The 105,624-nt window shown below is 40.7% G+C and overlaps 3 protein-coding genes and 1 pseudogene across 3 annotated transcripts; 3 read left to right on the plus strand and 1 right to left on the minus strand.

Moving 5' to 3' along the window:
* Positions 1 to 18,041: 18,041 nt before the first annotated feature.
* Positions 18,042 to 20,836, minus strand: LOC141541278 (leukocyte immunoglobulin-like receptor subfamily A member 1). Its single transcript, XM_074265466.1, has 4 exons — positions 20,803 to 20,836; positions 20,076 to 20,354; positions 18,792 to 18,886; positions 18,042 to 18,260 (listed from the first exon to the last, which is right to left on the minus strand). The coding sequence occupies exons 1-4, from the start codon at positions 20,834 to 20,836 to the stop codon at positions 18,042 to 18,044; spliced, it is 627 nt and encodes a 208-aa protein (XP_074121567.1).
* An 8,738-nt stretch (positions 20,837 to 29,574) lies between these two features.
* Positions 29,575 to 30,334, plus strand: LOC141551647 (transcription elongation factor A protein 1-like). The gene is made up of 2 exons (XM_074283522.1): positions 29,575 to 29,819; positions 29,854 to 30,334. Exons 1-2 carry the CDS (start codon positions 29,575 to 29,577, stop codon positions 30,332 to 30,334), a joined length of 726 nt encoding a protein of 241 aa, XP_074139623.1.
* A 2,776-nt stretch (positions 30,335 to 33,110) lies between these two features.
* Positions 33,111 to 100,980, plus strand: LOC141551652 (uncharacterized). The gene is made up of 2 exons (XM_074283533.1): positions 33,111 to 34,642; positions 99,654 to 100,980. The coding sequence occupies exons 1-2, from the start codon at positions 33,157 to 33,159 to the stop codon at positions 99,662 to 99,664; spliced, it is 1,497 nt and encodes a 498-aa protein (XP_074139634.1). The 5' UTR covers positions 33,111 to 33,156; the 3' UTR covers positions 99,665 to 100,980.
* Positions 50,951 to 53,020, plus strand: LOC141552176 (transcription elongation factor A protein 1 pseudogene; annotated as a pseudogene).
* Positions 100,981 to 105,624: the final 4,644 nt, after the last annotated feature.

Genomic DNA, 105,624 nt, shown 5'->3' on the forward strand with positions numbered 1-105,624 from the left:
CAGAAAACAGAACCAGGGAGTTGTGGGTAGTGACTATAAAGAGGAGGGCATGGGCTTCATGTCAGAAAAACAGACAAACAAATCAGTTTTGAGTTGATCAAAACAACAGTTTTGAGCTGAATCAAAATAACAAAATCAATTTCTCAGAAGGGGTTGGACTGCCTTGGGAGAAAGGTTCTCCCTCCTTGGGAGAATTTTAACCAAGGTTGCACAGCCATTTTCTGGGGATATTATCTGGTTATGGGTTAGATCCACGGGTGGTCCAGGAAATGTTTTGCAATTGAGTCTTTGGAAAAGATTCAAAACAAAGCTTTTGCAAGTCAAGCTCTGCTTTGTAGCATCAACTTATCTTGAAAATTTGACAGCTGGCTCTCCCAAACTGGTTCCTCCCTCTTTCCCTTCCTTCTTTCCTTCCTCTTTTCCTCCTTCCTTCCTTCCTTTTTTCTTCATTCCTTTTCTCCTTCCTTTCTTCCTCCCTTTCCTTCCTCCTCCCTTCCTTTCCTTCCTGCTCCCTCTGTTCCCTATCTCCCTTTCTCTCTCCTTCTTTCTCCTTCCTTCCTTTCTTCCTCACTTGCTTGCTTCCTCCTTCATAATATTGGTACTTGGGATGGCAAAACTACAGATGATCTAGCTCCCAACTGATCAGGATTGGGAGAAGAGAGCTTGGGATGCTTGTCAACAGGACTCGCGACACTGCGGTTGCCCTACAGATCTGCCCCCCATACTTATGAAAATGTCAGAGGATTTGCCATCTTGCAGCACTGCCAGTGTGCCGGCTAGGACTCAGAGCTCTGTGTCTCCCCATTTGGAGTCTGGGGCAGTCTCCTTTTCTCCCTTTTTTCTTTGATTTGCTCCATTGTGTTTGCTATATTTTGGGAAGAAGGAACATTTAGGAGCATAATAATGGTGACGTAGCCCCATCTTGGTAAAGGGCCATTTTTCTAGGAAGCTCAGCCCACTCTCTGGACAATATCTCATTAATCTCACAAAAGATGATGCTCGCAGTTAATCTTCTCTTTCCTAATTGTTTCTTGGAAGAAATGAAGTTGGACTCGCTTAGCAAATTTAAAGCACAGCGTCCATTGTGCTTTTTGTGGTGGGTTAGAGAATCCACTGGTGGGGGGCATTGGTGGGCATCTCTGGGCAGCAAACTTGAGACAAAGAAGCAGAGGAGACAGTCTTCCAGAGCTGGCTCAAACCTGGGCCTCCACTGGTCGTCAGGGGGACCCGGATGAGTTGCTTAGAGCCACTGGGCACTTAGAATATAGCACAAAGAAGGCCAGACCTGGGAGTGGGGGCTCGTAGAGCACAAAAACGGAGACTCTCAGAGCTGGAAAGGGATTTGGAATATCAGTCAGAGAAGTTCAGAACTGGGAGAAATCTCAGCACACAGAACATGGAGCAGCCATACTGGGGGGATCTGAACAACTTGAAACATCAGTGAGGAACCCCAGCAAAGGGAACCCAGATGGTGGAGCTGCCGGGCCCCAGAGACCTTTTAGCCCACTGGCCTCACTATGGAACGGAGGTTCCTGGGTTCCAGGGTGAAGAAATGATTTGGCCAAAGCCACAGCCAAGCCTCGGGATCTGAGGAGGAGGGAGGAACAGGGATCTGGCTCCTTAAATGAAAAGCTCATCAGCTCTTGCTCACAGCAACAATGAACCCAGCTGCAAATGCTGGGCTGCTTAAATAGGCAAAAATGGAAATTGCCATCCCAGAGACCACAGCCCGAATTTCTGCCCCTTGTCCATTTTTAGCCGCTTACAGCTCCGGCTGCTCTCGGGAAGCCCTCGAGGCCTTTCCTCCAGAGGTCACAGGTTCCCACCTGCCCTGAGCTGAGAGACCCTCCTGTCTGCTGCAGAGCTTCTGAGGGCCAGGAGCAGGACAGGAGTCGGGCCAGCTGGGGGGCAGTTTCTTTGGCTGGCATTTCTCTGAATCTCCCTTTGGTATTATCTTGCCTCCTTTCTGGAGATTTGGGGCCCTGACCTTCAGCCCCCCGTCCACGTATCCCACTCTCCAAGTTCACCAAGCCCTCCTGCCTTTGTTCACTTTAGCCTGGAATGCCCTCCTCTTGGTGAATCCCAGCTCCACTCATCCCTGGCGGGGGGAGGGGGGGTGTCTCTCCCTCAGGCTCCATCTTCTCCTGCTGGGCACTCAGAGCCCCTTGTAAAGCACATTGGATTTGGGGCCCTGGGGGGAACTGAGTTCGAGTCCAGCCTTAGATACCTATTAGCTGTGTGAGCCTGTCTGGACAAATGACTGACTTGTTTCAATTTCTGCAAAATGGGAGCAAAAGCCACATCTCCCCCTGAGTTGGGAAGATCAAACTAGACCTCACATGTATGCAAAGGGCAAAATATTACTTGTTATGACACAGTCTTCATGGGCACAAATAGTCAAAAATATTTATTAAACACTTACTGTATGTCAGGCTGTTGTTCTTTGTCCTTTGTTCTTGAAGGGCATTGCGAGGGCCGGAGGTGCTGCCATAATGTGCAAGTGAATTGGATTCAAGCGAGGGTGGGCTGCCTCAGTTTCCCCTCCAGAACTCTCTGGGAACAGTAGCCAGAGAGGGACCAAATATTTTTAGCTTTCCAATACAATTCTTCCTTTGCAACAACAACAACAACAACAACAACAACAAAATTCGGTTCTGCACATATATAGGATATACTATAAAATATTTAATATGTATGGGAATGCCTGCCATCTAGGGGAGAGGGTGGAGGGAAAGAGGGGAAAAATTTGGAACAGAAGGGAGTACAAGGGATAATGTAAAAAAAAAAAATTACCTATGAATGTGTACTGTCAAAGAAAATGTTATAATTATAAAAATTAAAAAAAAAAGAAAGAAAGAAAGAAAGAGAAGGACTCGCCCTCCCTGGCTGCAGATGGTCCAGCCCGCCCCTCCAGCCCCAGCTCAGCCACAGGTGCCGCCACCAGGTCCGAGTCAAGGCGTGAAGAAAAGAGAGCCAGGGGACAGAATGCGGAGGAAGAATTCCGTTCACTTCCTTCGGCTCCCGGTTTGTGGGGGGACATTTGGAAGACGTGGGAGATGCCCCGTTGTGCCCGGAACCCCTACCCGCCCCCCAAACCCAGGAGAGGAAAGGCAACGGCAGTGACTACGAGGATGCGGCCAGTTCTGAGGACAGCGACGGCCGGCACCCCAGCAGCGGGGATCCCAGGGCCGATCGCAGCCACGGGGATCGCAGCGAGGCTGTCTCCAGTGTCGGCCATGGTGAGGATCGGGCGGGAGCGGCGGGAGAACTGGAGGAGGCCTCCAAAGCTGGGGAAGTTTCGGGAGGGGGAGAGGGAAGGGTTCAATGGGTGGGCTCTTTTTCAACTTTGGGGAAGTCATTGCCAAGGATCCCCAGGGACGTGGCCTTCATTTGCTTTGAAAAGACGATGGTCGCCCCGGGGGTTTATTCCCCTCTTGAGATCCGCAGCCTGTAAGTCTGCTCACCTGCTTAATCCCCCTCTTTGTCTCTTTCATAGACCAATCGCAAAAACAGAGAATGCCCCCTGGTGGCTGCCACCCTCACATTTCGGGGGAACACAGCGGCCAACTAGGTGCGGACCAGAGGGTGCTGGGAGGAGAGCGGAAGAGGGAAGTGAGACCCGAAGGCCGAGATCCGCGAGCATTCTTTCCCGGCTCCGAATTGGCAGACGGGGTGGCCGCGGCAGGATCCGGTCCGGCACGAAGCAGGGGCGCTGAAGGGCTTTCCGAGGGAGCGGTCCTTGCGCCTCCTTCCTCTCGGCGCTCTGTCCCAGCACGATCGCAAGATGGGGAAGCTGCCCTTCGACGTCCCGAGCTCGCAGCCGAGCGCCAGAGGTGCCACGGGAGCTGTTGCCGCAGGGCTGCATGGGAGGAGCGAGAGCGGGGTCCCAGCTGCTCTTCCTATCCGGACCTTGGCCCGTGTGAGTGGAGCTGGGGAAGGCCCGGGGCCACTTCCCGATGCCGGGAGCATTGCCCAAGGTACCGTGCTGGGCAGAGATTCTAGAGCCTGCCAGACATCCAAGAACATGGGGCAAAATGCTGCACAAAACCGTCGTGCCCATCCAAGGCAGAAGGGAAGACGGGCCAACCGCGGAACTTGGCAGAAGTGCAGAGTCCTTGTGAATGGGATTTTGCCAGTTGCCTTGAGAGCTGGACCATATTTTCAGGCTTTTCCCTTCCCCTTTCATGCTTTGCTTTGCTTGCCACAAGAAGCCATTGCTCATCTGAGATGCCTCTGGGAGGGGAGGGGAGGAGAAAGAAAGGGAGTAAAAGGCAGAATGCTAGGGGAAATTATGCTCATGGAAAAAAGCTAAACTTCAATAAAATTTCCTTGCAAAAACCCTCCTCCCTTTGTTCCTTGTACTCTTTTGCGAATTCTTGGTTTTATTCTGGTTAGGGATGGCCTTTGCCATCTGTGTCACTTCCACATACTAGAATGGGAGGGCAGGTGGCGTGGGCAACCAAGGGATGACTATCCTGAAAGGTTGGGGGAAGATAGGATTTTTGAGTAACTCCTTTCCCACGTGCCTGGCACAGGGAGTTCAGAGCTTCCCCAAAAGGACAATGCATTCAGTGAGGATCCAGCATTGACTGACCTCTTAACTACAGTCCACCTACTTTCCTCATCTAGCCAGTGCTGAGAAAGTTGCCCCTACCTCAGAAGGTTGCTTTGAAAAGCAACTAAAGCAGGTCTGAACCTTCTCTACAACATCGACGTTTATAATTCCCTAGAGTCCTGTGAGTGAAGTGATTTACCTAAAGGAATGTTACCAGTCCAGTGAGCAGGCCCTGGACTCACTCCCTGATCCCTTCTCGCTGGCTGGCCATATTCCCTGAAGACAACTGGATACTTCTCCATTGAGGGGTAATCATGGGAGATTGCACATGTCTTTAAATGGGATTGCTCATTAGTCCCCACCAGGAGTCTCACAACTCTGAATTATTACTTGATAGCAATTAGCCCCTTAAAGTTCATTGATATTTAAAATAGTTATTTAATGAGATTTCTTAATAAGAATAGTTGGTACCCACATTCCTCCTGTGAGCTAATAACAACAAGCTCTAACATTAAAAGAGTTCATGTTTCAATTCTCTTAACATCAGTTTTTTTCTTTCAATTTAGACACTCCAGTTTACATTATTTGAGAGAATTCTACCATGTATAATAAGTAAATGACTAAATCTGTTTCATAAGTACAGTCTTTTTGCCAATCTCTTGGTGTTATGATGCATAAAAAGACTTTAATTTTTGCAAGGACATCCCAGCAGAGATCAAGTTAAAAGACATGACCTAGGAAGAAGAGAACAAAGTGGACCAAAATGTTGGCCACCTAATGAGGTATTTTCTTGACCATAATAACTCCTAAGCACCAGTGTCAGTGGAAACTTACACTGCCAGCCATTGGAGGATGGATTTCATTATTTTCTTGTCTCAGAATTTTGGCCTCAAATAAGAAAGTTCTCAATTCAAATCCTCTTGGATTATGTAATAGCTAGGTGCATGTAGTTGCACAATGGATAGACTTTTGGGCCTAGAGACCTTAAAAAAACAAAGAATAAAAATCTCTAAATCTTATTTTCTGTGTGATCTTGGGCAAGTCAATTAATTTCTCTCAGCTACAATTTCTTAAATAGTAAAAGGAAGATTAATAACAACACTAAATCTCTGAACATAGTTCTAAAGGTCAAATGGTGTATTTTAGAGCTCTTAGAACATGTGTGGCACATAGTAAGCACAAAATAAAAGTAGCCTTTCTTCCCTTTATCTTGTTTGATTTTGGACATCAGTTTACTTTAAAAAAGGGGTACGAGATGTCCAAGACTCCCTACCTGTGGGAATCTGAAGAGCTCTAGTAGTGTTCTTATCTGGACAGAAAGAGCAGACATGGCTCCGCCAATAACAGTTATTGCCTTGTCCTGCCTCTTACAGCTAAAAATTGGAGAGGAGGTCAGGCCCTGACTTGACAGCTACTGCAGGGAGCTCTCCAATGTCCTGGAAGCCTTACAGTAGGTGTTGTAGATGTGAAATAAGAGGGTAGTGTTAGGGAACAGTTGAAGGTCTCTATTGATTTCCTCCACGGCAAACATCAAGGCAGGAACCTGCTGGTAATTTCTGGGCAGCCACCTGCAGGAGTGGGAAGCAGATCAGAAGCTAGCAACAAATTCCATAGAACTCATGAACTTTAAAGAGACTCATTCTAAGATTAGATTATAGGGTCCAGAGCTCAGGCAGCCTGATATGAATCACATTGCCCCCCCTTCATTATTAACCCTACTGAAAGTTTGAGTGTAGATAATTAGTGGGAGAATACTTGGCAATGTCCCTGGCATGTAGTGAGCACATAACAAATGCTTATTGACTGACTCATCTCCTGTGAGATCGGAGGAACTGACCCAGAAATCAGCATGAGTAACAAGGAAACTTTCTTAAAGAGCTCAATTAGAATTTCAGCACAATGGGGCAAATTTTTAGAAAACAGCCTTCTGTTTCTGTTCAAGGAAACTGTTTAGAGAGCATTGACAAGGTTATGAAAAGCTTGTGATTTTAGGAGATCACTGAACTTTTAAAAACTGTGCAGGTCATATGTCCTTGTTTTTCTCTGGAAAAAGAATTGGATCTAGAGGAATGGGAATTAGTAGGGAGAGGAATTAAGTGAACACTACAATTCCAAACCAAACTTAATTTCCAAAGATACACTTCATACCTACAATTTCATCCAAGTGGCTTTAGTAATGTTAGATGAAATAAAAAGAAGATGAGACTATTGTAGGATTTTAAAACTTGCAGGAATTTATTGGATTTCTGGCACATGAACTAATGGACAATGGGCTTATGGACATGTATAAATTCTCAATTTATGATTATTTCATCATGTTATTTGTTACATCACGTCTAGCATGTGTCATAATACTATGCCTTCATGTAATTTCTGTAATTATAGGTAATACCTCCCATATTGATGGATTTAGGTTTCAAAGTCATGACCATCCTATGCTCTAAATCAAAAGAAAAGGGGAGATGTTAGGTCCTTAGTAGGAGCTAAGTCGGTCCTTAACAATTCTCTAGCTCAGGGTTCACATCTTTAGTTCACACCTTGAAAAGGAGTTTACACCTTTAGACTTCTGAAAAGGAGTTTAGCCCTTTAAAAGGAGCAAGCTCATTGGTTGTAGGAGTTCCCACAGGCCCCTGGGAGTACCCACAATCCCATTCTCTGGGAGGATAAAAGGAGAAGGCAGTTGGTAAGGAAGCAGTCTGGAGTGGGTTAAGGACAAGACTCCCCAGGAGAACTTCAGGGATGCTCGAGGAGATTCAGAGCCAGGATTGAGGAAGAAGAGGATTCCAGATTCAAGCTCTGCTCTGGCTGGAGGCTCCAGAAGAAGCCTGCTCGGGGAGAAAAGGATTTCAAGAAAAGAAACCTCCTCCCAGAGAAGGATTTTAATTGACAGACAAGAGAACACTACAGACCGGCCCTAAGGAGGACGTGGCCAGTCCAGCAGCGATGCTCACTCCCGCAGCCCCTCTAGGCCCTCAGGCGGCCATGCCCTTGGCCGAGAAGGCCCCAGGCCCCAGTGCCGCCGGGCAGGACCGCCCCTCCCGGGGGCCCCACAGGGAAGGCGTCGGAGCTGAGAACCAGCCCCCGATGGGCTGTGCTCCTGACGCCCCGCAGGGCGCGGATCCCGGCCCTTCTCCTGTCTGGGCCCATCCCTCCTCGCCGAAGCAGCCCTCGGCGGCGGGGCACCAGCAGCCTCCCCTGGAGAACTGCGGCGCCGCTTGCTCCGGAACGCTCCAGGTCGTCCTCTGCAACCATTCCCTGTGGCTCACGTTCCATCGGCAGCAGAACGAAATGCGCCTCAGCAGGCCGGGCCGGGCCATGTTCCCCTTCCTGGCTTACCGCATCCGGGGCATGGACCCCCGGGCCCGCTACCGCGTCTTTGTGGACATGGTGCGCGTCGCCCAGCATCACTGGCGCTATGAGGAGGCCGGGTGGGCTCCGGGTGGAGTCGAAGAGAGCCACGTTCCCGGGAACCAGGTGTATGCGCACCCAGACTCCCCCAACACGGGCGCGCACTGGATGGGGCGCGAGATCGCCTTTAAAATGCTCAAGCTCAGCAACGAGGAGCCCGCTGGCCGGAGCGCGCCGCGCGCCCTCCGGCTCCGGTCTTAGCACCGGTACCGGCCCCGGCTCCACGTGGAAGAAGTCGCCTGTGGAGACCAGGAAGCGCCGGGCGCCCCCTCCCGGAGCCACGTCTTCAGCTTCCCCGAGACCGAGTTCATTGCCGTGACTGCTTATCGCAACCGGGAGCTCATCCGCCTCAAAATCGAGCACAATCCCTATGCCAGGGCCTTCCGCACAGACGCGCCCTCGGCAGGAGCCTTGAGCGCCGGGCAGCCGCCGGGACCAGCCGCCGCCGCCCCCTCCTCAGAGGCGGCTCCGGACCCCGCCGGCCAACGGCCAGTGCCCCAAGAGCGCCAGGCCCGGGCCCGGGAAATCTGGCCTGGCGGCTCCCTGACGGACTCGGAAGCTGCAGCCCCGGGGGAAAGGGCCCCCAAGAAGAGGCGTCTGTCTCCTGGGCCTTCAGGCAGCCCCGCCATGTCCTCAGCGAGGCCCCAGCGAGCAGCCCAGGCCCAGCGGCTGCCGGCTCCAGAAGCCAGCGCCAAAGCCTCCCCAGCAGCAGCTTCTGAGCGCCCTGGAGGCCTGCTGGGAACAGAAGAGGCCGCTGTGCAGGGGGGGAACAGCGCGATCCCCGCGGCCTGCTGGGCCATGCAGCAGCCCCAGCAGCCCCTGCACTGGGGCTTGGACTGCACTCCCAGCAGCCTTCAGACCTCCACTGCTCCACTCCCCGGGTCTTATGGCTTCGGTCTAGAGGGTCTGCTCGACCTCCTGCAGGAGCCCACATTGCCGGGAGAACCCTCCCAGGACAGCGGTGGGGACAGCCGCCCATCTCTACCTCTGCCCCCTGTCCCTGGAGCCCACGGAGAGCCAAGTGTTGAAGAGCAAATCTGGCTCCTTCTGAGCCAAACAGAGCTGGAAGAGGCAGCCCTGGCTGAGGGAGCTCCCAAGAGGAGACGTTCATCTCCTGCTCCTTCAGGCAGCCAGGCAACGGGTTCAGGGAGGTCCGATGGAGAAGCCCAGGACCCGCTTGTTACAGCTGCAGCGTGCAGCTCCTCCACCTTCTCAGAAGCAGCTTCTGAGGGCCCTGGCCACCTGCTGGGTGTGCAAGAGGCTCCTATCCTGGAAAACAGGAGCGGGTTCCCTGTCCTCTGGAGTGCCCCCCAGCAGCCCCAGCCATCCTTGCACTCTTTCTTTTACTCCCCTCCCAGCAGCAGCCACAGCAGGAGTCTGCCAAGCTTGGAAGATGTGGCCATGGGGCCCCCCACTTCTCCACTTGCCATGCCTCATGAGCCCAGTCCCGAGGAGGCTCTCTTCTCCCTACTGGAGGCATCCGGCTGCCTCTCAGAAAACTCCCAGGGGACCAGGAGAGACTGTCTCCCCTCTGGTCCCTCCCAGCCAATGCAGCCTGCCCCTGGAGCCCAAGAAGCCCAAAGTCTGCAACAGGAAATCTGGACGTCTCTCACAGAGACAGTCTCGGAAGATTCGCCCCAGGATCCAAGAATTTTGGAGAAGACACCTTTGTCTCCCAAGAATGACAGTGGCCAGGACCCCTCTTTCCTCATCCCAGACTTTTCCTGGGATTCCCTCTTCTTGGAATGAGCAGCCCCTTGGAGACCTAGAACATTGAGAAGCTCACAGAAGCACACACAGACACATGCTGCCATGCAGCCATGCTCAGATGCACACCCACTCACAGACACAAGGAGACACTCACACATGTCAAGGGCAGCCAGCAAAGAATCATTCCTTTGGACTCCAACTGCAGGGGATGAGGGAGAGTGAGGAGGGCTTACCCAGTGTAATGGACAGTAGAGCAGATGGGCAAGTTCAGACTCAATCCGCCTTGGCTAATGATGTTCTGCCCAGAGGAGAGGACCATCTAGGGGAAAAAGAATCTCTTTTCTCTTATTGGTCCTGCCTGTCAGTGTTAGGCTTTGGTCTTGTGGATAGGAGGCCCACAATGCCTCTATGCACAGACAATTTTGCCACACGAACCCTTGCAAAACCTTGTGTTTCAATTTCTTCCCTTTCCCCTCACTCCCTCCACATATGACCAGTTAGGCAATATATATGAAACATATTGTGAAATGGATGTTAAATCCAAGATATGCACACATATGCATTAAATCATCTCACTGCCCAAAAGAAATCAAATCAAAACCAACCAAACTGAGAAAGAAAATAAAATGCCACCATGCAACCACAAAAAGAATGAAAATGCTATGCTGTGATCCACGATCATTTCTTACAGAATGGCAATATCATATAATAATAGGATATAACAAATATTATATGATATTATACAATAATTTTATATAACATAATATATCATCTAGCATAGAATTTCTTATACAATGATGATATTACGTATAATAAAATAGAATAATAGAATACAAAATAAAACAAAATAATGTCATGTCATGTCATGTAACATAATATGGCATAACTTATAACATAACAGTATAACATAATATAATGCAATATAGTATAACATGTCAGAGGATGATAATATATCACATTCATATTTCCTACCTCAGATACCTCAAAATATATTAAACAAAAATAACTGAAGAAACATATACTACCTTTACATACGGAAAGAAAAAAAATTCTAATTCAGGAAAAAATATTACAGGCAAATAAAGAAATGTATAAATTAAACTTGCACAGATGTCTATGCAAATCAGTGAAACAATCCAACAACAATAAAGTGTGGATAAGAGGGGGGAAAAACCTCATTTTTTGTCTACAAGAAACATACTGAAATAGCAAAGACATGAACAAAATAGAATTGAGAGACGAGAAGAAAACTTGATCACAGATCAGATGATTTTCCCAATGTTGGAATTGAAAGTTAGCTATCAGACCGATTAAAAAAATAAATATGCACAACATAAGGAGAAATAAATAACTGCACTGTGCATAAAGGGAATAATATACAACAAATAGATATCAATACAAAACATATACACTCAATTTAAAAAGAAAAATAGCTAAATTGAAACATGTAGATAGTAAGACAACAATATTGTTCCCTCACTAAGTTCCAGATAAAATCAATACAAAATCAAGCAAAAGCAAAAAAGATCATTGAAAACATTGCTGGAGAAAGTGGAACTAAAAGACTTTTTGACATCCTAACAACCTAGACTGCCACAAAATATCCCAATTCCTCACTACCACGGGCAACTTTTATAAAAATTGGCAATGCATAAGAGCCTAAGGTATGTTGCAAATAAAGGAAATAAATGCAAATGAGTGTGGAACACAACATAGCATTTTGAATCTGTTATTGTTTGCTTGCAATTTTGTTTTCTTGATCAGGTTTTTTTTCTTTCTTTCTTGATCTGATTTTTCTTGTGCAGCAAAATAACTGTATAAATATATACACATACATATGTCGTATTTCATATATGAATTAACATATTTAACATATATTGGACCACCTACCATCTAGGGGAGGGAAATGTTGGAACACAAGGTTTTGCAAGGGTCAATGTTGAAAAATTACCCACGCATATATTTTGTAAATAAAAAGCTATAATGAAAAAAAAAACATTGTAGAAATCAGTGAACCCTAGGTTGAATCAATTTGATTCCTCTTAACACTTTGGACTCTCCATATTGGGTCATTTAACAAAAGCCCCTCTCATTTGCAAGTCTCAGGACCCTCACATTTCCTATATTCTGATGTTCTCAGGGAGAAACTGGTCAAGGAGAGCCCCCAAACACCATCTCTGCCCTTTATTCCATCCCCTAGAGGTGAGAACTCCTTTCTTTGGAGAAGGCTTCTAGCTTCAGCAGTAGGGCTGAGTTCTCACCTTTCTTCTAATTGTAAAAAACATTATTTCCTCTTAACACTTTGGACTCTCCATATTGGGTCATTTAACAAAAGCCCCTCTCATTTGTACGTCTCAGGACCCTCACATTTTCTATATTCTGATGTTCTCAGGGAGAAACTGGTCAATCAGAACCCCCAAACACCATCGTTGCCCTTTATTCCATCCCCTAGAGGTGAGAACTCCTTTCTTTGGAGAAGGCTTCTAGCTTCAGCACTAAAGCTGAGTTCTCACCTTTCTTCTAATTGTAAAAATCATTATTTCCTCTTAACACTTTGGACTCTCCATATTGGGTCATTTAACAAAAGCCCCTCTCATTTGCAAGTCTCAGGACTCTCACATTTCCTATATTCTGATGTTCTCACGATGAAACTGGTCAAGGAAAGCCCCAAAGCACAATCACTGTCATAAAACTGCCTCTTTCCATAGCCAACACATATATTGAATTTTTTCACTTTCTCTTTAGGCCACTGATAGAGATATCTTTTTCTTAATATGAATACTTTTAAAAAAGAGAAACTTATTACACTTCTATTAATCAAATATCAATATATCTGCAGCAAGTTTATGTAAAAGTCAAAGGTGATTTGAATTGTGAAAAGTGTGGAAATTTTAGCAAGGAACGAATATTCCAAAGTCAAGCAATAAGTTCAATAGGCTTGGTAGTCCTGTGCACAAAGGTCACGTGATGTTCTTATATACTTTTTTGTTAACGTGAAGACATATACTTTTTTAGAAGTCAAAAAAGGGAGACATTATTCTGAAAAGAGAAATGTAATTGTTTAAGCAATCTGTGGCTGAGTTTGGAGTCTTTGGAATCTTAAAAAGTATCTTGGACATCTAGGAAACAGCATTAAAGAGATGATTTGTGAACATCTGGTAACATAAGCTATAAACAAAGAGTTGAAAGAGCTTTATTAAAATCAGGTATTGCCATAGTCATTTCATTGGCATTTCTAAAAGAATTAGTACAGGGGGGAGGGGGATTTCAATCATAAGGAGGTCATAGAAACTATTTACCTAGTTTACTATTTTGAACATATTCTCCTATTTTTCTTGAGGATAATTTTCAGAGATGGTGGCTACAGAATATCACTCCTTATTTATTAACTCCTCTGTGATGTAAGAAGAAATCTATGTCTGTTCCACATAGTAATAATAAATGCATCTTTCAGATCTTTTATGTCCTAGAACTGCATTTCTTTAATTAACAGTCACTTAAAGTAACTTTTCATATGATTAAAGATAGCTTAGACTATGTCATCTGAAACCTGTTCATATTTTCCAATCATTTGTCAATTGAGGAATGGCTCTGAAGTTTATAAATTTGACTCAGTTCTTTATATATTAGACACATGAGGACTTTATCAGGGAAAGTTGCTTCAAATTTTTTTTCTCACAATTACTTTTTCCCAGTCTGCCTTTCTGTCTATTACTCCTTTTTCTTCTCTTATCCCCTTCTCCAATTTCCTGTAGGACAAGATAGAATTTTATAACCCAATTGTATGTCTATGTTATTCCCTTTATGAGCCAGTACTAATGATAGTAAGGTCATTCCCGTGTAACCACCACTTTCCCTACCATTATAAAAGCTTTTTATTCCCTCTTTTATCTAACATTGACCACAAAGCAAGGTGTTCACAATTGTTGCAGGAAGAGAAAATAGTAATAACGATATTACTTATTATTATTATTACCATCAACAATGAACAAAAATAAAATTCACTGTCTTTATTGCTGTTTCAAATTTTCAATAAGGTGTTTCTTAAAACTTTAAGTTACAGATTCTCTTCCCCTCCCTCTTCTCAGCCACCTTTAGACTGATGCACTGGCTTTGCCCAAGTCTATGCCCCAGTGGACATTGTTAATAGTTATCATGGTTCCTCCATAATGGGAATCTGGGAAAGGTACATTAGGGAATAGATGAAATAAGGATGAGGGAGAGGAGAAGAGATGGAAGAAGAGCAGAAGTGGAGAATTCCTTTGTAGAAAAGTGCCCAGACCCACAGTTCAAATATAAACTGGCATAGAGTGTGGCTTCTGTGGGAGTCTTTTTAGGATCAGTTTTCTTCTTATTCAAGGTTCTTATGTTCAACTGAGTGTGTGTCACTACTTGAGATTCTTCAGCCTTGGGGACCAGAAGGAGAAATTATAAGAGAAAGTGAAGAGTGATGACTTTGCAGTTCTTAATTTATTCATGTCATGAAAGTTTTGATGGCTTGTCTGGTGATAGCTATAGATGCTTTCTGAAGCTCATACCTTTAGATACATGAAATGTACTGCAAAAAATTACAAAGGAAACAAATGATATGGAAGTACAGCTATGAAATTGTTATATAAATATTGCTAATAATTTAAGACATTCTCATTTTGGAGGCATTGTACGGGAGAAGGAGAAGAACTAAGGAAGATGGAATGAACTCACCAGTAGTGCCCTTGGTCATTCCTCGGCCACTTCTGTATCTGAGATAGAGGGAAGATTCCATCATTCTTAATCTCCCAGGACCAATATTCCCTTCTACCATTTCTATTCCCCTCTCATGCTAGGCCTGTGTCTTCTTCCTGACCAGATAACTTACATGGGCTTTCCTCTCTGGTTGCCTCAGGCTGATGAGTCAGGCAGGTACTCCAAGGAAGGCAAGAGCAACAAAAACAGCTACAGTAGGGAGAAAGGGAAGAAATAGCATAAGGAGAGGGAGTTCACTCTGGGAGGTTCTGTCAGCTTCCTCTCCTCACCAGAATCTCTTTCCAGTTCAGAGATTTCATGTTACATGGAAAAGAAGGAACAGATGGCAATGGGAAGAGGACCTGGATCTCCTTACCTCTGAGGGCTGCATCCTTGCAAAGGCCCTGGTGAGAGAGACATGGGAAAAATACAGTCAGGGAAGACCTCAAAGGAAGAAAAAGAGATCTGGTCCTTATCCATTTATGTTTTTTATTGTCTTCCCCAAACTCACCCATAGGGATGGATGCATGGCAGAGGAATGCAAGCCATAGAAGGCACAGGATGAGGAGATAGGAAACATATCTGAGGATGATGGTGAGGAGGTTAGTACTTGACTCTGAACATAAATTTGGGTGGAGAGAAGAATCATCATAAATATTTTTGCTAAGGATGTTCACCCTTCCCACATCATTATCACTGACTTTTTTCTCTTATCCCCTCTACAGCCTCCCATCACCACCATCATTAAAGAGTTTGGGACAAATCCTGTTCAGAGAGAGTTTATCTCTTGGAATCAGAGTGAGATAAACAGAAGCCAGAATAAAGATGCCTGTGTGTGTGTGTGTGTGTGTGTGTGTGTGTGTGTGTGTGTGTGTGAAAAGGAATAAGGAAGAAATCCTTATATCTCAGATCACACACTGGTTCTCTATTGGCTTGGAAATGAGGACAATGTCAAAGTCTCTGCAGACCTTACTCTGCATCTCTTGGCCAGAACCTAGGCCATGCTTTCCTTTCTTTGTAAGGGCTGAGCAATGGAGTAATTATTGTCATCTTCCCATCATCCTGTTCTCACCTCTCACCAGAAGCTCCAGGGCATCACTAGGCTGCTTCCAGAGACTTTCTTTGGTGCCCAGCTGATAGCTGCAGCTGTAATTGCCAGAGTGCTCAGGGGTCACATGAGTCAAGAGGAACTGGCCCCGGTCTTCATGGGCTTCCATGCTGTGTGGGATTCCCTCAACTCCCTCCTTGTACAGAACAAACCTAGTAGCCCATGAGGGTCCCCAGCAAAGGAGGGTCACATTGGTTCCTGAGAGCACCCCTTGTCCAGGTGAGGCTGAGAGGGAAGGCTTGGGGAGATCATCTGGAAACACACAGAGAGAGGAGAGATGCTCACCCCCACCCCCGCCCATAGTTTTGATGAAGGAGTATGAAGGGGAACAAGAGTGTAGACGTTTCTGAAGAATTCTCTGACCATCAGCTCTTGCTTCTCTTGACTTTTCCTTGCGCTAAGTCTGTTTCCCTGAACAGGCAGAGATGTTAAACCTTAGGTGTTCTTTGGGGCTATCCAGGAATAAAAAGGTAATTTCTCCTTCTATTCTTGTCCTCTGATTTTGTTGTAGTGTCTGAGAAAGTCCATTTTTATACCTTTTCTCTCCGCTTTCTAAGGCACACCTTTTTTTTTTGTCCCAACCTATACTTTATGATTATAAAATGATCCCCAAACATGTTCTTCCCAGATTTTCTTGGCTTTCTCTCAATCCTACCTCCCACACCTCTATTTTATGCCTTGGGAACATGAACAACCTTTACCTGTCACCCAGATCTCTAGGGCATCACTGGGCTCAGACAATTGGTATGGAGCCATCCTCCTATAGTAGACACAGGTGTAGTTGCCAGCATCCTGGGATCTCACAGAGAGGAGGGGGAAGTCAGCTGAGGTCCCAGCTGGGCTCTGGCTCTGCAGGGGCTGAGGGCTGCCCACCTTCAGCAGAGTGAATGTCGCTCTCCAGAGTGCTGACTGAGGGGGCTGCCTGCACTGGAGACTCACGTGCTTCCCAGCCTCCACCACCTGGCCTGGGAGGGCTGAGAGGGAAGGCTTGGGCAGAGATCCTGTGAGGGGAACAAGGTGGGGTGGGGGACAAGGCTGGAGATAAGGACACCAAAGCAAGTCCCTGCCCTGCCTCCCAGTCCCCATGTGGCCATGATTCATTCACTGTGCCTGTCCGCGTCTCAGTCTGGTTATTCAGTTGTTTTCAGTCATGTCCAATTGTTAGGATCCCATTTAAAGTTTTCTTGGCAAAGATATTGGAGTGCTTTCCCATTTCCCTAACTCATGTTACAGACGAGGAAACTGAGACCAACAGAGTGAAATGATGTGTTCTAGATCACAATGGCCTGGAGGTCAGATTCCAAAATAGGAAGATGAGTCTTCCAAACTCCCGGCCCACCTTCTGTCCCTGAGCCATCTTTTGTACATGAGATGTTTGAGGAGATATCTAGCTGGAGCTAGCCAGGGTTCTGAGGAGACTGTCAACCTGGAGGGAACTCACCCGGCCTGTGATCTCATGCCTCTGATGACTCCTGGGAGGGAAGATCATGGCCCTGCCCTCCTTCTCTGGGCTATCACAGACAGCCCCAGAGCTCAGCTGAAATTCAGACCCCAGATCAGGGGCCAACTGTGAGAAAGCTAAGACCCGTCTACAGTCTCTGTCCCTCACTACTTTTATGATCTTGGACAGATCCTTTTCTCCCTCAGGATTTCATTTGCTCATTTGTCATGGGAGGATTTTTTCCTTAAGAGCCTCCAAGACCCTTTAAGCTCTGGATTTTGTGACTGTTCCCCTAAACCCCAGCTCAAGTCCCATTTTTAGCTTTTCCTGAATACTTTCGTTCACAAGAGGAATATCTCATGTGTTGCAAGAGCCCTGAGTCAGCTTGCCCCAGGGCAGAGCTAGCTCTGTAGGGACCGTGGCTTTGTCCCTATGTCACCCCTGTTTGGGCAGAGAGCAGGAGCATCCTAGTCAGAATCATTCTGGGGCCCCCACAAGCCTCACCTGGCACCGCCAGCTCCAGGGCATCACTGGGCTCTGATTCTCTCCCAGAGTCTGTCCTGTAAGCACAGCTATAACTCCCAGTGTCCTCAGGGCTCACAGAGGAGAGGGAGAAGTCAGTCCAGAGATCTGCTCTGGGCTGCTGTTGTAAGGGTTCCTGGGTCCCAGACTCCCACAGAGTGAAAGTCACCTCTTTAAGGGAAGATAGTCTGGGCCTTGAGCACCACAGAGTGATGTTGGTCCCTGGGGTCACCACAAGGTCAGCTTGGGTCCACAGAGTGGGCTTGGGGAGTGGTCCTGAGGAGAAGAGGATGCCAAAGGTCAAGGTCAGATGTCATTTCTAGGCCTCCTCCCTGCACACCCCCCCCCATTGAAGGTGTGGCAGAAATTTTGCCTTGCTTTTCACTTTCTGGTCTGCAGCCTGCTTGAGCTGGGAACACCTCTATTGTCTTGAGGCCCCAAGATGAGTCCATATAGAACCAGAGAAGGTTCTAGGGTCTCCCCTCCCCCAAACCATCCCTTCAATTATCCCTGGATTTTATGCTGTCTCCATAGCTCTGTGGGCCATCCTTTTATTGGATGGAATTGGAGAATTAGAGGGTTTTCATGTAGTCACCCAACACAGTCAGCTCCAGGGCATGGCTGGGATATGAGCCAGTATAGGGGGGTATCTTCTTGTAGTAAATACAGCTGTAGCTCCCACTGTCCTTGGTCCTCGCAGATGGAAGTGAGAAGCCAGCCTGTCTCCCTTCAGGCTTCTGTAGCTGTAAGGGCTCCAGGCTCTTTGCCTCCAGGAGGGCAACACTGTAGCTCTGAGAGGATGACAGTGATGGCAAGTGGCACCAGATGGTCACTCTTGTCTTTGCAGATATTGTTAAGCCAGATGTGGGTGAAATTTTGGGTCTGGGAAGGAGTTCTGTGAAAGGAGGAAGGAAGTTAGAGACCTGAGCTCTCACTGTCAGCCCTTCTCATCATTGTCTGAAACAGAGCTGAGTACGGGGACGTTGGGCTGAGGGTTCCTGGCCATGCCTCTGTGTCCAGTCCTGTTAATTGCTCAGTAACTCGTCTCCCAAGTCATCAGAAAGACTTTCTGGACCCAGGAAGGCTGTGAATGTACAGAGCCATGGGAGGAGCAGGGCATGGAAGAGGAGATCCCCCTTCTCTCCCTGAAGGTATCAAGCTCTGCTCCTCCAGCTGGGTCTGTATGCAGCATCCCTGGCAAATTCAGATCTTTTTCTCTTCTGTGTGATTTGGAAAGCTCTTTGTTCCTATTAGTTCCATGGTGGTGTGGGCTTGGGCCTGGGTAGGAAGGACCCCAGCTTCTCAGGAAGGACCATACCCACTTGCCCATCCTGCAGCATGTGACTGGTCCTTGCCCTGCTACCCCCTTGCCCAATCCTCAGTGAAGCCAGGACAGAGCTGGCAGAGCTGGGTGTGGCTGGGGGGGGGGGTGAAAAACTCATACAGGAGGCCAGGGGCTGCCTCTGGTCTCCTCTGAGTAGTTACATTTTTCTCTGATTCTCCTGCCATCACACTTCATCTATCAGCCAGCTCCTGCTCAGGGATGGAGGATCCCAAAGGATTCAGGAAGGCACAATCCTGCTAGCCTCAGGGGGCTCACAGTCTCAGGGATCACAGGGTTTGAGCTCAAATGACCCCATTGGAGAATCCTGCCCATGAGCTTCACACCATGGAAGTGGTAGCTCAACATGAGCAAAGTCAGGAATTGGGCTAGAGTCACCCAGCCAGAAATTGGGGAGGCAGGTGGTGAGCCCACTCTATCAGACTCCCAATATTAGGCACTTTCCTCCTTCAAGAGGCTGCCTTCTAACACAAGAGATGCGCGGCAGCCTGGAGTGCTGGGAATGGCCCCAGTGCTGGAGTGGGCACGAGAGAGAACTGAAGGCAGCATGCTGGGCCAGGACGTTGCCACGTGATGGCATCTGGACCGCATCCTGGGGCATCCAGAATCTGATCTGAGCTTTAAGCATGTAGGAAAGTGAAGGTGAAGTAGAAAGTATTTTATGTAAAGGCGTCACAGGCAGAGGCAACTGTGTTTGCAAAGGCAGAGTGATGGGACATGATGGGATATGGGTGAGCGTTCTGTCCAGGCCGATGGGAATGCAGGGAGGACAGAGAGGAACAATGAGAGACAAAACTGAACAGGAAGGCTGTTGGCAGGTTGGGCCATAGAAAAGCTGTGCACCTTCTCTAAAAGGCTGTTGTGTGTCCTCTGAGGGGGGAGCAATACAGCTCTCAGGGCTGCATCGCTAGGGGACAGTGAGTGAGTAGGGGAAGATCCCTGGTTTTGGAGCTGGGAGACATGGATTTGAATCCCGAATTTGCCTCCAAAGAACATTCTGACTTCTTCAAGTCATATTACCTCCTCTTCAGGCATTAGTTTCTCTATTTCTAAAAGAGAAATCATGGTCCAGGTGCTCTCCTGCCCACAGAGTTACTGAGGAGAAACATTTCAAAACCCAAAATGCAAGTTGTGGCTGGTAAAAGGAGGAAGATAGGAAAAACTGAGAGTTTGCCCCATTTATAATTTGACTCTTTAGAAAGGGAACTGTGTCTCCTCTTTCAGGTCTTACTCTAGAGAATGGTTTTATACCAGCCCCCCTCACCTGTCATCACCACCAGGGCCAGGGGGTCACTGAGCTCTGACCAGAAGGGCCCCTGCCCTGAGCGGCACCTGTAGCTTCTGGCATCATTGAAGTCATCCACACTCCTGAGCACAAAGTCTGCCTGTGACCACGAGTCATTTCTCTCCTCTCTGAGCTCTCCATCCATCCAGAGCTGGAATCTGTCACTTCCCAATAGGCCCTGGCACCTGAGGGTCACATTTACTCCTTGGTTGACCACAGGACTTGGGTCAGCCCAAAGGAAGGGCCTGGGAAGAGTGCCTGTGAAGGAAAAAAGGTTCTAGACTTTTTGGGATTTCTCTCATCCCATAAATCTTTCACTTCTGGACTCTGAAGCTTCTATCCTGGGAGTAGCTTTCTGAGTTCTTTTGGGACAAGACGTAAAAAAAGAACAGTGAGATATTGGGGGCAGGACTCACCCATTTGTGTCCTGGCTTCCCAGTATAGGCACAGTCCTGTAAGAGAAAGTCTGGTCACCGATGGTTCCCTCCATCTCACTCTGACTTCATCCCTGGCTCCTGTAAAGCCCCTGAAGTTCTAATTTACTTTGGTCAGAATATGAATGAGGAGCCATTTGAACAGAAACTGGGTCCTTCTTTACCCCTGGTGCTTCTGGGTTCTCCTTAGGTTATCTCCCTGTCTGTCAGGTCAACCGCCCGGGGTCTTGTCACAATATCCCTCCCTGCCCAGGTCTGATCCTGAGACTCACCAATGGAGATCAGGAATATCACTGTGGAGTCCATGGTGGGTCTTGGGTTCTGTCCAGGGCTGTGTAGCCTAAACTGTGCAGAGAGGAAAAGGCAGGCCAAATGGAGGCTGGCCCAGGATGTGGTGGCCAGCCCTGCTTCCTCACGCCCCCTTACCCCCGGCCACACAGTTTCCGCTCTTACACTCATGAAAGGGGCCATGGTCCTCCAAGTCGGAGTTCTGAGGGCATCAGGGTGGCTTATGGTAAATGGAGCCTGGCAAGGACTGGGGAAACTGATGGATATTTAGTATGAAAGACAACTGAAGGGGGTCTGGAGCCTCCACAAATGCCTCGCTGTTCCATGAAAGGGCCAGCATCCGCCTTACATAGCCTCTCCCTGAAATCCCCAAGACTGGACACAAAGGTTTAACACCACAGCTCCAGAACCTGACCTCAGACCCTTGGCTCAGAGGGAGGGTGAGTTCCGTGCATGGTATGATTTCTGTCTCAGTGTCATTTCCTGCTGTCTTGGTGTAAACATCATTATCCACATCACAAGCACAAGAACAAAGCAATAAGGATGGATGTCATTTCTCTAGCACTTTCATCTTGGCAGATATTTTACAACTATGTTCTCATTTGATCTTCACAACATCTTGGAAAGTAGAGTCTATATTTTCCCCATTTTACAGATGATAAAACTGAGGCAGAGTGAAGATTTTGGCCTCAATTTACACAGCTTGTAATGATCTATATTAAATTTTGAACTCAGTATTTCCTGATTTCCAGGAAGTTAAAATCATGAATCAGGCAAATAAGGTAGGAACCTGTTGCCCTTTATATCCAGGGAAATAAATGGCTCAGTAACAACATCTCCTGTAGGATGCCACAGCATGAAGGATATAAATTTTATTTTTAATTATAGCTTTTTATTTACAAGATATATGCAGGGGTAATTTTTCAGCACTTATCCTTGCAAAACCTTCTGTTCCAACTTTTCCCCTCCTTCCCCAAACCCCTTGCCCTAGATAAGAGGTAGACCAATACATGTTAAATATATTAAAGTATATGTTAAATACAATATATGTATACATATCTATACAGTTGTTTTGCTGCATAAGAAAAATGAGACTTAGAAATAAAGTAAAAATCACATCCCCTCCAACATTCAACATTATCTTTTCCTGACATCCTAGCCAATATGAGAAGTGTGTACTGGTATCCCAGAGTTGTCTTAATTTGCATTTCTTTGATTATTAATGATTTAGAGCATCTTTTCATATGGCTAGAAATAGTTTCTATTTTTTTCATCTAAAATGTATCTGTTCATATCCTTTGACCATTTATCAGTTGGAGAATGACTTGATTTCTTGTAAATTAGAGTTAATTCTCTATATATTTTAGAAATGAGGCCTTTTTCAGAACCTTGACTATAAAAAATGTTTTTCCAGTACATTGCTTCCCTTCTAATCTTGTCTCATTTAGTTTTGTTTGTACAAAAGAATTTTAATTTGATATAATCAAAATTTTCCATTTTGTGATCAATAATGATCTCTTTTGTCACAAATTCTTTCCTTTTCCACAGGTCTGAGAGTTAAACTATCCTAGGTTCTTCTAATTTATTTATAATCTCATTCTTTATGATTAGATCATGAATCCAGTTTGATCTTATCTTGATGTATGATGTTAAGTGTGGATCAATGCCCAGTTTCTGCCATACTAATTTCCAATTTTCCCAGCAGTTTTTGTCAAACAATGAATTCTTATCCCCAAAGCTGGGGCCTTTGGGTTTGTCAAACACTAGATTACTATAGTTATTCACTATTTTGTCCATAAACCTAACCTATTCCATCGATCAATGAATCTATATCTTAGGCAATACCAAATGGTTTTGGTGACCGCTGCTTTATAATGTAGTTTTATATCTGGTACAGCTAGGCCGCCTTTATTTGATTTTTTTTCATTAGTTCCCCTTGAAAGTGTTGATTTCTTGTTCCTTTGGATGATTTTTGTTGTTCTTTTTTCTAGGTCATCAAAATAGTTTTTTGGGAGTCTGATTTGTATAATCCTAAATAACTAGATTATTTTAGGTAGTATTGTCATCTTTATTATCTTCCCTTGACTTCTGCAAGAAGGTCTTTTTTTCCTAATAATTCCATGGGTTGGGTGTGGTTAGAGAGAAACACAGTTTCTGAGGAAGGGTCCTACCCATTTCTCTTACTGTTGCATGGCGATTGATCCTTGTTGTGCTACTCCTTGTCCATCCCTTTTTGTAACCAGAGCAGAGGTGGCAGAGCTGTGTGGCTCAGGATGGTGAGGGCAGACACCAGTAAGGAGTATGGAACCAGTATCCCTCTGGTTTGATTTATGAAGAATTACATATTCTCTGATTCTCCTGTCCCCACTCATCATCTATGAGCCATCTTTGGCTCCATGATGGAAAAGCCCCAATATTTAGGGAATGCACTATTCCTGCTACCATCAGGGATTCACAGTCCCAGTGATCACAGGGGCTGAACTCAAACAGCCCCATTGGAGAATTCTGCCCATGAGCTTCATGCCACACACAATGGAGAACTGATGACTTTGGAGGATAAGGCATCACTCTCTCTTAGTAAAAGTCTGTTAATGCCAGAATAGGACTTCCAGAGGGCACAAAGAAAAAATCAAGGATAGAAGGCTATGACTTAAGGGCTCTGAAGTTAAAACAGTTAAGCAGGATAGAAGAAAGTCCAGAGAGTAGAGAGCTTTGACCTGGGCAGTGCATGGTTCAGAATCCTGAGTAAAAGCCCTGTGCAGTGCATAATTAGCTCTTTAGCTCAGTAAAAGTAATATTGCAAATTTTCATTCTATGTAGATGGAAAAAAGATGAATACACATTTGCAGTATGGATGAGAGGGTCACTGGTCATGTCCGATGCACAGTCAATCTTAAACATTGACAAGACTTTGAGTTCCTTACTAGGAATTCAAAGAAATAACAATTTGAATTTGAAAATTGAAAGAATTTGGGACGGATAACAAAGAGCTTCCATTCCCTCATGTTAGACAACAGATAATTGGGAAGTGTTTATGCAGAATAAATATATTCAGGCTCAGTAGAAAATAAATATACATGTGTGGGTAGAGATTTCATCTTCACAATGATATGTGAACAGAGTCTTCAATGAATGCGAGGTCTCTGTGAGGCAAAGGTCAATGGGGAAGAACATTATAAATATGGGAAATGGCCCAAACAAAGTATATCTCAATGTAGATCCAGGTCTATGTGTATACATGCACACATGTCACAGAACAGTGAATAGATCAAAGTCCATTTTTCATCTAACCATTTTGTGATTTTAGTGCATGAATAGTGAAGTGTGAACAATGTGGTGACACAAATTTCCAAACATTGCTGAGATCAGTCACGTGGATTTTAAGAAGAGGTATTCCAAACTTAGGCTGAAATGTGCTACTGTGCCATACTTGTTTCATGCCATTGTGCCACCAAGCTGCCCCTTATTTCATGCCAGAATCAAAGTATCTTGCTGAGTGGGGAGTGTGATCCTATCAGAAGAACATGAAGAAATGAGGGAAAATTCTGTGTGTGGTGATGTGAATGATTATTGATCATAGATCTCCTGATGGAAGCAAGGTCACTGCTGATCTTATTCCAATACCTTCATGTTATCAATGAGGAAACTGGTGTTGAGGATATATCAGTACTATATTCAGTGTTAGAAAATGGAATATCATTTCCTCTGAGGACAGATTAAAAGAAGTGAGATACATTTAGCTTGCTATCTTTATCTTTAACATAGATTTTAAAAATCTTTTTGAGTTTTTGCATCTTTAGAATTTCTTTCAGAAATTCTTAAGCGCCTTTGATATTTCTTAAGCATTTTTCATAAAATCACTGATATTTTAATGGAAAAAGAGAAAAAAGAAGTAATGTATTAAACCCAGTCAATACTATGTAGATACATGAAAATATGTGCAATGTATCAAATTTATGGAGTTCATCTTTGCAGGGAAATGGGCTAGGAATATCTGCTCGACCTTTACCTGAGTATTTTTGAACTAGAATAATAATTGGGAAAAGGAAAAAGATGGTAAAAATGAAATTAATTGAGGAAGGTTAATGCTTTGGTGAGTAGTAAAGAAGGACAATTAATTTTGGTTGAGAAAATTATTTGGTTATTGTGAATCTCAAAGGAGTAGAAGGTGATTCTAAAATTGAAAGAAGAGAGAAAGGAATATTCCAAGTCTGTAAGTATAACCAGAGCATTTGAGAGATATAACAGAGATATAATTTAGAGTTCTATTGTTCATGATTCCCCATGAGTGTGTCTCCATATTATCATGGATATCAAATAGCCAGGGAAATTAACTTTATGGAAAATGTTTTTGTTCAAGTGAAAGAATATTAATATTTGGCACATATATCACTGCCTCAAATGTCTTTGGCATAGACTCTTATCTGTATAAATAGAGTCTAATGTAAAGTTTAGAGAACCCATATCCCAAAAGGTGTAACAGTGTTTCCAATTACTAGAAATATGTAAATTTTTCCATTTGAAAAATTTTCTTTAGTTATTCTGTAACTTTTCTTCCTGGGCATTGAAGAGTCTTGATGCTCTCCTTCCTCAGTGCTCCTTGGTGAGTAGTGAGTTCCAATAATCACTGTCACTTTTCATCCTGGTCACTACTATTCCCAGGATACTTGTAGAATGTGAAAAAGTCCAAATTTGGTATTATGGCATCTTGTGGCCAAGAGCAATGCATTTAGATTTTTTTTTTATTTCAACTGCTCTTTGGTTTACGAGATACCTATATATCTGGGGCAAATGATTTATTCTCTCTAAACCTTGATTGCCTGTTCTTTAAAATAAAGCAATTAAAGTATATGGACTAAATTAATCTATGAATCATTGAAACATACTGGAGTATTTCTTAATTTTAAAAGTAAAATTATACAATAATCAGTTAAAATTCCTAAGAAGAAGATTAAAAAAATTTAACAATGTCTAAAGTAGGGCAAGCAGGATGATGAAAGGTCCTGAGACCATAAAAGAAGAAGGTTGAAGGAGATAGAGATATTTAGTCTGGAGAAGAAAATAAACAGGACAGATATGAAAGCTATCAGGTAATAGAAGAGGATGGATTGGAATCATTCTGTTTGATCTCAGGGGACTGAATTAGAAACAATAAAAATCCTAAAAAAGATTTTAGCCTAAGAGAAGGGAAAAACTTCCTACCTGTCGGGGGCCAGAACTCTGAAGAAGTATACTTGAAACAAGGTATTAACTCAGTGGAATGGACAAAATGATTGTTCTCTAGTTCACACATATATTTACTACTTAATATGGGAAATGGAGATGCCTCTCATCTCTCTTTCTGTCTCTAAGATGCCATTTTCTGTCTACCTCTCTGCATCTGTGTCTTTGACTCTCTTGTTCAAGCATTCAGTGGCACACGACCTGAAGGTCATTCACAATGATAAAAATGATATCTCCTTGAAAGTAAAAGGCACATCCCAGTGTTGTGTCTTTTTTTCTCCGCCTTTCTTTCCCCTTTAAGCTCCTCTTTTTACTCCATTCTGAAAAGGGGAGAACTCCTTCAAACCAGGCATCTTCAAGGCAACAGAAATTTTAGCATTTTCCTTTTTAAGAATTACTGACTTTAAATGTCTTCTTGGTATGGTAGCTGTGAGACGAACTAGAGCAAGGTCTCTAGGGGATAAAACATATACATATATGTATACATTTGTAATGCATAAAAATGCTGAAGATTTTTGTGGATTTATTTTGTATCCTGCCACTTTGCTAAAGTTATGAATTATTTCTAATAGCTTTTTAGCCAAATCTTTGGGGTTCTCTAAGGATACCATCATATCATTTGCAAAGAGTGATAGTTTGCTTTCTTCATTACTTACTCTAATTCCTTTAATCTCTTTCTCAACTCTTATTGCCGAGGCTAGAGTTTCTAATACAATATTGAATAGCAATGGTGATAGTGGGCAACCTTGTTTCACTCCTGATCTTACTGGGAAAGGTTCCAGTTTATCACAATTACTTATGCTGTTTACTGCTGGTTTTAAATATATGCTCCTGATTATTTTGAGGAACAGTCCATTTATTCCTATACTCTCAAGTGTTTTTAGTAGGAATGGATGTTGGATTTTATCAAATGTTTTTTCTGCATCTATTAAGATGACCATATGGTTTTTGTTAATTTGATTATTGATATAGTCAATTATGCTAATATTTTTTTTAATATTGAACCAGCCCTGCATTCCCGGTATAAATCCCACTTGGTCATCGTGTATTATCCTAGGGATGATTTTCTGTAGTCTTTTTGCTCATATTTTATTTAACATTTTAGCTACAATATTCATTAGGGAGATTGGTCTCTAATTTTCTTTCTCTGTTTTCAACCTCCCTGGTTTAGGGATCACTATCCTGGGGATTTTTTCTGAGAGCTGTTAATAGCTTGTCCTATGTCTTTTTCTGAAATGGGACTATTAAGATTATTTACTTCTTCCTCTATTAATTTGGGCAAGTTGTATTTTTGAAGGTATTCTGCCATTTCATTTAAGTTATCGAATTTATTGGCACAAAATTGGGCAAAGTAACTCCTAATTATTATTATAATTTCCTCTTCTTTAGTGGCAAATTCTCCCTTTTCATTTTTAAGACTAACAATTTGTTTTTCCTCTTTCCTTTTTTCATCAGATTTCCTAAGGCTTTGTCTATTTTGTTGGTTTTCTCATAGAACCAACTCAGGTTTATTAATTAATTCAATAATTTTTTTTTAACTTTCCATTTTATTAATCTCTCCTTTTATTTTTACAATTTGAAATTTTGTGTTTGTCTGGGAGTTTTAAATTTGTTCCTTTTCTAGCATTTTTAGTTGTAAGCCCAATTCATTTACCTTCTCTTTCTCTGTTTGATGCAGGTAGGCCTGTAGAGATATAAAATTTCCCCTTATTACTGCTTTGGCTGTACCCCACAGCTTGCCACAAAAAGCCATTGTTTATCTGAGATGCCTCTGGGAGGGGAGGGGAGGGGGCACGGGTGGGGGAATGCTGGCAGAAATTGTGCTACACTTCAATAAAATGTCCTTGCAAAAACTCTCCTGGCTTTGTTCGTGTTTCTCTTTCGCGTATTCTTGGTTTCATTATGGCTAGGGATGAGCTTTGCCATCTGTGTCACTTCCACATACTACAATGGGACAGCAGGTGGCACTGGCAACCAAGGGGAGACTATCCTGAGGGGGGGGAAGGTAGGATTTTTGAGTAACTCCTGTCCCACGTGCCAGGCCCCAACTCCACCGAGATTTCAGAGCTTCGCAAAAAAGACAATGCATTCAGGGAGGACCCAGCCTTGACTGACCTCTTAACTGCCGTGCACCTCACTTTCCTCATCTGGCCAGTGCCGGGAAAGTAGCCCCTGCCTCAGAAGCTTGCTTTGAAGAGCAAATGAAACAATGGCAATCAGTAAGCCTCAGACTCTGGCAGCTGAGAAGGTGGTGCTTAGTGTTCCCAGATTTCCACTCTTCTTTCCTCCCTCCCTCTCAGGGTCTCTCTCTGCCTCTCTTGGTGGCCCTCTTTGTCTCTCTTTCTGTCTCTGTTTAAGCGGAGGACTGTGTGTCTAGTTTCCCAAAACAGGAGCCTACTCTAGGCCACAGGAAAAGTGGCTGGGAAGGATATAGAACACAAGATGATTGGAATGGGCCAGAACTCTGGAGAAGTGTACTTGAAACAAAGATTCTTACAAAAGGAGTTAACATTCAGAAGAAGATGGGTATCTAGTTTAGCATGGTGATAAACAGTTCTCTAGTTCAGTATGATTGAATGAATCTTATGACATATAATGGTTTCCTGGTGATATAATGATAGGCTTATACTCAGTATGATGAATGGATTAAATTGTAATAGAGTATTTAAGAGGTCAGACAATGCAGTGGCCTCTCAGTCAGAGAGGTCACAGAACAATTGCCTCTCAGTCTCCTTGTATCATCCTGTCACAAGAGATGTATTCCAGCAGCCACTGTCAGGTGACTCCAGTGTATTCCAACAAATGATGAATTGTGATTTATTTATTTTCCATGATTAGCAAGGTATGCATAAATGACTGACAGATTCACGAGCAACTATCCTTTCTTGATACCATGTTAGCCCATAAATTCAAAAGAATAATAAAATGAAAGAAATGTTTTGGGGCTACTTCCAAATCAGGATTCATCTATGTTGACTTTCCTTTTGCCCTTTAACTGATCCCAATCAAATCCCATAATACCCACAAAACCCTTCCATTGTTTATCAAAATTGAGAGAAACTCCTGATGCCCTCTACCCTTTACCTCACAGTCTAGTGGGCCTTTCCAGAGAGAAGACATCACCAGTATGGTTGATTCTAGAGAAAGACATGCAGGCTGGGGGCAGCAACCTCAGTCCCTTTCCAGGAAGGGAAGCAAGAAGATAGTACCTTCAAGTATACTTCTCCAAAGTCCAGCCCGCTCCATCCGCTGTCTTTGCCTGGGAGGAGCAGTCCCCCGCGCCTGAGAGGAGCAGTCCCCAAGCCCGGTCTTTATTTGTGGCTGAGAGGGCCCTGGGCCTTGGTTCTCGGTGGGTGTCTCTTCTTGACATCCTGGGACTGCTGCACCTCTCCCACGCTTTCTCTTTTGACATCACCCTCTTGCTCCCGCTTGTCCCGTGTCCCATCCCCTCGGGGTGTGGGCGAGAGTGGGGTTGGAAAAGCACCCGAGCCATGGAGGTGGAGATCCTTCCCACATCCAAGAAGATAGATAAGATGGTGCAGAACAAGAACGCGGCCGGGGCCCTGGATTTACTAAAGGAACTTCAAGACGTTCCCATGACTCTGGAATTATTGAGGTCCACAAAAATTGGAATATCGGTAAATACTGTGCGCAAGCAGAGCACAGATGAAGAAGTCACATCATTAGCCAAGTCTCTCGTCACACGCTGGAAGAAGTCGGTCTCTGGGCCCTCCAAGACTGAAGAAACCAAAAAAGGGACCTGCTCACTCTTCCCAATGCAGGCCTGAGGCAAAACCAGAAAGGAGCTGCAGGAGCAAAGCAAAGGAAGAGACAAAGGCTTCTGATTCCTTCATTAAAGCTTTCCCCCGGGCACCAAGCACTTCAGGTTCGGTTCCAATCAAGTGCCGAGAGTTGCTTGCTGCAGCCCTCAGAACTGGAGGTGACTACTTCGCTATTGGCGCCGATGTAGAAGAACTGGGCGCTCAGATTGAGGAAGCTGCATATCAGGAGTTACGGAACAGGGACATGAAGTATCAAAACAGGCTACGAAGGAGAACAGCAAATCTCAAGGATGCAAAGAAGCCAAACTTAAGGAAAAACGTACTGTGTGGGAACATACCTCCAGATTCCTTTGCTAGAATGACTGCAGTCGAAATGGCTAGTGAGGAACTTAAAGAGATGCGCAGAAACCTGACCAAAGAAGCTATTAGAATACATCAAATGGCCCGGACGGGTGGGACCCAAACGGACCTATTTCGATGTGGCAAATGTAACAAGAAGAACGGTACCTAGACCCAGTTTCACACCCTAAGTCCTTATGAACCTATGACAACATATGTTTTCTGTAACGAATGTGGAAATAGATGGAAGTTGGTTTAGAAGAAGAAATTCGCCAGATACCTGGACACTTACAAAGGAAGATTTTGAATTAGCTTTAAAAACTAAGTCAAGAATCTAGTTTCCCTGCAACTGAGATTTTGTAAAGCAGAAAAAATCCTCCGGGTTAGTTTTTGTTTTTGTTTTTGTATTCTCTTGAAAACATTCTTAGAGAGTTAGTGTTAGGTGAGATAGTGTGTGGTGTATGGTGTATGTTTAATCCTTTTTTTTCCCATTTTGATAACGAAGTCAACATTAAAGTTTTATCAATTTCAACTGTTGGTAACATTTCTTTTTCTTCCAAATGGGAAATGAACTTTAACTTTTTTTTTTTTTTAATCTGAAACATACACAAAAACTCTGTTCATGTGAAAGTGGAATTTGCATTTGTTTCTATACTGCCATGTTCCTACTTTGTTAAAGGAGAAGAAAGATTAGTGTAATTTTGGGATTGCCAAATGTAGTGTGGTAAAGAAATCCTATTTGGACAGCTGATCTAGTTTGTAGATACCATTTTCAATGAGTCTCTCCCATTGATCATTAGGACTGTTAATAAGCCTTAGTGATTAGATATCCTTTTGCATCTGTGACTAACTGTGACCAATTGCAATTCTTGTACTTCTTAACTCTAAATTGGTGCTCTTAATAGATCTTCCATGGGGGAAATTGATTTTAAATAAATTGTTGTTAAAAGTGATCAATTGTTCTTTTTTCTTTGTTTGGTAGCAGATTTTAAATTCAAATTTTAAATTTAAATTTAAAAAATTTAAATTTAAACTTCAAAAATCCTTAATCTTGTTTTCTGTGTGATTTTGGGCAAGTCAATGAATTTCTCTTAGCTACAATTTTTTGAACAGTGAAAGGAAGAATAATAACGGCACTTACCTCCCAACATACTTCTAAAGGTCAAATGCTGTATTTTAAAGCTCTTAGAACACGTATAGCACATAGTCAGCACAAAATAAAAGTATGGTTTCTTCCCTTTATCTTGTTTGATTTTGGACATGTTTCCTTTAAAAAAAAGGGGTACAAGTTGTCACAGACTCTTATCTGTGGGAATCTGTAGAGCTCCAGTAGTGTCCCTATCTGGACAGAAAGAGCAGACATGGCTCCTCCAATAATAGCTATTACCTTGTCCTGCCTCTCACAGCTAAAATTTGGAGTGGAGGTCAGGCCCTGACCTGACAGCCACTGCAGGGAGCTCTCCAATGTCCTGGAATGCTTATAGTAGGTGTTGTAGATGTGAAACAACTGGGTAATGTTAGGGAACAGCCGAGGGTCTCTGTAGATCTACTCCACACCAAACAACAGGGCCAGAACCTGCAGGTAATTTTTGTACAGCCACCTGCAGGAGTGGGGAGCAGATCAGAAGCTAGCAACAAGTTCCATAGAACTCATGAACTTCAAAGAGACTCATTCTAAGATTAGATTATAGGGTCCAGAGCTCAGGCAGCCTGATATGTATCACAAACACCTCCTTTTTACATCAATTACCCCCTTCATTATTAACACTCTTGAATGTTTGAGTGTAGATAAGTGGTGGGGTAATTCTTGGCAATGTCTCTGGCAGGTACTAAGTACATAACAAATGCTTATTGACTGACTGATCACCTGGGAGATCTGAGGAACTGACCCAGAAATCAGCATGAGTAACAAGGAAACTTTCTTAAAGAGCTCAATTAGAATTTCATCACAATGGGGCCCATTTTTAGAAAACAGTCTTCTGTTTCTGTTCAAGGAAACTGTTTAGAGAGCATTGACAAGGTTATGAAAAGCTTGTGATTTTAGGAGATCACTGAACTTTTAAAAACTGTTCAGGTCATATGTCCTTGTTTTTCTCTGGAAAAAGAATTGGATCTAGAGGAATGGGAATTAGTAGGGAGAGGAATTAAGTGAACACTACAATTCCAAACCAAACTTAATTTCCAAAGATACACTTCATACCTACAATTTCATCCAAGTGCTTTAGTAATGTTAGATGAAAGAAAAAGAAGATGAGACTATTGTAGGATTTTAAAACTTGCAGGAATTTATTGGATTTCTGGCACATGAACTAATGGACAATGGGCTTATGGACATGTATAAATTCTCAATTGATGATTATTTCATCATGTTATTTGTTACATCACTTCTAGCATGTGTTATAATACAATGCCTTCATGTAATTTCTGAAATTATAGGTAATACCTCCCATATTGATGGATTTAGGTTTCAAAGTCATGACCACCCTATGCTCTAAATCAAAAGAAAAGGGGAGATGTTAGGTCCTTAGTAGGAGCTAAGTCGGTCCTTAACAATTCTCTAGCTCAGGGTTCACATCTTTACTTCACACCTTGAAAAGGAGTTTACACCTTTAGACTTGTGAAAAGGAGTTTAGCCCTTTAAAAGGAGCAAGCTCATTGGTTGTAGGAGTTCCCACAGGCCCCTGGGAGTACCCACAATGCCATTCTCTGGGAGGATAAAAGGAGAAGGCAGTTGGTAAGGAAGCAGTCTGGAGTGGGTTAAGGACAAGACTTCCCAGGAAAACTTCAGGGAAGCTCGAGGAGATTCAGAGCCAGGATTGAGGAAGAAGAGGATTCCAGATTCAACCTCTGCTCTGGCTGGAGGCTCCAGAAGAAGCCTGCTCGGGGAGAAAAGTATTTCAAGAAAAGAAACCTCCTCCCAGAGAAGGATTTTAATTGACGGACAAGAGAACACTACAGACCGGCCCTAAGGAGGACGGGGCCAGTCCAGCAGCGATGCTCACTCCCGCAGCCCCTCTAGGCCCTCAGGCGGCCATGCCCTTGGCCGAGAAGGCCCCAGGCCCCAGTGCCGCGGGGCAGGACCGCCCCTCCCGGGGGCCCCACAGGGAAGGCGTCGGAGCTGAGAACCAGCCCCCGATGGGCTGTGCTCCTGACGCCCCGCAGGGCGCGGATCCCGGCCCTTCTCCTGTCTGGGCCCATCCCTCCTCGCCGAAGCAGCCCTCGGCGGCGGGGCCCCAGCAGCCTCCCCTGGAGAACTGCGGCGCCGCTTGCTCCGGAACGCTCCAGGTCGTCCTCTGCAACCATTCCCTGTGGCTCACGTTCCATCGGCAGCAGAACGAAATGCGCCTCAGCAGGCCGGGCCGGGCCATGTTCCCCTTCCTGGCTTACCACATCCGGGGCATGGACCCCCGGGCCCGCTACCGCGTCTTTGTGGACATGGTGCGCGTCGACCAGCATCACTGGCGCTATGAGGAGGCCGGGTGGGCTCCGGGTGGAGTCGAAGAGAGCCACGTTCCCGGGAACCAGGTGTATGCGCACCCAGACTCCCCCAACACGGGCGCGCACTGGATGGGGCGCGAGATCGCCTTTAAAATGCTCAAGCTCAGCAACGAGGAGCCCGCTGGCCGGAGCGCGCCGCGCGCCCTCCGGCTCCGGTCTCAGCACCGGTACCGGCCCCGGCTCCACGTGGAAGAAGTCGCCTGTGGAGACCAGGAAGCGCCGGGCGCCCCCTCCCGGAGCCACGTCTTCAGCTTCCCCGAGACCGAGTTCATTGCCGTGACTGCTTATCGCAACCGGGAGCTCATCCGCCTCAAAATCGAGCACAATCCCTATGCCAGGGCCTTCCGCACAGACGCGCCCTCGGCAGGAGCCTTGAGCGCCGGGCAGCCGCCGGGACCAGCCGCCGCCGCCCCCTCCTCAGAGGCGGCTCCGGACCCCGCCGGCCAACGGCCAGTGCCCCGAGAGCGCCAGGCCCGGGACCGGGAAATCTGGCCTGGCGGCACCCTGACGGACTCGGAAGCTGCAGCCCCGGGGGAAAGGGCCCCCAAGAAGAGGCGTCTGTCTCCTGGGCCTTCAGGCAGCCCCGCCATGTCCTCAGCGAGGCCCCAGCGAGCAGCCCAGGCCCAGCGGCTGCCGGCTCCAGAAGCCAGCGCCAAAGCCTCCCCAGCAGCAGCTGCTGAGCGCCCTGGCGGCCTGCTGGGGACAGAAGAGGCCGCTGTGCAGGGGGGGAACAGCGCGATCCCCGCGGCCTGCTGGGCCATGCAGCAGCCCCAGCAGCCCCTGCACTGGGGCTTGGACTGCACTCCCAGCAGCCTGCAGACCTCCACTGCTCCACTTGCCGCGTCTTATGGCTTCGGTCTAGAGGGTCTGCTCGACCTCCTGCAGGAGCCCACATTGCCGGCAGAACCCTCCCAGGACAGCGGTGGGGACAGCCGCCCATCTCTACCTCTGCACCCTGTCCCTGGAGCCCACGGAGAGCCAAGTGTTGAAGAGCAAATCTGGCTCCTTCTGAGCCAAATAGAGCTGGAAGAGGCAGCCCTGGCTGAGGGAGCTCCCAAGAGGAGACGTTTATCTCCTGCTCCTTCAGGCAGCCAGGCAACGGGTTCAGGGAGGTCCGATGGAGAAGCCCAGGACCCGCTTCTGACAGCTGCAGCGGGCAGCCCCTCCACCTTCTCAGAAGCAGCTTCTGAGGGCCCTGGCCACCTGCTGGGTGTGCAAGAGGCTCCTATCCTGGAAAACAGCAGCGGGATCCCTGTCCTCTGGAGTGCCCCCCAGCAGCCCCAGCCATCCTTGCATTCTTTCTTTTACTCCCCTCCCAGCAGCAGCCACAGCAGGAGTCTGCCAAGCTTGGAAGATGTGGCCATGGGGCCCCCCACTTCTCCACTTGCCATGCCTCATGAGCCCAGTCCCGAGGAGGCTCTCTTCTCCCTACTGGAGGCATCCGGCTTCCTTTCAGAAAACCCCCAGGGGACCAGGAGCGACTGTCTCCCCTCTGGTCCTTCCCAGCCAATGCATCCTGCCCCTGGAGCCCAAGAGGCCCAAAGTCTGCAACAGGAAATCTGGACGTCTCTCACAGAGACAGTCTCGGAAGATTCGCCCCAGGATCCAAGAATTTTGGAGAAGACACCTTTGTCTCCCAAGAATGACAGTGGCCAGGACCCCTCTTTCCTCATCCCAGACTTTTCCTGGGATTCCCTCTTCTTGGAATGAGCAGCCCCTTGGAGACCTAGAACATTGAGAAGCTCACAGAAGCACACACAGACACATGCTGCCATGCATCCATGCTCAGATGCACACCCACTCACACTAACCCACTCACAGACACAAGGAGACACTCACACATGTTAAGGGCAGCCAGCAAAGAAGCATTCCTTTGGACTCCAACTGCAGGGGATGGGGGAGAGTGAGGAGGGCTTACCCAGTGCAATGGACAGTAGAGCAGATGGGCAAGGTCGGACTCAATCCGCCTTGTCTAATGATGTTCTGCCCAGAGGAGAGGACCATCTAGGAGAAAAAGAATCCCTTTTCTCTTATTGGTCCTGCCTGTAAGTGTTATGCTTTGGTCTGGTAGATAGGAGGCCCACAATGCCTCTATGCACAGACAATTTTGCCACATGAACCCTTGAAAAACCTTGTGTTTCAATTTCTTCCCTTTCCCCTCACTCCCTCCACATATGACCAGTTAAGCAATATATATGAAACATATTGTGAAATGGATGTTAAATCCAAGATATGCACACATATGCATTAAATCATCTCACTGCCCAAAAGAAATCAAATCAAAACCAACCAAACTGAGAAAGAAAATAAAATGCCACCATGCAACCACAAAAAGAAAGAAAATGCTATGCTGTGATCCACGATCATTTCTTACAGAATGACAATATCATATAATAATAGGATATAACATATATTATATGATATTTAACAATAATTTTATATAACATAATATATAATCTATCATAGAATTTCTTATACAATGATGATATTACATTTAATAAAATAGAATAATAGAATACAAAATAAAACAAAATAATGTCATGTAATATAATGTAACATAATATAACATAACTTATAACTTAACAGTATAATACAATATATTGCAATATAATATAACATGTCATAGGATGATAGGAAAATAAAATGCTAGCATGCAACCACAAAAAGAATGAAAATGCTATGCTGTGATCCACGATCATTTCTTACAGAATGGCAATATATCATATAATAATATAATATAACATATAATATTATATAACAATATAATTTTATATAACATAATATATCATATATCATATGATTTCTTATACAATGATGAAATAACATATAATAAAATAGAATAATAGAATATAAAATGACACAAAATAATGTAATGTAATGTTACCTAATATAAGATAACATATAACATCGCAATATAATATAATATAATATGTCATAGGATGATAATATATCACATTCCTTTTTCCTACCTCAGATACCTCAATATATATTAAACAAAATTAACTGAAGAGATATATACTATCTTTACATAGGGAGATTTTTCAAAATCCTAATTCAGGAAAAAATATTACACGCAAATAAATAAAAGTATAAATTTAACTTGCCCAGATGTCAATGCAAATCATTGAAACAATCCAACAACAATAAAGTGTGGATAAGACATGAAAAAAACCTAATGTTTTGTCTATATGAAACATACTTAAATAGCAAAGACATGAACAAAATAGAAATACGAGACGAGAAGAAAAATTGACCACAGATCAGTTGATTTTCCCAAAGTTGGAATTGAAAGTTAGCTATCAGACCGATCAAAAAATAATTATTCACACCATAAGAAGAAGGAAACAATTGCACTGTGCATAAAGGGAATAATAAACGACAAATAGATATCTATATAAAACATATACACTCAATTTAAAAAGAAAAATAGCTAAATTAAAACATGTAGATAGTAACTCAACAATAAGAAGGAACCTTAAGGTCCCTCTCTAAGTTCCAGATAAAATCAATACAAAATCAAGCAAAAGCAAAAAAGATTATTGAAAACATTGCTGGAGCAAGTGGAACCAAAAGACTTTTTGAAATCCTAACAACTTATACTGCCACAAAATATACCAACTTCTCACAACCACGTACAACTTTTATAAAAATTGGCAATGCATAAGAGCCTAAGATATGTTGCAAATAAAGGAAATAAATGCAAGAGTAGTAAACATTTCTTTTACTGCCCATAATTCAATAAAAATGGGAATCATTGTACAGAGCATAAATAAAAGCTTCAGATTGAAATAATGATTTACAATAAAATCCAAAATAAAGACTGTCTCAAAGAAATAAAGACATAAAAGAATAGCATTTTATAATAATATGAAATTTATGGAATGCACCTAAAGCAATCTTCAGGAAGCAAAAAAAAAAAAGCACAAATTATAACACACAAACACACAATAACAAAATAGAAAAAGGAAAGAGTGATAAAGCAGATATGAATTTCCTAAAAATTAAAAAAATACAAACCAACTTATAATAAGAATAATATGTGAGATGTTTTAAAATAGAGGAGAAATAGATAAACTAAAAAACAAAAAATTCTGGAAAAGATACAAATCTAAGATGTTTCAAAAGATTAACAAAATAAATAAACATTTAGCCAAACTGGTAAAAGAGGACAGGAGAGGATTCAGGGAAGATTACAGATTATGTCAGAAAAATTTAACCTCTCCACACTTGCTCCTTAAGCAAGACATAATTGCATCTCAGGGAAAACATGGACCCATTAAAAAATAAATATGAGTTGGAATACAACAGTAGTCTTCCAGAGACTAAGAGGGACTTCTGGCTCTTGAAAAGTATAAACTTCTCCAAGCTAACACCACTGAAAGAGCAAGTAGTGAGCCTTAGGGCTAGCTGGGTTAGAAGATAACATCAACCCAAGTACAGAAACTTTCACCTAGACAGTATGCAGAGTTGGACTTCTGAGTTGGGGAACATTAAGGAAATCTCAGCTGATAAGGGACACCAGGCCCAGCTCTGCTTCCTCCTTGCAGCCCTGCATGAGAAGGAGCTAGCACATTCCTGATCAATACAGAAGCAGTGGGGAGGGATTCTAGCTACACTCATTCACAGAAGAGTGAAGTTCTTGTTTTCAGGTTCCAGGTCAGAGGGGAGAACTGAGGGAGCACCTGAGGCCAGACACCCCATGTCCCATACCTCAGGATTAGGGGGGATTCCAGTACTACAAGCATCTCACACCATGTGCCAAAAGAAGGTCAAAATGGGTAAATAATTTAGACAAAGGATAACACCATGAACAAATTAGAAAAGCATGGAAAAAGGAAGAATTTATTACCAAACAAAGGATAGAGAAAATTATGAATGGTAAAAGAGATAATATTGATTTCATGGAATTAATTTTTTTTCCCCAAACAACATCAATGTATCCAAAATTAAAAGGGAAATAAGAAACTGGAGAAAACATTTTAGGGTAAATTTCTCTAATAAAGCCCTTATGTTTCCCAATTATTTAGGGAATTTAACTAAATTTATTAAGATAAGGGTCATTCCCTAATTGGGAAGTGCTTGAAGTTTATGAACAGGCAGTTTTTAGAATGAAAAATCAAAACTCTTCATGATCATATAAAAATGCTCTAAATTGCATATTTAGAGAAATGTAAATTAAAACAACTCTGAGGCATCACCTCCAAGGGGCATATGTGTAAATGGATGTATTTAAGCCCAACTCTGCCAAAAATAATCATTATATATAATAATAAACACAAGAGTAAAGAAAGGTACTTGTTCTCCCAAGTGAGGGAATTAGGACCTTGAATTGTTAACTGTAGAATTTGACACCTACTCACACTGACTCCATCTTATCACTCAATTGTGTAGCTAGCTTGGTTTCTATTCGATTATGAATCCAATTTCTATCAAAACAAAAAAAAAATTTTTCATTGGTTGAATTCAGCCCTTCATGGCTAAGGAACTAGACCATCTATTCATTCTACTTAGAGGTTCTTACCCAATAACCTTGGTTACATTGACCTGAAATTGAGTCAGATTCAAAGACTGATACAAGAAATTTTCTCACAGTGGTGCACCTCAAGTAATCTGTTTTATGTGAAAACTGGCCCTGGACTAATCAATCAGTTTTCACATTTCATTTCCATGTTCCATTGATTCTTTTCAGACATTTTGGGCAAGGGAGCATCTCATTTTCTGAATTCAAGGAACTATTCCTGTTCACTCTACCTTTCTCAACTTGGAAAATGCCTAGCCTTTAATACTACTGGAATTCAGATTACCTGATGTTTTATTCTTTCTTTTTAATTAACATTTTAAATATTTAAAAACTTCTATCTCCCCTTGTATTCATGGTGAAGGCCTAAGCTAAGCAGATCTGATTTCAGTTTGTTAGACAATTGGAATACATTGGTTAATGAATCTCCGAAGATCAAATCAATGTTTTCTCAATCATCTATATTATGCTTTTGTAATTTCATGAAATCAAAATTATCACATAAATTTTTAAATAATTTACTAGAGCAGAGCTATTATTTAGTTAAAGTCAAAAGTGTAAAGATAGATTTAATGCATTTACATAATGCTATCGTAAAAGTAGTCATGATAAAGACATAAACAGAGGAAGTATATTATTCTTAAAATCATCATAAATACTTATAATCCTGAAAATTGTTTTCAGAGCCTCATCTAAGTGCTAATATTTTGCCTCATAATCATTTTCCTTAATGAAATTTTCTGCCACTCTTCTATGCTCCAGTCTTTTCAAATTGTGTTAGTCTTCAAGTGCTTTTTTATTGTCTTCAAGAATCTTTGTTCAATGTTCTTTTGATTACACTGTGAGAAATTTTATGTTTGATATTTCTGTTTTCCAGTCCTTTGTGTGTAGAGGGGATTGTTTGTTATAAATCTGCCATATACAGTTAAAGGTGTAGATATCTTTATATTGCCATTCATTTATTTCCAAAGAGCTAGTATCTCTAATTTTCCTAAAGTTTTATTCAAATCATTATTTATAATTTTGTTAGACTTGTCTGGGTCTAAAAGTTGAGACTGAAGTCCCTAACTCTTACAATTCTCCATATATTTCTCCTTCCAATCTGATTATTTTCTCCTTTCCTCCAGTACTGGGGTAAGAATGGAAAATTGATATAGTGAATAAGATTATTTCAATCAAAGATTTTGAATTAAATAAGTAAACCTCTTTTAAGTGTCATTGACAATTACCATTTCAGTTGAACTTGGAGCAAGAGAGACCTGGAGAAGTGACTGGGACTGATTGGTGGGATGAAGAATTGCAGTACTCAAAACAACTCACAACTTGTGCTTAGGGTGAGGATATAATTTCTCCTGATTCTCTTCTCTTGGAATGAATGAGGAAAAGACTATATGGCATCATTTGTTCCAGTGACTTTTGAGTGTCCGTAAGGATGCAGCAGTTTTTAGAAAGCAATGTTAGGGGTTTCTAGGAACAGAAACTCAAATCCTGACCAAGTCAAAGCAAGTTGAGGGTCCTCTGGTCTCAAGGATTTTCCATACCAGGCTCCTTTCAAGCTCAGTCAAATGTGAGTAGCTCTGAAGCCCTCTGCTGGGTACTGGGAGCTTCTTTTACATTCTGACAAGAGGTTTCTGAATTTCATCTGACCCAGTATCAAATGGAGTTGCCAGTGTGGTTGTATGTCACCGATACTGGAGTAGTGAGCTTCACATCCACCTGGTCCTGTGGTCAGCCAGGGTAGGTCATAAACTTGTTTTGCCACAACACTGTGGTATGCTTGAGAGCCATGACCCTCCCAATAGGTAATCATCTGCCCAGGCTCCCACATCTGTGCTTTTGTGATTACACCTATCCTTCCTCCCAAGCCTTTCCTTTGCATAAAATAAAACAACTTGCTTAAAGCCTCAATTGCATAATGAGAAAAAGATATAAAAAAGTGAGTATAGAAAATAATTCCTTAAACATCAGAATTGAACAAATGGAATTGAATGACTCGAGGAAACACCAAGAATCAGTAAAGCAAAACTAAAAAATTGAAACAATGGAAAAAATATAAAATATCATCTTGGGAAAACAACGGACATAGAAAATAGATCTAGGAGAGAAAATCTGAGAATTATTGGACTTCATGAAAAATATGATGAAAAAAAGAGCCTGGACAGCAGGTTTTATCAAAGAGAATTGCCCAGATGTTATAGAAACAGAGGCTAAAAATATAAATTCAAAGAGTTCATCAATCACCTACTGAAAGGGACCCTAAAATCAAAACACCAAAAAATAATCGTGGCCAAATTCCAGAACCATCAGATGAAGGAAAAATTCTGCAAATTGCTAGGAAAAAAATCAATTACTGGGTCACCCAGGAGCTAGCAATGTCCATAGTAAAGGATCAAAGGTCCTGGAATATGATATTCTGAAAGGTAAGGAATTGGGTATACAGCCAAAAATAACTTAAACTGCCAAAATGAGCATTTGTTTTTTCCAGGGAATAAGATGGACATTCAATGAAATAAGTGAATTTCATCTATTTCTGATGAAAAAATTGGAACTAAACAAAACAATTGATCTACAAATATAGAACTCAAGAGAAACCTAAAAAGGTAAAAAAAAATATTGGGAACTATACTTCTGCTAAAAAAATATATAAAGAACACATGTGTACTTTGTTCTAGAAACCAGAGGTGGAAAGGCAATTTGACCAGAAAAACGGTAATGGGGGGTTTCTACATCTCACGAAGAGGAACAGGAAACCTATTCTATCTGAAAGAAAGAAAGGAGGAGGATGAACATGGAGTGAACCCAGAATCCTACAATATGTTGTTCACAGGAAACACACTTGAAGCAGGGCGATACATAAAAAGTAAAGTAAAAGGTTGGAACAGAATCTACTATGCTTCAGGTGAAGTCAGAAAAGCAGTGGTAGCCATTCTGATCTCAGATCAAGCAAAAGCAAAAATTGATCTAATTAAAAGAGATAAGGAAGGGCACTATATCTTGCTAAAGAGTAGCATAGATAATGAACCAATATCAATATTAAACGTATGTGTAACAAGTGGTATAGCATCTAAATTCTTAAAAAAAGGAATTAAGAGAGCTACAAGAAGGAATAGACAGCAATACTATAATAGTAGGAGATCTCAACCTTGCACTCTCAGAATTAGATCAATCAAACCACAAAATAAATAAGAAAGAAATTAAAGAAGTAAACAGAATACTAGAAAAGTTAGATATGATAGATCTTGGGGAAAAACGAAGTGGAGAGAGAAAGGAGTACATTTTCTTCTCAGCCATTTCTATTTTGTTCATGTTGATTGGTTTAGCATCGAATAAGTAGATCAATTTAGGCAGCAAATTTTTATTATATTAACTTGGCCTAACCATGATCACTTGCTATTTTCCCCAGAGATTAGATATGACTTTATTTATGGGGAAAGTCTTTTGTAATTGTATTCATATAGTTCATCACTTTTCCTTGGTAGATGTAATACCCGGGCTAACTTTCTGGAGGTCCTCCAGAAGGCCTTCATCTCAGCAGGATAATCACCATGAGGATGGACAGAAATAGACTCTAAAGTCTTTATTGAGTCCTTTACACTCTGTGTCTGTCACAGTCTGACCCAGTTTCAGTTTGAGCCCGTCTCCTTGAGCAGTCTGCCAGTCTGCCAGTCTACACCAGTCTCAGTCTGAGTCTGACTTTGTCCCCAGGTCTCTGAGCCCTTAAATTCCCTATTCCAATTATAGCAACATCACCATGCTAAGTAATGAGGATATGTAAAGTAGAGAACTAATATCTCATCAATTCCACTAAATAAACATCTTGTTGTAAGTATCCTTATTTCAAGCCTCCTTCTCTAGAGTTGTGGCTCTACAGGTAGACTCCCAAATATTTTATATTTTCTACAATTATTTCAAATGAAATTTCTCTTTATATTTCTTGCTGCTGGATTTTGTTTGTTGGTAATATATTAAAATGCTGATGTCGGGTCATGCAATTTTGTTAAAATTGTGAATTATTCCTAGTAGTTTTTAGTTGATTTTCTAAGTATATCTTCATATCATCTGCAAAGAGTGATAATTTGGTTTCCTCCTCACCTATTCTAATTCCTTTAATCTCTTTTTTTTCTCTTATTGCAAAAACTAACATTTCTAATACAGTACTGAATAACTTTATTGCCAGTACAAATCTCACCTCTGTGTCTTTTTATTTCAAGTGAATCTTAAGAAAAAAACTTGTTGTCAGAATTTCTGTGGCAATTCAATCTGCTATACCCATTTTATAGGTGACTTCATTCAATTCACATCTACACTTATGATTATAAATGGTGTATTCCATTCCATCCCATTCTCTTCTATTATCTTTTTCCATTTTTTAATCTTACTCCTTACCTCAAAATCTGTTCCCTTTCTGATCACTGCCTCCCTTAATTTACCTTCTTTCTCAGTATTTCCCCCTTTCTCTTCTACTCTTCTTTTATGTTTCTGTTAGGCAGTATAATGCTTGTTATTGGCTTCAGATAGATACTACTTATTAGTTTAAGAAAAGGTTCATTTTTCTTGTGCTTCCTAATAGTTTTAATAGAAATTGGTGTTGTATCTTGCAAGGACTTTTTTTTTTTGTCTATTTAGATAAATTACAATTTGTGTTGATTTGTATATTGATGGGCTCAATTATTTTTGTACGATTTTTAAAATATTGAAATAGCCTTGAATTTTTGTATAAAATACACTTTGTCATGATGTACGATCTTTGTGATATGTTGTAGTGACTTCCTTGCTAATATTTTCCTTTAAAATTTTGCATTAATATTGGTTGTGTCCAGACTAAAGGACCTTGGTACCAGTCTGAGGCTTTTTCATAAAAAAGAAGTAATGAGGCGAGACTCACGTGGATAGTCAAACATGAAGTCCGTTTATTCCAAATTCTTTCAGCCTTGTATACCCTAATACCCTTATATAAGCAAAGCAACACTGCATGTGCTAAGTATATACTGCTCAAAATGGAACCATATAAACAATATTATATAGATGACTCTTCACCTCCTGGTATCATTCTGCTTCAATCACAACACAGGTTGTCATTGCCCCCTGACTTCCCAGGCAGGCCAAGATCCCTTAGGGGAGATAGGGAGCCAAACCAGTTGTTGTCAGCAGGAGCCCTCTGGGCTTATACCTCCCTCAGAGTTCTGAGTTTCCCCTCAGGAAAAAAAGATACATAAAACCTTAACAATCACAAGCAGCAGAATTTAATTTTTTTTAAGAAAAGAAAGTAATCATTGATTTCAAATAAAGTCAAAGCTAAAATAGTCTTAATTAAAAGAGAATAATAGGGAAAACACATTATAGGTCTGCTTTATTAATCAATATTGTTATAGACTATTTAAAAAACTAGAAAGATAAGGTTGGGATATTATTGTGGTAGAGGCGATGATGAATTGGTAGATTTAGAATGACATGGAAAGACTTGGTCTTATGAAAGATGATGTTATCCACCTTCAGAAAAAAGGAGGACAAACAAACATAGTATAATCTTACAGAGATGCATATGATTCTATGATTCTAGATATCTATATGTATGTGTATACAGACATCGATATCTGTGCTTAATTGTAGTTTTCTTGAGGTTGTGGGAGGCTGAAGGAAATTGTACAAAGTAAAAAGTACACAGCAGCAAATAAAAGGAAAGCTACAAAGAAGCAAAGATGGACAAGTCTGAACCCAGTGTGTAGAATTTATTATTTAGACTCTCTTGAAATGGAAATCGATGTCTCACATTTTGAATCCTCTTATGTTCCACTATGTACATAGCAACTTTTTCTTCATCTTCTTAATTTTTTTTTTAGAAAATTCAAATGATTGTAAGCTCCTTGAGAGCACGGCTATCTTTATTTTTCACATTTGTATCTCTAATACTTAGAACAGTACCTGGTATATTGTAGGGGTTTAATAAATGATTATTGACTGACTGACCCTCACCATTTATACTTTTTTATATGACCCTTAACGACATCAGATTTCTGAGATCTTATTTGTTTTATCTCATCCTATTAACATATAAATCATGATTCTCCAAATATGTCCTTCCTATTAAATAAATGTGTCTTTGCATCTTTCTTTTGATGTCTGTTTCTTATCCAGAAATTTTTCTGATCATAAAACTCACATAGTCTGAAAAATCTTAAATTGACTTTTGTATATCCATATCAGTTGTTTTTTATATTTCTTAAATTTTATTTTTTTTCTTTTTTGATTTTGTTGGATATTTCTTGTTATCTTATCAAATTGCTATTCTTGGACCCATTCTAGCTATCAGGACATTGAGTGAGGTTTTCCACTGTCAGTTATAAGTTATCTGTTTTCCTTGCCACTTTTACCTCTCTAGTCTTTTCATCCTGTATCTTATTTCATTTCCTTTATTTCATTTTACTAAAGTTCCTGCAATAGTTTTTTTTTCTCCAAAGCTTGGAGAAAAGGCTTTACTTCTCTTGGACTTACTGTGATGTCACTATCCTCTTAAAGATTTTGGCTCCTGAACTTCTCCCAAAACAAAATATTTCCATTCTGGCATTAAGAGATTTCTTTGGTTTGCCCAGTAGAAACTTTCTACGTTACATTGAGCTCTTCAGATCAATAGTGTGGGCAAGATTTTTTTGGATCTCAGTAGAATGGTCCAGATGTGATTCTTCTTTCAAGGGCTTATGGAACTGCTTTGATGTCAGTGCTTAGACCACCTTCTTGTCACAGGGCTCTAGGAACTCTCCATTCCGTAGATTCTGCTCGGGTTCCCCTCACCTTGTTGCTGAGCTCATGGAATACTTCCAAACTAACCCGGACAAAACTCGTTCTTGCTTTTTGGGTAGTGAACTCTGTAGGATACAGAGTGTACATGGGGCACACTCAAAGTAGTTCTCAGGAGAAGTTTTATATCTCTAAATAGCTATATGAATAAAATACAAGAAGAGTGCATAGATGAACAATGCATGCAATTAAAAAGCTCGAAAAAGAACAAATTAAAAACCACGAGTTAAATACCAAGTTAGAAATTCTGAAACGCAAGGAGTCTGATGAAATTGAAACTAAGTAAACTATTGAACTAATAACCAAAGCTGAGAGTTTTATGAAAAAAAAATACTAACAAAATATAAAAAAAACCTTTTATTTTTAATTTCATGAGATAAAGGAAATAAGAAAACAAAACCACTAGCATTAAACATGTAAAGGGTGAATTTACCACCAATGAAAAAGAAACTAAAGCACTAATGAGGAGCTCTTTTGCCCACCAGTATGGCAGAAAGTCTTACAATCGAGACTAAATGGATGAATATTTGCAAAAACATAAATTCCCCAGGTTAGCAGAAAGGAAATAAAGCATTTAAATAGCCTCGTTTTAGAATAAGAAAGTGAACAAGTCATTAATGAAAATGTCTCCAGAGCCAGATGAATTTACAAGTTAATTCTGCCAAACATTTAAAGCACAATTAATTCCAATACTATGTTAATTGGAAAAATAGGTAAAGAAAAAGGACTTCCAAATTACTTCTGTGATGCAAATATGGCTCTGATACACAAATCAGGAAGGGCCAAAAGAGAGAAAGAAAATTACAGACCACTCTCCCTAATGAATAAGGATGCAAAAAATTTAAAGGCAACATTAGCAAAGTGATTACAGCAACTTATCACCAGAAGAATACACTATGACCAACTGGGGCTTTTACCAGGAATGTAGGGATGGTTCAATATCAGGAATATTAATACCGTAATTGACCATAATCCATAACAAGATCAACAGAAATTATAGTATAATCTCAATAGACAGAAAGTAAGCTTTTGACAAAATACAGCATCATTCCTATTAAAGCACTACAGAATATAGGGATAAAGGAAGATTTCCTTAAAATAATAAGCAGTATCCTTCTAAAATCTACAGCAACAAATATTTGAAATGGAGAGAAGTGTGGCTATTTCCCAATAAGATCACAAGTGAAACAAAGATGCCTATTAGCATTACTACTATTCAGCATTGTACTGCAAATTGCAGTTTTAGCAATAAGGAAAGAAAAAGAAATGCAAAAATTAAAATGGGCAATGAGGAAATAAAATTAGCACTGTGCAAATGATTATGATATTCTTAAAGAATCTTGTAAAACAATCCAGCAATCTACTTGGAACGTTTAACAGCTTTAGCAAAGTTGCAGGATATAAAAGAAACCTACCCAAATTATCAGCATTTCTATATATTACTGACAAAGCCCATCAGCAAGAGATAAAAGGAGACATTGCATTTAAAATCACTACAGACAAAATAAAATACTTGGGCTTCTACCTTCCAATATAAATCCAAGAACTTGATGAACACAACTACAAAACAATTCTCACACTAATAATTGGAAAATATTAATTGTTCATAGCTAGGCCAAGCTAATATAATAAAATTGACAATTCTACCTAAATTTGTCTACTTGTTCAGGGCCACACCAATCAAAAAGTCAAAACACTGATTTATGGAACTTGAAAAAGATGACAAAATTCATCTGAAGAACAAAAGGTCAAGAACATTTGAAAAATGAATGGGAAAACAAAAACAGAAGATGGTGGCTTATCAGTACCATACCTAAATTTATATTATAAAGCACTAGTCATCAAAACCATTTGGTACTAGCTAAGAACTAGAGTGGAAGTTCAGTGGAGTAGATTAGATGCACATGACAGAAAAATCAAGGCCTATGACAATATAATATTTGATAAATCCCTACAGTCTAGCTTCTGTAATAAGAATTCAGTATTTGCCAAGGCTAGCATTTCTAATACAATAGGAGCATTGGGAATTGAATGTAAACTGTTGACAATACTATCTAGCTAAACAGGTTGCTTATACCTTCGGAATCCAATGCTTAACGTGCAACAAGAAAATTGGATTTGCACACATATATTGTATCCAGGTTATACTGTAACACGTGTAAAATGTATGGGATTGCCTGTCATCTAGGAGACGGAATGGAGGGAGGGAGGGGAAAATTTGGAAAAATGAATACAAGGGATAATATTGTAAAAAATTACTCATGCATACATACTGTCAAAAAAGTTATAAATATAAAAGTAATAAAAAGTAGGAGAGAAAAAAAGAATTCAGTATTTGACCAAAAATGCTGGAAAGCAATATGTTAGAACATTAACATAGATCCGCATCTTATACTCCATGCAGAAAAAGTCAAAATGGATACATGATTTGGTCATAAAGGAGGATACCATAAACTAATAGAATAACAAGGTATTGTTTACCTATTAAATCTTTGGAGAAGGGAGTAATTTATGACAGAAGAAGGACTGGAGAATATGATGAAAGGCAAAACTGGACAACTTTGATTACATTAAATTAAAAAGGTTGTGCATACACAAAAGCAATGGAAACAAAATTAAAAGGAAAATACAAAACTGGAGATAATCTTTATAGGCAATATTTCTGATAAATGTCTCATTTCTAAAATATATGAAGAACTGTGCCAAGTTTATAAGAATACAAATCATCCCCCAGTTGATAAATGGTCAAAGAATATCAATAGACACTTTTCAGATGACAAAATTGAACCCATTTATCATATAAAAATGCTCAAAATCATTATTGATCAGAAAAATGTAAATTAAAACAATTCTGGGTGCCACCTCGCACCTGTCAGATTGGCTAAAATGACATGAAAAGACTGTAATAATCCTAATATTTTATAGTATATCCTCAATATTGTACCTCTCATGTACCCATTTTATTCTAATTTTGGTATGAGGTGTGAAATATGTCTATGCTGAGTTTCTGGCATATTATTTTCCAGTTTTCCCAGCAATTTTTTAAAATAGTAAGTTCTTCCAGAAGCTGGAGTGTGGTGGTTTATGAAATACCAGATTACTGTAGGCCTTGATGATTATGTTGGATGTTTCTAATTTATTCCACTGATCCACCACTCTATTTCTTAGCCAGTATTAAATGGCTTTGAGGATGGCTGCTTTTTAATATAGTTTTGGTTTTGGTACTGCTAAGTAACATTCCCTTTATGTTTTTGGCATTTTGTCTTTCAGATTAATTTTGTTATTTTTTCCAGTTTTATAAAATATTTTTGGCAACTTGATTGGTATGGCACTGTATAAGTAGATCAATTTAGACAGAATATTGTCATTTTTATTGAATTAGCTTGGCCAAACCATGAACAATTGATATTTTTTTTCTTTTTTTTCCCTGCCTAGCCTTCTTTTAGTATGAATTTTATAAATGTAACATTTTTTGAAAGTACATATGCATAGGTAATTCTTTTTACAACATTGTCCCTTGCACTCCCTTCTGTTCCCAATTTTCCCCGCCTTCCCTCCACCCCCTCAACTAGATGGCAGGCATTCCCATACATATTAAATATGTTATAGCATATCCTAGATACAATATATGGATGCGGAACTGAATTTTTTGTTGTTCTTACAAAGGAAGAATTGGATTCAGAAGGTAAAAATACCCTGGGGAGAAAAACAAAAATTGTTAACAGTTTACACTCATTTCCCAGTGTTCCTTCTCTGGGTGTAGCTGATTCTGTCCATCATTGATCAGTTGGAATTGGATTAGCTCTTGTCTCTGTTGAAGATATCCACTTCCATAAGAATACATCCTCATCCAGTATCATTGTGGAAGTGTATAATGATATCCTGGTTCTGCTCATTTCACTCAGCATCGGTTGATGTAAGTAAGTCTCTCCAAGCCTCTGTGTATTCATCATGCTGGTCATTTCTTACAGGTTTGGCAATTTTCAATGCTGTAAAATACCCATGCATCTATCTGGGAAATAAAAACTATTAAAAAAAAGAATAAAATACTTGGTGATTTGAACTGCATCCCAACGTAGAAGAATTTAAGTTTGAGTAGCCTGACTTGGGACTGGATAGAGAGATTAGAATCAGGTTGATAAGGACCTTAAATGTTTTATCAACAGCAGAGAATCACAGGGGTGGAATTTGCTGAAACTCTAGAAACAAGTTATTGCTTATTTCAGTCCATGAATCAAAGCCACTGCTTATTTTAGAATTGTCAGTATCTAGACCAAGTTTATGGTCACTTCAAGAAAAGGACTGGAAAGGCTGAATAAGCACAAGATATGACTAATGTTAGTCACCCAAGTACATGGAGCAAATAGATATTCGTAATGGGCAGAACTCTGTGTGATTGATTCAGTCCTACAAGATGTCATCTCAGTGGAATTGGGATAATTATTCCCTACTTTCCAGGTACTTAGTGTAGTTCTGAGGGTTAGCACCTATCCTACAAGATCCACACCTCTGATGGTGTACTTAGAAGAGAGTATATAAGAGCTAAGAGATCTGGGAGGGAGACAGACTCAGAGAGAGACTGAGGACTGGAGGCTGGAGTTCAAGCTCTCCAACTCAGACTCGATGACAAAGACCCTGGTGGTGGCTGTCCCGTCTCCTATCGCTCTGAGTTAAATCCTCGTTTCAAGTATACTACCTTCAAGTATACTTCTCCAAAGTCCAGCCCGCTCCATCCGCTGTCTTTGCCTGGGAGGAGCAGTCCCCCCGCCTGAGAGGAGCAGTCCCCAAGCCCGGTCTTTATTTGTGGCTGAGAGGGCCCTGGGCCTTGGTTCTCGGTGGGTGTCTCTTCTTGACATCCTGGGACTGCTGCACCTCTCCCACGCTTTCTCTTCTGACATCACCCTCTTGCTCCCGCTTGTCCCGTGTCCCATCCCCTCAGGGTGTGGGCGAGAGTGGGGTTGGAAAAGCACCTGAGCCATGGAGGTGGAGATCCTTCCCATAGCCAAGAAGATAGATAAGATGGTGCAGAACAAGAACGCGGCCGGGGCACTGGATTTACTAAAGGAACTTCAAGACGTTCCCATGACTCTGGAATTATTGAGGTCCACAAAAATTGGAATATCGGTAAATACTGTAGGAAGCAGAGCACAGATGAAGAAGTCACATCATTAGCCAAGTCTCTCGTCACACGCTGGAAGAAGTCGGTCTCTGGGCCCTCCAAGACTGAAGAAACCAAAAAAGGGACCTGCTCACTCTTCTCAGTGCAGGCCTGAGGCAAAACGAGAAAGGAGCTGCAGGAGCAAAGCAAAGGAAGAGACAAAGGCTTCTGATTCCTTCATTAAAGCTTTCCCCCGGGCACCAAGCACTTCAGGTTCGGTTCCAATCAAGTGCCGAGAGTTGCTTGCTGCAGCCCTCAGAACTGGAGGTGACTACTTCGCTATTGGCGCCGATGTAGAAGAACTGGGCGCTCAGATTGAGGAAGCTGTATATCAGGAGTTACGGAACAGGGACATGAAGTATCAAAACAGGATACGGAGGAGAACAGCAAATCTCCAGGATGCAAAGAATCCAAACTTAAGGAAAAATGTACTGTGTGGGAACATATCTCCAGATTCCTTTGCTAGAATGACTGCAGTAGAAATGGCTAGTGAGGAACTTAAAGAGATGCGCAGAAACCTGACCAAAGAAGCTATTAGAATACATCAAATGGCCCGGACGGGTGGGACCCAAACGGACCTATTTCGATGTGGCAAATGTAACAAGAAGAAGGGTACCTAGACCCAGTTTCACACCCTAAGTCCTTATGAACCTATGACAACATATGTGGAAATAGATGGAAGTTGGTTTAGAAGAAGAAATTCGCCAGATACCTGGACACTTACAAAGGAAGATTTTGAATTAGCTTTAAAAACTAAGTCAAGAATCTAGTTTCCCTGCAAATGAGATTTTGTAAAGCAGAAAAAATCCTCGGGGTTAGTTTTAGTTTTAGTTTTTGTATTCTCTTGAAAACATTCTTAGAGAGTCAGTGTTAGGTCAGATAGTGTATGGTGTATGGTGTATGTTTAAAACTTTTTTTTTTTTCCCATTTTGATAATGAAGTCAACATTAAAGTTTTATCAATTTCAACTGTTGGTAACTTGTTTCTTTTTCTTCCAAATGGGAAATGAACTTTAACTTTTTTTTTTTTAATCTGAAACATTCACAAAAACGAGTTTGCTTCTCTGTTCATGTGAAAGTGGAATTTGCATTTATTTCTGTACTGACACGTTCCTACTTTGTTAAAGGAGAAGAAAGATTAGTGTAATTTTGGGATTGCCAAATGTAGTGTGGTAAAGAAATCATATTTGGACAGCTGATCTAGTTTGTAGATACCATTTTCAATGAGTCTCTCCCTTTGATCATAAGGACTGTTAATAAGCCTTAGTGATTAGATATCCTTTTGCATCTGTGACTAGCTGTGACCAATTGCAATTCTTATACTTCTTAACTCTAAATTACTGCTCTTAATAGATCTTCCATGGGGGAAATTGATTTTAAATAAATTGTTTGTTAAAAGTGATCAATTGTCCTTTTTTCTTTGTTTGGTAGCAGATTTTAAATTCAAATTTTAAATTTAAATTAAAAAAATTTAAATTTAAACTTCAAAAAAATCCTTAATCTTGTTTTCTGTGTGATTTTGGGCAAGTCAATTAATTTCTCTCAGCTACAATTTCTTGAACAGTGAAAGGAAGAATAATAACGGCACTTACCTCCCAACAGACTTCTGAAGGTCAAATGCTGTATTTAAAGCTCTTAGAACAGGTATAGCACATAGTCAGCACAAAATAAAAGTATGGTTTCTTCCCTTTATCTTGTTTGATTTTGGACATGTTTCCTTTAAAAAAGGGGGTACAAGTTGTCACAGACTCTTATCTGTGGGAATCTGTAGAGCTTCAGTAGTGTCCCTATCTGGACAGAAAGAGCAGACATGGCTCCTCCAATAATAGCTATTACCTTGTCCTGCCTCTCACAGCTAATATTTGGAGTGGAGGTCAGGCCCTGACCTGACAGCCACTGCAGGGAGCTCTCCAATGTCCTGCAATCCTTATAGTAGGTGTTGTAGATGTGAAACAACTGGGTAATGTTAGGGAAAACTACATCCGAGGAAGAGGCATAGAAAATACACCATAACTGAGGGAATTTAGTGAGGGGGAGAATCATTGTGTGAATCTTACTCTCATCAGGAGAGGCTCAAAGAATAAATAATTAACATATTTGTTTTTCAGAGAATTTTCTCTCACCTCATTAAAAGGGGGGAGAGGAAAAGGGAAAAGGAAAAGGAGAATAAGTGAAGGGACTTGGAGGGAGGGGGGAGGGATACTAAAAAAAAGGGAGGGTTGTGCGTCACAAGGGGGGGTCTATAAATTAAATATCGGGGAGGGGGATCAGGGGGGTCAAGGGAAAAAGCATAATCTGAGGATAATATGATGGCAGGAAATACAGAATTAGTAATTTTAACTGTAAATGTGAATGGGATGAATGCTCCCATCAAACGGAGACGGATAGCAGATTGGATCAAAAATCAGAACCCTACCATATGTTGTCTGCAGGAAACACACTTAAAGCAGGGAGATACATACAGAGTAAAGGTAAAAGGTTGGAACAGAGCCTATTATGCTTCAGGTAAAGGCAAAAAAGCAGGGGTAGCTATCCTTATCTCAGATCAAGCAAAAGCAGAAGTTGATCTAGTTAAAAAAGATAAGGAAGGAAACTATATCCTGCTGAAAGGTAGCATAAATAATGAAGCCATATCAATACTAAACATATATGCACTAAGTGGTATAGCATCTAACTTTCTAAAGGAAAAGTTAAGAGAATTGCAAGAAGAAATAGACAGTAAACTATAATAGTGGGAGATCTCAACCTTGCACTCTCAGATTTAGACAAATCAAACCACAAAACAAATAAGAAAGAAATTAAAAAAGTAAATAGAACATTAGAAAAACTAGGTATGATAGACCTTTGGAGAAAACTGAATGGCAATAGAAAGGAATATACTTTCTTCTCAGCAGTTCATGGATCCTATACAAAAATTGACCATATATTAGGACATAAAGATCTCAAAATTAAATGTAGGTAGGCAGAAATAATAAATGCCTTCTTCTCAGATCACAATGCAATAAAAGCTACATTCAGTAAAAAGTTAGGGGTAAATAGACTAAAAAGTAATTGGAAAATGAACAATCTCATCTTAAAGAATGACTGGGTGAAACAGCAAATTATAGAAACAATTAATAATTTCACCCAAGATAATGACAATGATGAGACATCATACCAAAATCTGTGTGATGCATCTAAAGCAGTAATAAGGGGAAATTTTATATCTTTAGAGGCTTATTTGAAGAAAATAGAGAAAGAGAAGATTAACAAATTGGGCTTACAACTTAAAAGGCTAGAAAAAGACCAAATTATAAACCCCCAACCAAAAATTAAACTTGAAATACAAAAATTAAAAGGAGAAATCAATAATACTGAAAGTAAAAAAAACTATTGAATTAATAAATAAAACCAAGAGTTGGTTTTATGAAAAAGCCAATAAAATAGATAAACCTTTGGTAAATTTGATCAGAAAAAAGAAAGAGGAAAATCAAATTGTTAGTCTTACAAATGAAAAGGGGGATCTTTCCACCAATGAAGAGGAAATTAGAGAAATAATAAGGAGTTACTTTGCCCAACTTTATGCCAATAAATTTGATAACTTAAGTGAAATGGATGACTTCCTCCAAAAATATAAGCTCCCTAGATTAACAGAGGAGGAGATAAATTGCTTAAATAGTCCCATTTCAGAAAAAGAAATAGAACAAGCTATTAATCAACTCCCCAGGAAAAAATCCCCAGGGCCAGATGGATTCACATGTGAATTCTACCAAACATTTAAAGAACAATTAGCCCCAATGTTATATAAATTATTTGAAAAAATAGGGGATGAAGGAGTCCTACCAAACTCCTTTTATGACACAGACATGGTACTGATACCTAAACCAGGTAGATTGAAAACTGAGAAAGAAAATTATAGACCAATTTCCTTAATGAATATTGATGCTAAAATCTTAAATAAGATATTAGCAAAAAGACTTCAGAAAATCATCTCCAGGATAATACACTATGATCAAGTAGGATTTATTCCAGGAATGCAGGGCTGGATTAATATTAGGAAAACTATTAATATAATTGACCATATTAATAATCAAATTATTGATCATCTCAATAGATGCAGAAAAAGCATTTGACAAAATCCAACATCCATTCCTACTAAAAACTCTTGAGAGTATAGGAATAAATGGACTATTCCTTAGAATAATCAGGAGCATATATTTAAGACCGTCAGTAAGCATAATATGCAATAGAAATAAACTGCAACCTTTCCCAGTAAGATCAGGAGTGAAACAAGGTTGCCCATTATCACCATTACTATTCAATATAGTACTAGAAACGCTAGCCTCGGCAATAAGAGCCGAGAAAGAGATTCAAGGAATTAGAGTAGGAAATGAGGAAACAAACTATCACTTTTTTCAGATGACATGATGGTATACTTAGAGAACCCCAAAGACTCTGCTAAAAAGCTACTAGAAATAATTCAAAATTTCAGCAAAGTGGCAGGATACAAAATAAATCCACATAAATCCTCAGCATTTTTATATATCACTAACAAAATGCAAAAGCAAGAGATATAAAGAGAAATTCCATTCCAAACAAATGTTGAGAGTATAAAGTATTTGGGAATCCATCTACCAAAGAAAAGTCAGGAATTATATGAGAAAAATTACAAAACACTTGCCACAAAAATAAAGTCAGATTTATATAATTGGAAAGACATTCAGTGCTCTTGGATAGGCCGAGAGAATATAATAAAGATGACAATACTCCCCAAACTAATCTCTTTATTTAGTGCTATACCAATCAGACTCCCAAGAAACTATTTCAATGACCTAGAAAAAATAACAACAAAATTCATATGGAAGAATAAAAGGTCGAGAATTGCAAGGGAACTAATGAAAAAAAACTCAGAGGAAGGTGGTCTAAGTGTACCTGATCTAAAGCTATATTATATAGCAGCAGTCACCAAAACCATTTGGTATTAGCTAAGAAATAGACTGGTAGATTAGTGGAACAGATTAGATACAAAGGACAAAAAAGGGTACATCTATAGCAATCTAATCTTTGACAAACCCAAAGATACCAACATTAGGGATAAAAATTCATTATTTGGAAAAAACTGTTGGGAAAACTGGAAATTAATATGGCAGAAATTAGATATGGATCCACACTTAACACCATATACCAAGATAAGATCAAAATGGGTCCAAGATTTAGGCATGAAGAGTGAGATAATAAATAGATTAGAGGAACAGAGAACTAGAGATCATTATTGATCACAAAATAGAAGATTTTGATTACATCAAACTAAAAAGTTTCTGTACAAACAATACTAATGCAAACAAGATTAGAAGGGAAGTAACAAATTGGGAAAATATTTTTAAAAGCAAAGGTTCTGACAAAGGTCTCATTTCCAAAATATATAGAGAACTGACCCTAATTTATAAGAAACCGAACCATTCTCCAATTGATAAATGGTCAAAGGATATGAACAGACAATTCTCAGATGAAGAAATTGAAACTATATCCACTCACATGAAAGAGTGTTCCAAATCACTACTGATCAGAGAAATGCAAATTAAGACAACTCTGAGATACCCACTGCGGCCACCTAGCTGCCCCCTAGGTTACATAAATTGAGTTGGATTCTAATTGTGGCAAGGTAATCCTCCTACAACTTCCTGATTCACTATTCTACTGATTACATCTTTTCTAAATTTTTTCAGCCTTCCCCAACCCTCCAATTTGACTTAATCCCTTCTATTCTCTCTAGGCTGATAACGTGGCTTTCTATTTCATAGAATTCTATTTGCCATTTGCTATGGGTTCTCCTTCTTTTCCTATTTTGCTCTATGGTGGTCATACTGCTTGCCAAAGCATACCCCTTTACTTGGATTTATTACAGGATCATAGAAGGGAAGTGAAAAGCCATGGTGTCCAACATGCTAATTTCACAGATGGAAAAAACTGATGTTCAGAGGTTCAGTGACTTTCCCAGGATTATATTGCTCAAAGGCATCTAAAAAGAAATTCCAAGTCAGGTCTTCCTGTCCCCAAGCCTAGCATTCCCTTCTCTATAACACAGATCTGTGATATCAGCCCTCCTATACATGCTCTCATCTCACTCACGTGGACAGGAGTTCCTTGGGCCTAGATGATTCAGGATCCATGATGCTTCCCTTTCCTCAAAGTGGGAAATCAAATCTTCTGTGAGAACTGGAATTCCTTGGGGTGAGCAGTGGGGAAAGAATGCGGATCAAGAGAAGTGTCTACTTTATTTCTCTTTAGGGAAAGGGGACATGTATGCAAAGACCAGGACTCAAGGATGGCTGACATGGCATTTGATGTTCAGAGCATGGGTGCAGATAGATCATGCAGCCAATTTCAAACTAGAAAATTCTGACTTTGTCCTTTTCCTAGAAAGTTGGTCACATTTCATAACTTCCTTTTCTAGAAATGAAGAGCCAGCTAGTAATTCAGTGCTGAGAGCGCTGGCTCTGGCTTGAGCCACTTAGTAGTTGTCTACCACTGCACAAGTTACTTGCCTTAGTTTCCTCAACTATAAGACAGGAATAATAAGCCATTATCATTAGGATCAGATGAGTTGTTATTTCTAAAAAACATAAAAACAGTGCCTGGAATATAGAAGAGCTATATAAAACCTGGATTGCTTTCCCACCCTCTGAGCTGGAATTTTGGGGGCAAATGAAAGAACAAAATTAGACTTGGCAGGACTAGGATTAATGGGTACAAATTTGTAGTTGTTAAGAAGAACGTTTGAAATGCTAGTTCTGTTCCAAAGAGGAAGGATTTGTGTTGTTGGATCAAGAGTTGTCTTCACTGCCCATCTCCAAAGAAAATCTGCACAAGCAGTTTTCAGAAATTTAGCGGATAAAATTCACCTCTAAGAAAGGGCTAACCTAGATAGCCTTTGAAATTAGTTCCAAGTCTGAAATTGTATTAGTTCACAATTCCACCAACAGGGTTAGTGTCCCAATTTTCCCCTTCTATCATAGTAGCTGATCTGATAGATGTGAGATAGTACCTCAGAGTTGTTTGTTTGCATTTCTTAATGATAATTTAAAATATTTTTTCATATAACTATATAATTTCTCCCAAAACTGCCTGTTATTATCAGTTGAAAATAAGGCTGCTATTATAAATTTGGTTGAGTGCTCTCTATATTTGAAAGATGAGACTTTTATCTGAGAAATTGACTATAAAAGTTTTTCCCCCTATTTTTCTGCTTTCCTTCTAATCTTGGCTACATTGGTTTTATTTGTGCCAAACTTTTAAATTTAATGTAATAAAAATCATTTTACATCCCACAAAATCCTATCTCTTGTTTATTCATATTCTCTTGTCTATAAATCTGATATGTAATATGTTTCATACTCCTAATTTATTTATGTTTCCTTTTATGCCTAGATAGTATCCATTTTGACCTTATCTAGCTAGCTTCTATAAAAATCTTATTATTTTCCCAGCAATTTTTTTTTATCAGATAGTGAATTCTTATCCTAAAAGCTTAGATTTTTGTGTATATCAAACTAACATATTATGTTCAGAATGGATTATGCAAGAAATGTAAGGTTGGTTCAATATTAGCAAAATTACAAGCATGAATGACTATATTAATAACAAAAATAATATCATTACCTCAAAAGATGCAGAAAGAGGTTTTGACAAAATGGTATACTCATTCCTGTTTGCCTCCCCAGCATTATCTTTACTGGGGATAAGCTAGAGGCCATTCTAGTAAAAATTAGGTCTGAACAAAAGATGTTCATTATCTTTATTATTGTTCAATATTTTACTAGAAAATATAGCTATAGCAAAAGACAAGAAAAAGAAATTTGAATTAACAGGCAATGAAGAAACAAAATGATCACTTGATGGTTTATGTTGTGGATTCTAGAAAGCCAATTAAAAACTAGTTGAAACAATTACTTTAGTAAAGTTACAGATATAAAATAAACCCAAACAAATCATCAGCATTTCTGCATATTCAAAAGATAAAGAAATTTCATTTAAGTTAACTAAACAGTATCAAATACTAGGAAATTTCTCTGCCTAGACTCGGGAACCATATGAACACACTTATAAAACTTCGTTTGCACAAAGACAGAAATATTAGTTGCTCATGCGTAAACTAAACCAATAAAAAATGACAAGTACTAAATTAATTCACTTAGTGCCATGTAAACCAAACTAACAAAAAAGATTTATTAGAGGAACAACAATAATGAAATGGAAAATACTAAACAAAAAATAAAATAGGAAAAATGAGAAGGGGCTTAGTAGCATATTTCACACTATACTACAAAACTATAATCATGAAAATTTGGTACTGAAATTTCGGTAATAAATAGGATCCTCAGTGCAAGAGATTGAATACACAACATACAGAAGCAATGAGCACATTAACTTAGTATTTTATTAACCCCAAAACCTTGGCTACTAATGTCACATCATATAACAAGATAATCTCAAAATGAGTGTGTGGTTTTCAGTGCCTAATTATATCATAGGGAACATGGAAGAAATTACCTATCAGATCTAGGAAGAATTTATGACCAAATGAGAGAAGTTCATAGAAGATAAAATGCATAATTTTGATTAAAGGAAAACTTTGTACAACAAAAATGCATTTTTAAATTTAATTTTAAAAATTTAATCTGAAATTATCATAAAAGCAGGAAACTTGGGGGAAGGGTGGATCTTACTAGCAAATTTCATTTCTAAATATACAGATAACTGAATCAAATTTATAATAACAACCATTCTTCACTTGATAAATGGTCAAAGGGTATATGGGTGGGTAATTTTCAGAGGAAGAAATTCAAGTTTTCAATAATCATGAAAGGATGCTCTAAGTGACTAATAAGAGAAATGCAAATTAAGGCAACTTACAACCTTACAGCTATCAAATTAGCTAAAGCAAAAATATCACAAATGCTGAAGAGGATGTAGGAAAATAAGTATACTAATGCAATTGTAAGGGGCCTTTAAATGGGTGCCACAGTGCATCGGGAGATTGAGGCCCGGAAGTAATTTCTGTGGATATTAGGACTGCCCTTGGGCGGGATCCTGGCCATATTGAGATAGCTTCATAATGGGTGACTCTCTCGCTGATTGGCTGTGTGTGTGACCTCACAGGCCCTTTATAAGCCCGCTGCAGGCAGCAATCACCCTCTTTAATCTGGCGTTCTTCACCCTGGCTCCCTAGCCTGGGTGGCCAAGCCAAGATGGGTAGCCAACAGAGGTAAGGATTTTGGTAGTGAACACGTGGGTCTTCTGACCAGGTGTTCACTCGGGAACCAACAAGTCAGGGCATCAGTTAGGGCATTATGTGAGTAGGTATAATAAAGGCTTTTAAGATTACACGTGGTTGTTCTTGAGTGCGCTACCGGTTATTAAGCTATAGATTCAAGAGATTGTGGCCAGAGACCTTAGAAGGCCTCAGAGGAGGCGAGCCGGGTAGAGCTCACACTGCAAAGGACAGTGGTCAAAGGTACTCTGGTGGGTCTAGGACAGACTAGTAATTGTAACTGCCGGGAGAGCACGTTACATGCAATGTTGGTGGAGTTGTAAACTAATCCAAGCATTCTGAAAAGAAATTTGGAACTATGCCCCAAAGTAAACTGTTCTTCATTTTGACCCAGCAAAACTTTATACCCCAAAGGGTTCAAAGAAAGATAGGACCCATATAATACACCCCCAAAACAATTAGATCATTTTATATTGGCAAAGCTTTAGAAACAGGGAATGTCCATTATTGAGGAATGGCTAAACATCATGTGATGGAATATTGTGCTGTAAGAAATTATTGTAGAGGGCGGCACTTTGGAGAAGTATACTTGAAAGAAGGTGTTAACTCAGTGGAATTGATGATACAATGATTATCTGGTTTACATATACTTAGTACTTACCATGGGGATGTAATAGTTCTACAATTGCTGTAATTGTAACAAGGTATTTAAAATGAGGACAAAGTCAGCCACAGACATTCCATCTTTTACCATCCTTGGGGTGGCTTTCCTGCCTCCTGCACTAAGGAGGAGACTGGTTGAGACTGGCAGACTGGCAGACCGCTAGAAGAGACTGCCTCAGGCTGAGACTAGGTTAGACTATGACAGAAAGCTAGGCCAAACTTTACAAATTATGAAGGGGATGGTTTCAAAAAACAAAAACCTAAGAAGATCTACATGAATTGGTACAAAGTAAATTTAGGAGGATTAGTATAACATTCTGCACAATAGAAGCAAGGTTGTAAAATCATAATCAGCTTTGAAAAACTTGGGACAGATCAACATAATGACCCTCTGCATTTCCAAAGAACTTTTGATGAAACCCGATATCCACCTCCACATGGCATATTTTTTCATTTTTTCAACAGGGTGGAGAAAGAACATGGTTATTTTGCATGACTATAAATATTTAATGAGTTTTGGGGGTTTTTTGTTTTTGTTTTTTGGGGTTATTTGGTTTTTTTTTTTTGCCTTCTTAAGAGAGCAAGGAAGAAAAATTTGGAACTAATAAAAATTAGGAAAAAGAAGAAAGAAAGAAAGTGAGAGAGATACCTACTACTCTAACCTATATCAGAAAGGAATTCCCCCTCTGTTACCTAAATAATAGAAAAGTGGCCATCCAGCCACTTCTCAAAGATCTCCATCAAAAGTCAACTATTACTTCCACTGTTAAGCAAGCCTAATAATTAGTGTAGGGTGGGGAGGAATATAGTTCTGGACCAAAGCCCTAGATTGTAGTCATAAGATTAAGATAAAGAGTAAAATAATTCCTTTAATTAGATTTAGAGGAGTACAATATTTTAACCCTTTAATGCAGACAAATGAAAACTATGGGGAAATATCTTTTTTTATTAAAGTATTTTGTTGGGGTGGCTAGGTGGCGCAGTGGATAGAGCACCAGTCTTGAATTCAGGAGGACCTGAGTTCAAATCTGGTCTCAGACACTTAACACTTCCTAGCTGTGTGACCCTGGGCAAGTCACTTAACCCCAGCATAATAAATAAATAAAGTATTTTGTTTTTCCCCAATTACAGGTAAAAACAATTTTAACATTCATCTTTTAAATTTTGAATTCCATATTCTCTCCTTCCCCACCCACCTCATTGAGAAGACAAGCAATTTGAAATAGATTATACATGTGTAGTTATACAATACACATTAGTCATTATAAAAGAAAACAGACAAAAAATGTTTTTAAGTTTTAAAAATATGCTTCATGTTTAACATTTATTGAGTTGCTTGCTGTCTGGGCAGGGTGAGGGGAGGGGGAGAAAAATAAAAATTTGGAACACAAAATTTTGCAAAGGTGTATGTTGAAAACTATCTTTGTTTGTATTTGCAAAAATTAAAAGCTATTAAAATAAACTGGAGAAAAAAATATATTTCAATCTATTCAGACTCCAGGAGTTTCTCTGGGGATGGATAGCATTTTTCATCATAACACCTTCAGAATTGTCTTGGATCATTCAATTGCTGAGAAAAGCTATGTCATTCACAGTTGATCATATATTTCCATTATACTGTGTATAATGTTCTACTGGTTTACTAATTTCACTCTGTATCAATTAAAACAAGTTTTTGCAGGTTTTCCTGAGAGCAGCCTGCTCATCATTTCTTGTATTATAATAGTATTCTATCACTATCACATACCACAATTCAGCCATTTTCCAATTGATGAGCAACCCCTCAATTTTCAATTCTTTTCCATCATTAAAAGAGAGGCTATAAATAATTTTGTAGTTGTAGATCTTTTTCCTTTTTATTTTTTTGTCTTTTGGGAGATACTAACCTAATAGTAGTATTTCTGGGTCACAAGAAATGTGTTTGTCCCCCTTTGGGCATAGTTCCTAGGTGCTATGTATAATCAGTTCACAATTCCAATGTATTAGGATCTCGAATTTCCCACATCCCCTCCAATATTTGTGTTTTACTTTTCTGCCCTATTAGCCAATCTAATAGAAGTAAGATAGTACCTCTCATTGTTTTAATTTGCATTTTTCCAGTCGATTGCAAGTTAGAGCATTTTTTCATATAGCTATAAATTACTTCATCTGAAAACTGACTATTCATATCTTTTGATTATCAAAAGGGGAATGACTTATTTTTACAAATTTGACTCAGTTCTCTATATATTTGAGAAATGAGGTCTTTATCAGAGAAATTTGCTTCAAAATTTGAATTATAATTGCCAACCATATTTCTTTCTGTTTATTCTTTTCTCTCCTTTTCACTCTGTCCCTCCTCCAAAGTGTTTTGCTTCTGACTATGGTCTACCTCAATCTGCCCTCTCTTCTATCAGTATCCCCTATTTTCTTATCCCCTACTCCTCCTACTTTCTTGTATAGTCAGATTTCTATATTCAGTGGAGTATATATGTTATTTCCCTTTGAGCCTGTTCTGATGGCAGTAAGGTTCAAGAATTCTCTGTCACTTCCCTGATGTTCCTTTTCACTGTAAAAGTTTTCTTCATCTTTTATATAGCATAATTTACCCCATTTTACCTCTCCCTTTCCCTTTTTTCCTAGTGTATTTCTTTTTCTTATCATTTTATTTTTTTGGATAATTATCCTATCATGTTCAACTCACATCCATGTCTTTTATCTATATCTATCTATCTCTACTCTTCCTAATTGCCCTAATAATGAGAAAGTTCTTATAAGTTACAAGTATCATCTTCCCATGTAGAAATATAAACAGTTTAATTTTATTAAGTCACTTATAATTGACCTTTCCTGTTAATCTTCTTATACTTCTCTTGAGTTTTGTATTTGAAAGTCAATTTTTTTATTCAGCTCTAGTCTTTTCATAAGGAATGCTTTCAAAGTCCCCTGTTTCAGTGAATCTTTATTTTTCCTCCTAAAGAATTAAACTGTTTCACTGAGTACGTGATTCTTTGTGGTTATTCTAGCTCCATTGTTCTCCAGAATATCATACTGCAACTTCTCCAATTCTTCAATGTAGAAGCTGTTTCATCTGGTATTGTCCTGACTGTGACTCCACAATGCTTGAATTGTTTCTTAATGTTTGCAATATTTTCTCTTAGTCCGAAGCTCTGAAATTTGGCTCTAATACTTATGGGAGTGGGGGCAGCTAGGTGGCGCAGTGGATAGAGCACCAGCCTTGAATTCAGGAGGACCGGAGTTCAAATCTGGTCTCAGACACTACTCTGGTCTCAGACACTTAACACTTCCTCGCTGCGTGACCCTGGGCAAGTCACTTAACCCCAACCTCAGGGGAAAAAAAAAAAAAAAGAAAAAAAAGTAATAATACTTATGGGAATTTTTCATTTGGGGATCACTTTCAATTCTTTCATTTTCTCCTTTACCCTCTGGTTCCAATATGTCAGGGCAGCTCTCCTAGACAATTTCTTGTTTAGGCTCTTATTTTATTAAGACTTTCAGATAGTTCAATAATTTAAAAAAAATATCTTTCCTCAATTTGTTTTCCAGATCAGTTGTTCTTCCCATGGGGTATTTCACATTGCCTTCTGTTCTCTTATGTTTTATTGTTTCTTGATGTATCATATATTCATTAGCTTCTATTTGCTCAATTATTACTTTTAAGAAAGTATTTTCTTCAGTGAGCATTGGTATCTTCTTTTCCATTTGGCCAATTCTAACTTTTAAGGAATTATTTTCTGAGTGAATTTTGGTATATTTTTTCTATTTGGTCATTTCTACTTTTTAAGTTCTTTTCTTCAGTGAATTTTTCTACATCTTAACATTTGGCAAGTTTTACTTTTCAAAGAATTATTCTCATTTATGTGTACTTTTTTTTTTTTTTAACATTTGGTCTTTTTTGTTTTTTAAGGTATTTTCTTTGTTAATTTTTCTGCCTCCTTTACCAGACTGTGTCTGTTTTCAAGATTTTCTTGTATCACTCTCATTTCTCTTCCCCTTTTTTCCTCTCTCTTTTCCTTGTCAGCAAAGTAATTTTCTGTTACTTTCTGATGTTTGCTCATTTTCTAGCCTATTTTCCCACATTTAGCTCTATGCTAGTTTTGCGCAGTCATTTTCAGAGATATTTCTAGGAAACTATAAGTTTCCTTTCTTCCAAAATGGCAACATCAAAGAAAAGATGTGTTCATTCATCTCCTGGCCTGAGCTCCGGTCTGTGAGTAACCACAAGCATCCTTTTTTTGCCCTGGAACTATGAAGAGCGTCTGCGTCCCCAGAGCGCCAAGCTCTGAAGTGCTACAGCTCCTCCCGGCCCAGCAGAGGCGGAATCAGCCTGGATAAGCTTTTCTACACCGGACAAATCTCATTTGGTCCCACCCTGAGAGATGGCTGCTGAGGCACAGTGACCGCCTAGGGGAACACGGCGATGTGGGAGTTGGGATGCCCTCAGATCTTCCTGACGCCGGCCACGTGTTTATACCGGACGGTGTAACGGGGGTTTCTGCTAGAATGTCTCAGCCGCCTTCCTTACAACAGGACCTCAGTAAATGTCCGCCAAGAATTCCTGAAGCCCCCAGACCATCTGCCGATGGGAGCGTGTTAACAGGGGAGGAACTCCAGTCGTTGTAGAGGAGCTCCCAAGCACGGGGTGACCCTTAGAGCCAGACAGAGCAATCGCATGGAGGATGCAGCGTTCCCTTGGGCAGCCTTCCTGCCCCCGTCAGTCCTTCCGTCAGTAGGCATTTATTAAGCACCTGCTGTGTTCCAGGCTCTGTGCTAAAGGCCCCGATCTCGAGGCCCATAGAACTGCCAACTCCTGCTTCTGCCCTCCCTCCCCGGGCGGAGACACGTCCAATACCGCTGACCGTGCTCCAGCTGTCGTCCTCCGCGCGGCCCACCGCCGAGCTTGTGAAGGCTCTCTCACCCTGCCCTGGAAGTCCGGAGGGCAGAGTGGAGCGAGCCGGCAGCCGCCCGCGTCCCAGACCCAATCCGTGCGTGTTCGGCCTTCGGGCTGCGGCGTTCTCCCGAGGTCACGGAGCACTGAAGTCCGGGGGGCGGTTTGTCTTTCAGGTGGTCACACACACCCCGGGCCCTGGTCTAGTAACGGATTTTCTTATGCACCCTTTGAGTTTTCCTGGTCAATTTTATAAACTTTATACATATATAGATATATAGATATAGATACACACATGTACATGCATGTGTATATGTGCCCATATGTACATGCATGTGTATATGTGCCCTTATGTACATGCATGTGTATATGCGCCTATATATACATGCAAGTGTATACGTGTCTATATGTATGTGTGTCTATATGTATATGCATGTGTATATGTGCCTATATGTATATGCATGTGTATATGCGCCTGTATGTACATGCAAGTGTATACGCGCCTATATATACATGCAAGTATATGCGTGGCTATATGTATATGTGCCTATATGTATATGAGTGTGTATACATGCCTATATGTATATGCAAGTGTATATGTGTCTATATGTATATGTGTGTATACGTGTCTATATGTATATGCGTGTGTATACATGCCTATATGTATGTGCAAGTGTATATGTGGCTACATACACATGTGTATATGTACCAATATGTATATGTATATGTGCCTATATGTATATGCGTGTGTATGTATGCCAATATGTATGTGCGTGTGTATACGTGCCAATATGTATGTGCATGTGTATACGTGCCTCTATGTATGTGCAAGTGTATACATGGCTATATACACATGTGTATATGTACCAATATGTATATGCATATGTATACGTGCCTATACGTATATGCGTGTGTATGTGTGCCAATATGTATATGTGTGTATGTACGTGCCTATATGTGTGTGCAAGTGTATATGTGGCTATATACACATGTGTATACGTGCCAATATGTATGTGCAAGTGTATACGTGGCTATATACACATGTGTATACGTGCCAATATGTATGTGCAAGTGTATGCGTGCCTATATGTACGTGAGTGTACTTGTGCCTATATGTACGTGCGCGTGTACACGTGCCTATATGTACGTGCGCGTGTATACGTGCCTACATGTACGTGCGCGTGTATACGTGCCTACATGTACGTGCGCGTGTATATGTGCCTACATGTACGTGTGCGTGTATACATGCCTACATGTACGTGTGCGTGTATACGTGCCTACATGTATGTGTGCGTGTATACGTGTCTATATGCACATGGGCGTGTATACGTGTCTATATGCACATGGGCGTGTATACGTGCCTATATGTATATGGGCGTGTATACGCGCCTACACACATATGCAAGTGTATATGTGCCTACATGCATATGCGCGTGTATACGTGCCTATATGCATATGCGCGTGTATACGTGCCTATATGCATATGCGCGTGTATACGTGCTTGTATGTATATGCATGTGTATATGTGCTTATATGTATATGTGTGTATATATACCTATATGTATATACAAGTAAATTTTTCAAAAGACCTTTCCAATATAAGCCAAGCTACCTACAAGAGCTGTAGGGAAAAAAAGTTTTTAAGCAAAAAAAAAAAAAAAAAAAAAATCATAAATTTTTTTTTAAATGGTGAAGGAAAAACTGAGAAAAGAAAGTGAAAGTAATAAAACTAAAATTTTTTTAATGTGAAAAAAAATCCAAGAAAAACAAAAAGCTTGTTTTTAAAAAGTTAACCAATTAGAAAAGGAAATACAGAGTCTCCTAGATGAAAATAATTCTTTGAAAATTAGAATTGGGCAAGGAGAAACCAATGAAACTATGAGAAACCAAGAAAGGAGAAAATATGAAACATAAGAAAAAATGACAGATTTAGAGAACAGTTCAGAAGAGAAAATATAAGAATAATTGCACTGCCACAATTGTGACCAGAATTTTTTTAAAAATCTACCAGACACCCCCTGAAAGAAATCTCAAAAAATCAAAAATCAGGATAGCCAAAATCCAAAGCTGCCAGGTTAGTGAAAATTCAAAACCAGAAAGGCACCAACCAAATACTGTGAAGCCATAGTTATGACCACACAAGATTTAGCAGTTATAATGAAGCAGAGGAGGGCTTGCAATATGATATTCTGGAAGGAAAAGGAGCTAGAACTGTTGTTCAGTCATTTTTTAGTTATGTCTAATTTTGTCGCTTCATTTGGGATTTTCTTGGCAAATACCAGAGTGGCTTGCCATTTCCTTCTGAATCAGTTCATTTTGCAGATGACGAAACTGTAGCAAACAGTGCTGAATAATTTCCCCAGGCTCACTCAGCTAATATGTGTTTGATGCCAGATTTGAACTCCGGAAGATAAGTCTTCCTGATTCCAGGCCTGGCATTCTATCCATTATGGCACCTACCTGTCCCAGCAAAACAATATAATTCTAGACGGGGGAGTAGATATTTAATGAAATAGGAAACTTTCAAGTATTCCACTGTGAGAAAAAAAAATTGAATAGAAATTTGATATTCAGATATTTGAACATAATTCTAATAACAACCCTGGGAAATAGGTACCCTTATCATCCCCATTTTACAGGCTAAGAAATGGAGGATAAGAAGGAGCTACACAACTAGAATGGGAGATGGAATTTGAACTTAGGTCAACCTGACTCTAAATATAGAGTTCTTGCTCACTATCTCACCTATGTCCAGGATTGATTATTTAATTAATACTTTCCACCAAATTTCCTGTCTAAGACATAAAAAGGAGGCAGCTATGGTACAATAGAAAGACCACAAGGATTTTGAGTCAGAGGATGTGCATTCAAATTCTAATTATGTCTTACGTGCTGTATGACTTTAGATAAATCACTTTATTTTTCTGGAGCACAGTTTCCTACTCTATGAAATGAAGGTGTTGCATTAGAAGGGCTCTGAGGTACTTCCCAGGTCCAAATCTGTGATCCTATGAAAACTAAAAAGGAAGCATGGTTCCATAATATGAAAGGTATGACTTGTGAGATTCAAGCTTGCTTTTGGGAAGCTACAGTCTTCTCATTTGCTAAAGCTCCTTGTCAATCAAGAGCTCTCTGGTGTGTGATTATTGAATCAATCCCTTTGCCTCTCCAGGTTCTGGTTTCCTCAAGAGTAGAGCGAGAATAAGAATATTTGAAATGCCTACCTCCCATGTCACCCATCCTGTGAGACAGACTTATGTTCTGTATCAGTGATTGGGTAAAGGTGGGAAGAAAAATGGCATGGGAGGCGGGAGTGGGTGGTGAGGAAAAGAGTAACACACAATCCAAGCTGAGGAGGCAGGTTGTGAGATGGGAGAAAAGCCAACATGAAATGGTAACCGTCTTGTCTGCTTCACAATCCAAAGGGCTGATGATGAATGTGAAAAACCCTGTTGCCAGAGAAACAATTTGGGACTGGGAAGTCACTCTTCAGTGAAGAAGCCAGAATGCAGAAATGACTAACAATAATAGCTAGCATTTATCTAATGCTTACTATGTGCCAGGCACTGGGCTGGGTTTTATAAATAATACAACCATTACAATTATAATCTCATGACCTTCACAACAACCTTGAGAAGAAGGTGCTACTCATCTCCATTTTACAGATGAAGAAACTGAGATGAAGAGGTCTAAATGACACGGCCAGTGAGCATGTAAAATTGAATTTTGAATTCATGTTTTTCTGCCATCTAGCTGAATTAAATAGACAGTTTCAGAGCAACCTGGAAAGATTTATCTGAACTGATGTAGGGAAGAAAACAGAACCTGGAGAACAATGTTTACAGTATCACTATTATAAAGACTTGTAACATTGTACCAACTTGGAAAGACTTAATAGCATATACACACACACACAGATCAGATACAATTGTAACATACTACTTCCCTCCTGCCCCAGAACTGATGGACTTACCATACAGATTGAGAAACACATTGTGGGATATGGACAATGTGGGAATGCGTTTTGCTTGCCCATGCATATTTGTTCCAAGAGTTTTACTTATCTTTCTTTTAAATAGAGGGGGAGCATATATGTGCCAAAATGTTTGTGGCAGCTCTTTTTGTTGTAGCTAGAAACTGGAAGATGAATGGATGTCCATCAGTTGGAGAATGGTTGGGTAAATTGTGGTATATGAAGGTTATGGAATATTATTGCTCGGTAAGAAATGACCAGCAGGAGGAATACAGAGAGGCCTGGAGAGACTTAAATCAACTGATGCTGAGTGAAATGAGCAGAACCAGAAGATCACTGTACACTTCAACAACAATACTGTATGAGGATGTATTCTGATGGAAGTGGAAATCTTCAACATAAAGAAGATCCAACTCACTTCCAGTTGATCAATGATGGACAGAGGTAGCTACACCCAGAGAAGAAACACTGGGAGGGGAATGAAAATTGTTAGCACTAATATCTGTCTGCCCAGGTTGCATGTACCTTCGGATTCTAATGTTTATTGTGCAACAAGAAAATGATATTCACACACATGTATTGTATCTAGACTATATTGTAACACATGTAAAATGTATGGTATTGCCTGTCGTCGGGGGGAGGGAATAGAGGGAGGGGGGGTAATTTGGAAAAATGAATACAAGGGATAATATTATAAAATATATATATATATATATATATAATAAAATAAATAAATAAATAAATAGATAGAGGGGGAGCAGGGGAGAAAATGGATTTTTGTTCTCTAACAAAAAATGTTAATTTATGGTTTTAAAAAATAATTTAAAAAAAGAAGACAGAATGCAAAGGGAATTTGACCATTCTCCAAGTCAATTGATTTCCCATCACTTCAACTCTTTTATGTTCATATCTTGCTTTCCCTGTCTTGGCCCAGCAGGAGGGCTGGCATGGTCAGGGGTAGATTCTGACAAGCTTCCCCTTCACTTACAGATTTCGATTTGCCTGAAAGCAGTTATACAAAAAGGCCGCTATAAGGAAAATGCTTTGTAGACCTTGAAATTCTATAGAAATGTTTGCCATATATATATATATATATATATATATATATATATATATATATATATATATATATATATGTATGTGTATATATATGTATGTGTATATATATATATATATATATATGTATGTGTATATATATATATGTATATATATACATATATATATATGTATGTATATATATATATATATATATATATATATACATATATATATGTATATATATACACATATATATAAAGAGAGACAGAGACAGAGACAGAGACAGAGAGAGACAGAGACAGACAGAGAGAGAGACAGAGAGAGAGACAGAGACAGAGAGAGACAGAGAGACAGAGAGAGACAGAGACAGAGAGACAGAGAGAGAGAGAGAGAGAGAGAGAGAGAGAGAGAGAGAGAGAGAGAGAGAGAGAGAGAGAGAGAGAGAGAGGGGTGGGGGGGGGGAGGAGAGAGAGAACGCGCCAAAAATCTTAGTACAATCCTTTGCTTTTAACAAGTTTAAAACTGCTTTATTTTGTATTTATTTCTCTATTCCTCTAAAGGCAATGTGGTCAGTGGGTAAAGAGCTGTCCTTGGAACCAAGAAGACCTGAGGTCAAGTCCTGCTTCTGAAACACGTAGGCAGGATGACCCTGAGCAAGAGTTTTCAGCTCTCTGTATCCCAAGCAGCTAAGATTAAATATTTAATGCATAGATATTAAATGTAATATTTTGTTGTTCGGTCATTTGAATCATATCCAGCTCTTTGTGACTCCATTTGAATTTTCTTGGCAGAGATACTGAAGTGATTTGCCATGTCCTTCTCCAGTTCATTTGACAGATGAAAGTGACGCAAACAGGGTGAAGTGGCTTTTCTAGGGACACACAAGAAGGAAAGATTTTCTCTCAGGGTCTTCAGGCCTGGTGCTCTATTAATGCACCACCAGATTCAACATGGAAATATGTTAATATTAAATATATAGGCAAAATAGATAAAGCCTGTTTAATATATTTCAATTTGTGAATTCAACAGTATATATTTGCCTTTTAAAATACAACACAATCCTCAAGAGTTTTTGTGGCTAAAAAAATCTATCCCCCCTGTAGCCAAAGAGGTAATGAGTATCTCAGGACTTAGCTACACTGAGCCTCAGATGACTGCGCATGGTCCATTGCCAATGTCATACTCACAATTTTTCTAACTTGGCAGGATTGCTCTTAGGGAAACTGAGATCATTTCCATACTGTGACAAGGTATGAAAGAAGGATTGTGGGGGTGACCTTTTTATTAGACAAATTGGACATTCACCAAACTCTGTGATCACATCTTCTATCGTCCTGTCCGCCAGGTCTTTGTCTAATCTGTGTCTCCTGCCTGGAATTCATTCTTTCTTCACCCTATGTCTTAGACATCCCAGTTTCCTTCAGAGCTCAGCTGGAGTACTCTTCCTACAAGAGGAAGCACCCCCAAATTGTTCATGGAAATTTCAGTATTCATAGAACTGCAGGCAGAAACAACGGAGTTCAAATCCTGCCTCATACATTTACTAGCCGAGCAAGTCACTTAATCCCGATTGCCTCCCCTACCTCCTCCCTCCAAAAAAGATGTTTAACCTCTCCATAGTCCAGGTGAGTCTCTAAAAATAAAAATTATTTTTTAAAAAAATCTTACCTTAGTAAAGAGAGAGATTCCTCATTCAGGAGATCCCTAAGCCAGTGAAATCACACATCTAGTTTCTAATCCAATTTCTCTGTGTTTTATCATCCCCAAGAGATCGTAAGCTCACAGTTTCCATGTCTATCTTTGTAGCCTCAAAACCCAATGAGGGTTTGTCAGAATTACTTATCATGATACTTGCAATCAGTCCCAATCCCAGCTGCCTTAATCCCCATATGGCAGAAAGTCAAGGATCTCTATTACTCTGGTTTTCTTCCGCTGGACACTCTTAAGGCTGTCAACTAACTTCCTTCCAGAACTATGGTCACCAGAACTAAACACAGCATTCATATCATTTCATTTCTCGGTACCTCGGTTAGCTCATCAGCAAAATGGGGGTGATAAGAGCTCCCATCTCCCAGGGTTGTAAGAATCTTAACATGGCGTGTAAATGTCATGAATTATTAGCAGGTGGGGTGTGTTGCTTAGTCCCACGGGCAGACAACTGGCTTCTGCAGGCTTCTGTCCCTGAGGTATTGCCAAGTCAATTTGACCAGGCTGGAATCATGGGAAAATATCGCTAAGATCTGCAATGTGAGACGAGCTCTGGGTAGAGTTGAGTTTCTTCAGAGACCTCCTTTGGATGAAATGGAGGAGGTCTTGAGAAAAGCAGGTGGATTTGGAATCCAGCTGCCCCCCCCCATCACAGCCTTAGAGGGAAAGGCTCCCCATTTCCACACCAGAGCTGGCTGCAGGGGCGGGGGCAGAATTAGCAGCTAAAAGGAGACACTGTAATATATGAGTGACTAAATATAACAGCTTAGAGTTGTACCCACAGTTCCTTACCGAGTGAAAATTTGGGTTATATAATACAGCCCCCTGCAAGAGAGAAATCAGAAGGAAAGCCCGTCTTATTTGCCCCCCCTCTCCTGCTCTCCTCTTCCAGGGGCACATTGAGAATCTGACAAAGGAGACAAGAGGCCTGTGTGTGTTTCCCACAATAAGGGCAAGAAGGGGGCCTGAAAAAGCTGGAGAATAGCTTTTTTCCTGGCAGGCAGCAAACAGCACTTTGGCAAGAGGCAAATGGTTCTGCCTGGCCTGAGGTCCTTCCCAGGAAGAGAAGGGGCAGGTCAAGGGGGAAGACTCCCAGCCAGAGCTATGGGTGGGAGAGGAGGCCCCTGAGTGGCAGTGGGCACTTGGATCTGAGGAGTCTCCGCTATCTGAGATCTCCTGGGCCCAGATGGAACTCTCTCAGGAGTGGTCCAGAGTCAGGGCAACACTCGGGGCTACTCTCCTCTATGGGAACAGAAATAGTTCTAGAGTACCCTCTTCCAAGTTCTACTTAAAGAAGGAACAAGGACTTGGGTCTAAATAGCATCTGAGATCTAGAGCTAGGAGGGACCATCGAGCCAAACACCCTCAGTTTACAGATAAGGAGGCCTGGAGAGGTCTCACCCAGAGTCACACTGATTTTCTCATTCTTTGTGCTTCTAGCCACAGTGACTGGCACACACGAGGTGCTTAATCAGTACTTGTTGATTGATAAGGAAGGAAATAAGCATTTATTATATGCTAGCTGTTTTTGTTTCAGAAAACTAACCCAGGACTGAATCTATTATCTTATTCTAGAAGTTTATGCATTAGGTCACCCTATCCCAATAAAACAGTTTCATCCCATACCCAAGTGAGTCCCACCTTCATCCTAAAACAAAGGGAAATGGGGATGGATAGCCTGTCCCGGCCAGGCTGTATCTAGACCCTTAGTCTTAGTTCTAGGTACCATCTTGCACCCAGTATTTGGCACATAGTAGGCATTTAATAAATTCTTGTTGATGGTTGACTGATTATAATATTTTAAAGTACCTTTTGAATCTATTTTAGTTTCCTGATTCCATCTATGTAGTGTGTAACAAAAACGAACAAACAACCAAAAAAAAAGCAGAAGTAACTGAAGGATATACACTTTAAAAATCAGGAAAGTGGGGAAACTTCAGCTAGGACCTGGACATCACCTACAGGAAACAGTACCTTAAGCCCAACTAGGTGAGATTAAGCCCAACTAGGGCTTGTTCAGTGCATGTTGGGACCTGCACACTTTGCAGAAATAGGTAGCCTATTCATGGAAGGAAAGAAAGGGAAAAAAGGAGTAAAGGAAGAAAGGAGAGAGGGAGAAAGGGAGGGAAGGAGAGAGGGAGAAAGGGAGGGAAGGAGAGAGGGAGAAAGGGAGGGAAGGAGAGAGGGAGAAAGGGAGGGAAGGAGAGAGGGAGAAAGGGAGGGAAGGAGAGAGGGAGAAAGGGAGGGAAGGAGAGAGGGAGAAAGGGAGGGAGACAGGGAAGGCGGCAGGGAGCTCTACACAAGAAGGAACTTCAGACACATTCTAATGCAGTTTGTTCATTTTACAAAGAAGGAAGCTGAGTCCCAGGGAAATTGAATTACTTTCTAAGGGTAATAAATAATAATAATAATAACTAGCATTTATATAACACTTTATGATATCTCATTTATGAAAGAAAAGCCCTCAGAAGTAATATATCATTATCCCCTTTCTACAGATGAGAAAACTTAGTCTGAGGGAGATTAAGTGACTTGTCCAGCCAGTAAGTATCTGAGGCTGGATTTGAATATATACAATATATAGGAAGTTTTTAAGATAGGATTTGAATTGTATTCAAGACCAGAGTTCAAATCCCACCCTAGATGCTTCCTAATTCTAATTCCAGGCCTTCCCTCTGTTAATTATTTTCTATTTATTCCAAATATAGCTTATTACATATTTGTGTGTATATATATGTGTTTGTGTGTATGTGTGTGTGTACATATGTGTGTACATATATATGTGTATGTATATATGTGTATATATGTGTGTGTACACATATATATGTGTGTGTATGTGTATATATGTATGTGTATATATATATATCCCTCTCTTTCCCCAGGGTGATAATCCTAATACTCCCCAATCTCAAGGGTGGTTCCACACTTTCCTTTCCTAACTGAGCAGTCTCGATTTTCCAATGAGTTACCAAATCCATCCCCACAGCATCTATTCTATCACTCCCTCTTCCCTCCACTCACACAGACCTATTCTACTTCTCCATTCCTCTGTTCTTGCCTGGAATGCCATAAGGGACTCCAAAGTGGTCTCCCATTCTCCAGAAAACCACAAAGCTGATATTAAAAAAAAATACAGCTATCCATAAAATCCCCCTACTCAAGAATCGCTGATAGCTCCCTATTACTCTTAAACTAGAGACCCTTCAACCTGGCCTACACTATTGTTCTCACCTGTCTTTCCCATTATATTTCCTATTACTCTCCTTCCTACAAGGTAAGTTCTTTATTCTAGTTAAATTGGCTTGACAGTGGGGCAGCTAAGTGGGGCAGCTAGGTGGTGCAGTGGATAGAGCACCAGCCCTGAATTCTAGAGGACCCAAGTTCAAATGTGACCTCAGACACTTAACACTTCCTGGCTGTGTGACCCTGGGCAAGTCACTTAACCCCAGCCTCAGAAAAAAAAAAAAAAAAAAAAAAAAAAGCCCAGAAACAAAACAGTTCCTGAACTCAAAAAACTTGCATTTCATCAAAGAAAAATTTTAAAAGAATATAAAAGCATTGCGGGATGCAGTTAGATCAAAGGCAAGAGATGCAGCCATGTATTTGTTGTTCAGTCATGTTTCAATCCAGCCTGCCACTTCTTGTGACCCATTTGAGGTTTTCTTGGCAAAGATATGAGAGCGGCGATTTCATTTCTTTCTCCGGCTTATTTTACAGGTGAGGCAAACAAGGCTTAGTGACTTGCCCAGGGTCATACAGCTAAGAAGTATCTGAGGCCAGATTTGAATTCAGAAAAATGAGTCTTTCTAAAGCTCTGTGCAAAATGGCACCACCTAGCGGCCCCCAACTGCCATGCATAGGGAATACCTAGTTAAGGAAGAAGAGAGAAGAGAGAAAAGAGAGAGAGAGAGAGAGAGAGAGAGAGAGAGAGAGAGAGAGAGAGAGAGAGAGAGAGAGAGAGAGAGAGAGAGAGAGAGAGAGAGAGAGAGAGAGAAAATTGAGAGATGCTAAAGAAGTAAAATAGACATACTTGGTAATGGGTGAAAGATAGTGATGAGTATGATGACTAAAGTTGTGAACCCAGGAGACTAGGAGGAAGGTGTTACCCTCAACAGTAATCAGGAACTTAAAAGAGCAGGCTTTGGAGGAGAAAGATAACGAGTTCTCTTTTGGACGTGTTGAAGTTAAGATGTCTACTGGACATCCAATTCAAGCTATTTAAAAAGTAGTTGGAGTTGTGAAACTGGAGGTCAGAAGAGAGGTTAGTGCTGGACAGGTAGAGCCAATGGCCGTTTCCTTTGTACCACCCTGCATGGCCCTAGATGTAGCACAGGACTTCTCTAGTCTAGGCTCCCTCCCCTCATGTCTAGACCTAACAAGATTAAGTGACCTACTCAAGATCTCAAAGTAGTAAGTGGCAAAACCAGGATTTGTCTTCAAATCCCTTATTACTCTACTTCCTCCCCTGGCCATCCCTCCTATCCTTGCATAGCCACCAAACCACAATGTTTGCATTCCATTACTATCCCATTTTATGCAAATAATCCATCCCATAATTTCTTGAAAGAGGAGTTACCTAGGAGATACAGGAATCCACAGGTTAGTTGTGTGGTGGAGGTCATCCTACTCCCATGCTAATTTCTTCTTCATAGGGGTGTATTAAAAGAGGCATCATGACTAGGACTAAGGAAAGGACTAGCTCTCTTACTGTGCCTTGGTCAGACAACACCTAGAGCTTCATACCGAGTTCTAGATCCTACATTTCAGGAAGGGTATTGATGCCAAGGAAAACATCCAAAAGAGAATGATCAAGATAGGAAGATCAAATGCAAATTTTCAAGGGCAAATCCTATTTTATTTGACTTTAAATCCCCCGTCCCTATACATAATGCCTGCATGTAGCAGGCATCCTAATAAACCCTTCATGAATTACTGAATTGCATGTATTGTGAGAAAACTTGGAATTATAAACATGAAGAAGGGAAAGCTTCAAGGGGGTGGGTGATAGTTGATTTGGTGTACTAGAAGGGCTGCGGCCTAGAAGAAAGATTGGATGTATTCTGCTTGGCTCCAGAGGGCAACACCGAGAACTGTGGGTGCACAATGAGAAGAAGCCGACATGGGCTCGATGTGCTTCCTAACCATTAGAGTAGTCAAAAATTGGAATGGGGCTCCTTCGGATGGCTTCCATTGCAGGCCTTCAAGCAAAGGTTGGTTTTGTCACTTACTACTTTGGGATCTGAGTAGATCACTTAATCTTGTTACGTTTTGATTTTCATACCTGTAGACATGAATGGAAGGAGTCTAGACAAGAGAAAATATAGATCAGCATTGATAGGGGAAACTTTCCAGGCCAATGAAATCATAGACCCAATCCCTCCACCTAATCATACAATAATAGCTTTAGAGCAAAAAGAGTTCAACCCCCACATTTTTCAAATGAGGAAACTGAGGCTTGAGACATTAAGTTACTTGTCCAAAGTAATTGTATCAAATTCACACCAAGGTTATTTAATTCCAAATTCTGTTCATCTTTAGTCATCAGACTGGGGGCCAAAGAACGTCCATAGGTTTCATCTAAAATCAAACTCAGCCCAGAGGACAAAGGTTTCCTTTAGCCTCTACTTCTGAAGCAACAAGATGGCAGGTAAAACTGGGCTTGAAAATAACACGTCATCCATGAATGTTCTGAGCTAACATTTCTAAAGCACTTTACAAACCTTAAAAGTATTATTTAAATGTTGACTATTAGTTATACAAGAGGCAGTGCTCTATTCACTGAGCCAGGAGGCAAGAAGCTCTGATTTCAAATTTAGTCTCAGCTACTTACTAACTGTGTGATCTTAGACAAGTCACCTAATTTCTGCTTGCTTTAATCCACTGGAGAAAAAAAAAAGGCAAACCGATCCAGTATCTTTGCCAAGAAAACCCCGTGGATAACATAATCCAAGGAGTTGGACACAACTCAACAAAAAAGAAATGAGTAATGGAATTGAACTCCTTGAGGACAGGCGTGTTTTGTCTTTGTCTCTCTAGTGTCTGGCACGTGATAAAAAACACTTGTGGAATTAAGCCTACCTGGGACTCTTGTAAGATTTCCTTGATCTGTGAAAGCTACATCTGATGACTTTGTGGGACTGGGCGGTGGATCTAATAGCAAATCCCTGGTCAAGGAGGCAGGAGGGCGGAAGTCCAAGCTGAGTGCTCATCCCCTCTCCCCTCCAAGCTTAAAGAGGCCAAGGGAAATGGGAAAGTGACAAAAGCCCAGAAGGCTGAATTAGCCTGAAGACTTCAGGCTCCAAATGGTTTGTTGCCAAGGACTGGGAATTGGCAAACATGAGAGATTTGCTGGGAAATATGGCATTTGGGACAAAGCCATACTTGCTATCTGCATAGAAACATGCCTAAATTGTTTAGTGGGCAGCAGGATTTGTGAGCTTAATTCAGGTGAGCTCATCAACTTCCTAGTGAGTTTAAAAGGTGGTGCATCCCATCTGTGAGCAAGGGATACTCTTCAAGCTAACCAAGCAGCCAGCTGTCAATGAAGAATCAGAATAGAATTTAAGGTTTATAAAGCACCCTCCGAACATCCTAACATTTGATCCTTATAACAATCCTGAGAGACAGGGGCTAGCATTAGCCCCATTTTACAGAGGAGGAAACTGAGGCAGATGTTAACGTATCCAGAGTCACAGAACTAGTAAGTGTCTAAGGCCACATTTGAACTCAAGTCTTACCTAACTCCAGATCTAAAACTACCTAATTAGTAAATGGATGTAAGGATCCCCCTGAAAACTCATCTACTCAACATCATGTACAAGAAAAACAATATCTAGAAAAGAAATCTTTCATATACATAGTTATATTATTGGGAACAAAGACAAGAGCTAATTTTCAAAAATAATTTTGTAAACATATTAAATAATTTAAAGGACAATGAAGATGGAATGTATACTTTGGGATAAAAATAGAAGAGAAAGACAGTTAACGGCAGTAGAAAGAATACTAGCTGTGTCACTCGGGGCAAATTGCTCAACCTCTCTTGTGTCAGTTTTCTCATTTGGAAAATGGGAGAGTCAGACTAGATGTCCTCTAAATGTATGATCATCCTCAGAATCTTGCCACCATATTTAAGCTATAGGGAGCTTCCAGTAAGACTGATGCAGATGTTCTCATCACAAGGCTGGGCTGACCTGATTACCTGACAAGGATCAAGGTGGGGGAAGCCTTGATAGCTTGGAAATAATTGAGACCTCTTCCGCTTTTGTGTCCTCTCCTCTGATGAGGTTTCTGGGGAGCACAGCCCCCCTAACTTTTTTCCTCCTTTCTGCCAAGTCTTATTGGTACCTTGGCTAATAAGGCAAATCTGGGATCAATTAAGGACTTATCCAAAGAGAATTGAGGTTCTCACCATGCTTTTATTATGAACTCTTGAGGCTTGATCTCAAAACTGCAGTGTCCTCTGAAAATGCTGAGATACCAAGTAAGAAACTGGGGTTACAGGGCTGGAGATGGCCAGTCCCAAGACAGGTATCTATGTCTTGGAGATTTCCTAAAAAGAGCCAATCAGAGAACAGTCTGCCAGAGCAATTCCAACAGAATAAGGGATTTCTAATCTAATCAAATAATCATCCCACATATAAAGTCCCATCCATCCATAACAGCAATAATTGCACAATTTCACAATTTCCATCCCAAATCTTAAGCACACACCTTATCTCTCTATTCCACACAAACCAAAGCAGGCAAGTCCGATAGGAATAAAAACTTTACCTTTGGGATTCCACTCCAATGTGCCGGTTCCGTTTCCATCACTCTGTGACCTCAGGAAAGTTGTAGTCATCACATTTCTAAATTTTTGGAGAAAGTTTAATTTTGGTTCCAGGGGAAACAAGGTAGAATCTCATCCATTGATTCAATCTCCTAAGTGGAAGTGAATCATTTCAGAGGTTAACTGAAAAGAAAACCACACGTTTATTTGAAACTACTTAGGATGTCCCTCACTAAGAAGTGACTTTCTGTTGGAATACATGGCTGGAGATCCCACCCAGAATGGATCTCCTCTTGTGAAGGGATGAAACAAGGAGCCTGAGACAGTGGCTGTTCTCTGACATCTCTGACCGAGAGGCCATTGCATTTTCTCTCCTCCCTCCTCTCCCCTGTGCCTCCAATTTACCTCATTCCCAGTCCCCAACACCTGTGTCAGCAAAGGCTGCCCTGCAACTCCTTCAGATGCTGTGATCCACAGCTGGGGAGGCTCTCGGGGAATTGACCTGTCCCTTAACAATTCTCTGGTTTCTTTTGTTGTTGTTATTCTTCCTCCCCTCCTCCCGCCCCCAGCATGGTCAGCACACTGAGGAACGCAAGAGGCACTATCACTTCTGGATGGTTGTAGCAGGTGTTGATCCTGTGAAATGTCATGGAGGCAAACTTTCAAATGGAGAAGAGGACTGTGGTCAGAACAAGCATTTAAGTGTCTCATCAGTCTCCTGGCTCGGCCCTTTGATGTGTTGGCCCATTTAATTACCCCCAATAAAAAATTCTTACCGGGGCTCTTCTTCCTTAACTCTGGAAGGATCCTTCTCACGAACAGCTCTGGTTCTTCTTGTAATTCTTGTCCCACATTCAGATGCCATATGTTGACTAAATATGGAGAACTGCTGGAATAATCATCATGTTGAACTTTCACCTGGTTCATCCATGCTTTTTAAGATTCCCCTCATTCATAGTGCCTCTGAATCCACCAACCTCTTATGTCAGAAAAGGACAGTAAGGACAGAAACTGAGCTTTGGGTCTGCATTCCTGCAGAAGCCCACCCCACCATGTGTGCTTGTTCACTGAAAGACCACACTTGAGTATCCATTACTAATAAACTGCCTTGACTTGTAATTCATTGAAGGCTTGTTTTCCTTTTCAGTACATTATTCACAATCTCCTCAATCCAGTCTTCTTAAGGTTATGATGATCCATGGATATTCATGAAGAAATTTACAAACACATTTTAACAGGATTAAAACACCCATAATTAAATAGACAAAAGCCAGGACCAGAACAAAGGCTGCTCATTCTCCTTGTCTTTTTTCTTTCATGTTTCTACTACAAGCATATACATTTAGAATTCATCATTTAGGAGTCGAAATTCATGGTCTTGAAGACAGAAACTGTAGATGTTTCAGACACTGCCTGATAGTTAACCTGTCTCTTTTTTTCTTTATTTTCTCCGGAGAGTTCCTCAAAAATCAACTGCCTTATAAAAAACAAGCAAGACTTCAGTTTCCCCATCTGAGTACTTATCTAACAACCGCAAAAGAATAAGAACAGTAATAATAATTGGATTTTATGTAGCATTAAGTATATGGCAAGCACTATTCTAAGTTCTTTGCAAATATTTTCTCATTTGATTTGGTGTTAGTTTCTTTTATTTCCAAATTGGGAAAATGTTTGTAACTTTTGAGGATCACATGGCCAAAGCCTTGTCTGAAGTTTTTATATAAACCTCATCGAGGCAATTTCTGGCCTCAGATAACTACATTCTTATAAGGAATACAAAACACAAAAAAGGCCCCAGAAGAAGGAGTGGAGAGGGTGACCAATGTGAAACAAACAGTTACGGAGAAAGTGAAAAAATCTAGAGAGTTAGGTTTGTTGATGAAGAAACTTGACTTCTATAGAAATGGTCACATAGGTCACAAATAACAGAAGGATTTGAACCTAGGTATTCTCATTATAAACAACACTTTATACCTTCTCACCATGCTTTTATTATGAGCTATCTCAGACAACCTTCTTTTAATAATTTTATAAAAAAGAAAAATTATATTCATATTTGTTGCCTCAGACAGGTTTATGAAACTACTAAGTTTCAGAGTTGGTGCTTCCAATTTCAAGAATCTTTGCATTGAAGATTTCTTTGTAAAAAATTTGTTTTTGTTGCATTGGATCTATTCTTCCCTTCTGCAACTATAATCCATCCCCTTAATTTGTTGTAGATATTCAATAGTTGTGTGTGTGTGTGTGTGTGTGTGTGTGTGTGTGTGTGAGAGAGAGAGAGAGAGAGAGAGAGAGAGAGAGAGAGAGAGAGAGAGAGAGAGAGAGAGAGGCAGAGATAAATACAGTGAGAAACAGAGAAAAAAAGAGAGAGAAATAGAGAGGAGAGGAGAGAGAGAGAGAGAGAGAGAGAGAGAGAGAGAGAGAGAGAGAGAGAGAGAGAGAGAGAGAGAGAGAGAGAGAGAGAGAGAGAGAGAGAGATTGGAAGAGGAAGCTTTGAAAACTTATAAATTTGATAAGTTGTATGGACAGATGAGGATATAAAATATTTTAACAATGTTGTCTTTATTCAGGAAGTCATAATCAGTGACTAAACTGAAGAAATGAATACGAGAAAAGATTCTTTTTAGTTAAAATCCAGAACAAAGCTTGAAAATCCAGGCCAGATTAAAAAAAAAACAAAAAAAAAAACACTCGAGGTGTCCTCAGCTGTTCTTCCTTATCTTCATCCTCCAAGGATATTGTTTTAATTTCACATCCCTCTATTCTTGGTAACCTGTAAAAGTTTCTCAAGTAGCTCCCAACTGTATCTTTAAAAATTATTTTAATTCATAATCATTATTAATTAGTAATTTTTGATAGGTGTACCATCACCAATCAATAAAAATAGTGGCTGATATTTTCTACGTGGAACAAATTTCAAGCCTTTGATGACATTCTTGAGATTGCATGAAGTCAGCACTATTTGTCTTATTACTGAAATGATAACCACATCTCTAAGGGAAGAGAGAATCTTGAATCTATCACTAACTTAAGTCTTCCTCTTCTCATATCCATTCTCTGAGTGGCAGATCCCAGCTTTACAGCACAGCAGCAGAATCCAGACCAGTGAGGGTCTTCCTCTTTATGATTCTTAATCAGGTCCTTAGAGGTAAAGCTTCATCTCCCTTCCTGGAAGTAAAAAGGGAATCACAGAGAGATCAAAATCCTCTTTTCTGCTGCGAATAGGAAAGGCAGGCTGGTATTTTCCATAAGTATTCTAGCTTGGTAATAGCTTTTTGATTTGCTACCAGGCTAAGTCCCTTTGCTGCACTATGGGCTAGTACAGTGTCCCCAGATTTAATCTTTTTGATGTAAGTGATCCTTATAACCTTTGTATGCATTTTTGTCAGACATCTTCCAAATCCCAATCACCATTTTCATCACAAATTTTTTTTTCATAAATTCATAGACCACAGGGTCAGGAGGGAATGTTTCTTGTATTCTATTTGTAATTCTTGTTGATTGATAGAGAAGAGAGTTGTAAGAGACCCGAGAAGGTCATCTAATTGAATCCTCAGAAGGAGGAAAGAAAAACAACACAGGTGGCCTCTATCACTTCAGCAAAATGAAATATAAAATCCTTTATACTTTGCAGTTCTTGAGTAGATAGCATCTGCAACAAGTATAAAACTTTCTAAGTGTTCAATTTTCCTTTTCTTTCTTTCAACAAAGATTAATGTATTTCCTAGAGGTATTATTTTGCTTTCTGAACACCAAATGGCTGCCTAAAACATTTCCCCTGCTTTGGTTTTTCCTACTTTGAAAGATATCAGTATTGGAATAGAATCTTTATATATTACTGCTCATTGCCTATGTATCCTTCTCTGAAAGGGCTGATTATTGAGGCCCAATTTCTACTTAAAGAAAGACATATATTTAATTTACATTTTAACATATTGAACATGTATTGGTTAACCTGCCATGGGTGGGGGGGAAGGAGGGGAAAATTAGAACAAAAGGTTTGGCGATTGTCAATGTTGTAAAATTACCCATGCATATATCTGGTAAATAAAAACTATTAAATTAAAAAAAAAAGAATTATCAAGCAGAAGACTGGCAATCAAATGAAGATTTCTTATATGTATATATGCATATATGTATGTATGTCTAGATGTATGAGTGAACGTGCATGTTTCAACTAGGGGAAGCTATGAAATGAATAAAAATGCAAAAGAGTCAAAAAAAATTAAAAAAAAAAGACATATTCTTGAATTGGAAAGTTGTTAAGGGACAGGTCAATTGTCCAAGAGCCTCCACAGCTGTGGATCATAGCATCTGAAGGAGTTGCAAGGCAGCCTTTTCTGACACAGGTGTTGCAGATTGGGTATGAGATAAATTGGAGGCAGAGGGAGGAGGAGAGAGAGGTCAGACAAGGCAATGGCCTCTCAGTCTCCTTGTTTCATCCCTTCACAAGAGGAGATCCATTCTGGGTTGGGTCTCCAGCAGCCACTGTCAGATGGTTCCTTGTGTATTCCAGCAGCTCACCTGTGTAGTCCAACATATGGCATCCGAACATGGGACAAGAATTACAAGAAGAACCAGAGCTGTTCGTGAGAAGGATGCTTCCAGAATTAAGGAAGAAGAGCCCCGGTAAGAATTTTTTATTGGGGTAATTTAATGGGCCAACACATCAAAGGGCCAAGCCAGGAGACTGATGAAACACTTAAATGCTTGTTCTGACCACAGTCCTCTTCTCTCTTTGAAAGTTTGCCTCCACGACACTTCACAAGATCAACACCTGCTACAACCATCCAGAAGTGAGAGTGCCTCTTGCGTTTCTCAGTGTGTGGGCAATGCTAGGGGATGGGGAAAATATAACAGCAAAAAAAAAAATGGAGAATTGTTAAGGGACAGGTCAATTCCCCGAGAGCCTCCCTAGCTCTGGATCATAGCATCTGAAGGAGTTGCAGGGCAGCCTTTGTTGACACAGGTGTTTCAGACTGGGAATGAGATAAATTGGAGGCAGAGGGAAGAGGAGGGAGGAGAGAAAATGCAATGGCCTCTCAGAAAATGCAATGGCCTCTCAGAAAATGCAATGGCCTCTCGGTCAGAGATGTCAGAGAACAGCCACTGTCTCAGGCTCCTTGTTTCATCCCTTCACAAGAGGAGATCCATTCTGGGTGGGATCTCCAGCAGGCACTGTCGGTGGCTGCCGTCGTATTCCAACAGAAAGTCACTTCTTAGTGAGGGACATCCTAAGTAGTTTCAAATAAACGTGTGGTTTTCTTTTCAGTTAACCTCTGAAATGATTCACTTCCACTTAGGAGATTGAATCAATGGATGAGATTCTACCTTGTTTCCCCTGGAACCAAAATTAAACTTTCTCCAAAAATTTAGAAATGTGATGACTACAACTTTCCTGAGGTCACAGAGTGATGGAAACGGAACCGGCACATTGGAGTGGAATCCCAAAGGTAAAGTTTTTATTCCTATCGGACTTGCCTGCTTTGGTTTGTGTGGAATAGAGAGATAAGGTGTGTGTAGCAAGCTGTTGTCTCCAGAAGCTGCTGGATTGCTCTCTGGGAAGAGATCTGCTGTGTCTACTCAAATCTCTCAGACAGATTCTTCTTCTTGTAGTGAACCGTTGTCTCCAGGCAGTTGCTGTTAACTCTTGTCCAGAGAAATGACTTCCCTTCCTGCAGAGAGCCGACTTCCTTTCCCGCAGAGAGCTGCGTCAAGCCAGATGTAGTGCAGAGTCTTCTCCTCTTTGACTCTTGTCCTTCTCCAGTCCAATCTGCTTTCCAGGCCCAATGTTGTCTCTCTTATCCTCCCAGAGAATGGGCGTGGGATAATGCAAGGGCTTCTGGGAAGAACCACTTCAGCCAATGAGCTTGCTCCTTCTATCAAGTCAACCTGAGTTCTCACCTTGTCACTGTCCAGACAACCTGAGTTCTCACCTAGTAATCCTAACAGGTGTGTGCTTAAGATTTGGGATGGAAATTGTGAAATTGTGCAATTATTGCTATTATGGATGGATGGAAACTTTATATATGGGATGATTATTTGATTAGATTAGAAATCCCTTATTCTGTTGGAATTGCTCTGGCAGACTGCTCTCTGATTGGCTCTTTTTAGGAAATCTCCAAGACATAGTGTATTATGTGTATTATGATTTCAAAGGAAAGTTCGGATTCACTCCTATAAATGATGCTCTCAAGCTCAATTAAAAAGTAAAAGTGAAACGTTTTAATCAAACAAGACAAGGTACAAACAATTTAGATTTACACAGATAAACAAATAGAAACAAGAACAATTGACAACATGACAATTATAGCAGATAGAAGAAGAGAACACATCACCAATTCAAGGGAACCTCAAAAACTCAAATGGCTGGGAGTCCCGTTTCAGCCTCAATCAACTTGAATTGTGTAAAGATTTTTCCTGGCGAAGCGTCATCCCCTTGAATGAGACTCGGTGCAAAGGTAAGATTCTCAATCTTATATACCTCTCTTAAACAAAGAGGGCTTTCAGCCAAGAAGTCTGGCACGTATACATGTGTAGAAATACGTGACTTTCTAGTGTTTTGACTTACTCCATATATTATCTTGACATATATAAAAAATACATGACCATCTGGTGTTTTGACTCATTCCATATTGTCTATACCTTGACGTATTTCCTTATTAATAGTATATGCTCAAGGAGGGAGCCACCCGCCCTAAGCATAGACATTCCCAGGAATGGCTAGTTCCTGGTATCTATTGTCAAGGACATATAGAGTTCATGGAATGGTCAAATTCCCATAATTTAGAAGCTCAGGCCTGTTAGATTTGAGTGAGCTTACAATTCTAATATGAAATTTTAATTTCTCATTCACCCTGTAGCCCCAGTTTCTTACTTGGTGTCTCAGCATTTTCAGAAGACACTGCCATTTTGAGATGAAGCCTCTAAAGTTCGAGGTTTGCCTGCCTTCATGGTCTAACTGTGCATGTTCTGCTCAGAAATCCTTTCTGGATCGTTGAAGCAGTTTCTGCTCTATCAGAGGGGCCGAGTGGAGCTACTCCAGGCCCCACTTTTTCCCTCCTTTGGAATCCCTGACAGACTTGGGATGCCCCTCCTAGCACGGGGCTGTCTTGAGCACCGCTATTCTCTATATAAGCAGCAGCTGAGTTCAGTGCACAAATGACTGCAGACCACCTAACGCAGTGAACCGTCCATCTCAAACTGGATTCTCTGGCTGAGATGAGGGCCTTTGTATTGCTGATAACTCTGGGGTTGTCGGGAAGAGACTTGCTCTTGCCATAAGTTCTTGCATTTTTTGGTTTTATTTTTGATTTATTTGCTTCACATTGGGTTGGTCAAAATTATATTGTGCTGAGACCTCCCAGGTATCTAGGGAGAGGTAATTCAATAATTCAAATATTCAGAAGGAGAGTGTGTAATGTTGTGCCTCAGTTTCCCTAGATTGTCATCTTTGCTAATATATCTTTGTATTTTTATGTCTGCCAAATGCCAATCTGTTCTGGGATAACTGTTTCCAAGAGAACCGGTGGAAGCAATTTTTATGGTATGGAATTATTGTAATCAATGGTATTATCCTGTTGCCACTATGCCTACCCTGTATAATTACATTAGTAACCAAAATAGTTCAATGGTACCTATTGAAATATTGCATACAGAAGATATTAAAATGATGATTCTTCAGAGAAAAAGCTGTGTTAGAGGGGTATAATCTTGATGATGAACTTGATCAACAATGTATAGATACGTTAACTGATTTGAACAGTGTGCAAGTTGGTAGAAATATGACAAAATCATGTATACATTTCAAGGAGAAATTGTGTGGAATAGAGAGAAAGTGAAGAATGTACAGGAATGTGTGAATTCTTTGTGAATTCTTTTTCTGTATCTTATTTTCATTATTTCTGTGTTTCCCCTATGAGCTGCATAATATGTGCAGGCTCATATTTACTTGAGCCTTGGCCGGCTATAACCATATTTACTTAACCTGAGCTGATGACCTTTATCAGTATTTGACATTTATCGATATTTGGTCCATTAGCTTGACCAATGTCCTATCTGAAGCCTGATTTTCTGTTTCTTAGAAATCAGAGGATTTGGGGGAAACAGAAACCTTCCATTGCAATCTCTCCGGATAGCAACACCCAATTAGATGCCTCCCCCGCCCCTTCTCAATGCTCTCTTATCTGTGATGTAATGTCTTGTATAAGAGCTGCGTACCTTTACTACTTCTTCAGCCCTCCTACCACAAGATTTCTCTTTCCCTTGTCTCGTGATAGAAGGGCTCATCCTCTGGAGGTTTTAGTAAACAATCTTTCTGCTTTCTACCGAGGGATCTCCGAGTAGTCGTTCTGGTGTAAGGGTCTTCTACATCCCTCACAGGTTAATGCCTTGTAGTCTTTTGGAGTAGTGGTATTTTCCTGCCAAATCTCTTATCTTGTGTGACGCTACTTTAAATTTTACAAACTCAAATTGCATCAAAAGTAAATGAGACAGAATTATAGAAATCTGCTTGTGTCATATGAGCAGTGATTATAAAATGACGTCCAGATTCCTGGGAGAAAGCCTGGTAAGTTTTCTTTTGAACTTTACTTATTAATGGTTTAAGGGAGTCTTGTTTTGGTGGATCCAGTCTATATCAAAGGTAGATGAGATCAAGGTTAAAGTAACCATTGCAAACAGACTCTGGTACAGTGTCGGGTTAAATTAAGCCACGAGCAAGTAAAAGAGTAAGGTTATCCCTGAAAGCGCATTCATATTTCTACTGAAAAATTTTGTGGCCAGTACCATGTATAAATTATTAATCATTACAATTGGATAAAACGATGTATTTGTATTTACAGGTGTGTTTTTGTTGAAACAAACAACAACAACAACAACAACAACAACAACAACAACAACAACAACAACAACAACAACAACAACAACAACAACAACAACAACAACAACAACAACAACAACAACAACAACAACAACAACAACAACAACAACAACAACAACAACAACAACAACAACAACAACAACAACAACAACAACAACAACAACAACAACAACAACAACAACAACAACAACAACAACAACAACAACAACAACAACAACAACAACAACAACAACAACAACAACAACAACAACAACAACAACAACAACAACAACAACAACAACAACAACAACAACAACAACAACAACAACAACAACAACAACAACAACAACAACAACAACAACAACAACAACAACAACAACAACAACAACAACAACAACAACAACAACAACAACAACAACAACAACAACAACAACAACAACAACAACAACAACAACAACAACAACAACAACAACAACAACAACAACAACAACAACAACAACAACAACAACAACAACAACAACAACAACAACAACAACAACAACAACAACAACAACAACAACAACAACAACAACAACAACAACAACAACAACAACAACAACAACAACAACAACAACAACAACAACAACAACAACAACAACAACAACAACAACAACAACAACAACAACAACAACAACAACAACAACAACGGGCAGCTGCGGCCTCGTTCGAGGCGGGGCTAGGCGGCCCGCGCCGCGGCGGCTCCCGCCGCCGCGTCGCGGGCAGCTGCGGCCTCGTTCGAGGCGGGGCTAGGCGGCCCGCGCCGCGGCGGCTCCCGCCGCCGCGTCGCGGGCAGCTGCGGCCTCGTTCGAGGCGGGGCTAGGCGGCCCGCGCCGCGGCGGCTCCCGCCGCCGCGTCGCGGGCAGCTGCGGCCTCGTTCGAGGCGGGGCTAGGCGGCCCGCGCCGCGGCGGCTCCCGCCGCCGCGTCGCGGGCAGCTGCGGCCTCGTTCGAGGCGGGGCTAGGCGGCCCGCGCCGCGGCGGCTCCCGCCGCCGCGTCGCGGGCAGCTGCGGCCTCGTTCGAGGCGGGGCTAGGCGGCCCGCGCCGCGGCGGCTCCCGCCGCCGCGTCGCGGGCAGCTGCGGCCTCGTTCGAGGCGGGGCTAGGCGGCCCGCGCCGCGGCGGCTCCCGCCGCCGCGTCGCGGGCAGCTGCGGCCTCGTTCGAGGCGGGGCTAGGCGGCCCGCGCCGCGGCGGCTCCCGCCGCCGCGTCGCGGGCAGCTGCGGCCTCGTTCGAGGCGGGGCTAGGCGGCCCGCGCCGCGGCGGCTCCCGCCGCCGCGTCGCGGGCAGCTGCGGCCTCGTTCGAGGCGGGGCTAGGCGGCCCGCGCCGCGGCGGCTCCCGCCGCCGCGTCGCGGGCAGCTGCGGCCTCGTTCGAGGCGGGGCTAGGCGGCCCGCGCCGCGGCGGCTCCCGCCGCCGCGTCGCGGGCAGCTGCGGCCTCGTTCGAGGCGGGGCTAGGCGGCCCGCGCCGCGGCGGCTCCCTTATTGCTGCACAGTTGTATTGACCTTATTGGGTGATTGTTTCCCTTACACACACTTTTCGCTGTTATTCTGTTCATTTAAGTTAATGGATGACTGTGGTGACTGGAGGTTTACCCACCTTTTTAATTAGGTTTTAGTCAGACTTCCCTTTATTGCTCATGTTAGTCCCTGCTGTGCCCGGGGTTATCCGAGGTGTCATGGACTACTTTAAGAAGTGAGCTCGTTACCTGCTCCTTTAAACTCGGGTCACGTGTTGAGGCCATTCTCACCGAGTTGTGCAAACTTGCTTGTGTAGGTTTAATAAAAATCAACAATGAGGCTTGGACCAAACCTTTGCCCGGGGGACTGATTAAAGCCCATTTAAGCATTTTCAGTGCTTTGTTTTGTGCTAAGCTACACAAACTAATAAATAAATTTTTGACAAAATTTGAGTTTCTGTAACTATGTCAGCATTAAACTTTTGGTATTTTTTTCCTAATTGTACATTGTCAGGTCTTGTCCCAGATAATTGTATTACTCTCTTAATAGCCTTTAACAAAATCCTGGCCACAAGCACTGGGTAAGGAGTAAGCTTTTGTTCTGGTTGTGTTGGGAGGTTCAACCCCTCAATCAATCACACTGTCTCCTTGATGAAGGACGGCTGTGGGGGCCTCTTGTGTAGCAAAAACTGATATTTCCAAGGGTTTCCGAGTGACTCTTTCAACCACATTGGATAAAGCCAGTTCAACTTGTCTCAAAGCCTCTTGAGCTTCTTTTGTAAATTTAAAGCAGGCAGTGTCTCTTCTTAAAATGTCATATAATGGTTGTAATCGACAGGTAGTCAAGCCTAGCACGGGACGCATCCATTGGATATCTCCTATCAGTTTCCGGAAGTCATTTAAGGTGTTTAGCTTCTCTGTTCTTAAGGAGAGTTTTTGTACTGTAAGCACCTTAGGATATACTTCATATCCTAAATATTGAAAAGGAGCATGTCTTTGAATCTTTTCTGAAGTTATGTGCAATTTATAATTCCTCAGTGTTTCCACGGTCTTTTGTAGACATGCTTCTAACATTTGTTCCTCAGGTGCACATCCCAAAATATCATCCATATAATGTAACAATATTACTTTTGGAAATGCTTTTCTTATTGGAGCATGAGCAGCAGCAACATACATTTGGCACATAGTAGGGCTGTTTTTCATTCTCTGTGGCAAAACTGTCCATTCATATCTTTTATAAGGCTCAGCTAAGTTAACGCTGGGCACTGAAAAAGCAAATCTTTTCATATCCTCCTTATCTAGAGGGATAGAATAGAAACAATCCTTAATGTCTCTAACCCCCAGAGGCCAGGGGTCCTCAAACTACGGCCCGTGGTATGTGTATATATACCTATATGTATGTGTGTATACACCTATGTGTATGTGTGTGTATACCTATATATACATACACATATAAATATATATGTAAATATATAATTGCTGCTTTTAGAGGTCCTGAAAGTTTGCCCTTCCCATGCTTTTTTTTTGGGGGGGGGGAGGTACAAAACCAGCCTATTTCCTATGTCAGAAGCAGACACTTCTCATACCTCCCAAGTGGAATATTCTGCAGATCCCACACACCCACCCACGCGGCTGCACCAACCAACAGGAGGGGCTTCCGTGTCTCCCCTGACCCAGAAGTGGAACCACAGCCCGGTGACTCTGGGCTGCACTGAGGCAACCGCAGCAGGCCCCGCCCCAGCTGAAGCGCCGCCCGCTCCCCCGGGGAATCTACAGTGGGTCCTTGTTGAGCGAGCTGAATCACATCTCTCTTGGTGGCAGGTCCTGGAAGCGTTCAAACTCAGATCTTCCCGACTCCAGGCCCGCCAGCTTCCACATAAATCTTAGCTAGTGCTAATAAGGTTTTGACACATGCAGCACCCAGTTTTATTAAAGCACACACAAGCACAGGAATAAATGGAGCTTTCCTCCAGATCATAAATGGCGCCCCCTAATGGGCAGCCAGGCGTGCGACGTGTAGAAGGCCCAAACTCTGGAGGAGTACACTTGAAACAAGGATGAGTAAAACAGGGTGTTTCCTCAGTGTGATTGGTGAGATAGCGGTTCTCTAGTTCACATATACTTAGTGCTTACTGTGATAGAATGGTTCTACAGTTGGCCCATGGTCAGTGTGCTATAGTGATGTAATTATGCAAAGGACTTGAGAGGACTTGAAATAAGTAAACTTGAGTGTGTATGGGCTCAACCTCAGATATGGTCAGCCGCTTTCCTCTGGGCTGAAGGGTCTTATACCTCCCCCAGAATTCCCCCAGTATCTGCGGCCCTCTACGGATGGGCAGCACCAGGCTTGGAATCCAGACCCATTTCACTCTCTTTGCCTCAATTCTCTCATCTGTAAAAATGCACCCGAGAAGGAAAACCACGTCTTTGCCCAGAAAACCCAGGATCCAGAAGAAACACAACCGGAGCGAATGGACAACAGAAATAGGCCTGAAGGGCAGCTGGGTGGTCTTAGTGGAGAGACCTCTGGGCTGGGAACCCGGAAATTACTTCCATTGAGTCTGAGTCCTCCGGATTCCGTTTTGGGTTTTCTTGGCAAGAACACTGGAGTAGTTTTGCCATTTCCTTCTCCGGTGCATTTTACAATGAGGCAAAGAGAGTAAAGTGATTTGTCCAGGGTTATGTGGCTAATAAATGTCTGAGCTCAGATTTGAACTTAGCTCTTCTTGATTCCAGCAATAGCATGATCTACCTATAAGGGAGCTAGGTAGTTACAGCACTGAACCTGGAATCAGAAAGACCCAATCCCAAATCCAGCCATGTTGTTGTGTCCTGCTTTCTAGACCTCCCCCCCAAAGCTGGGGTGATAAAACATACCATTGCTTTCTGGAGCCCCCACACCCAGGTGACTAAAAATATACCTTCCTAATGGAGAAGTGATAAGGCAGGACTCCAGAGGACAGTGGAAAAAATGGAGTCCACTCATTTCAAGGATCTTCCCCTTTATATAATGAAACAAAAACAACACTGTGCACGTAAGGACCACATAAACAACTTGCTGTTGTAGGTAGTTTGGCACCTGATATCACTCTGCTTCAATCACAACAGCCCTTAGGGGAGATGGGGAGCCGAACCAGACGTTGTTAGCAGGTTCCCTCTGGACTGAAAGGTCTAATACCTCACCCAGAGTTCCCCATTGACTGTGACCCTCTATACGTGTGACCCTGGGCGAGTAGCTTAACTCCTTCCTGTTGGCCTCATCTAAGTGGGGACACACTGTAGCAGGAAATGGAAAACCCCTCCAGTAACTTTGCCAAGAAAACCCCATGGATAAATTCATGGGGTTACAAGACCCAGACACAACTGAAAAACAACACATCTCATCTAAAACCAAAAGTGCCATCTGTAAGGGGAATAGCTTTGAAGCCTTTCCAGTATGGGGATGGATGATTCAGTGGTTTCCATTGTCATCAGTTATGTACTAGAAATTCTAACTAGAAATAGCAGAAGAATAAATTGAAAGAATAACGATACGCAGTAAGGGAACAAAACTATCCCCTTTTGCAGATGATACGATGTTATACTTGGAAAATCCTAGAAAATCAATAAAAAACTAGTTAAAACAGCAGCAAAGTTGCAAAATATGAAATAAACCAAATAAATGATTGGCATTTCTTACTTTTACCAACAAAAGAACAAGAAAAGATAGAAATTCCGTTTTAAATAACTTCAGGCAGTATAAAATATTTGAAAGGGATTATAGGAACAATCACTTTTCTAAACACTTCAGAAAAGCAAAAATCTAAATAATTGGAGAAATTTTAATTGCTCATGGGTAGGCTGAGCTAAAGCATTTATTATTTTACTAAATTTATTATTATTCAGTGCTGACCCAGCAAAGCTATCAAAGAATCATTTTATAGAGCTAGGGGAAAAATAACAATTCATCTGAGGGAATACATGGTCAAGAATATCAAGGGAATCAATGAAAAAGATGTGAAGGCAGTATAATACTACTAGAATCCAAATTATATGACAAAGGTATAATCAAAACCATCTAGTACCAGATAAGAAATAATGTTTTTAGTTAATCAATGAACTAGATTAGGTCCACAATATGCAGAAGTAAATGATCATGGTTGATAAATGCAGAGATCTAAGCCAAAAATTCACTATTTGACAAAAACTGGGAATACTGGAAAGCTTTCTGGAAGAAACTGGGCATAAACCAATATATCACAGTATACTAAGAAAAACTCATAATGGGCGTGTGGTTTAGACATATGGGTGATATGAGCAATAACAGGAACATGGTAAAAATTATCAGATCTATGCACAATGGAAGAACTGATCAAAAAAAGATAAGAGAGGATCACAGGAAGCAAAATGGATATTACTGATTTTTTTTTTCCAAACAAAACTAATGCCCCCCCACCCCCCCAGGCTGGGGTTAAGTGACTTGCCCAGGGTCACACAGCTAGGAAGTGTTAAGTGTCTGAGACCACATTTGAACTCAGGTCCTCCTGACTTCAGGGCTGGTGCTTTATCCACTGTGCAGCCAAAATTTGAAGGAAAACAGGAAGCTAACAAAATTGTTTTATAGCAAATGTTTCTGATAAAGACCTCATTTCTCAAATATATAGGGCACTGAGCCAAATTTATAAAAATAACCATTCCCCAACTGAGAAGTGGTCAAAGAATATGAATAGTTTTCAGAAGAAATCCAATCTATTCATAGTCGTGAATTGTTAGGTTCTTACTAAGTGCTAATGAAATAATGAGATATTAGGTTTTTACTAAATGCTAAGTAGGTACTTGACAATTCTCTAGTTCCAGCCTTTCCTGGGGAAGAGCTTACGTGCTTAGGAGGAGCAAGTTCATTAGTTGAAGTGGTTCTTCCCAGAAGCCCTTGCATTATCCCACGCCCATTCTCTGGGAGGATAAAGAGGGAAGCATTCCAGAGATAGTCAGTCTCTGCTTTAGACCAGGCTTGATGCTGCTCTCTGCAGGAAGGGAAGTCACTTCTCTGGATGAGAGTTAACGGCAACTGTCTGGAGACAAACGTTCTCTACAGGAAGCAGAATCTGTCCGAGAGATTTGAGTTGACACGGCAGATCTCCTCCCAGAGAGCGATCGGCAGCTTCTGAAGACAACAGCATGTTACAATGAATATATTCTAAATCACTCAAAATTAAAGAACTGCAAAATAAAACATTTTGGAGATACCTCCTCACATCTATCAGATTGACTAACAGAAAAAGAAAAAGACAAATGTTGAAGATGTTGAAAATTAAAGTACCCCAATGCTCCCTTGGTAGAACTGTAAACTTGTCCAATTTTTCTTGAGAACATTTTAGAACTATGCCCAAAAGGATATAAAACTACCCGTGCCTTTTTAAACTAAGTACCATTCCTATATCAGTATCCCAAAGAGATCAAAGAAAAAGCCAAAGAACTCACATGCAAAAATAGTTTAACTTTCTGTAGTGGCAAAGATTTGGAAACTGATGTCCATAGCTGAGCATGTTATGTTATATAATTGTGATGAATCGCTATGATGATATAAGAAATAAGGAAGGGGTTGATTTTAGAAAAATGTGACTTATATGAGTTGATGGAAATTGAAGTGAACAGAACTAGGAGAACATCATGTATTCTAGCAATAATGTAACAATAATTGACTGTGAAAGACCTACTTATTTAGCTACTCTAACAGAGATCTATTGTTGGATCAATACAATGATCCAATACAATCCAAAGGACTCATGATGTCAACTGCTGTATATATCCAGAGAGAAAGCTGATGAACTCTAAGTGGTGATTGAAGCATACTTTTTTCCACTTTATTCTTGCCTTTTTATTTAAAAAATAAAAACAATATGATTTATTTGGAAATAAGTTTTATCTGACTTCATAAGTAGAATGGCTATCATTTCTTTTTTTAAAAAAATTATTATAGCTTTTCATTTACAAGTTATATGCATGGGTAATTTTACAGGATTGATAATTGCCAAACCTTTTGCTCCAATTTTTCCCCTCTTTCCCTCCACCTCTTCTCCCAGATGGCAGGTTGACCAATACATGTTAAATATGTTAAAGTATAAATTAAATACCTTATTAGTATACATGTCCAAATAGTTATCTGCTATACAAAAAGAATCAGACTTTGAAATAGTGAACCATTAGCCTGTGAAGGACATCAAAAATGCAGGCGGACAAGAGGGATTGGGAATTCCATGCAGTGGTTCATAGTCATTTCCCAGAGTTCTTTCGCTGGGTGTAACTGGTTCAATTCATTACTGCTCTATTGGAACTGATTTGGTTCATCTCATTGTTGCAGAGGGCCTCGGCCATCAGAATTGATCATCATATAGTGTTGTTATTGAATTATATTGATCTCCTGGTCCTGCTCATTTCACTCAGCATCAGTTCCTGTAAGTCTCTCCAGGCCTTTTTGAAATCATGCTGTTGGTCTTTTCTTACAGAACAATAATATTCCATACTATTCATGTACCACAATTTATTCAGCCATTCTCCAATTGATGGGCATCCACGTAGTTTCCAGTTTCTGGCCACTACAAAAAGGGCTGCCACAAACATTTTGGCACACACAGGTCTCTTTCCCTTCTTTAAGATCTCTTTGGGATATAAGCCCAATAGTAACACTGCTGGGTTAAAGGGTATGCACAATTTGATAACTTTTTGAGCATAGTTCCAAATTGCTCTCCAGAATGGCTGGATGTGTTCTCAATTCCACCAACAATGTACCAGTGTCCCTGTTTTCCTATATCCCCTCCAACATTGCGCATTATCTTTCCCTGTCATTCTAGCCAATCTGACAGATGTGTAGTGGCATCTCAGAGTTGTCTTAATGTTTTTCATATGGCTAGAAATAGTTTCAATTTCTTCATCTGAGAATTTTCTGTTCATATCCTTTGATCATTTATCAATTGGAGAATAGTATCATTTCTTTATCAGTGAGTGAGGGAGAGATAAAGGGAGAAAATTTGGAACTTAAAATCAAAAATAATTTTCTTTTTCCCAAGGCATTTAGAGTTTTGTGTAATGTTCTCTGTTGGTTCTGTTTTCTTGGGGTCTCTGGGAGCAGCCTTCTTTTCAGTTCAGTAATCACCACAAGAGTACAGCCAGGTGTTAAATTCCAAATCCTTTATTGTCTCCTTCAAAATCCTATCTCCTTCATTGGAGCCCGGTTCGCTTTCTTAGAGGACTATCTCTCTCCTTGGATCTGAGAGCTTGCCTGTCTTCTCTGCCCTCTAAATCTCTCCGAATACAAAGGTTTGTGCTTCAGCCTCTAGCTACCATAAAGGTGCATGATGGAATGAATCTGTCTCAGCCTCGCAAAGCTTCTAGTGCTCTGTCTTCTCTGGCCCTGAGAGCTTCTCCTCTGTGGCTCTCAGTCCTGCTTATATGTTCCTGAATAAAAAATTAAAATTTCATATTAGAATTGTAAGCTCACTCAAATCTAACAGGCCTGAGCTTCTAAATTATGGGAATTTGACCATTCCATGAACTCTATATGTCCTTGACAATAGATACCAGGAACTAGCCATTCCTGGGAATGTCTATGCTTAGGGCAGTTGGCTTCCTCCCTGAGCATATACAATTGATAAGGAAATACCTCAAGGTATAGACAATATAGAATGGGTCAAAACACCAGATGGTCACGTATTTTTATATATGTCAAGATAATATATGGAGTAAGTCAAAACACTAGAAGGTCACGTATTTCTACACATGTATACGTGCCAGACTTCTTGGCTGAAAGCCCTCTTTGTTTAAGAGAGGTATATAAGATTGAGAATCTTACATCTCCACTGAGTCTCATCCGTGGGGAGGACGCTTCGCCCGGAAAAATCTTTGCACAATTCAAGTTGATTGAGGCTGAAACGGGACTCCCAGCCATTTGAGTTTTTGAGGTTCCCTTGAATTGGTGATGTATTCTCTTCCTCTATCTGCTATAATTGTCATGTTGTTAATTGTTCTTATTTCCATTTGTTTGTTTGTGTAAATCTAAATTGTCTGTACCTTGTCTTGTTTGATTAAAACTTTTTACTTTTACTTTTTAATTGAGCTTGAGAGCGTCATTTATAGGAGCGAATCAGAACTTTTCTTTAATATCATAATACATAAATTGGCGTAGTCGGCAGGATTCACTGTATAAATGCCTCTCTTTAAGAAAATTCAAGCTCTGTGTCTGTCTGTGTCTTTGTCTGCTTTGAATTTTTTTTTTGTTGCTGTTGTTCTTGTTGTTCTGTGTTAAAAGTTAGCAAGCTCATAAGATAAGAACAGCTTCTGTGTTACAGGCTTAGAAAAATATCAGGCTGAATTGGGGAAATTGGAATTCATTCAGAATAGTAATTCTTTCAGAGTGGTCTTAAGTCATGAAATATCTAGGCATTCCCTGTGAAGGCAGAGAAATGCAGTAAAACGGGCTTTGAAGTTTAGAGAAGCTCTGTTTGGATTCTGGGAGGGAAGAATGTTCAAGGTGAAACAAACTTCTCTCTGGCAGCGGGAGTCCTAAGAAAAGCCTCTAGTTTGTTTTAGTGATTTAAGAGCTTTGTTAAGTTTTAAAAAAACAATGATTAAGAAATTTGGGAATTGATTATTTTAATGTTACTTAATATAAAAATTGTTTGTGATTTTAAACTTTTTAATCTGTTGTACCAATTTGTAAGTAAAAGAAAAAAACTTGACTATTTTAAACTGGTGGGGAAGTTTTATCTGAAAAGCAGATTTTCAAAGTCTGCTAAAGAGGAGTCAAGGCAATACAATCTTATCTGCTTAATACCACCTGGGAAGCTTCTTACTTGAAGTGCCGCCCATCTCTACCTCTGCACCCTGTCCCTGGAGCCCACGGAGAGCCAAGTGTTGAAGAGCAAATCTGGCTCCTTCTGAGCCAAACAGAGCTGGAAGAGGCAGCCCTGGCTGAGGGAGCTCCCAAGAGGAGACGTTTATCTCCTGCTCCTGCAGGCAGCCAGGCAACGGGTTCAGGAAGGTCCGATGGAGAAGCCCAGGACCCGCTTCTTACAGCTGCAGCGGGCAGCCCCTCCACCTTCTCACAAGCAGCTTCTGAGGGCTCTGGCCACCTGCTGGGTGTGCAAGAGGCTCCTATCCTGGAAAACAGGAGCGGGATCCCTGTCCTCTGGAGTGCCCCCCAGCAGCCCCAGCCATCCTTGCACTCTTTCTTATACTCCCCTCCCAGCAGCAGCCACAGCAGGAGTCTGCCAAGCTTGGAAGATGTGGCCATGGGGCCCCCCACTTCTCCACTTGCCATGCCTCATGAGCCCAGTCCCGAGGAGGCTCTCTTCTCCCTACTGGAGGCATCCGGCTGCCTCTCAGAAAACTCCCAGGGGACCAGGAGCGACTGTCTCCCCTCTGGGCCCTCCCAGCCAATGCATCCTGCCCCTGGAGCCCAAGAAGCCCAAAGTCTGCAACAGGAAATCTGGACGTCTCTCACAGAGACAGTCTCGGAAGATTCGCCCCAGGATCCAAGAACTTTGGAGAAGACACCTTTGTCTCCCAAGAATGACAGTGGCCAGGACCCCTCTTTCCTCATCCCAGACTTTTCCTGGGATTCCTCTTCTTGGAATGAGCAGCCCCTTGGAGACTAGAACATTGAGAAGCTCACAGAAGCACACACAGACACATGCTGCCATGCAGCCATGCTCAGATGCACACCCACTCACAGACACAAGGAGACACTCACACAGGTCAACTGGCAGACAACAAAGAAGCATTCCTTTGGACTCCAACTGCAGGGGATGAGGGAGAGTGAGGAGGGCTTACCCAGTGCAATGGACAGTAGAGCAGATGGGCAAGGTCGGACTCAATCCGCCTTGGCTAATGATGTTCTGCCCAGAGGAGAGGACCATCTAGGGGAAAAAGAATCTCTTTTCTCTTATTGCTCCTGCCTGTCAATGTTATGCTTTGGTCTGGTGGATAGGAGGCCCACAATGCCTCTATGCACAGACAGTTTTGCCACACGAACCCTTGCAAAACCTTGTGTTTCAATTTCTTCCCTTTCCCCTCACTCCCTCCACATATGACCAGTTAGGCAATATATATGAAACATATTGTTAAATGGATGTTAAATCCAAGATATGCACACATATGGATTAAATCTTCTCACTGCCCAAGAAAAATCAAATCAAATCCAACCAAACTGAGAAAGAAAATAAAATGCCACCATGCAACCACAAAAAGAATGAAAATGCTATGCTGTGATCCAAGATCATTTCTTACAGAATGGCAATATCATATAATAATATATAACAAATATTATATGATATTATACAATAATTTTATATAACATAATATATCATCTATCATAGAATTTCTTATACAATGATGATATTACATATAATAAAATAGAATAAAAAAATAGAATAATAAAATAGAATAGGGCTGAGTTCTCACCTTTCTTCTAATTGTAAAAAACATTATTTCCTCTTAACACTTTGGACTCCCCATATTGGGTCATTTAACAAAAGCCCCTCTCATTTGTAAGTCTCAGGACCCTCACATTTTCTATATTCTGATGTTCTCAGGGAGAAACTGGTCAAGGAGAGCCCCCAAACACCATCGTTGCCCTTTGTTCCATCCCCTAGAGGTGAGAACTCCTTTCTTTGGAGAAGGCTTCTAGCTTCAAAACTAGGGCTGAGTTCTCACCTTTCTTCTAATTGTGGAAAACATTATTTCCTCTTAACACTTTGGACTCTCCATATTGGGTCATTTAACAAAAGCCCCTCTCATTTGCAAGTCTCAGGACCCTCACATTTCCTATATTCTGATGTTCTCACGGAGAAACTGGTCAAGGAAAGCCCCAAAGCACAATCACTGTCATAAAACTGCCTCTTTCCATAGCCAACACATATATTGAATTTTTTCACTTTCTCTTTAGTCCACTGATAGAGATATCTTTTTCTTAATATGAATACTTTTAAAAAAGAGAACCTTATTACACTTCTATTAATCAAATATCAATATATCTGCAGCAAGTTTATGTAAAAGTCAAAGGTGATTTGAATTGTGAAAAGTGTGGAAATATTAGCAAGGAACAAATATTCCAAAGTCAAGCAATAAGTTAAATAGGCTTGGTAGTCCTGTGCAGAAAGGCCATGTGATGTTCTTATATACTTTTTTGTTAACGTGAAGACATATACTTTTTTAGAAGTAAAAAAAGGGAGACATTATTCTGAAAAGAGAACTGTAATTGTTTAAGCAATCTGTGGCTGAGTTTGGAGTCTTTGGAATATTAAAAAGTATCTTGGACATCTAGGAAACAGCATTAAAGAGATGATTTGTGAACATCTGGTAACATAAGCTATAAACAAAGAGTTGAAAGAGCTTTATTAAAATCAGGTATTGCCATAGTCATTTCATTGGCATTTCTAAAAGAATTAGTACAGGGGGGTGGGGGATTTCAATCAGAAGGAGGTCATAGAAACTATTTACCTAGTTTACTATTTTGAACATATTCTCCTATTTTTCTTGAGGATAATTTTCAGAGATGGTGGCTACAGAATATCACTCCTTATTCATTAACTCCTCTGTGATGTAAGAAGAAACCTATGTCTGTTCTACAGAGTAAAAATAAATGCATCTTTCAGATCTTTTATGTCCTAGAACTGTGACCCCTATTCTACTACCTAGATAGTCCAGTGAAACCAAAATTAAACTCTGATCAGTAGACCTATGGATTGGCAGGTAGTACCATGGACATCTCCAATGTACCCCGCCCTCTTCCCCTTCCCCCTCTGGGAATGTCCAGGTTAGCTCCTCTGAAAGTCCTTGCCCCATGTTGGGTGCCAATACATAATGTTCTTTTGTCTCCAGAAACTCCAGGCTGGCACTCTGGAGGAGGAGGGAGTCTACTCTAGGTTAGAGTTGGCAGCTCTCTTTTTTCCTCCCAGAGAATGGGCGTGGGATAATGCAAGGGCTTGTGGGAAAATTACTTCTACTAATGAACTTGCTCCTTTTAAACATTAAGCTCCTCCCCAGAAGTTCAAAGGGGTAAAGCTCACCTTAAAGGCCAGAACTAGAGAATTGTTAAGTACTGACTTAGCACTTAGTAAGAACCTATCATCTCATTATCTCATTAGCACTTAGGAAGAACCTAACATCCCTCCCCCTCTTCTCTTCCACTCCTCTCTTCCTTTCCACCTCCTCCCCTTCCCCTTTCCCCTTCTCCTTCTTCCTCTTCCTTCTCCCTCTCCTTCTTCCTCTCTCCCTGTCTCTGTCGCCCTCTCTTCTCTCTCCCTCTCTCTGTAAAAATTGACACAGACTCTAATTTCTGTACATGTCATTTTCTCTCTGAGATAAGTCATTTAATCTTTTACCTAAGTTCATCTGTAAGATGAAAGAATTGATTTTACATGACCTCTTAAGATTCCCTCCCATCTACATTAATGACCTAGTTAGTGGTCTAGGGAACCATTGAGCAGCTGAGGAAGATTATGATAGGTGAAAGGAATAGATACACATTTTCTCATGGCAATTAGAGAATAGTTATATCACAAGGAAGACATGAATAAAGTTAGCTGATTTCAATGCTCTAATTTAAAAATCATTTTATTCTGATGACATATCCATTGAGAAATAGTTGGAGTTTCTTTTTTGCCTTCAATTAGAAATGTGATCACATATGGTATTTGAGTTATATTCCAAAATATGAAATTATTCATGGATGCAAATGATAATCCTTTTTAAATAGGTAGCTTATAGTGCTTTCTCATGTAATGAGTGTGGTCAGAAGAGAATGTGACAGTGTGACTGGAGATTAGATGATTGAAGATGACCAAAAAGGTCATTTCTACTATTTGGAAAACCTGGAATTTTTATTGTATCTTTCACAGAAAATCAAATTGATTCAACCTAGGGTTCACTGATTTCTGCAATGTTTTTTTTTAATTATAGCTTTTTATTTACAAAATATATGCGTGGGTAATTTTTCAACATTGACCCTTGCAAAACCTTGTGGTCCAACATTTCCCCTCCCCTAGATGGTAGGTGGTCCAATATATGTTAAATATGTTAATTCATATATGAAATACGACATATGTATGTATATATATTTATACAGTTATTTTGCTGCACAAGAAAAATCAGATCAAGAAAGAAAGAAAAAAAACCTGATCAAGAAAACAAAATTGCAAGCAAACAATAACAAAAAGATTCAAAATGCTAGGTTGTGTTCCACACTCATATCCAATAGTTCTCTCTCTGGGTATAGCTGACTGTGTTCGTTACTGAACAATTGGGACTGGTTTGAATCATCTCATTGTTGAAGAGAGCCACCTCTACCAGAACTGGTCATTGTATAATTTTGTTGTTGTATGTAACGATCTTCAAGTTCTTTTCACATCACTCAGCATCAGTTTCTGTAAGTCCCTCCAGGCCTCTCTGAAATCTTCCTGTTGGTCATTTCTTATGGAATAATCATATTGCATAACATTCATATGCCACTATTTATTCAGCCATTCTCCAACCGATGAGTATCCATTCAGTTTCCAGTTTATGAGGACTACAAAAAGGGCTGCCACAAACATTTTTGCACATGTGGATCTATTTCCCTTTATAATCTCTTTGGGATATAAGCCCAGTAGAAACATTGCTGTATCAAAGGGTATGCACATTTTGATATCTGTTTGAGCATATTTCCAAATTGGTCTCCAGAATGGCTGGATATATTCACGATACCACCAACAATGTAGTTGTTTTTCCCCATACCCCCCAAATTCATCATGGCCTTTTCTGTCATCTTAATCAATCTGAGCGATGTGTAGTAGCATCTCAGAGTTGTCTTAATTTTTATTTCCCTGATCAATGGTGATTTGGAGTACTTTTTCACATGACAGAAATGATATCTACATTCTTAAAGTAAAATTTTCCCTTTTGTTAGAAAAGAGTGTGTTAGGGCAGTAAAATGAGAAATTATATGTAGACTATGTACAGTGGCTCAATAGTCTGATTCATCCAGTCATACTTGTGCATCTTCTCTTTCCTTTACTTTGTAAAAAATAAACATATTTTACTTCCCTAAATATGTTACAAAGGTAAACTGAAAATGTCCAGTCAAATAACCTTGCATTTTATCAACCATGAACCATTTAGGTATATGGGCAACACTGACATTCTCAATGTTTTGTGCATTCTGTCTTACACATGTCCTACATACTGTGAAGTAATAAAATAAACCAATTTGAGCAATTGTCTTTGAGTAAAGAATCAAGATCCTTTGATTCAATTGCATGCCTTACAAGGTTCAAGGTACATTAGGAAGTCCTTTTAGACTTCTCCAGTACTGAGCTGCTTCCTCCTTCTCCACTTGAAGCCTACTGTTTCCTTTTTTTTCTCCTTTCACTCCTCTGCTGTTGCTTTTCTACCTCCCCTTCCAGCTGATTTCCAATTTAAGAGCTTACAAATTAGGCCCCATGGTTTTTCATAACAAATTTAAAAAAAGAAAGACTTCATCTCATTGGTTTTAATAAAAACACTTCACTTTATTGACAATTTCCAAAAGAAGTTTACAGAAATGACAAAAGTTACAAAAAATTTAGAAAGTAATTTTCATTATCCCTTTCACTCACATGTCCTCCTTCACAATGAGCATCATTGACAGCTCTTTACTGATCCCCAGTCTAACAGAGAATGAGTGATACAGGGGGACTGTCTTCCTTGATGACAAAAGAGAAGTAAGGGCAAAGAGGTCCTTCAAAATCCGTGTTTGAGAGAATGTGGATAAGGCTTCTTTCTCTGACATCATAAAAAGCTATAGATTTATTTTCATAATCAAGAAGAACTCCCACTTTGAGCCCAGGCTGCTTCAAGTGA

The sequence above is a fragment of the Sminthopsis crassicaudata genome, chromosome 1, assembly GCF_048593235.1.
Source record: "Sminthopsis crassicaudata isolate SCR6 chromosome 1, ASM4859323v1, whole genome shotgun sequence".
Classification (NCBI taxonomy): Eukaryota; Metazoa; Chordata; class Mammalia; order Dasyuromorphia; family Dasyuridae; genus Sminthopsis; species Sminthopsis crassicaudata.

Coding starts and splice junctions, on each gene's coding strand:
- LOC141551652 (XM_074283533.1), top strand. CDS start 33,157: ATGCTCACTCCCGCAGCCCCTCTAGGCCCTCAGGCGGCCATGCCCTTG.
- LOC141541278 (XM_074265466.1), bottom strand. CDS start 20,836: ATGGACTCCACAGTGATATTCCTGATCTCCATTG. Junction 20,355..20,802: donor GATATTCCTGATCTCCATTG/GTGAGTCTCAGG, acceptor TTTCCTTCACAG/GCACTCTTCCCAGGCCCTTC. Junction 18,887..20,075: donor GGCCCTGGTGGTGATGACAG/GTGAGGGGGGCT, acceptor CCCCCCCCCCAG/CCACACCCAGCTCTGCCAGC.
- LOC141551647 (XM_074283522.1), top strand. CDS start 29,575: ATGGTGCAGAACAAGAACGCGGCCGGGGCCCTGGATTTACTAAAGGAA. Junction 29,820..29,853: donor ACCTGCTCACTCTTCCCAAT/GCAGGCCTGAGG, acceptor AAGGAGCTGCAG/GAGCAAAGCAAAGGAAGAGA.